Raw genomic sequence first — 121,896 nt, 5'->3', positions numbered from 1 at the left:
TATTTTGTCTAACAACATAAAATAACTGTTTTCCTGAATTTTTTGACCAGTTAAAAGAAAGCAAGTCAAATATACAGTGCAGATATGAAATCTGTTAGCTGGTTTAGTTGTTACCTGGGGTTTTCCCAATATGACATATGTCTGTAATTTGGAGCACCAATCCTTTAAAGCTACATAATTACATTTATATATTAAAAACGTCCCAGGATTGTTTTACCATCAGAGTGGATGTACAGCATATACTAATTTAGCTGTAGTCAAGTCAATGTACAGTCTAATTATTACAGAAAATAGAAAAATCATAAAGTATGATTTGCATATTTAAAAAGGAGATTCATCAAAGTAGAAGGTAGTAGAGCCAGGCACTCGCAGATTAACTGCAAAACATTTATTGACACAACATGTTTCGGTCAAAGCCCTTTTTCAAGTGTTAAAAAGGAGATTCAGTTAATCTCACTTGATTTGGAAAACATAGAGGTGGGGGCACAAGGCAGCCCTGCCCTACAGGGCTTCTTTGGACACCCCACCAACCCGTGCTCCCTAGCAGTTAGGAGGTGGGTATAGAGAGTGAGGGGGTGGTGCATATGGGCATCTCTGTTTGCCCCTTATGAATAAAGTGTGTAACCTTTGTATTCATGGGTGATATGCAGTGCATTCTGGAGCAAAATTACCTGTGGCCACATGCACTATTGTGTCAAGGGTGAGGTTAGGGGGCACTGTGGAGTCAGAGGTGGGAAGGTGAGTCCTAAAGGCAGGCATTGGCTGTGCACGAGAGGAGCTGAAAGGCAGGACAGGAACAGGGTGAAGAGGGTGATGAGTCTGTTGGAGGACGGGGGACGTAAGGAACACTACTGGACTGGACTGGACAGGACGGTGCAGACGTAGATCAGGACAGAATGGGATGGTGCGGGCTTAGAACAGAACTGGACAGGACAGAACAGGAGACTGGAACAATACAGAGTGGGCAAAGAACAGAATTGGACTAGACAGGACAGAACAGGAGACTGATACAGTACAGAGCAGGCAAAGAACAGAACTGGACTGAACTGGACAGGACAGTGAGGGCATAGAAAAGGACAGGAACAGGACCAGAGCAGGTATGGGAGGGAAAGGAAGAGCAAAATAAGGCAAGGTGCAAGGTACAAGATATAAAGCAGAACAGGACTGGAAGCAGGAACAAGGTCAGACAAGTCAAGGTCAAGGCAAGGAAGACAAGGCAGGGTAAAGGCTAGAGCAGGAACCAAGCTAGGATTGATGCCACAGTGCTTAGAAAGGCCACTGCTCAGGCAAGGAGGGCTGGCCTTATATAGGGCAGGTACAATATAAAAGAGACGCCTTTGGATGCTACAAACAGGGGTGATCCCAAATTTATTCCATGATGCTATCAGAAAATATAACCACAATCAAAGTTTCAGGACCACATGTCCCTTCCTCAGTGATAGTGAGACTACGCTGCTTTGCAACCTTTATAGGGAAAAAACAGCGACACCTACTGGTAGTCAGATAAAATAACCCAATATACTGAAACATAATTATAATCAATTATATATAGTCCAAAGCTGTGTATCAGATAAAATCCAAACATTTCATGTAGGTGTCCATATAAAAAGTCCACAACTGTCTTTTTCTTTTGTGTTAATCCATCCAAAGAAAGTCCATGAGTATTAACAAAAAGAAAAAAACATTTTTTACAGAATACAGAAAAAATTTTGTTCAAAATCTCAAAACCATAGCAGACATAAATATGGAATATATTAATTTATTACTCACTGACTAGGATAAGGAGAAGGACATCTCTATCTCACTTGTATAATATAGAATTTCATCCTTCTCCATAACTGTAAAAATAGGGCAAAGTCAGCCCTGCTTGGCTGACCTCAACCCACTAATCAGGCTGCTGATGAAGAAGGACTGCAAGGGCCAGGTGACAAATAGTGAGCAACCCTGCTTCAACTGGCCCAATGGTTAAGGCATTGCACCAGAAACCTGACGGTCTATGGCTCGAATCCCAGCAGAGCCTGACGCGGTGGTAGACAGGGTGTACTGTGTTCCATTTAATTTAAGGTGTTATTTACTAAAATCTGAATTTTTATCATTATTTTGTTAAAACAATTTTGACCAAACTCCCATCCACAATTTTTACCTTATTTATCAATAAATTAACCTTGAAAAAATCTGATGCAAGAAAAAACTCGATAAAAGAAAAAAATCCAAAACGTGAGATTTTTTTGGGATTTGATGCCTGAAAACCACAAATTATTTGGATTATTGTACAAAACCCAGTGCAGATCATGAAATATTCCAAATGTAAAAGTGACATATGCTATTGACTTCTACATGACCTCTGCAGTTTTGAGATGGAGTATTTTCAAATTTGGACTTTTAGCAGCCTTGGGGTATAATAAATCATGAATAATTTGAGGAGGTTTTTTCCCACAAAAAAATTGTGTTTTCCCCTGAAAATTCCAACCAGAAAAATGTGGGCTTTAGTAAATAACTCCCTAAATGTGCAGCACTTGCAGACTATACCAGGACTATACTGTCCTAATTTTTTACTATGTGAATTACAAATCCACATCAATGCTCTTCAATATTATATAACACTATCTCTAACTTAATACCACCATTGTGGCAGTCATATACTGCATTTAAAAAGGTTGTTTTAATGCTCTTGCATGAAAAACATTATAGGGGTTAACATAATAAAGAACAGCTGGAAGCCTAAAAATGTTTGATGGAAATTTTTTGCTTCCTTTTAAATATACACCCCCATATGTAAATCATACCAACAAATATGATGTTTGCTTTCAGTGTCGGACTGGGATGCCAGGGGCCCACCAGAAAACCTTAGTCTGAGGGCCCACTTTCCAAACTATTACACCTCCTCTCTTCACTCAACCTCTTTACTCTACATACTATACTATATTCTTCCATTATTAAGCCTCTTTGTTCTCATAAAGAAATAGGGAATCACCATGAAATAGGCCAAATGGTTAGAAGTAGTGATGGGCGAATTTGCGCTGTTTCGCTTCACTGAAAAATTTTTGTGGGCGTTTCGCGAATTTATTCGCTGGCGGCTAATCTCGCAAATTCGCTGCAAATTCGTGCCTGGCGAATAAATTCGCCCATCACTAGTTAGAAGCAAGAAGCCCACTGACCCCTGGGCCCACCGGGAGTTTTCCTGGTATCCCGGTGGGCCAGTCCGACACTGTTTGCTTTTAAACAGGTGACTAGTAAATGTTACCACTGGATTAAATAGGTAAATTGACCTTTAGCTTTAGTACATAACCCCTAACAACTTTAAAGGTGTAATAAACAACAGTTTTGTTGTTATACAGTAAGAAATAAACATATAAAGAAAGGAACATACATTTCAGAAATAAGACTATGAAGATTTTCATTCATCCAGGTCATGGTATATCTAGTATAGGTAAATCTAACAACAACTGGACTTGCTGAGTAATCAGTGAAGACGTTTCACTACTCGTCCGAGCAGCTTCTTCAGTTCAACTGACTGGTGTGGGAAGTTCTCGTCATATAAACTCTTCCACTAATCCAATCACAATAGCACATTGTAACTCTTCAAAGAGGTTACATCTGAAGAAATTCACAGAGGTGTAGATTCTGTGTAGTTACTGTGATAGGATTATCCAATGTGTCATACAGGTGTTACTTGTGAGAGTTGCATGAATGGATGTGTGAAGTGTTCTGAAACCGCCAGGGTACAGATGTTAGAACAGCATTGTATGTAGCAGACAGGTGGTGTCGATGTCCCCCGCCTCTGTTCAGGGATGGTTTATCCACCTTGACATGATTTTCTTGTTTGATCATGTTTTTAGATTTTTTAGATTTACCTATACTAGATATTTCAGAAATAAAGCACTCATATTTAATAGATTCTTTATATTCTCGTACTACAGTGTTGCCTTTAGAGATGTTGAAGTGGCCTCTTACATCTAAATATGGAACAACTACAGGCTGATTGAGCTGCCTTGGGATTCTCCATGGACTTGGTGGTTGACGTTCCTTGGTGTAGACTTTGGATATTAGTGGTTTCATCGCCTGGCTCATGGTAGGAAACAATCCAAATTGTGGGTTAGTTCAAAATGAATGACACAAAGAACTATGTAATGTGAGAAAAAGTAGCTTCACAGCATGGTTTATAAAAGGAATGCCAAAAATCTTAGATTGAGACCCTACAGGATCATAGTCTACCATAAAGGTATTAAACCACTCTGTTTTCTTAGACAACAACGTAACTACTAGGTTACCTTAGGATATTTTTTAACTGTCTCCACAACTTTGTCTTAAATACATTTTTAAATCCTAGCTGTATTTATTAATATGTACAGTATTTTCTTCATACAGTTGAAAAAAACAATAATTTACAGTGCTGCAGTTTGAGACAATTTAATTCTAATTATCATGGGGCTTGTTGGTCATCTAGTGCTTTTGTCACTTAATTACTGGAACTATCAATGATTATTAGCATAATTGGTGATGATGTGCAAGGAAAGGGCTATCAGTTGCATAACCAGCTTTTATTTTAAATATGATAAGAAATGATGTTGGAGTGTAAGTGCCGATAATCTTATACAAAGCCAGTGAATATATGATTGTTTTAGGGGCCGATGTGGTAGTATTATTTAAAGTGCAAGTGTCGACGATATTGTACAAAACCGATGTTACTATTACTATATATATATATATATTTTTTTCTCCTTCTGTGATATTATTGTTTTCTTTCACGACAATAGCACGGGTAACTGTCCTTTATAAAAGTGGCACTTGCCTTACAAAAGCACGGACACCTACACTTTATAAATACACTGGTAAAAAAGAAAAAAAAACACAGGTTTTTTTTTACTTTATAAAACACGGGCTTTGGCCCCCTAAGATATCACCAACACCCCTTATTTACTTATTTATTTATTTAGTTATGTGTGTATATATATATATGTATATATATATATGTATATGTATATATATATATATATATATATATATTTTTTTTTTTTTTCTCTTCTCCTCTTTCTTTGTGTTGTTGTGTTTAGTGGAACTTCTTTTGTTTTATTTGTAAGTTGGGAAAAAGAAACAATAATAAAAAAAAATTTTCAAATAAAAAAAAAAAAGAAATGATGTTGGAGGGAGCAAAGGGTGTATTTAATTGAGAGCAAATGGTGGATAGACTAAGGGTAAGGGAGTGATCAGAAGTCTTTTGTCCCAACAATAATTTATCTTTCCAATACAAAGTGAATGGGAATTACGATCTTATATTTAACACTAGGCAAGAGATACATGTCTGTCACATGACAGGGCAAGGTGTGGTTCCTATTCACTTTCTCATTTACCAGTTCAGGTCTTAGCAAAAATTTGCTATAGAACTGTGCCATCAACTCACAGAACTTTGAAATCCATATTAACAAACGACATCATTCTAGCCTAGTACTTTGGATATGGGATCTTCTTCATCCTGTTTTGATATATTAAAATATACTTTCTTGCATATACAAAACATTACAATTTATTGAAATTTTTTTTAAAGAATCTAACTTTGCATGCCTACAACTCTATAGAAACCATAAGAAGCAGTACAAAAACAAAGAAAACAGCAAAGTATCTTTATCCAAGCTCTCTTGGGGTTTCAGCTGAAATAATGGATGGTTTCTGGACGTATTGAAAGGAAATGATGAGTTAGATTAAGTATCCAAATGGAAAGAAGCCAGATATATTATTGTTAGATTTTCAGAAATACATAAAATATTAACTGTGCCTTTCAAATGGGATGTGTATCTATAAAGATTATTTTTTTAACATGGGAAATCCTGACATATTACTGGTGTTAGAAAAAAGCAATTGTTTCATTGTATTTTTTAGGTATTTTGTAGGCTTTTCTCTTCATCTCAATTCAAATCCATGTGGCCAATTGGGACATGGTTAGGGAAGCTATTTCTATGACATTTGACTGACCTTTGACCCTTATGGTAAGGTATATTACAACAAAATACTTAAATATATCTTAAAGGGATACTGTCATGGGAAAACATTTTTTTTCAAAATGAATCAGTTAATAGTGCTGCTCCAGCAGAATTCTGCATTGAAAACCATTTCTCAAAAGAGCAAACAGATTGTTTTATATTCAATTTTGAAATCTGACATAGGGCTAGACATTTTGTCAATTTCCCAGCTGCCCCCAGTCATGTGACTTGTGTTCTGATAAACTTAAATCACTCTTTACTGCTGTACTGCAAGTTAGAGTGATATCACCCCCTCCCTTTCCCCCCCCCCAGCAGCCAAACAAAAGAACAATGGGAAGGTAACCAGATAACAGCTCCCTAACACAAGATAACAGCTGCCTGGTAGATCTAAGAACAGCACTCAATAGTAAAAAAACCCATGTCCCACTGAGACACATTCAGTTACATTGAAAAGGAAAAACAGCAGCCTGTCAGAAACCATTTCTCTTCTAAAGTGCAGGCACAAGTCACATGACCAGGGGCAGCTGGGAAATTGACAAAATGTCTAGCCCCATGTCAGATTTCAAAATTGAATATAAAAAAATCTGTTTGCTCTTTTGAGAAATGGATTTCAATGCAGAATTCTGCTGGAGCAGCGCTATTTACAGATTCATTTTGAAAAAGAAATTTTTCCCCATGACAGTATCCCTTTAAGTATCATTGGCGAGTTTATCCATTTCATTGCAGTAGTTTTATTCTCTTAGATACTACATCAAGATATGGGCCACTTTCTTACATCTCACTTCCAACTCCTTAAAGAAAGCAGCTTTGCAAATGGCCCAGGAAGTTCTCAGTGACCCAGGAAGTTCTAGAAAATGTAGTATACATTGAAGCAAATCTCTGAAAAAGTTATTCACCCTAAATAATAATACATAATAGAATCTAATACATGTACAAATATTCACTAACCTCTTCCATTCTCCATTATATGCTAGAAAGTAATAGTCATCTCTGGTTTGTACCTTTATAAATTAAAGATGTTCTGCTTCCACCACCGAAGGCCTCCTGCCTCTTAATAGAAATCTGGACAAATGATTAACTGAACTTCATACCAACATGGAATTGCATCCTCAGAAGGAACAGTCCTGGTTTAAGGATGAAAAGCGTGGACTTCATTTCTAAGTCCTTAATATTATTGAGCAGCAGCAAATAATTATATGTATGTTTTGGATCATCAGGGCCCTTATTTATAGACAGAGTTACTGTATTATAGTAAAAGGTCACATGCTAGAAAATCAGAATATTATGTAAAAGTCCTGCAACAGGGAGAGAAAAACTAAACAAATTTAAAACTTTAAATTAATAAACAATATAACACCCTGGAAGGGGGGTCAAGTGATATCTCATCTGTTCACAGCTGCTTTTCAAGTAGAACACTTCTGTTACTTTTTCTTAAACCAATCAATTGATGGAGTAAAGAGTATTGCAGCTAAACTATAATAAAATAAATATTGTCATAATTTGATAATATTGGTTTCTATGTATTACTGCACCTGCGTAAACTTAGAGTATTTTATTGCATCTGAGAACTAAAGTATGCTATAACAGGAGTTATATGGCTACTTACTTAAATTCTAATTCATGGGGTTCCTGTCCTTAACTTTTACTAAGGTGTTGACTTACCTTAGCGTTCTAGGCTTCTCTTCCTGTGTGACTGCCTTCAGTTTCCTCAGGGACTCAAGCACATCTACTCCCTTGTCCTACTTTACTACAAGTTAGAAAATGAAACTAAAGGTTTGGTTTAAATGATTTAATCTACAGTCAATCAAAGCCCCATTTAACACAAACTGTGATTGGCTCTAGATTAAAAGAGAACTTCAATGCGTCTGTATAAGTAATGTTCCCTTCATTACATTAAGCCTTTTAAAATCTGTTTCATATTTTATGACTGAATTTAAAAATCTGTAAATGATAAAATCCTGGCTCCCAAAGACAAAGAATTGTAAGGGGAAACTAACCTAACTAAGGTCTGACAGTTTTCGTTCAAAGGTAGGAAAATATCCCAAATATGATATACAGATTCTTTGGAAAATGTGTCACAAGGAGAGGAACGCATAAGGATATAACTTGCACAACAAGGAAGCAAATTTAGGATTCAGGCCCAATTGTGAGACACTTAGGGGCAGATTTATCAAGGGTCGAATTGAAAATTCGAATTTTCAAGTTTTTTTTATAGTGAAAACTGTCAAATTCGACCAGGGAATTGTTAAAATTCAATTTGAGTTTTTTTAAAAAATTCTAATTTTTGAGATTTATCATACATTGGCCTTTAAAAACTCAAATTTGACTATTCACCACCTAAAACTTGCCAAATTGCTGTTTTAGTCAATGGGAGATGTCCTGGGATATGTGTGTGTGTGTGTGTGTGTGTGTCCGCAACTTGACATTTTAAATTAACATAATATTAAAGATAATTAGACTGATCAATAGGAAGATGCTGCCTTGCAGAACTAGGCTACTGCACTCGAGTCCATCCAGGGCACTAGCTATAAGAAATTTGTATCTTCTCCCTGTGCTTGCGTGGGTTTCCTCCCATACTCCAGTATTCCAGGTTCCTCCATACACTGCAAAATAATAGAGACAGATTAAATAGTTTGTTATAAAATTGATTATCGTCTGTGAATGCAACAAGGTTCTTAGATCGCAAGCTCCACTGGACCAACAGCAATTATTTAGAGTCACTGCAAACTGCTGCAGAATTGGCGCTATACTGTATAAATAAAGAATAATAAATAAAGATAATAGTATGGAAATGGAATGGAAAAATTACAAACTTACATAACTTAGGATAAGTACAAATATTTTTTTATGGCCAAACTTTCACTTGGCATTTGTCTCGAGGCACAATCATCTGAAAATATTTGACTCTTCTACTGTTTCAGAAGTGCAATAAAAAACACATTCATTGCAATCTAATAATGTTTTCATGGAAAAAATATATAATAGTTCATCAGGAAAGACTCTCTCATTCTGTGAAACATGAGTAGCCTTTGGATCAAGGAAAACCATTGCCCATTACATGAGACAAGTGGGAAGCTGAACATATGCCATGACTTTTAATAGAATAACTTTTAGTGAAATGCCAAAAATAAGTGTCACGATCAAAGGAGGTAGGAAAGGAGGAACACATATTCCCTATAAAAGCACATATTAATCTACAAAGGTACTATTTAATGTTGGCATTTTTTGTATAGTTGCTCTAGATGTATTTGTTTTAATATTGTAGAAAATCATTTCCTGTTTGACTGCAGGTACAGTCAATTCCTATGGGGGCTATTACAGGATGTTTTCTGTTAACCTCATCTCTTAGTGAAGAAAGAAAAATGTCTTGCCTTTTTAACAGTAGTTTATTTGCTTGCAATTATCTCTAACTGAAAAAACAGTTGTTAGGAAGCCTTTTTCGTTTCTTAACGTTTTAAAAAGAAAACAATCGATACAACTTTATTGCTAGTAGTACAGGAGAAATTCCAGGTGTTTTTCTCTAAACCGACATTTGAGAAAAGGAGGAAAGAAGAAAGAAATATGTCATTATTAGAATTTGTGTAAAATGAAATTATTACAAAAGATGAGACTGATGCAATATAACTAGTCAGGAGATGAGAGGTGTACTTTATTACATTTTGGCAGAGGAAAATGGAAATCCAGAAGGCTGAAAAGAATCTTATTGTATGCTTCCCATTTCCCCCCACTAGACAAATCCCTTTTCCGGAAAAAGGAATTGCTAACAATGTGAAACTGAGTTCATGTCTTGGGGGAAATAGTGGGTGTAAAAAGGAAAATTGGAAATACATTTAAAAGACTTTTTAAACACACACACACACCCACAAACATATATATATAACATGTATATAGGCTGTATATGCACTTTAAAAAAATATAGACGTTTGATTTGTTTCACCAAAACTCCCAGTGTTGCTGGTCTTTGTGAATGCTACACACATGATTTTGCCGTGCACCTGGGTACTCAACAGTTGAAGCGGTGTGCCACCCTACGCATAAATAAATATATATATATATATATATATATATATATATATATATATATATATATATATATTGTGGGGAATAGCTCAAAGCAGCCGGTAGGGCTCAGGTAAAACAGTTCTTACAGAGGAGACAGGAGGCTTGGGTTTGCAACAAAAGTGAAACAGGCTCCTGCCTGGGGTTTTATTGTTCAAACCAGACAACTTAAACAGGCACAATTTCCGTGCTAAACAGTCAAATAATAATGTAAACCTCACCGGTTTGCAGTGTTACAGTCCATAGGAAAGTTCCTTGCGGTGGTAACAAACATTTGCCATCTGGAGTTGCAGTCAAACACACAGTTTGTTCACAAAACACTTCACAGCGTGTGTTCAGAGGTTCTCTCTGACTCCCAGTACAACACACCCCCACTCCCCGCCAGGCTCCCTTAAACAGCCCCACCTGCGGACTAATTGGGCAGCATACTGAACTATCCTTGCTCCAGGGTCCTAACCTGTCTTACCCTGGAGATTTAAAGGAGCCAATACCTCAGGCTGGGTGCTATATACCTCCCATCATATACAGGCAGCCTATTGGGACATAGCTCTTTGTCACATACCTCCCCCCTCTGTTCGAACCCGGGGTTTCGGACACCATTAGCCACCATACAGTGGACCCTTGACAAGGCATCTGCATTACCTTGCAGTTTGCCTGCTCGGTGTTCCACTGTAAAATTGAAATTCTGCAAGGAAAGGAACCAACGTGTGACCCTTGCATTTCTTTCTTTTGCCTGTGACATCCAGGTTAAGGGAGAGTGGTCCGTAATGAGCACAAACTGGCGGCCCAGAAGGTAGTACCGCAAAGCTTCCAGTGCCCATTTAATTGCTAAGCACTCCCGCTCAACAATACTATAATTTTTTTCTGCAGGGGTCAACTTCCTGCTCAAGTAGACCACTGGATGCTCTTCTTCCCCAACTAACTGTGACAATACCGCACCTAATCCAACACCAGAGGCATCAGTTTGCACAACAAATTTCTCTTTGAAGTCTGGTGCGACCAACACTGGATCTTGGCATAAAACCACTTTCAAATCATGGAATGCCTCCTCTGCCTCTGGTCCCCACTTAATCATTGTGGACCCTTTCCCTTTGGTCAGGTCGGTCAAAGGAGCAGCCCTGCTTGCAAAATTTGGAATGAACCTACGATAATAGCCCACCATACCAAGAAAAGTACGAACCTGCTTTTTAGTGAGTGGCTGGGGCCAGTCTTTAATTGCCTCCACCTTGTTCACTTGAGGCTTGATAACACCTCTCCCTATAGTGTACCCCAGATAACGGGCTTCTTCCAAACCTAGGGCACATTTCTTGGGATTTGCCGTCAGGCCTGCTTCTCTAATGGAATTTAGGACGGCCTGTACTCTGGGGAGGTGACTTTGCCAATCCCTGCTAAAAATGACCACGTCATCCAAATAAGCAGAGGCAAAATGTTGATGAGGTCTAAGAATTTGGTCCATCATTCTTTGAAACGTGGCTGGGGCCCCCTGGAGGCCAAATGGCATACGAACATACTGGAAGAGCCCTTGTGGGGTAGAAAAGGCTGTTTTCTCCCTAGCTGTTTCTGACATTGGTACCTGCCAATACCCTCTAGTTAGGTCAAGAGTTGTTATGTACCTAGCAGGACCTAGTCGTTCAATCAACTCGTCAACCCTTGGCATAGGGTAAGCATCAAACTTTGAGACTTCATTTACCTTCCTGAAGTCATTGCAAAATCGTATAGACCCATCTGGTTTAGGAACAAGCACAATGGGACTATTCCACTCACTTACAGACTTCTCAATTACCCCCAAATCCAGCATCCTCTGCACTTCCTCGTCGACTGCCTGTCTACGGGCCTCTGGGATCCGATAGGGCTTAAGGCGGACCCGAACCTGAGGATCAGTAATGACATCATGTTTTATCAAATTTGTACAACCTGGTATGTCAGAAAACACCTCAGTGTTTCTTTGCAGAAACTCCCTGACTTCTTGCTTTTGTGGCTCTGACAAGGTTTCAGCTATTTTCACCTTTTGTATACCGTCCTGGGTAGGAGGAAGGGGTTGAATTATAGCCGTGAGGACTTCTCTGTCCTTCCAGGGTTTTATTAAGTTTACGTGGTAAAGCTGTTCTTTCTTCCTTTTATTTGGTTGGTAAACTTTATAGTTCACCTCACCTATTTTCTCGATTATTTCATACGGGCCCTGCCACTTAGCCAGGAACTTGCTCTCAACTGTTGGGACAAGAACCAATACTCGGTCCCCAGGGTTGAAAGTTCGAACCTTAGCTGAACGGTTGTAAACCCGACTCTGGGCCTTCTGTGCTTGCTGCATGTGTTCCCTGACTATGGGCATGACTGCAGCAATTCTATCCTGCATGAGGGTAACATGTTCCACCACACTCTTATGGGGTGTTACCTCTTGCTCCCAGGTCTCTTTTGCTACATCCAAGAGACCCCTGGGATGACGACCATACAATAACTCAAAGGGCGAAAAACCTGTGGATGACTGGGGCACCTCTCTAATGGCGAACATAAGGTATGGCAGGAGACAGTCCCAATCCCTCCCATCCTTATCTACCACCTTCTTTAACATGTTTTTCAGGGTTTTGTTAAAGCGCTCTACCAACCCATCAGTCTGGGGGTGATAAACAGAAGTTCTTAACTGTTTAATTTTCAAGAGCTTACATAGTTCCTTCATAACCCGAGACATAAAGGGTGTACCCTGGTCTGTGAGGACTTCTTTAGGAATGCCAGTGCGGGTAAACATATAGAACAGCTCTTTAGCAATATTTTTGGAGGCTGTGTTTCTTAAAGGGACTGCCTCAGGATACCGCGTAGCATAATCCATAATTACGAGAATATACTGATGCCCCCGAGCTGACTTAACCAGTGGCCCTACCAAGTCCATTGCAATTCTTTCAAATGGGACCTCAATGATAGGCAATGGCACTAGAGGGCTACGGAAGTGAGGTACCGGGGCAGACAGTTGGCATTCTGGGCAAGAGTCACAATACCCCTTCACCTCCGCAAATATACCGGGCCAATAAAACCTTTGTAAAATTCGCTGTTGGGTTTTCTCCTGACGTAGGTGACCACCCAGGGGGTGAGTGTGGGCCAGGTCCAAGACCATTCGCCTATAGGGCTGGGGCACTAACAACTGCTCTACCACCCCCCCTTGGACTTTGTCAACCCGATACAGTAAATCTTGACTGACAGAAAAATGAGGGAATACACTCTCAGCCCCAGGTTCCTGAGGTTCACCATTAATTACCTTAACATTTTCCCAGGCCCTATTCAGGGTAGGGTCCCTCATTTGGGCTGTTCCAAAGTTAACCCGAGAGACCTCCAAGTCTGGCATATCGGATGCTTCGGAGGGCTCCAAGGGCAACTCTGTTTCACCTGCTAGTACCTCTAGGGGAAAATTATCTGCTTCAAGCATGGTCTCCCCTTCAGTTACTACCTCTGAGTTAGGTTTACAAACCCCTGGTGCATCCTTAGGAATCCCTTTCTCAGACCCCTGTGGAGAACCCTCCTTTCGCCAGAGCTTCCAAAAGAGGGGAAAGTCTCGTCCCAAAATTACACTATGCATCAAAACAGAGGAAACACCCACTTCATGACATGCAGTACCAGTAACAGTTTCAAATGTCACTATAGCAGTGGGATAACTTTTACAGTCTCCATGAATACAGAGCACCCCAAGATTACGTTCATTAACTTGGTCTGGGCTTACCAAACTGGCGTGTACCATTGTGACTAAGCTCCCGGAATCCAACAGAGCTTGAACAGACTTTCCACCCACCTTTACCACCGCCATATGCAAGTCAGGGTCTGCGGTGCACGCAGGGTGAGCAAACAACGACACCTGTTGAGCCGAGTGACAATCCATGGGCTCTGCAGGTAGTGGGCACCTGGCAGCAACATGACCCCACTCATTACATCGCCAGCATTGCACTTGGCCTTGACCCTTGGTTGGAGGGGACAGCTGAGTTTTGTCAGCTCCTTTAGACCATTCTATAGCCTTTTGGTCAGCCCCAGTATCCTGAGGCAACGAATCACTGGCTTTTCCTGGGGACCTTGCAGATGGATGTTTTGTGGCTGGCTTGCGGTGTTGTGGAAACGATCCTAAGTTGTCCTCAGCGGCAATATAACGTTCCACCATTTCCACCAGGTGATCGGCTGTCTGGGGATCTGCATGACTCACCCATCTCCTCAAGGATGGCGGAAGAGCTCTCAGAAAGCGATCCATAGTGACCCTTTCCACGACTTGAGGAGCTGACAGAGATTCTGGCTGCAGCCACTTTTTCACAAGATGAATTAAGTCATACATCTGGGCACGGGGAGACCTCTCTTGCTGGTATGACCACTTGTGCACCCGTTGAGCTCGCACGGCTGAGGTGACACCCAAGCGGTGGAGTATCTCCGTTTTTAACTTGTCATAGTCTTTGGCATCGGCTATGGTCAAATCAAAGTATGCCTTTTGCGAATCCCCAGTCAGAAAAGGCGCTACCAGACCTGCCCACTGGGACTTGGGCCAAGACTCCCTCTCGGCAGTCCTTTCAAAAGTATGCAGATATGCCTCAACATCATCATGTGGCGTCATCTTTTGCAGAAAACGACTGGCCTTAATGGAGCTATCTGTGTTAGGGGCCCCACTCGACACATTGGACCCCAGTGCAATCATCTGCTGTACCACATCCGTCAAGAGTTGTCGATCAGCCTCAACCGCCTTTGCTAATGCTGTCAGTTGAGCTGCAAGCAAACAATTAGTCTCTTGCTGGGTGGCCATACTCTGCCTCTGGATGGTATTGGTCTCTTGCTGGGCAGCATTTGCCTCCTGCTGACTAGCATTGACTTTGGCCAGCTGCAACACAAGTTCCTCCATGTTGTTGAACTACAACTCCCACAGTCTGCAGCAGATAGCACTGCCCTTTTAACAATGGTTGTCCTATTATGCTCACTGTCTCTCTGTTGCCCGCATCCGAAACACCATTTGTGGGGAATAGCTCAAAGCAGCCGGTAGGGCTCAGGTAAAACAGTTCTTACAGAGGAGACAGGAGGCTTGGGTTTGCAACAAAAGTGAAACAGGCTCCTGCCTGGGGTTTTATTGTTCAAACCAGACAACTTAAACAGGCACAATTTCCGTGCTAAACAGTCAAATAATAATGTAAACCTCACCGGTTTGCAGTGTTACAGTCCATAGGAAAGTTCCTTGCGGTGGTAACAAACATTTGCCATCTGGAGTTGCAGTCAAACACACAGTTTGTTCACAAAACACTTCACAGCGTGTGTTCAGAGGTTCTCTCTGACTCCCAGTACAACACACCCCCACTCCCCGCCAGGCTCCCTTAAACAGCCCCACCTGCGGACTAATTGGGCAGCATACTGAACTATCCTTGCTCCAGGGTCCTAACCTGTCTTACCCTGGAGATTTAAAGGAGCCAATACCTCAGGCTGGGTGCTATATACCTCCCATCATATACAGGCAGCCTATTGGGACATAGCTCTTTGTCACAATATATATATATATATATATATATATATATATATATATATATATATATATATATATATATATATATATATATATATATATATATATATATATATATATATATATATAAGCTTTTCCCAGTTTCAAAATGAAATTCACATTCAATTTCCTCCAACAAGAAAATCACTATATAAATTGGATTGTGTATAAATGATTAAAAACACTTAATTGTAGTTTTCTACATAAAACGTGTGTTGCATTGAGCTGTCTCATGAACTTCTTTACATAGAATAACATTCCCTGCAAAATTCATGACAATGATGGGTGAGAACTGAGTACATGCCAGTATAAGTGAGTGATATGAGGCAGCGTTGATTTATCATAGTTTTTACTTTGTGCTTTATTTTTATTTTATACAATATATGGATGTGGCTCTGTGGAGGAGCATATCAAGAATAGGCATCCACGTATAGATATTAAATTTGAGCTTTTGTTTTGCAGCCTACCTTGGCATTAATTTCAAGGGTTGCACCAAATGCAGGATATATTTTGGATTCAGCCTTTCAGCTGGTACTGAATTAATTTCCTTAAACACATGTGACTTGTAACAACACAAACAAATAAATTGTGTACATTTTTACACAATTACATTGCGCTTGCAGTTCCTTGAAACCCTTGTGCATAAGTCGCCAACATTTTTTTGAAAGATTTGTGATTCAGCCACAAACTAATTTCAATTGCAAAAGGTGTGATAATTGCATTAAATAGATTGTTATGGTGGAACACGATGAACTATTTAACACTCATTTTGAAACTGAAACAACCGCTTATCATTTAGACCTTTGAAACCTTTTCTTCTCCTTTGCATGCCCAATAATCGAAAACAATAACAGGAATCTGTGCCCACTATTTCATGTATACTAGGTGCTGCAAAAGTGTCAATAATAATTCCACTTTGGAAAGTTCCTGGGAAAGCAAAGACATATTGGAGTGGTACATTTAGCCAAATTTCAAGATACAACTTGCTTGAATGAATTATAGAAAGACATTGATACTAGTAAATAGTAATTTATCCAAATAAGGGAACAAGGAGTTCTTTATTGTATATAGAGAACTCTTGTCTAGAACACTAGTCAAATCAGTGTAAAACCCATAGGAGCAAGTTCATTAGTCTTCATTAGTCTGAGATGCAGGTTTCCTTTGCTCTGTTCATTCACGTGTCTACTATTTGCAGTATTTGGATCCTCTGTTGTGTTATAGGTTTTTGTCTTTCTTTTCTTTCCATGGACGCAAAAAAAGTTGTACTATAGGATTCTAAATGAATACCAGTTACATTCTTATCATCTTACTCCATATATTTCAAAAGAGATAGCATAAAGTTCTTCCGGATATGGAAGAAGGGGCAGTGTGACCTCTATAGAACTGACAACAATGAAGCATAAACCTTCAGTGACCAATAGGCAAAGTAAACTTAAAAAGGACAGCTAGCTGTCACTCATTTACGCAATACACAAAATTAAAAGGAAAAATATTTTTCAAATACTGTATTGCTTCAAGATGAAGTTGAAGGAGTTTGCTATTACAGTTGGTGGAAATGATTCAACATTACCTCTTGTACAATGGTGTACCAATGTTTTAAAAGACCAGTAGCTGCACGATCACCTATACCCTAGAAATAAATAAAATGGTTTACAATACTACTGTAAACTATATGACAGTTTCAAGTTTTTCTAATCTCACACTTTTCTAATCCTCTAGCTATATGGAAATGGTTACTCTTAGGAAATGACCTTTGGCTCAGTGTTATAATGATGTGACTTTTACAAAATGTTAATGCAGTAGATAAAATAGAAAGCCAGATTTATTATATTTCTACCACTCTGTTTCAGACCTGATTTACCTTCTGTATTGATTGTGTCAGTAACTGTAAAAAAATATTTAGGGCATACAAGATTGTAACATGTAATTATGTGTGAAGTTCCAATCCATTTTCTTTCCCAGCAAATGTTTTATTTTATAAATCTGACGCTTCCTTTGGATCACTGCAATATTAAAGAATTGTTTGCAGCCCAAGGCATGTTACCAAGTTCCTGTCAGTTTGCGGATGTTTGCAATCCCATGACACCCACGAAAAAAGAGTGGGATGGATTACTCTAGAGAGGCACTGGGAAAATACACAGAAGAAGAGTACAGTATATTTTCCTTCCCAGGGTGGGGACAAGCTATTTTGTGAATAAATCAACTGAAAGCATGTTTGTTGACATCAAAATAAACGTTCTTTATACCTGGTAATGTCATTCTAACATTTTCAGAGGTTTTCATCCAAAAACACATTCTGCAAGCGTGGGATGCAATTTTGCATGAATTATAATGTATTAAAATGTATTGTATTAGAATGCTGGCTGTCTTATGGCATGTCATTTTGTTAAATCATTTACTGGAAAAATACTCAATGTAGAGCTTGGTAAGAGTGAGGGTTAACTCACCAAATGTGCTGGGAGTCCAGGTGCTCAAGCCCCAGACCTTCAGCTCGGGGAGGCAGACATTGTGCAAATGTTTGGGATAGGCTGGTACAAACCAGTTTTAATGCAGTTAATAAATTATTTATTAGTAGTGATTGGCTGAATTTATTTGCCAGGCGCGAATTCGCGGCAAATTACCGCAATTCGCTGCAGGCAAATAAATTCGCAAAAATTCGCCAGCAAATTTTTGTGGCGGTTCACAAATTTATTCGCCGGCAGGAAATCGTGGGAATTCATTGCTAATTTGCAGTTTTGCAAATTTTTAGCCGTTTCACGAATTTCTCAAGAAATTCACCAGTGTTTTGAGAAACGCCCCAAATTCGCCCATTACTATTTATTAGACAAAAAACATCCAAAAAAACACCTTACGCGTTTCATGCCTTATAATATAAGACAATATATTAACTGCAATTCAGAAAATGTTGTGTACCTTATTACATGTAAAAAATGCTTCATTGGACAAACCAGTTGTACTCTGAAGGAAAGGATCAGAGAACAAATACGTAATATTAGAGATGTGAACAGTTTTACTACTGTAGCAAAACATTTTTCTGAATGCAATAATAGGTCTCTTAATTATTTTTCTGTAACGGGTATAGAACAAATATCCCTACATATTAGAGGAGGTAACATTCTGGATAACCTTCTCAAACAGGAAGCAAAATGGATTTTCTTTTTGGAAACCAGACAACCATTGGGTCCGTATTCAATCTAATTTGAATTGTACAAATCGAAGTAATAGCGCATTCAATCGAATTCGATTCAAAGTTTTTCCAAAAAAAAAAACTTTGATTTTTCAAATGGGTTCTAGGATGACCACATAGGCTAAAACAGCAATTCGGCAGGTTTTAGATGGCGAATGGTCAAAGTTGAATTTTTAAAGAGACAGTACATTTTGAAATTCAAATTTTCAAATTTTTTTCAAATTCGAATTTGGACTATTCCCTAGTGGAAGTACACAAAAATTAGATCGAAATTTGAATTTTTTAAATTTGAATTTTCACTTCGACCTTTGATTAATCTGCCCCTTAGAGTACAATGTCTCCTGTTTTGTTTAAACTTTATCCAAATACCATCAAGTTCAACCCCTCCAAATGAAAACCCAGCATCCATACACACACCCCTCTCTACTTTTGATTAAATTCTATATACCCATACCTATACTAACTATAGAGCTTAGTATCACAATAGCCTTTGATATTATGTCTGTCCAAAAAATCATCCAAGCCATTCATAAAGGCATTAACAGAATCAGCCATCACAATATCACCTGGCAGTGCATTCCACAACCTCACTGTCCTGACTGTGAAGAACCCCCTACGTTGCTTCAAATGAAAGTTCTTTTCTTCTAGTCTAAAGGGGTGGCTTCTGGTACGGTGATCCACTTTATGGGTAAAAAGGTCCCCTGCTATTTGTCTATAATGTCCTCTAATGTACCTGTAAAGTGTAATCATGTCCCATCGCAAGCGCCTTCTTTCCAGAGAAAACAACCCCAACTTTGACAGACTACCCACATAATTTAAGTCTTTCATTCCTCTAACCAATTTAATTGCACGTCTCTGCACTCTCTCCAGCTCATTTATATCCCTCTTAAGGACTGGAGTCCAAAACTGCACTGCATACTCCAGATGAGGCCTTACCAAGGACGTATAAAGAGGCATAATTATGTTTTCATCCCTTGAGTTAATGCCCTTTTTTATGCAAGACAGAACTTTATTTGCTTTAGTAGCCACAGAATGACACTGCCCAGAATTAGACAACTTGTTATCTACAAAAACCCCTAGATCCTTCTTATTTAAGGAAACTCCCAACACACTGCCATTTAGTGTATAACTTACATTTATATTATTTTTGCCAAAGTGCATAACCTTGCATTTATCAACATTGAACCTCATTTTCCAGTTTGCTGCCCAGTTTTCCAATTTAGACAAATCACTCTGCAAAGTGGCAGCATCCTGCATGGAACCTATAGTTCTGCACAATTTAGTATCATCTGCAAAAATAGAAACAGTACTTTCAATGCCCACCTCCAGGTCATTAATAAACAAGTTGAAAAGCAAGGGACCTAGTATAAAGCCCTGCGGTACTCCACTAACAACACTGGTGCGGAACTTCACTATTAACTTCACTCTTTGATAAATATACCCCTATGTTCCAGGCCAACATTCCTTAATTTAACCAGTAACCTTTAGTGTGGCACTGTATCAAATGCTTTAGCAAAGTAAATCACATCCACTGCCATCCCAGAATCGAGGTCTCTGCTTACCTTCTCATAAAAAGAAATTAAGTTAGTCTGGCAAGATCTATTACGCATAAAACCATGCTGGCACAAACTCATAGTATTCTGATTTGCTATGAAGTCCAGTATCTTATCATTTACTATTAACCCTTCAAAAAGCTTTCCTACCACTGACGTCAGACTAACTGGCCTATAGTTTTGAGGCTGAGAACGGGATCCTTTTTTGAATAGAGGCACCACATTAGCAATTCGCCAGTCTCTCGGCACTATGCCAGATCTCAATGAATCCTGAAAAATTAAGTAAAGAGGTTTGGCAATCACAGAGCTAAGCTCACTAAGTACCCTGGGATGAATACCATCTGGCCTCGGACCTTTGTTAATCTTAACATGTTCTAGTCTCTTTTGAATTTCATCATGTGTGAACCATCCATCATTAGTTGTATTATTAGAATTGGGACTATTAAGAAGGAAACCTTCACTTATTGGTTCCTCATTTGTGTAGACAGATGAAAAATATGAGTTTAGAATCTGCGCTTTTATTTTGTTTTCATCAACCAGCTGACCCCCCTCTTATAGTAAGGGTCCCACCCCTTCCTGCTTCATTTTTTTACTATTAACATATTTAAAAAAAATTTTGGATTTTTTTTTACTGCTTGCTGCAATATCCTTTTCTATATCAATTTTAGCTTGCTTTATAGCTTCTTTGCATGATTTATTGGCCTCCTTGTACCTTATAAATGATTTGGCTGTCCCAGCTAACTTGAAAGCCTTAAAAGCATGTCTTTTCTTACCCACCTAAACACCAACGCTTCTATTGAACCAAAAAGGTTTTGCTTTGCAACGACGTTCCTTGCTTACAAGTGGAATATACTGACAAGTATATTTATTAAGCAGCATTTTAAAGACTTCCCATTTTTGTTCTGTGTTTAACCCTGTGAAACGCATTTCCCACTTAATATGTTGCAGAGATGCCCTTATACTGTCAAAGTATGCACGTCTGAAATTTAGTGTTTTAGTTACTCCCTTATAGAATTGCTTCTGCAACAGAATCTCAAAGGAGACCATGTTATGATCACTATTCCCTAAATGCTCACCCACACAAATGTTAGAGATGAGTTCAGTATTGTTAGTTATTACAAGGTCCAAAAGAGAGTTATTCCTAGTAGGTTCTTGAACGAGCTGGAAAATGTTGCCATTCAGCATATTTACAAACCTACTAGCTTTTTCTGTCTTAGCAACCCCATTACCCCAGGCAATGTCTGGATAATTGAAGTCACCCATAGCAACAACTTGACCCAGCTGTGAAGCCGCTTGTATCTGCAAGAGTAGCTGGGCCTCATACTCGACACTTATAAGAGGTGGTTTATAGCATACACCCATGATAATTCTTTTTGTAACCTTTTGCTCAGTCAAAATCTCTACCCAGAGGGATTCTACATCCTCACCAGTGCCCGCTATGGTTATTTCTTTAGCGCATGGCTTTAATTCAGGAAAAGCGCGTAAGGCCAGGCCCGGACTGGCAATCTGTGGGTTCTGGCAAATGCCAGAGGGGCTGCTGTATGGTTCAATAGAAAGTTACCATATAGTGGGTTGGTAGAGGGATGTTTGGGCTGGTAGAGGGCTGTTTGGGCCTCTGTGTACTTGGAATGGCAGGGCCTATTTTGACTCCCAGTCCAGGCCTGCGTAAGGCCTATGTATTTTCACAGTGCCCAGCAATAAAAAGCCTGTTTTTTATCGGAGTGCCGTTCATCTGTTGGTGTGTACATTTGTGGCAGTGGGGACACTGCGGACTGAGCACCTGACATCACAGGGAAGCAGCTAAGTGGTGGTGAGTTGAAGCGGTCCTAATTGGTGTTGTTTAATTCAGGCTTTACATACAAACACACTCTTCTACCCTTTTTAATCCCTCTGTCTCTCCTAAAAAGGGTGTAACCATTTAAATTCACAATCCAGTCACATGTTTCACCCCACCAGGTCTCAGTGATACCAATTATATCATAATTTTTAGAGCATGCAATTAATTCTAGGTCTCCCATTTTACCTGACAAACTCCTTGCATTTGCCAGCATACAGCGTAGGTTACTACTTTTACTTTTGAAATTTGCATTACTTAGTGGAGAATTATATGTTAAGTTAGTATTATTCTGTTTTCCTTGTAACAGAGGGACCTCCTTAGCTGGTAAACTGTATGCCCCCCCTCACTCCTCCCCTTACTAACCCCACTGCCCACATTAGATAATAGCAATTAAACCTCTCAAAATATTTTTAACCTATATTTGTAACTATGTACAGTATATGTAATATGTAATCTAGGATAGTCTAACCACATTTGTAAAAGTATTTTTGATCCTAAGCATAATTCCAATTGGTCCTTCCTAATTGTCCACTTTTTTTTTTACAAATGTTAAAATGGTTGAAACACTAAGGGGCCCATTTACTAAGGGTCGAAGTGAATTCCGGTACTTCGACCATCGAATAGGCCAAAATTCTATTCGCATTGAAAAAAACTTTGAATATTCGACCATTCGAAAATCGAAGTACTGTCTCTTTAAAAGACTTTGACTTTGACACTTTGCCACTTCGCCACCTTAAACCTGCCGATTTGCTATGTTAGCCTAGAACCTATAGGCAGTATTTGGCTATGTTTTTAGAAGTCAAAGTTTTTTTTTTGAAAATCGTTCGATCGATCAAATCGTTCAAATGGATTGATTTCTACATTCAATGGAACGATTTGAATTTGATCGAAAACGGCTAAATTCACTAAAAAAAAACCTTAAATCTGCCCCTATGGGTTATTTACAACTTCTGAGTGCAGTTGTGGCCACTGTGCCATGCCAGTCTGTTTCAATGAATTATACATTGTGCCTCTATTGTTGTGGGGATCCCTGGAGCTCTTAAAGGTGGCAGTAGCTCAAGGGTTCACACAACGACCTGCATTAATAGGCACAATTAACTTGTATAACATTTAAAAAGTAAAAAATAAATGTTTTATTTTTTTTTTCACCAAAAGTATTTACCATTTCTAAATGGTGAAAACCATTTTAACAAACCTCCTCTCAGGTTCCAAAATGGTTGTGCCAGCATATTTGAAGGTGGAGAAGTGGCTGGGGGCCAATCCTCCTTGTCAGGAAAAATTAAACTTGGGAAGAATACCTTTTTGCTTTCTTAAATACTTCTGGAAGAAGAAAGCCAGATCTGCTGTACTTGATATTCTTATAGTTATGGTTGATATGCTGGATAGAGCAATGTTTTCATATATCTGTAACCAAGTTATGACCTAAGAGGATAATAACCTCAATGGGGGCTTAAAAAGAAAAGTCTATGAACAACAGAGACATAGAGGGTTTAGACTTCCTGTAGTTAACCGTGAGATTACTGTATCTCCAAATAAAATATTAGCTATAACATATAGAAAATATTAAAGCATACAACCATATGACATATATTGCATATATAATTTATATATTGGTGGCAGATCTATAATAAAAAGAAAATATTACCTGTAATAGGACATTATACACATAGCATAGGTGATTAAACAAACCATGTAATTTATTTGTAGTACAATAGATTTATTGCTCATAAGTATAGTGCAACATAAAGCAAGATGACATGTGCACAGTAAAAAACAACATTTTCCAGTTAAGCATATAGCTTAAAATAGAACACCTGCTTTTTAATAGAATGATGACCCTCTGTGCCATCTTGATGATCCCCATGAGCAGTCTGTCATTGAACCCCAGGTTATGGAAAAATGAGTCACTGGAACTAAAATACGTGGAAAAATATTAGAAATGACTAGAATGTGAAAGCATAAAGATGTTTACAATTATGCTATTATGCTTTGCAGTATAGTTACCTATTGTTTTGTGTTATATTTCCTTAAGTGAATAAACTGTGAACTAGGCCCTATTAGCTCACTAACTCAAAGTTATACAAAGTAATATATATTGTTACTGAAGTTTATAATTTTTCAAACAACGATTGAGTGTTGCAGAGCACCAAATGAGTTCTGAAAAAACATTGAATTCAGCCTTTCTACAAGCATTTACCAGCTCAACAGGCAGGTGGCAAAAGAATCAGAGCTACCCCTTATTCATTCATATGGGAATCTTCTGCACTTAAAGGTACATTTGTGGGTCAAGCTCAATAACCCTGGCTAATGAATCATTGGCCCATGTATCATTATCGTTACCTGTCTGTTTTGTGCTGGGTCTGTCTGGCAGATCTAAGTGTGTAACTGATATGTCATTTGTGGTGGCAAGTGTATCTGTAGGTCTAAAGCAATGTGTCTAAGGAAATTCTGGTAGTCCATCTTTAGAGAAAAGTGTCTGATGTGGTATATCATTCATGTTTAAATGTTTCATGGAGCAGTTCTGTTTTACAGGTGTTTCTTCACTACAAAAGAAAGTAAGGGCAAGGGCAACAAAGTACAGGTATGGGTCCTGTTATTCAGAATATTTGGGACCTGGGGTTAATAAACTGGTAGATTTATCAAAGAGTGAAATACCACCTCTCTGCTCTCTCCATTAATTTCTATGGGATTTTTAAAGGCAGATTTATCAAATGGTGAACTTTCACTATCACCTTTTGATAAATACACCATTAAAAATCCCATAGAATGCAGACTGGGGAGATATCTAACTTCACTTTTTGATAAATCTACCCCCAGGTTTCAATTAAGTACAGTTTTATTATTACAGAGAAAAAAGGAAATACTTTTTAAAATGTTTCATTATTTGGATGAAATGGAGTCTACTGGAGATGGCCTTTCCAAAATTCTGAGCTTTCTGGATGACAGGTTTCCAGATGACAGATCATATTCCAGTAGGAACCAATGGAAACAAAATCTAATTTAGTAACCAACTGTCAGTACCTCTCATCCCTACTCTAAGTTTACTGACTTGTAGCACCTATCCTGTTTGCTCATCTCGCCCACATCATTAGAATTTGGTCAAAAATGTACCTTTCAACGCAGGTGTTTTCACCAGTTGGTTAATGTATACACATGGCAAGTAACATGCGGCTTTCCTAGGGATTAGAAATATACCATAACAGTGTCGGACTGGCCCACCGGGATACCAGGGAAACTCCCGGTGGGCCAAGGTGTCAGTGGGCCCTCCTGCTTCTAACCTTTTGGCCTATTTCATGGTCATTCTCTATTTCTTTATGGGAATAAAGAGGCTTAATAATGGAAGAATAGAGTATAGTATGTAGAGAAAAGAGACTAGGATAATAAGGAGGTTGAGTGAGGAGAGGAGGTATAAAAGTTTGTAAAGTGGGCCCTCAACCTAAGGTTTTCTGGTGGGCCAATGGTATTCCAGTCCGACACTGTGCCATAACATCTTTGGTATGAATATAATACCTTTTAATTCTCCCTTTTACAGTTACATGTACTTGCCCTTTAAAGCCATGAGCAGAAGTAGATATTAGTATACCTGTACTGTATTTCTATGCCATCTTACCTTACCCTTCACATAGGTAGAGATTGCTATGATATTTTACTAAACATAATTTATAATGCCCTGCAACAAGATATCACCTCCTGTCTGCAAAGAGCTCTTTTCTAGATTTCTGTGATCTTACATGCCACCCAACAAATCTTAGATACACTTGAAAATCTGTAGGCTCTAATTCTGTACAGCTGTTAAATGACACATATCACATATGGAACAGAAGTCAAAGCTACTGTGTCTCACAAAATTGATGAATGAGCCCAATGGAACCCTGGGCTTTTGTGTGCATTGGTGATTATGACAAATACTAAATATCCAAGCCAAATCTACTACCCTATAGAGCTGTGGATGGATGTTACTATTTTCTGAGAAGAAACTCTCTGGTGATAAAATGTTGTTGACCTTGTTAGTAGGAACATAATAAATCTTTTCTGATGGAACATTTTTGGCAATGCAGGTTGGAGAATGGACAAAAGAATAAAAAAGCAGGATGTGATTTTTTTCCAGTAGTGTACATGTGCGGATTGCCTGGGGGACTCAAGAATAATATAACAATAGCCAGGATTAGAAACTTTGGTTCCCATTCAGCTTTACATTACTTCAAGGCTCAGTTTTTTTTTTAAGCTTCCAAACTTACAACATTAATGCTGAAAAACGTGCTACTTCTTAAAAACACTTTTTGAGCAGCAGTACTTGTATCATATTTTTTATTTTTTGTTATTACGCACCAAGTATTTCCTCTATTACTGTATAGGTAGAATGTTCGGGACTTGGGGTTTTCCAGATAAAGGAAATTTCCGTAATCTGGATCACCATGCCTTAAATCTGCTAAAAATGATTTAAAAATGAAATAAACCCAAATGCACACATTTTATTGCAAATCAAATGTAAATGCATGGAAAATCCACCTGGCGGGATTTTCAGTGTTCAGCATGCTTATTGGCATCTGCACCTAATTCTGTTGCCATAGCTGTGCTGTTACTGAAAATGGGTGTGAATGGAAACCTGGAGCTACTGTACCACCTGGTCAGGAAGTGTTGGTAACTCCAGGGTTCCCCTGTGTCAATAGGTGCAATAGCACTCAATTCGGAATGGAAGGAAGGAAGGACTGAGTGGCACCAAGTACAGCTATATGGAAGTGCAAAGAGCTGATTTTGACCTTTAATAAATAGGGTTTAATGCACAACTCACTGTGGGCAGCTCGACTGCCGTTGTGGTCATAAATTATCCCACCTGTTTTATTATTACAGAGGAAAGGGAAACACTTTTTAAAAACTACCTAGTGATATTACCTGCCCTAGCACTTTTTTAATGCACACTTGAAATGATTTGTTTCCCTTAAAAAACTTGAATAATTGCCACATAGGGCAGGCGGTAAGAACCCCTGCATCTGGCATTGCTCCAAATCTTGCAGGTCTGTATTACGTGCAAGTTACATGCCTCCCACCACTCGCCCCTGTGAATACAAATCTGAGGAAAGAAGTTATGAAATGGTCGCAGGTCTCTGCAATCCAAAATGGTGCACAACAACCTGTAGCAGTTTTTTCCAAAGCAAAAAAGGCAGTGTGCAAACATAGTCAAACAAACAAGTGCAAGTGTTAGCCTACTTGGATTTGCTTAGGATTTTTATATAGGGGCACTTTAAGACAACATAGGCTATTCGGGTCATTTATGCGCAGGAAAACATTGTGCAAAGTGCAAAAAAAGGGCACCATCTGCTGTTGTTTGCATTTTGCAAACTGCCTTCTGAATTTAAAGAATTACTGCAGGTCTCCTGTTATCTGCCAAACCGTCTCTGCTGCTCTACTACTGTAGCATTATTAACAGTGTTGACAATAATCATCAGACTAAGCATGCTTAAAACCTAAGCACGTCTTCACAAATCACTCCACTGATACTTGTAACCTTCTTCCTTCATTTTTTTGGAACTGTGGGTGACTGTGAGATGTATTTCAATATTGACAATGTAAAGTGATCTTGTGTTAGCAAGGTCTGCAGAAACGTCCGTCCAGGAGAAAATGTGCCAGCAATGCTCTATGGAATTATTCTGTGAATAGACGAGAGCTGTATTCCAAAGCATTGCAGGTACTCTTTTAAAACTGCACAACCACTTAAAAGAAAGCAGATACAGTTCAAGGCTATAAAATGGCAATATTAGTTTTACAGATTTGTACATTTAAACTATGCATTATTATAATCAGTTGTTGTTGCTTCCCTGTTTCTCATCTCATTTTAAAAGCATTATTCTAAAACTATCTTAATATAATTCCATTTAGCATGCTAGATTTGCTCATGCTATTGTTCCCCTACCCTTTCCCTTTGTTTGTCATTTGTCATGGGCCTCGCAAGCTGCAATCCCAGTAGTGAATCCTCATACACGCACTCCTCATACTTAGCAGATACTGTACAAGTGGTTGTTAACTTTTTATTTGCTGGAACTGCATGACAGAATCGTATAAACAGCATTTCACCTCCCAGATGTTCCTTTAATATTGTGTATAGTACATGTATAGTACATCCATTTCATAGATCCCCTTATTATATTTACTATCATAATGAAATGGGCACAGGCATTGTATTAGTTACAGCTAGGCAGGGTCAGGCCAAGCCTACCGGCAACCTAGGAGACCTGGCCACCTCACTCCCCCCCCCATACCCGTTTGTCTTCTTGAATGGAATGGCAAAATATCCTGACCTATGGTTGCCTAATGTAGGTTAGTGATGCTGAAAGATACTATGTAGGGTTGGATGTATTGCTTACTGTCTTACAGCTCAGCAAGTAATAGGTGTCATTGCTATTTACAGTAGTAGTGACATTTTGCTTAGCTGAAAATGATCGAAAAAGCAAAAATTTGGCAAAATGCATTAAAGTCTATGGGCGTCAACATTTTTTTTTTTGATGTGCAACAAAAATTTTTTTTGACACAAGTAATTTTTCTCCCATTGGAGTCTACGGGCATGATTTTTTGCCCTTGGCGAAAAAGGTTGTCATTACTATACAGTAGTACAGTAGTAGCAGCACTTTTATCCTCAAAAAGTAAAAAATGGGTCCCATTCCTGGAACATTTTTGTAATTTAAGGTTCATATAATGCACCATTCCAACAACATGACCCTGGAAATTATCTTGAAATCATGGTAGGTTGTGTCCAATAGAATAGAGATTACTTTCAAATTAGATAGAGATAGATGATTGATGATAGATAGATAGATAGATAGATAGATAGATAGATAGATAGATAGAGATTTTAGCCACCATAAATGATTTAAAATTCAATTACTTTTAAAATTGTATTTTTTTAAATTTTCTTAGAGAATAATAAAACAAATCTTTACAGTTATAACAGTTTAATGAGGAAAAAATCTTTTATTATAAAAAATGCCACTGAACACGAATATCTGGAACTTAAATACGGTAGGTTATTATCTTTATGCATATATGAGTAGAGGGTGTTTACTGTATGCTTTTTCTAATAAGGGCTGGAACAACTTGGATGACTTATAGAAAGCACCTCAGACCACAGACAGCTGCTTCATCTTTCCAGGAGCAAAAACTCATAAAATTAAGTTTGCACCCTTATAAAAACACATTTTATGTCTCTCCACCACCTCATTCCAAAGCCTTTAGCTCACTACTTGCTCTAAGCCACCCACATGGTGAAGCAGGCTCCACATTCTACCTTATTAATAACATTTCTAAAATCCAGAAGTCATTTTTTAACTTCATGGCCGGAGAAACTATTAACCAATTCTCTTAAACTTTTGTGACACTTTATAACACATTTATACACAAACATGCATGGATACAGACACCCTGATGAACCCACCATTTCAGTTTAGCTAGCACTACCTTAATAAAATACCTGAGATACAATTGTATACACCACATTCAAGTTTAATTTAAACACAATACTTTAATTCCTAAACCTCCTTTTGTTGTAATTATGCATAAATAAGTCTATTCTTAACTATAAAAAGTACCTACAAGGAACTCAACCTGACTTGAAAAGTTGTTATAACATAAGGTTATTATTCTAACTGCCTTGATGCAGTAGTAGGAAATGAATAGTTCTAGTTCATTAGTTGTGAAGTTAAGGTTCAGTACATTTCACAGCTGAGATCTTTTCCTGCCCTTTCAGTGTAGTGAGGATGAGCATTTGTCTTTGAGTGCAATCAAAAACGTACAGGTTCAAGTAAAGAAGGGCAAAACTGCTCCCTTAAATGTATTTTACTTTCCTGACCATAAATAATTTGGAGAGTTTCAAATAAAAAAATATATATATTAGTTAGCCAATAAAGGTATCACCGTTATACCACTTTTGTTATTTTTTTTATTTCAAAAGGGTTGCCCTGTAACATTTTTACTGGCTAACACTGTGCAGCAACTTTACTGAGAGTTTCAAACAAAGCTAAATTAATAGGAGCAGAAACCTTGAAGGGATCCTGTCATCGGAAAAACATGTTTTTTTCAAAACGCAACAGTTAATAGTGCTACTCCAGCAGAATTCTGCACTGAAATCCATTTCTCAAAAGAGCAAACAGATTTTTTATATTCAATTTTGAAATCTGACATGGGGCTAGACATTTTGTCAATTTCCCAGCTACCCCTGGTCATGTGACTTGTGCCTGCACTTTAGGAGAGAAATGCTTTTTGGCAGGCTGCTGTTTTTCTTTCTCAATGTAACTGAATGTGTCTCAGTGGGACATGGGTTTTTACTATTGAGTGTTGTTCTTAGATCTACCAGGCAGCTGTTATCTTGTGTTAGGGAGCTGTTATCTGGTTACCTTCCCATTGTTCTTTTGTTTGGCTGCTGGGGGGGGGGGAAAGGGAGGGGGTGATATCACTCTAACTTGCAGTACAGCAGTAAAGAGTGATTGAAGTTTATCAAAGCACAAGTCACATGACTGGGGGCAGCTGGGAAATTGACAAAATGTCTAGCCCCATGTCAGATTTCAAAATTAAATATAAAAAAAATCTGTTTGCTCTTTTGAGAAATGGATTTCAGTGCAGAATTCTGCTGGAGCAGCACTATTAACTGATTCATTTTTAAACAATTTTTTTTCCCATGACAGTATCCCTTTAATGAACCAAATTATGTTTCATGAATAATAGATTTACCACTTATGGTGGAATGTAATAAAAGTCAGTAACAGAAAAGATATCCACAATGCGAAAAGTTATTCCTTTATGCAAATAATTTTTCCTTTGCTTAAGATTTAATATAGCTTTTGCAAACCTGGGAAATGTTTAGCGACCTCTTCTGACAGTGGAAGAAGGTTTGCAAATTTTATAGTCTGAGCCAGTGAGCAATGAATGTAATATAAGTTCTTACTGAAAAAGTTATGTTTACTCCAAAAGATTACAACACCTTCAAGCACTTCTTAAAAGTGAAGGAATTAAACAGAATATTACATTGCAAAATGCAATGAAATTTCAATGCAATGAAATTGAAAAAAGGCTATATGGCACAGGATAAATGGGGGATAACATTATGTTCTACAGAGCTTATCTGCTGTGTAACTTGAGCCTTTTCTCCTTTGAATGGCTGCCCCCATGGCTACACAGCAGCTTATTTATATAAACAATAGTAGTGTTTCTGAAGCAAACACAGCAGTTTTAACAGTGCAGGGCAACACTATATCATATTTTTATTACATTAAAACATGTTTTTGATGTTACTGTTCCTTTAAGAGTGTGTCAAACGATTAGCAGGATGGGAGCTTGCTCTTTCTAGAAGCCACAATTTATAAAGGTAAACTATCTTCCTACATAGGACAGGATGCACATCTCATCACTGCAGGCAGAGGATGCAAGTATGGGTGAGTGGCAACAACCTCATGTCCAAGGAAGTTGGAGAGCCGGGAAACACTGAGCAAAATAAATTAGCCACATAAATGTATCCCTATGCAGCTGTGTAAAGTTCACTCACACTATATTCTATAAAAGGAAACAGGGTTAATGCTGGACTGATGAATGCTGGGAATAGCTGAGAAGATACAGTACATTTGGGTGGAAAGGACCCTGAACTAAGATACAACTAGCTGGACATACACAAATAAGAAATTAATGAAAACTTCAGATTTACGTTACAGTATTTTATGTAATGTTCCTTTATTTTGCTGTCCCCTCCAATTTCAAGGCATTGTAGGTAGGGTACATTAACTAGATTTTAAGCCATACATTTTATGCCTTTATACTGTTCCATTTTTTTTTCAAAATGCCTTTATTTCCTGAAAAAAAAAACAATTTTACTTTTTTCCACATTCCATTCTGACTTGTTTTTTTTTTTTACAACGCTTACAGTCAAATTTCAATGTTTCACCCTCCCATGTTATGCTTTCCTGCGTTTCGAGCTTTTTCATTAATTGGCTGATGTGACATTAACATGTATGTGTGTCATTGGTTTGTCTTTAGGAATGATCCCAGGTGACGGGCCTTATTACTTAAAATGGCAATTTTCTAGTTAGGTTTAGCCAATGGCACACACTACTAAAAAGTTATATTTTTATCAAAATTGTTTATTTAAATGAAGCAGGGTTTCACACTGCATATCAGCTGTTTTATGCTTTATTTTTTTACACAGAGGGCTACATCCAAATGTAAAAAGAGTTGGGGAGAAACAAAAGCATGAAAAAAGTTTCTGGGGATGCCAAATAAGGGCTGTGATTGGCCATTTGGTAGCCTCTATGTGGCAGCTACAGGAGGTTCTCTTTGGCAGTACACTTGGTTTTTAAGAAACAGGAACTTGCCTGCAAGCCAGGAATTCAAAAACTAGCACCTGCCTTGAAGCACCTTAGAACAACAAGGGTTTGAGTAACAAGTTGCTCACAAACCAAAGGTTGGGGATCATTGCTGTAGAGTCTCTGTGACACATATGATTGCCTTTGATAATGAGATGACAAAGTGTTGTTTGGTTTACCTTTAAATCATTATTGTGATTATTTTAATATAGCAAAAATATTGGTCCTTTTGAAAAGTTTTCATCAGCTTTCCCGTTCTAGCAAGAAAAATATTGAGGCAGGACTGGAACTAGGGGTAGGCAGAGTAGGCGTCTGCCTAGGGCGCAATCATAGGGGGGGGGGGTTGCACTTTTAGGGGGAAATGTTTTTCTTTTGGTTTATTAAATAAACACTTATTTTATTGTATCTAATTGTATTTAATATACTATCTGGGCGTGGGATCTCTTTACTAATTCTTCAGCGTAGCTGCAAAGTCTGCGATCATCTGACTCCAGCAGTGCTCCAGCCTCCGCCTCCCTCTTATTTTCTGGCATTGGAGTCTCCTGCGTTTGCTTCTTCTAAACTCGCTGGGGCGCATGCGCTTTAGGAGGTGACGCATGCAGACGTCAACGTCACACCACGTTGAGACGGTAGTGGGCAGCAGAGGGAGGCAGCCGCAGAGAGCTGAGCTGGCGCGTCGGTGTGGTGCCTGGCACGCATTGAAGACAGCTGGGCCTCTGGTGACTTGTGCATACTGAAAGTCAGTCCTGGTGACTGCTGCTGGGCTTATTTTCTGCTTCCTGCTGGCAAACACAAGTACAGATCATCAGGAGCAATATTCTTGAGCTGCTGGCTTCTGGCCTAGCACATATTTGGGTGCAATATTTAGCTGGCACAGCTATAGGGCTTTATTAGGCTGCTGGCTGACACAGGCACTATAGATATATGTGGCAATATTTTGGCTGCTGGCTGGCACAGGTAGTAATTTGGAGGTAATATTTTGGCTGTTGGCTGGCACAGGCACAAATATGGGGCAATATTTTGGCTGCTGGGTGGCACAAGTACAGATGTGGGGGGTGATATTTTTGCTGCTGCTGGTACAGATTTCAGGGTAATATTTTGGCTGCTGCTGTTACAGGCACCTATTTGGGGGCAATATTTTGGCTGCTGCGCTGTCACAGGTACAGATTTGGGGGCAACATTTTGGCTGCTCTTGGCACAGATTTGGCTGCTGACTAGCACAGATATAGATTTGGGGGCAATATTTTAACTGCTGCTGGCACAGGTACATATTTGGGGGTGTTGTTTAACAGGATAACATTTCAAAATTATCCTACTGTTTTGGTTTTTATAATATTTTTTAGTTACATTACATATTTATATAAATAACCATAATGATACGGTGGGAAATGGTAATGCAGGACCGGGGGGGGGGGGGCGCCGATTGAAGCAATTGCCTAGGGTGCTAAATTACCTTGGCCTGGCCCTGTATTGAGGATTTGTAACTTCAATATATTTGTGCAAAACAGATCATCTGCTCCAAGGTAGAGGGTGTGTGTGTGAGTGGGAACAGATAACAGTCTCTCTTCTGTAAACAAAGAAAGCAACGGTATGAGAACCGAGAGCACAAGGGCTTTACATACAGAAACACATACACATAGTAAAGTCATATAAATAAAATAGGTCTGCTTAATCTAGGTAGAACTCTGAAATTCCACATTAGCATTTCATATCTTGGAATTTCCTTTCTAGAAATCCTGGGTATGCCCTTGCTTCTGCTCCAGGACTGTCATATTTATATAATATTAATGGATGGAAAAACTATATTGCAGTCTGCCTTTTCCTGCCAGGAATATTACATAGTTAAATGAATTAAAAAATAAAATGAAAAACGGCAGCAGAAGAACCCAGCTGTGCATAAATATTGTTACTTTATAAATGTTATATTGTCTCATGCTGGTTGGCTCAGGTAAAATGTGGTTATATGATATGTAAATATAGAGGGGTTTTGAGAGGTGGCAGTGAAATAGTGTTATGCCACAAAACCAATACTGTTCTACCATATCAAAGACATAGCAAACTGCAGTCAAGGGATTACCTGGTATTTTCCCATTAAGGAAGTGTCATTTATTGGTGTTGGTTGGAATATGATTGAGATACAATTTTCTTTAGAAGGATTATGACAGCACTATGATATTTCTGACACCTTCCAGCTCTGGATGGCACATCTGATAGACTTTAAAGGGTGCAACGGTTTAGTAAACCCTTCTGCAGTATATGAATGCTGAGGCTTAAGAGTGCTAAGGCCTAGCTTAGTTTCACTTACTGTACTGACTGAGAGCAGAAAGCAAGTGGCAAATATCATGTGAAATATATTGATGTACAGTAGTATCCTAAAATGTAAGTAGTACTATTGTAACGTTTTTGGAGCTGTGGGTACCTTAAGACTCTTAAGAATGTTTCCTTTTTCTCCTTCAGAGCTTATATTTAAAATATAAAATCCATATATAGGGCTGATGAAAGCCCTTGAAAAGTGAATTGAACTGATTATATACCAGCAAACATTACTAAATGATGTTTCACTTATTCAAACCAAATACATACAATAGAAGCTGTCTCCTGAGAAACCCTGAGGGTGTAATCCACCATGTTTTTGACATGTCCATGTTTTTTGCTATTCTTAGTTTAGACACCTGCATTAATACAGTGTTAAAACCACCACTGCCTCTACGTATCCACTAACTTGCATGTTATTAAGATGTACATATTATGGAACCCTGTGGGGGAGGGGGACACAGGGATGGTTGGGGTTCCTATGCACCTCATGGCAGTGTGCGCTACACCTAGAGCCACATTTCATGTCTGCCGCTAGGTGCAGATTGTGTCCCCTTAGTGCTTCTGCACTTGGGCCTGGGGTCGAATTAAGTTAACCCTCTTTTCATCACCTTCTCTAGGGTAAAAACAATATTAATAGAATTAATAACAGCACAATAAAGCAACTAGGAAGGGAAGTTTCACCACCGGCAACAAAAAACTTTGGATGTGCGTCAGAAAAGTCACTTGCATCAAAACCGCTGTGTGTCAACATTATTCGGACCCCCATTGAATGTAATGCCAGCGTCAGAAATGACGCTGGCGTCAAAATTCACGTTTCACAAATTTTTTCGTTGTTTCGCAAATTTGACTGGAAATTCACGCATTTTTCGGCAAAGCGAAATGGGACAAATTCACTGTCCCTACTGTCTATTAATGAATTTAGACTTGTAATTTGTTCTGATTACTATAACAAACAAGGGAAAGTTGTGCTCACCACTAGTTTTTAAAAACATTAGGCGGGGGTGCAATGAGGGTGTGACCACAAAATACATATAGACAAATACAAGATTCCTCTGCACTCAACCCATTATCAATATATTTAAGACAGAGACATTTTGTGCATACTGCTACTGAAAAATGCCTTACCCTTTAAACAAAACAGGGATTGTTTGTCCATATATTGCAATATATTTAAGCTGGCCAACTACGTCAAAGTCATCCCATATCTGGCCAGTCCTATGCTCAATTTTCATCTGATTCATTAAGAATTCTATGGTTTAATTATACATTTTATAAAAGGGACGAATACGTTTTACCTGCAACTTACTAGCTGCTTTCAAAGTAAAACTCCCAAACTTGGCTGCCCTTTTATTAGACACCAGTGGGATCACCTGACTATAGTTGGAGGGGGTGGGAGCTACAACATGGAGCTGGTCACTGCTCTTGTAGAACTATAACAAACAAGGGAAAGTTGTGCTCACCACTAGTTTATAAAAACATTAGGCGGGGGTGCAATGAGGGTGTGACCACAAAATACATATAAGACAAATACAAGATTCCTCTGCACTCAACCCATTATCAATATATTTAAGACAGAGACATTTTGTGCATACTGCTACTGAAAAATGCCTTACCCTTTAAACAAAACAGGGATTGTTTGTCCATATATTGCAATATATTTAAGCTGGCCAACTACGTCAAAGTCATCCCATATCTGGCCAGTCCTATGCTCAATTTTCATCTGATTCATTAAGAATTCTATGGTTTAATTATACATTTTATAAAAGGGACGAATACGTTTTACCTGCAACTTACTAGCTGCTTTCAAAGTAAAACTCCCAAACTTGGCTGCCCTTTTATTATTACTTTGAAAGCAGCTAGTAAGTTGCAGGTAAAACGTATTCGTCCCTTTTATAAAATGTATAATTAAACCATAGAATTCTTAATGAATCAGATGAAAATTGAGCATAGGACTGGCCAGATATGGGATGACTTTGACGTAGTTGGCCAGCTTAAATATATTGCAATATATGGACAAACAATCCCTGTTTTGTTTAAAGGGTAAGGCATTTTTCAGTAGCAGTATGCACAAAATGTCTCTGTCTTAAATATATTGATAATGGGTTGAGTGCAGAGGAATCTTGTATTTGTTCTGATTACTAGTGATGGGCGAATTTGGTGTGTTTAGCTTCGCTGAAAAATTTGCCAATTTCCCGGGAAATTTGTGAAACGGCAAAAAAAAATGTAATAACGGCCCCGGCATCTCGTTTTTGACACCGGCGTCTGTTTTTTGGATGCCGGTTTCATGAATTTATTTGCCGGCAGCGATTCGCGGGAATTTGCCGCAAATTTTCGCCTGCCGAATAAATTCACCCATCACTACTGATTACAGATTGTGCACAAAAAAATGACACTTGCTATGGCTATGGCTCACAAACAGACTATTACTGCAAAACAGGGACAAAGGTAGCTGCTGAATTTTTAGTAATCAGTACTACTCTGCACATATAGATAAAAAGAAGCATTTCTGAATAGAATTGCATAATTGGGTTAGTGACAAACCCACATTGTTGTCCGTTTTTCCGAAATCGGCTCTGTGTAAATCAGTTTCCATTCCATTGATAATAAATATCATTCTTTCATCAATACAAATTACAACTGTGTCAAAATAACTAAGTATAAAGAACAAAGAATGCATTATGCCATGTATTTCTGTCTTTCTATTTTTACAAGTGATTTCCTCCTTAATTCCTTTAGGATTACAAAGGGCTCAGATTACGAATGTGGGCACTTCAGTGGCTCTACATTTTTCTGTTATTAAAGGAGAATGATGAGATATTTATGAGCCTGAAAATGCTCACAGCAAAATAAAGCTAGCAAGCAAGCTGGAAAGCAAAGACACAGCATGCTTAATTTGATCTAAGTACCATTTTCCTGTATTGGGGATATTGCTCTTAGCTGCCATCTACAAGAAAATAGATACTATTTCAGTCACAGCTTCCCTGTTTCCTGTCTTGGACAATCACAAGGCTAATAGGGATATTAACAGTGAAAAGTAAAGAATATGATATTTTGTGCAATGGCTAAAAAAGTAGTTAAAGTACAGTACACTGAGTTCATGGTAAGTACACCTGTGCTCACAGTGCCCATAACAGAGGCATTTTTTATACTAAACAAATTTACTATAGCATTGCTTTATGGCAAGGAATGGTAATATGGGATAATATTACTTAATTTGTATAGCCTGCAATCACTCGTCACCAGTACCAGGCTAGGTGAGCAATTCTGCAAGTTTGGATTGTTATATAATTTTGGCATTTCAGAGCTTGCTAATTGCTGCCGAAAAGGATGGTGTTTTTTATTACTCCATATCTGAATGGAAAATAAACTTGCATAATGGAATGAGGTAAAGTACAATAAAACCTCAATTTTACATACTCTGATATTAATTTTACCCTCATTTTACACATTTGGGGGGAGAAGATTCCCACCAATTTATAATGCATAATGCATTTCCCTGTCTTAAAACTTTCTCAGATTTTGCACCATTTTTTGTGACTACCTGAAAAATATAAAATGGGGTTCTACTTGTATAGAGAGAGAGAGAGAGAGAGAGAGAGAGAGAGAGAGAGAGAGAGAGAGAGAGAGAGAGAGAGAGAGAGAGAGAGTGTGTGTGTGTGTGTTTTTCACTTGAGTCTATAGGCAGCATCAGTCCCTAAAGTTGGACCTTGTTTAGCTCTACTTTGAAAGTTTCTATAAACAGGGAGGTCCAAAGACTGCTTGCCTGGAGATAGAAGAAGAGCATCTTTGGAATGAAAAATCTGCATGGCACCTGTATTGAATAGCACTAGCTGGCACAGGGTTGTATGGGCAGCCCTAGTTCCAAGAAGAGGTAGTGTAGGTAGTGACCCCCTAGTTAAGCCATAGTTAGTAAATCAGGCTCATTTTAGTCCTGGGAACCCGAGCAGAGGAAGCTGAGAGGAAACTGTTCTTTTTTGCTCACACAACTGAGTATCAGCCAATCAGGGCTCCTTCTTTTGTCACTGGGTCTGCAAACACTATATCACATACCTCCAACCATTTGAAAAATGGAAAGAGGGACAAAAAGATCTGGCGTGTGTAACCACACCTATTTTATGGCCACAACCCAAATTATCATGTCCATTTTACAAAATGTAGCAGGTTATGAAAGTTTGAACACATTTGTGGGAGTTTAAAGGCATTTACTCTTTGAGTCTCAGTTCTCCCAAGAGACTTGCTTATCTTAAATAGTTACAATTGTATCTTTGTCTATCCTAAATTGTAACAGGTATCTAAGTGCAGGTGTACAGGGTTCTAGGCTCTCTGCCAAAAAGCCTCTTATTAGAAGTTTTAGAACTTTGAATCTTTTTCTGGCGTCAGTGCAGGATACTAAAAATAAATTTAGGACGTTTTGATAAAAATCCACGAATGTGGGCCAAGCTGTCAAAATCAGGATTGTCCCGTAGAAAAGTTGGGACAGTTGGGAGGTATGCAATTACACTCCTGTCCTGAATACCTGATAGCAAAAACTAGGCAAATGGAGTTTAAGGAGGTTCATACTGTTTAAAAAGTGAAAACCATAAGGAAACAAATTATCTGTGTTAGGAGCAAAATAGAGAATGTATTGCTGCCATTCATAGAAAGAACTATTACCCGTACATGTTCATAACAATTTGAGATTACTTGTGGGGAGGGAATATAACCCCTCACTCACATCAAAAATTATTGTGCGTCAAAAAATGTTTGACGCCCATTGACAATTGAGTTAATGACATTTTTATGCAAGACATTACTTTATTTGCTTTAGTAGCCAGAGAAAGCCACTGCCTGAGACAACTTGTTATCTACACACATTTATAGCAAACATAATTTTTAAAGACCAGGCAGGCCTGATGATCACTAATGATTGGCGAATCTGAGAAACGGGACAGTTTCCTTTATCATTAGTGGTCACCAGGCCTGTATTTTACCAGCCTGGACAAAAGTAAGTTGCCAAGGAATGGAAAAAGTCACTGTGAAAAAACAATTTTTGACTTCAATGCATTTTGTGAACTTTTTGGCAAAATGGGAGTGACATGGGGCAGATTTGATGTTCACTAGGGAAGACCATTGTTGTTTGCAAACAATTCTTATTTTTTGATTTTCTTTATACAGGTATGGGATCCATTATCCGGAAACCCGCTATCCAGAAAGCTACAAATTACAGAAAGATCATCTCACATAGACTCCATTATAATCAAATAATCCAGATTTTTCAAATCAATTTCCTTTTTTCGTTGTAATAATAAAACGGTAACTTGTACTTGATTCAAACTAAGATATAATTCATCCTTATTGGAAGCAGAATCAGCCCATTGGGTTTACAGCATTTAGTGTTTACATGATTTTGTAGTAGACTTAAGGTAAGATCCAGAAAAAATCCAGAAAGATCCGTTATCCAGACAACCCCAGGTCTCAAGCATTCTGGATAACAAGGCCCATACCTTTACTAATAAATAAAGAAGGGTGTACTTATATGCATGATTATATTCCATTTCATTCTGTGCAGGAGAACTAGAGACAGTAATGTAAAAAGCTGGAGGACCACAGACTGGGTATCACTGATGTAGGGAAATTGGTATGGGTGCTTTTGTGAGCTTTGAGTGTTGTTAAGTAGCCCCGAAACATGGCATTTAAGTGTCTGATACTCCCTCACAGGCTTGACAATAAAATTACATAAAATCATGTTGATGGTAAAACAACTTGTTGCTTTTTTTATTTTAAAGGGGCAGTATACAGTACCCCCTTTCTTAACATTAGTTCAATGAAGTGGGCTTGTATTGAACCAATTTGCCTGTTGTTTTTATTAGGAAATATGCATGTTTTTGTTATTTTTGCAATTTACAGAAAAAGTAAAGTCATATTTTTATTTCCTGTTCATTCTAACGCAATCTAAACAATTCTCCAGTTCACTTAGAAGCCCCCTGTATGAACAAATCTTCCCTTCCACCTGCTATAGCATGTTCGGCTTTCAGATAAAGAGCAACACATTATACAAATGGCTTGTTAATGAACTGGTGTTTTATACGTCAGGGCATGCTAGGTCTTAGTCATGGAATAGCACTTGAAATAGCAGAGCACTGTCAGGCTTCTTGCATTCAATTAATTTATGAATACACCTGCGGTGCTTTCCCTTTCCTTGTGCTGAGCTTGCCAAGGTACGCAATATGTCCTAATTACAGAGTAAAGTTTCCACTTGGCTGGTATTTTATGCTTGATACTTGAAACCTATGTATTTAATAGGGAAGGAAGATAGCACTGATAAAAAGGCCAGTATTTGATTTTTTTTCAAAAGGAGTGACACCTTTGGTACAGGGACAGATAGGTGGCATTAAAGTATTTTGTGTTCTGCAATGCACATTACATGAGACAGAGTATACAATTAACTTTAAAAAATAAAATGCTGATTTATCATATTTACATTACATTACATTATTTACATCTACATTAATATTACACCCTGGTGGGAACTGTAAAGGGAAATGTAGAAATAAAAAATGGATATGAGGATGTTGCTAGCTCTGTTTAACCGCAGTATAGAAAACTCCCACAGAGCAAATGTAACATGAACGAGCAGGGAAGCATAAACAGCTGCACCTGTTACTCAATGAAGTTGGTTATACAGAGACAAAGGTTATAGAGGCAGATTTATCAAGGGTTGAATTGAGATAACTGGCAAATTTGACTAGAGAGTTATCCAAATTTGATTTGAGTTTTTAAAAAATTTCGAAATTCGAATAAAATAAGACCAATCGAAATGTATTAAAAATCTACGTTTTAACTCTTCTATTGCCCTATGCATAATGCCATAACGGGTACAGTGTTGAAACTGCAATGCTTTACCCTACCTTATTTTGCTTACCAGCCCATGACCCCAATGCTTTCCCCAATAAAGAATCCAAGAAACTTTTGTTAGAAGGCCACAGTTATGTATTATCTCTTATTGTCTATGCATAACATCAGTTAAAATGCATCACATTAAACACTTTAACAAACCCTTTGTATAACAAACTTTTTTACTCACCTACAATGCTTGGATCCTGCCTCATTTCTCTCAGTCTTAAACCAAGACTGCCTATTTACCATCAGGACCCCAGGTCTACTGTGCTACTCATGCTCCATGTCAAATACCCCATTTTAATACCCCCTAGAGGTCTGAACATAGGTACCCTCCACTAACTGTCACTACAACACAACCTTTAGCTCATAGGGATTGAAGCACATTGAAAATTGTTGCTCCTCCTCCTGCGCTACAAAACCAACTGGCATGGTAGGGTTGCACCTCTCTGAAAACACTCACTTTCCTTCCACCTTGTCCCTTGAACCAGCCAATTACCTTCAACCTATAAAATCAGCAAAATGGGGAGGGGTTTTAAACTGCCCTCCAAACTCCTATCATTCCCTGCTTCTCTACATTTTGCCATGGGTCATTGGTTTCCCATATAGCACTTGCCCTGCTACAGTTTTTTGTGTGTATGGCCATCAGGCAAACACAGTACTGTGGGAAGAGATGGGACAAACAGACATATAATATATAAACAAGGGAAGTTCATTTAAATAAACATTGCATTATAAATATAAATAAACAGGGTGACAGTTATAAATAAAGTAAGGCTCTGTGTAACTCAGTATAGGATGTCCAGGCTGAATAGATCTTATAACTAACTCTTTAGCAGAGTGTCTGTATGTAATAGTTTCTTTAAATCCCATTTGTAGTACAAGAAGATGTCAGTGTTTAACAAGCCATTAGGAAAAGCATCCTTGCCCCCTGAATATAACATGATAAGCCTCAAACGCTGTATCAGTGCTGTACATCACAAAATCGATGGAGCTGAATTTGGCAAAACCATAGATTCTAAGTGCAGGTCCTTAGTTACCCTATGGGAAGAGAATGTTTCCCAAGTGAATGTTTTGCCTTTCAGTAATTTAACAAAAGACCATGGCCCCAATAAAAATTAACAAGAACTTATTAAACAATGATTGTTCAGTTCTTCATGGAGTTGGCTTGTCCAGTCATTCAATCATTCTAATTTAAGCCCATTAGCAGCTGTGCTTCGTATCGACTACAATTAATCACAGCTTTCGGTTTGTCTTCACTTTTACCTAACATCAAGGTCTACTCCAACAAGTTCAGCTTGATATGTCTTTGCATTATCCAGCCAAATATTTGATCTTTAGCTATTAATCCTTCCAGTAAGCAGTCTAGATTTATTTTATCAGCTACTGATTGATGTGTTCATCCTGTAGTTAAAGGGACTCTCATCAGCACAGCAATTGAAACTGTTCTGTTGGATGATCATATCAATCTCAAATCATAGGAATGTGTTTAATAAGTTCTTGTTCACTACTATTCATCCCGATGCATTTGGCACAAGAAACAAGTGGCCATTGGCCCCAACGCATTTGGTGCAAGGAAAAACACTAAAATAAAACAATTCACTTCATTGAATTTGGTGAAATTAAAATGTCATAATGTCATAAATTTGTCCAGGGTTTTGCTCATCATTGGTGCATAACAGCCTGATTATCCAGTACAGGTCAGAAGAAGGGGTTTATCATCTGCACAATGTAGCTGCTCAATGTATGCCAAGCTTTTGTTTAAGCAGCTGAATTTGTGGCTCTGCATAAATCAAAAACAGTTGCCATTTTAAGGCAAATGTTTTTTTTTTTTGCCTTCCTCTGGATCAACTAACAGACAGGTTAAAATAGAGTTAAACTTGAATTTGATGGACGTGCGTCTTTTTTCAACCTAACTAACTTACTAATTTAGGGCTCTTACTGACGAGCAGTTGAAGCTGCGCTCCCCTGCGTTCCGTTTTTCTGCGTTCAGCTGCAGGGGAGTGCAGGAATAGATGCATTAAGTTCTTTTCAATGGGGCTGTACTCACACAGGCGCGTGTAGGCGCCGAACGCAGGTTGAGACGCAACATGCTGCATTTTTCCTACGTTCGGCGCCTACACGCGCCTGTGTGAGTACAGCCCCATTGAAAAGAACTTAATGCATCTATTCCTGCACTCCCCTGGAGCTGAACGCAGAAAAACGGAGCGCAGCTTCAACCGCTTGTCAGTAAAAGCCCTTACTAACTTAATTACTTACTATCTCACCTGTCTTAAATATGGTTATTAGTATTCATTGCTCATTAGTGATGTGCTGGTTGACAAAAAGTCGACCCACACCTGATTTGTCTTGTAATAAGTGGCTTTGATTATGCAGTTCGCTTCAGTGTTATTTCTAGCGACTTGCAAATTTTTTGGCACTAATTTAGGTTAACTGCATAATCTGATTTAAATCTTTTGTGTTGGCCCCTATAACAGTTTTATGGTGGGTCTGTGGATTCATTATATTTTAGCTTGGATCAAGTACAAGATCCTGTTTTATTATTACAGAGAAAAAGAAAAATCATTTTTGGATTTATTTGATTATAATGGAGTGTATGGAAGATGGCCTTTCTGATATTTTTGAGCCTTTTGGATAATGGGTTTCTGAATAATGGATCCCATACCTGTATATATGAATGAATTTATATAAAATTGCATGTATTACCAGTTTATACTGTATTTGTAAATATACTTATGCCCAAATAGGTACTATCAGGAAAAAATATTTTTTCTACAGTCACAAAAAATACATTTATAAATATCATTCTTCCCTAGTGAAATCACTAATTTTAGCTGCTTATATTTTAAAAAAACAGACTATATTGCTCTTTAACTACGGTATACAGTTTCTGTCGTTCTTTCACATATCGCCACTCTCTGGGTGGCGCTAAAAAATAGTAACAATTTTGTCTATATAGGTATGGGATCCGTTATCTGAAAACCCGTTATCCAGAAAGCTCTGAATTATTGTCTTCCATAGACTCAATTTTATCCAAATAATCCACATTTTTAAAAATGATTTCCTTTTTCTCAGTAATAATAAAACAGTACTTTGTACTTGATCCAAACTAAGATATAATTAATCCTTATTGGAAGCAAAAGCAGCCTATTGGGTTTATTTAATGTTTATATGATTTTCTAGTAGACTTAAGGTATGAAGATCCAAATTATGGAAAGATCCATTATTCAGAATGCCCCAGGTCCAGAACATTCTGGATAACAGGTCCCATTTGGCAATTCTGGTGATAATCTTTAGTAAACAAGACATGCAAGACAACTTACATAGCATGGATGTTATAATAGGCTATAATATATATGTTTGCCAGTATATTCCCAATGATAGAGCTGCTCACACTTGAGCAAACCTGCTCTTGTGGATTTTCTGCCATTTTTTCTGGTGCAGGCTATTATCGCTGCTACAGTAACACACTTTATAATCCTGATGCGTTCTAGTGTTTTTGAGATTGTTTTTGCATTTGAATATAACATTTGTTGTTTTTGAAGGATACTCACTTGTGTCAAGGCTTCCTGCTTCAGACAATGACGACTCCAAAGCTCTGGAAAGGTTTTGTGTTACAGTTATATATATATTACTTCACTTTAGATATATATTTCTAACTAGCTAATGAAGACAAATAGGTTATACAGGTATGGAACCTGTTTTCCAGATAAGGGATAAGGAATATTTCTGTAATTTGGATCACCATACCTTAAGTATATTAATAAATCATGTACGCATTAAATAAACCTATTAGAATTGTTTTGCCTCCAGTAAGGATTAAGTTAGGATTCTTAGTTAGAGTCAAGTACAAGGTACTGTTTTATTATTACAGAGAAAAGGGAAATATTTTTAAAATTTTCAATTATTTGATTAAAATGGTGTCTATGGGAGATGGTCATACTATTATTTTTGGATTTGAAGCTGATCCTATACTTGTATGAGGTAATTCTCATATTTAGGTGCGTTTGGTGAGTTGGGCACTTATTCAGTTTGGTATACCATGTGATAATTTAATAAAATTAATGTGTGTAATTATTTGTAAAAATATTTAACAAAACATATGTTTACTGTAGAAACATTTTGTAACAAACACATAGGGGCAGATTCACTAAGGGTCGAATTTCGAAGTTAAAAATACTTCGAAATTCGACCCTCGAATTGAAATCCTTCGACTTCGAATATCGAAGTCGAAGGATTTAGCGCTAATCCTTCGTTCGATCGATCGAAGGATTTTTCGTTCGATCGAACGATTAAATCCTTCGAATCGAACGATTCAAAGGATTTTAATCCAACGATCGAAGAAAAATCCTTCGATCAAAAAAAGGTTAGCAAACCTATGGGGACTACTACCTGCCGAAGTAGGGGGTCGAAGTTTTTTTTAAAGGGCAAGTACTTCGACTATCGAATGGTCGAATAGTCGAACGATTTTTCGTTCGATTCGTTCGATTTCGTTCGAATTCGAACGAATTTAACCAATTCGATGGTCGAAGTACCAAAAAAATACTTCGAAATTCGAAGTATTTTTCATTCGAATCCTTCACTCGAGCTTAGTGAATCTGCCCCATATACTCAGACACACAAGCACACACACACTGCAGAAGAGAGTACAGTCAAACAAGCCAGTGTCTCAAGTCAAGGGTAGTGATGGGCGAATTTGGGGCGTTTCGCTTTGCCAAAAAATGTGCGAAATTCGGAAACAGCAAAAAATTTGCGAAATGGTGCCGATGTCTAGTTTTTGACACCAGCATCCAATTTTTTTTACACCGGCGAATTTTTGCATCGGTTTCATGAATTTATTCGCCATCGGCTAATCGAGGGAATTCACGCCTTTCAAATAAATTCGCCCATCACTAGTCAAGTGGGCAAATTCACTAAGCGCCGCACTTCTCCACACTTCACCAGGCATATTTTCACAGGGCTGCCTCTAATTCACTAAAATCCGAAGTTGCGCCCAGGGAGGCGAAAGGTAGCGAAGTTGCGCTAGTGTTAATTTGTCAAGCAAAGCGAAGTTACGCTAACTATGCCTGATTTGCATACGGCGCCAAGTTAAAGTAAAGTGGACGTATATGCAGCATAAACTACATTACACTACACAAGCCTGTGAATCATTCATTAAATAAAATAGAGGTCTTATATTGCCCTACACATGTGCCCACTGTATAGTTTAGGTGCCTATCACCCTGAAAAATGTAAAATACGCCAGCGTTTTTTGGGACTTAGAAAAAATTTCAACTTTATTTGAAGATCCTCCTATCTACTCTATTTTGCTATACTTTGCCTGGTCTGAGTTGGCGAAATCAAGTCTGGCGCAAGAGGTAACGTTCAGTAAAATCCGCAAGTTAGTAAACATCTCTTCAACAGAGTGCAATTTCACCTGGCGTTAGGGTGTGAAGTAGCTCTAGAGTATGTCTACTTCGCTAGCGAATTTACGCCAGCATCCATTAGTAAATCGGTGCCAAAATGACGTCACACTGGTGAATTTTCTCTAGCGTTAGCCACTTTGTCCTTTAGTAAATTTCCCCCAAGGAGTGATTTCAGGTACTTTGGCACTCAACATTTTGTAATTCAGAGGGACAATACAAAATGAAAGATCATGAATAGTGATGGGTGATTAAATTCGGCAGACACAAATTTGCAGCGAATTTCCGTGTTTCGCCGCAAGCAAATTAATTTGGGAAACTGCAGTGACAATTTGCCAGAGGAAAATCCACCACTTCAAAATAAAAAATTTGACATGCGTCAAAATTGTTGCGCGCATAAAAATTGTTGTGTGGCAAAATTATTCAGACGCCAATTGATTTTAATGCATTTGGACCACAATCATGAATGTAAATCAATCAGCCGAATGCTAAAACCTGGCCACAATAGCAATTCCTTAGACAAGTATAGTATCTAATATTCCGAATGCTCGGGACCTGGGGTTTGGATCACTGTCATTTCGATTAAGTATACCTTAAGTCTGCTAAAAGTAATTTAAAATGAAATAAACCCAATAGGATTGTTTGCCGCCAAAATGGATTAAGGCAGCTTAGTGGGTTTGGGTTTGGTTAATGGGTTTATGGATAATGGATCTTATGTCTTATGTCTCTGCAAAGAACTGAACAGAAAAAACTGTATAGTATAAAAAAGGACAAGGCATATAGCAGTGAAAAAATCAAACCTCAGTTCATTTGTAAAGTTTTAGTAGTCAACAGAGTAATATTTGTAGCATCTGGATTTGTTTTCTTTCCCTGAATGCTTTCCAAAGCCACTGCTTCCAGCCCTAAGGAAAGTGGTAACTGCAGAGCACATACCATGGGATTATACTTGCTCGCCAAAAAATAAAAGGACACTGATTTAATGTTTCATCAGTAGCAAAGACCTCTTGGACGCCACTGGATACCTGTATAATTTTCCAGTTCACATTTCTTGTTACACATTTGCAAACAGAATACTCTCCAGCTTGTGCTCATAGAAGTTTCCATATCTGCAGTACAGGAGCAATTGCTTATCCAGGGTTTTCCGGATAATGGATCTTTCCGTAATTTCCGTAATTTGGATCTGCATACCTTAAATCTATCAGAAAATCATATAAACATTAAATAAACCCAATAGGATGGTTTTGCCTCCAATAAGGATTAATTATATCTTAGTTTGGATCAAGTACAAGCTACTGTTTTATTATTAAAGAGAAAAAGAAAATAATCTTTAAAAATTTGGACTATTTGGATAAAATGGAGTCTATGGGAAATGGGCTTTTGGTAACTCTGAGCTTTCTAGATAGTGGGTTACCAGATAACAGATCCCATACCTGTATTGGAAAAAAGTTTTACTCAGTGGGTGATTTGCTTTAGCTGCTGCCTTGATCATTTAATTAAACACCATCCATGAGTATCAGGCATGTTGATGTCCAACCTAGTCAGGTGAACATTTGAGAACATCGCTGGGTCACAAATGAAATTGTTGCTGCCCTCATGGACTGAAACGTTGTTAGGATGAAAACATTTGCAGAAATAAATTGTTTGGTTCCTCTGCACAGATGTCTGTGAAAACCACATATTGTTATCCTCTGAGCTAAAGTGACATATTGTATTGATCATATACTGTATAAACCCTATACAAATGCTTATAAGTCTGTATACCAACCTTTTTTACCTGGGAGCAACATTCAGATGTAAAATGAGTTGGGGAGCAACGCAAGCATAAAACATGTTCCTGGGGTGCCAAGTAAGTGCTGTGATTGGCTATTTGGTTGCCCCTATGTGGACTGTCAACCTACAGGAAGCTCATTTTGGTAGTACTTCTGTTTTTATGCAACCAAAACTTGCCTACAAGTCAGTAATTCAAAAATAAGCACCTGCATTGAGGCCTTGGGGAGGAACATCCAAGGGGTCAGAGAGCAACATTTTGCTCTTGAGCCACTTATTGGGAACCACTGCTGTATACAGTGGCTTTATTTTACCTTTACAGAAGGAAGAAATGACAGACATGCAGATAAATAAAGATGACTGTAGGAGCAATTATTCCATTTGCTATGCTTGTGCTCATTTATATTCTCCAAACATTTTACATCTGTTCCTTTAAATTATAAAACACAAATTTGTGTATGGGATCTATTATCTGGAAACTCATCATGCAAACTCTGGATGCAAGTGCTTTTTGAATGAGCTCTATCAGTGCCAGAACTAGAGGTAGGCAGAAGAGACACGTGCTTAGGGCACAGTGGTGACAGGCACATACCTCTTCTGCCGCCTACCACTGTTCCGAGCCCTCGTTCCCTCAGCACTTTTTTTCTTTTCTCTGTGCCTCTGGGTTGTGAACGAGTATGCTCATTTAAGCGCAGCGGGCAGGTTAGCAGCGTATGTGCACAAGATGGGGTAAAGAGCTGCCCGGCCAGGTTGCCTAGGACACCCAGCCCAGCTTGGCTTATTTCTGATCAATATGAGGAATGCTTCTGCAGTGCTTAGTGCATAGTGCTATAAATTGATCGTGGGTCATAGTAAATGACTGCTCATGACTTCTGTGAATTCTTTACCCATGTAATTAATTTCATCATCTAATTCATTTCAATCCCTTTCCCACCGTTCGGCAGACATTATCGCTAATTGCAAATGAGAATGGCTAGTGGATAATTTGCTTGTTTTGGCTTTAATCCCTTACAGAAAGTGGTTTTGTATCCACACTTTGTGCAAACCTTTGATTTTATACTTCTCAAGGTTTGGTTTATACTTTAAATTCTCTACGACACCTAGCACTCATATCCTGTTTGTTTCCAAGTCAAACTTACACTTGGATAATACTTGGGATATGTTATTGCAGCACATTTTATTTTAAGCTTCACTGGAAACTCAGCTGGTCTCCAGAGCTAGTTCTGGATATCGTGGACAGACTACTAATGAGGTTTCGCTTGTATCATTCCACAGCACTATTTGCTGATAGATGGCTAACAGCGGCCCTTTTGAAAGTGTTCAGTATATGTTCATCCATGCTTTTAAAAAAAACATATTGCAGCTAGACCTCTATCTAATTTGTTTATCCTTATATTGGCCTTAGGCAATATTAATGTCTGGTATTGAATAGTCATGTGCTTCCAATCTTCCAATTATAGGCCAGATTCAATTCAGTGAGAAAAAGGTTTATCACGTGAAAACTCATGGTCGAGGTTCAATTTGAGATGCAATTTAATTTAAAAAAAAATGTTTGTCATGATTTATTATGTGTAAACTCTATTGAAGCCTATGGGAAAAATTGATAACTGAATTGGAAAAAAAAAGTTTTTTTTCCTCAAATTAAATCTTGTTCATTAGTTTTCACATGAAAAAAACATAATATAACTTTTTGTTACTGAATTGAATCTGGTCCTGTGTCGTATTGGCAGGGACAATGGTTCCCTTAGTGGCCAATGGCACTGTAGCATGTGCACAGACAGTTTTCTTACCCAACACAAGCAGACAGCTTCTCTATTTCTCTTATTATTTTTAACAGATTTATCCATTGTCCAATGTCGGAAAACAATCTTATTGGTTTCTGTTTTTGCATTGTTTCACAAAACTTGGCTCTTTATATTACATTTGTTTTGTTTGCATATTATTTGAGGTTAGTCTGTGTACAAGCTCAAGAGTAAGAAATGGGTATAAAAAGTCTAATAAGCATATTTAGCTAATAAAACATTGAATAATTTGAAATTGTATTTAAACAAAAATGCTCTAGTTACAACATTTTATAATATCATTTAAATAATATGATGTAACTTACTGTACATTAGTTGCATTATTTTACTAATACTTCGGGGCAGATTTACTAAGCTCGAGTGAATAATTCGAATGGAAAAAAATTCGAATTTCGAAGTATTTTTTGGGTACTTCGATCATCGGATTGGTCAAATTCGATCGAATTCGATCGAATGATTCGAAGTAAGAATCGTTCGACTATTCGACCATTCGATAATGGAAGTACTGTCAAATACTTCGACTTCATACTTCGCCACTTTAAACCTACCTATGGGGACCTTCCCCAGCACTTTTCTAAGTTTTTTTGATCAAATAAAAATCCTTCGATCGATCGATTAAAATTGTTCCAATCGTTCAATTTGAACGATTTTATCTTTCGATCGAACGATTCGAATTCGAAGGATTTTACTTCGAGAGTCCAATTCGAGGGTTTTTTAACCCTCGAAATTAGACCCTTGATAAATCTGCCCCTTCATGTCCTATAAAGGCTTTATGGCAAAATATCTCACAAATCATTACTTTACTGAATATAAAATCTCATAATAAAGGCCTTTGTGACTCTAACCAGTTAGCCCCACACCCTTCCCCCAGACACATGAAGCCACTGACTTGTATCTAATATCCAATAAGAAATGCAACTTTATCTGCAACCTGATCTGTTACCAGCTGACCATCACAAAACTGGACGTGACTGGAAGTGTTTCCATTAAAGACCAATGGGAGAATATAATAAAAGTCGGTAACAGAAAAAATATTAGCAATGTCAAAAGTTATGTTATAGTTTGCATCAGAGCACAATGAATGCAATAGTCTTTTACTAAATAAGTTATGTTTGCTCCATACATTACGACACCTACAAGCACTTCTTAAAAGTGCTCAATGCACAATGAAAATTCGTAATGCATAATTAAAATTCCCAAATAGGAGGACAATAAACTTATATTGGTATGTGACCTCTTGCAGATCTCCACCTCATGATAACATATCATGTGGTGCAGCATTAATAAGTGAGAGATTAGATATTATCTCACATTTTAGGTGATACACCATGGGGGCACATTTACTTAGCTCGAGTGAAGGAATAGAAGAAAAAATACTTTGAATTTCGAAAGTTTTTTTGGCTACTTCGACCATCGAATTAGTTACTTCGACCTTCAAATCAAACGATTCAAACTAAAAATCGTTTGACTATTCGACAATTCGATAATCGAAGTACTGTCTCTTTAAAAAAAACTTCGACCCCCTACTTCGCCAAGTAAAACCTACCGAACATCAATGTTAGCCTATGGGGAAGGTCCCCATTGGCTTTCTAACAAATTTCTGGTCGAAGGAAAATCGTTCGATCGATGGATTAAAATCCTTCGAATTGTTCGATTCGAAGGAATTAATCGTTCGATCGAACGAATTGCGGTAAATCCTTCGACTTCGGTATTCGAAGTCAAATGATTTAACTTCGACAGTCGAATATCAAGGGGTTAATTAACCCTCGATATTCGACCCTAAGTAAATGTGCCCCCATGTGTTATTTCATGTCAATTACTGTTTTGGAGATGCCACTGCCTGAAATTCCTTCATCCACCTTTTGGAAAAGGCATTGGCTATATATTTTTTATTAAATAAATAATCACATAAGGAGATTCAATATTATATAGCCCAGATTCAAGTCAATTTTTCCAAGTGGGCATCTATTCTAATTATATGCTAAGCATAGAAGCTAGAAGCATAAGCATTCTATTTAAAGGTCACCCATGGGAATAGCTTGACCACCATATGCACATGTGCAAGATATTGTAGAAATGTTTTCCCAATGGCATTGTCCTAAGGAATAACAGCAAGTTGCCTCAAAGATTTTATATCACCTTAGCGCTTGAATACTTTTTAGTTGTCTCTGCATTTAAGTATATGATGTTTTTTTTTTATGTAATCTGAGAATCTAAATTAAATCTTAACTGACTGTGTGCAAAAAAGTGTATTATGTATGCAACTTAAGAAAAATTTGTTTATGGAGGTACTATGCTTTATATAGACCCTTCTGTGAAAACCTCAGATCCGCTCAGTTGTATGATTTTTGTAAGCAATAAGAATGGGCTCTTATGTAATTTACAATTCTTCATGTATTTACTGTTTTCTTTTCGCAGAGGTTAACATCATCTGGTCCGGGCATCAAACCCATCACAGCTCAAAGGATTATAATTTAACCACAGCTTTAAGGCAATCTTTTATTCAAAAATATTTCTCTTGGGTAAGTAATAGATTTGCTCATTTTGACAAGCTTTGATATAGATATAGTGCAATGATTGCATTTTATTAGAGCATTATGGGGATAAGAATATTTAATAGTATTACAGTGATATAATCAAATATAGAATACAGGTAACTCACAAACATGAACAATAATGGAATCTGCTAAGGCCTTTTTTATTTTGTTGAAACTGAGGATAGCCACATTTTGGAAGTTATATATTAATGTTGATACATAAATTGCTCACTATCTCCTGGCTTCAAAAGAAATACAATCCATAAAAATGCCTACCCCCCCGTCCCATTTCATAGGGATTAATTTATACCTATGGTTCTGAAATTTAATTCTTCAAACCAGAGATGGTTTTAATCATTGTTTGGTGTGCATTGACATGTCATTTACCGGAGTCAAGTCTAGAAATGAATAAAAATCTATACAGGTATGGGACCTATTATCCAGAATTCTCGGAACCTGGGGTTTTCTGAATAACAGATCTTTCCATAATTTGGATCTTCATATGTTCAGTCTACTAGAAATCATATAAAAACGAAATAAACCTATTAGGTTTGTTTTGCTTCCAATAAGGATTAATTAAATCTTAGTTTGTACCAAGTACCAGGTACAGTTTTATTATTACAGAGGAAAAGGAAATCATTTTTAAAAATTTGGGTTATATGGAAGATTTCCATAATTTGGTGCTTTCTGGATAATGGGTTTCTGGATAACATATCCAATACGTGTACTAGCATAATCATGCCTATTTATTTCTAACTGATATAGGTGTTTTTCAGTGGGGCTCATGTATCAACACTGGGCACATTTGCACAGTAACGTAACTAGAGGGGGGAGGGCCCTGGTGCGTGACGCGCAGCCAGGCCCCCCGCCCCCTTCCTATGCAATTTTCGGACTGCATTTTAGTGGCGCGAGGGCTGCCTGGGGGCCCTGAGAGGGTGCGGGCCCTGGCCCATTCGTACCCCCTGCTCCCCCGGTAGTACCACCACTCCATTTGCATCTGGGCAGTAATCCATAGCAACCAATTATTCCTTAGCATATTGTAACAATATGCAATAATAAATGATAATAAACATGTGATGTTTTGCCATGGGTTACTGCTGAAAAGCATTTTTGCCCAAGTTAATAAATGAGGCCCTATTTGTTCCTTAACGTTAGACTCGCAAAAAGTGTATGTTCTTCTGAAGCGAGACCATTTAAGGCTAATGCCACATTTTTTGGTGTATATCTGCCAGCAATAACGGATGATATACTGCCTTGTACTTCCTGTCTTTAAGCTCAGTCATTGGTGTCAATGAAGCCCAGGGATGGTATTGGGTGTTTCCCACATGTCAGTAATACATTGGCACAAAACGCAATGTGTGACATTAGCCTTAGACTTAAATGTGGCTGTTAATAATAATTGTTTTATTGGCATCTCTCCTTACATCAATTTAAAATACATGTACTGATTTTCAAAGTACAGAAATATATTGCTATCAACAGAGGTTAAATAATATTTTAGCTCTAAGCGTACAGTTTAACTCATAGAATGTTAAAAATATATGGGTTTTTATACAATACAAACATAGACACAGGAATTACCTTAATTTGCATCAAAAGTAGAAGGGCTTAATGAATTACTAGTCCATGCAGTATCACCTTATTCGACTTCAAGATAAAATTCTATTTTTAAAAGTAATATCTCCGGGTTAGCTTACCACAGCATATATCTTTAAGCAAAGCATAAACAAGCTGAGCTGTACTTAATTACACCTGTTCAAGCTCGTGTGCCAAGGAAAAAAATCTGAACCGCATAGAAAAGGAAGATTGGATTCATCGGCATCTCTTATGGCCTGTAACAGTTTGTGTTGCAGCAGGTGTCTTGGAATCCTATAAGGTTATCAGTGCGAGTATTTAAAACAGGAAAAGTCTGCTTACAGACCGTCTCTACTATGAGTGGCTTCCAGTGTTTCTATGAAATCATAGAGCATAAAATATACTTTCCTCTAGGAACTACCCAGCACTTATTTGATTTTTTTTTCTGGGTAAATCTATAGTCTATGTGTGTATTCCATTTCTCAGTACTGCACAGTTTCTATCAAGAAAAGATTCCAAAGATAAAATATATAAGAGATCTCACATTTATACTGAAATAGTTCACAATATACATTGTAGATTTTGCATTAAAAAATAAATAGCTAAAATATTCATATAATATAGTATTCAGGGTTTAGGTCTTTTTATATTTAGGTTTTAATTTACTCAATTAAAAAATGATTAAAAAATGAGGGTCCAGTGCACCAAGGGGGTTATTTATGTGTTTGGACTTTTAAAGGGGAAAAACTTTTTTAGTAGAAAAAAACACACATTTTTCGAGATTTATTAACCCCAATGCTGATAAAAGTCCATATACAAAAAAAATACTCTACCTCGCACCTGCTGATTTCATGTAGCAGTCAATGGCAGATGTCCCATTGACATTTTGAAGATATCCTGATCTGCACTGGGTTTCGTTTAATAATCCGAAGAGTTTGTGGTTTGGGGGCGTCAAATCCCCCCCAAAAAATTGCAGGTTTCGGGCATCAAATCTGAAAAAAGTCATTGTTTCTGTAAAAATCTTACAATTCGGATTTCTTCACAATTTTATCAAGTCTCTTCCAGCAAAAGAAGTTTTTGTGTAAGGGGCCAATTCACTAAATTCGAGTGAAGGATTCGAAGTAAAAAAACTTCGAATTTCGAAGTATTTTTTGGGCTACTTCGACCATCGAATGGGCTACTTCGACCTTCGACTACGACTTTGAATCGAAGGATTCGAAGTAAAAATCGTTCGACCATTCGATAGTCAAAGTACTGTCTCTTTAAAAAAAACTTCGACCCCCTAGTTCGCCATCTAAAAGCTACCAAAGTCAATGTTAGCCTATGGGGAAGGTCCCCATAGGCTTGCCCAACTTTTTTTGATCGAAGGATATTCCTTCGATCGTTGGATTTAAATCCTTCGATCGTACGATCACAGTATTTGCGCTAAATCCTTCGACTTCGATATTCAAAGTCGAAGGATTTCAATTCCTAGTCGAATATCGAGGGTTAATTAACCCTCGATATTCGACCCTTAGTGAATCAGCTCTTAAATGTATTGATAAATAGGGGTGGGAAGTTTGTGCGGATTTATTCGGAGTGGTTTTCAGAAAATAGTGAGAAAATGTTGGATTTTGAAAAATAACCCCCCAAGTGTTGAATGAGATTAGTCACGCTATTTTATTCCATATACTTACATCTATATTCAATCTATCTTTGTAAAATTGTGCCTATGTTTAATAAGGTTCATTAATTAAATGCAGGGTAGAGTAAAGTTTAAAAAATGAGAGTGCACTGCACTTTGTTGAATGACTACAGGTGCCTTCGACAGTTCACATACAGTAGGTATCCTGCTCTCATGCCCAACCTGTCCCATAACTTACAAGTCATTCAAAAGTGCAAGTTGTGGAGCCCTGTCCTTATTGTCTGCCCTATGAAAGGCAGTAAATAAGGTGTTGTGTTGAAGAAGTGCCACTGCCACATGTGCTTAAGTGCTTTTGGAATGAGTACTAATGAGCAATCTTGTACTTATGGCAAGAGTATAAATAAATGACTGATAGGGGCAGATTTATCAAGGGTCCAATTTCGAAGTGCTAACACTTCAAAATTCTTCCATCGAATTGAAAAAAAATTGAAAAGTTTTCTTTTGTTTAAATTTAGCTGTTTGCAAAATAATTATAATCGTTTGATCGATCGTAGAAATTCTAAAAACGTAGCCAAATGTTGGCTATAGCTTCTAGGAGGTCCCCATAGGCTAACATAGCAATTCAGCAGGTTTAAGGTGGCGAAGTGTCGAAGTCGAAGTTTTTTAAAGAGACAGTACATAGATTTTCGAATGGTTGAATATTCAAAGTATTTTCAATTCGAATCAAAGTCAAAGTCGTATTTGGCCTATTCGATGGTCGAAGTACCCAAAAGTTACTTCGAAATACGTTTTTTAATTCGAAAATTCACTTCGAACCTTTGATAAATCTGCCCCAAATTGTATTTTGTGAAATGAAATCTCTATTTATTTTTTTAAGTGCTAACCACTGGGAGAATAAAAAAAAAACATTTCATATTTAAAAATCTTTTATGTAGAAAATGTTTTACCAAGCCCTGTTCTCCATAGACTTAAAAATGTGTTAAATTAAAGCAATGCTTGTTCTTTTATTTTTGCAACTTCATGAATCACTTCTCTTCTATAATTCTTCACAGCCTTGAAGGAGATAAAATTTGAAGTGGTAAATGGCAGGAAACATTCAGGAATCCCCAATTTGACCTTTGATAAATCAATGACAACCCTGCTGAAAGGGGAATGTCTGCTTCCAAACACTGCTTCCTGATCTTACAACATACAAAGTTGTGTGTTTCAACACACACATTAAAACAGCTTGAGATAAATTCTTTCCTTTTCTTAACATCCTTGCTTGTGCCTATACTTCAACGTCCAACAATATTTCAAAAGCTTTGTGACTGCTCTGACAATGAATGAACAAAATATATTCAACTCATAAACAACCCTTGCAAAGTCATCGCTTGTAGACAGAATATTTGTAAAAACGTCACTGCTTGCTTTGCATTTTTCAGACAAAAAAGAATGAATGTAGTTAAAACCAAGTTTCCCAATGAAGCACTGGGAGCATTTTAGGTTTTGTGGAGATATTAATCATAAAGTATACATTGCATTTTCACAGAGCATTTTCAGATAGCTAGAAACCCATAGCTGAAACATGACAGGAACAGCTGTTGCCAAGTCATTTTTCTTTGAATTCTTAGCTAAAACAACTCTTCTTTCAAGGCAAGAATGTCTCACCAGATTATCTTTAGTTATTACATAGCTATTTAGATTGAAAATATTTGTCCAGAAATGTCAGCGCTTCAGAGCACTGCTTGACATTGTTGAGAGGAATGGGAAAATAAATAAATTTAGTATAATGATATGTAATGAGTTGTGACATTTGCTTGAATTGCCTACTTCATATCTTGGCATCTCTGCCTTGCAGATATTGCATCCCAGGATTGCTAAAAAGCTATACAAATGAAATAAATATCCTTGTTTTGAAATATATATTATATGACATGTCTACATCCAACATGGCTTCCTTTTGATGTGCCCTAAATTCTACCAAGAAGACCCTTTAAGGAAGGAGGTTGTTAAAATGAAAGACAATAGTTAAATGGTTTAGCACCTATATGACTTGGCAGGAAGAAAGTGTTTGGAGTTAATTCAGGGATACATTTTACATAAATAGGGCACCCTTGTGTGAATAAGACATAAATACCCCCATATGTAATATAAGGCACTAAGTTTGTCCAGGAGCAGTAACCCATGACAGCCAATAAGATTCTTGCATTTAAACAGGTGACTAGTAAATGCTACCTGCTGATTGGTTGTTACGGGTTACTGCCTTTTATTACATAACCCCAATACTGTATGAAGATGTTGACCAGTCTACCAGAAGTTTTAATATTGAATTTGTCTATGGAAACGTGTAATTTTGATCTAAATGTTGCCCGCTTTTGATTTGGCAGCAGAAGTGTGATCGGCAAGTAAGCTGGAACCAGTTGTAAGGCTAAAATAAAAATATGCGGTGTAAAACTCAAAATGCTCCAAGTGAACAGACAGCCGTGAAGCAGGTTATTTTCACATATGGGCAAAGGTGTAAGGGAAAGCATGAGCACATCGTGAAAATGCAGTACTACAACTGGGAAAGTCTGTGCATCAGTTGGAAGGGAATGGAAAATTAATAAAGCTTCTGGAATGAAAAACATTTTCACGTTTTATAATAGTTCAGACTGTTGAAAGTGATACATGCTATAACCATCTGTGTGTCCCAAAAAGTCAGTATTGTATTTGCAGAAAATTGACTTTTTCCCTCTATATCTTTAACTTTGTACAGGTGGCAAAGTTAAAAATGGAAACAAACAAACAAAAGGCAAATCAGATCATCACATTGACTCCTTGCACTGTATTTATTGCTCAAGATGTTCAAAAAAATGCACATTATATAGCTTAGTTACAAAAGGGGGCAAAAGTACCATGCGTTTTCCCCCACAATGCAACATGCTCCCCTATATTTGCACCCATCACTAAGGGGCAGATTTACACAGGGTCGAATATCGAGGGTTAATTAACCCTCGATATTCGACTGCCGAATGTAAATCCTGCGACTTCGAATATCGAAGTTGAAAGATTTAGCGCTATTCCTACGATGGAACGATCGAAGGAACAATCGAACGATTAGATCCTTCGAATCAAATGATTCTAAGGATTTTAATCCATCGATCAAAGGATATTCCTTCGATCAGAAAATTGTTAGGAAGCCTATGGGGATCTTCGGCCTCGGTAGGTTTTAGGTGGCGAACTAGGGGTCAAAGTATTTTTTAAAGAGACAGTACTTCGACTATCGAATGGTCGAATAGTCGAACGATTTTTAGTTCGAATCGCTCGATTCAAAGTCGTAGTCGAAGGTCGAAGTAGCCTATTCGATGGTCGAAGTAGCCATATTCGACCATTCGAAATTCGAAGTATTTTTTCTTCTCTTCCTTCACTTGAGCTAAGTATATGGGCCCCTAAATCTTGCTTCTTCAGAAAAAGACAAAGAAAGAAAAGGACACATAATATTTTATGTTTACCACAGTAATAGGTAAGTAGAAGAAAGGGGACTTGAATTAAACAAATTGCTGAAAAGGTAAAGGTTATTAAGGGGCGGATATATCAAAGGTCGAGGTGAATTTTCGAATGAAAATTTCAAGCTATTTTTTGTGTACTTCGACTAGAGAATAGTCCAAATTCAATTTGAATTTGAAAAAAATTTAAAAATTTGAATATCGAAATTTATCATGTACTGTCTCTTTAAAAATTCGACTTCCACCATTAGCCATCTAAAACCTGCAGAATTGCTGTTTTAGCCTATGGGGGACCTCCTAGAGCCTATTTGGAGTAAATTGGTGGACTATGAAAAATCAACGTTTTTTTGGGGAAAAACTTTGAATCAAATGCGCTATTTCTTCATTTCGAATGATTCACATTCAACCGATTACGGACCTATTCGATTGAAAACTGACCTATTTGACCCAAAAAAACTTCGACTTAATTTCGGTTGGTCTTTTTGAATTCGAATTTCGATGTTTTTTTCAATTCAAAATTCGACCCTTAATAAATATGCCCCTAAAAGTCCAGAGTATATCTTTGGCTATATGTTACATAAGTGATGTGACACAATAATTTCACTTGCTGTTTTTATGAATATATTACAGGTTATTAGTGAAGCTTTTATATTATAGGCTCATTTTATTTCTAGTAATAAACTAATCTCATTTACAATATTGGTGGTGCATAACCATGATATTCTGACAGAACACACCAAAGTACAGTTCAAATAGGCACATAAATGCCTATGCCCCCTTATGTAAAAAAAGCACTAAGTTTGACCAGGAGCAGTAACCCATTGCAACCAATAAGATGTTTGCTTTTAAGCAGCTGACCAGTAAATGCTACCTTCTGATTGGTTGCTATGGTTTACTGTTCCTGGGCAAACGTAGTGCCTATTATTACATAACCCCCTATATGTATTAATTATTACAGGGCTGTAAGGCTCACAGGTTGGGCTTTATCCTGAGTTTTGTTTTCCCACATCAAGAGACTGTGAGTATGAGGGCACTGTGTGCACATAAATATACTTTTCTGCATATTTAGTCCTGTTTATGGCACTGAACTAGCTCATTGTTGTTTTGGTAAACAACAAATCACGTTGCACTTACCAGATCAGAGGTATTTGTATGAAGCCTACTATCCAGACCTTTGGTTGTCTGCTAACAAATCATTTAAACATGCAGGGGGTTGTATTTTAGGGTAATGTGAATTTTTTTTAAACTCTAATAAATTCCATTTTATTCACAATTTGAATGGTATTTTATTTATGAAAAAGTGTGAATGTCTAAAATTCGATAGTCCTGACTCGAAAACTCGAATCAAATTCGAATTGAATTAGAAATGAATTAGAATCCAGTTTTTTTCAGAAAAAAAACTTGTCTCTTGCGCTTCAATTGCGCTTCAATTTTTTTTTTCGACGCACAACATTCTTTTTCTCCCATTGCAGTTTATATGGGCGTTATTTTCTAAGTGAAACTTAGCAAAGATTTGGCTCATCACTATTAACATCTTCAAATAGTTCAAGGGACCTCTGCCATTGACTTCTACATGAACTTGGCAGGTTTACAGTGGAGAATAGTCGAATTAGGACTGTTTCCAGGGTCATGGTGTGATAAATCTCACATTCAAATTCAAATTTGAGTTTGAATACCATTCAAACCTTTATAAATCTTTCCCACAATTAACTCAAATCTGGTTTTGCCTCCAATACGGATTCATTATATTTTAATACAAGGAACTGTTTTATTATTACAGAGAAACGAGTAGATTTTAAAATGTTGAATTGTTTGATTAAAACAGAGTGTATGGGAGATGATTTTCCATAATTCAGAGCTTTCTGGATAACCAGTTTTTGGATTACAGATCCTATACCTGTACCAGCAAACAGTTTCAAAGGATTTGTTTCTCTTCCCATCCTACTGGCATAATGGAACAGTCACTTCTCCTATGTATCCTGATGTACAGCATATGTTTACTCCTAACAAGAGTAAATGAGTGTTTTAGGATCCCATTTTGTTACTATAACCAAAAACAAATGTACTTTATATCCTCATTTCCTGTTTTAAAAGCACCATAACAAACGGGCTACAGAAGATAAATCTTTAAGCTGCAGAACTGATCATTTCTAAGTCACTGTCTTCCCAAAGTTTGTAATGCTTTGTTCCTAGTTGCCCCAGTTTTTTTACCATCATTAGTGATGGATGAATTTGCGTTTCGTGAAAAATTCCAGCGAAATTCGCTAAACGGCGAAAAATTCATGAAACGGCGCCGGCGTCTCGTTTTTGATGCTGGCATCCGTTTTTGAGGCTGGCGTCGTTTTTTTTTTTTTAAAAAAAAATTTACGCCATCGAACTACCGCCTGGCGAATAAATTTGCCTGTCACTAAACATCATAAACATATATATTATTTTATAATTATTTTGATTAGATTCAAATATTAGCCTCAGTTCAGTTGTTCTCGACAGCATCTTTAGAAAAGTCTCAACTAATATATACTATATAGCCAAAAGAATCAGTCAGTATTCCAACTCCACATACTTTGTGGCAATTCGAATTATCTGTATCATTGGTTATATCTGACTGCTGAGCCCATGGGGTTGATTTGTGAGCCACTTCCGTAACCATAAATCAAACAATGCCAAATATAAAAGAAAATATATGACTGATAAAACACAAGCAGATTTCAACTGTGGGAGCCAATATAATTAGCTAATCGAGGAATTTGAAAATGAAATCTTAATGCATTTTGATTTGTAGCCGTTCTCCTGCGGTGGCACATTGTATTGAATTTCAATCGTTTTATAAAAACACCTGAAACCAGTAATAGATCCCTCGCAAACCACGTAAATTGGATGCAGAGGTAGCAAAGCATAAAGTCGTTTTAAAGTGGCCAAATGTTACCAATGATCGCAGGTTACGTTGCACCTGTAGACCATTAGTAGCATTTTAGCTCCATGTAAAATATTACACAAGCAATTTGTTTTCCCCAGAGGATTCATGTATCTTGACCCAGAGTGTGCATAATGGATCTGAAACCTCACTATGGGTTCATCTGCACATACCCAAATCTATATATAAAATATTTATTTCATCTTAGGTTAAAAAGTAAACAGGGAAACCGTGCCTATAGTTTATGGTAATATCTGTTTTGACACTTTACACCTGGAAACACTTTAACCTTGGTTAAAACCCTCTGCTCTACAGGCACCTCCATACAAAATGTCTTAACAATACTGTTTTACACCATATATTCTTAAACCTGCAGAACAAGAATTTTCTACAAGGAGATCTCAGTGAATATGTATAATGATGAGAAAGGATATTCCCAGACACACTTTGATTTGCAAGACAAAGGAAATCTTTTGAAATATAACTTCCTTTGCTGGTGTAAGTACCTTTCCTATTGAGGTTTGATGGTGTGCAGCAACCATTATCCTGGAGGCACCTGGCATTCTGTATTACAGAAGTACAGACATATGTGAACCATATACAGTATATATTCAAAGTCACAACTCTCTCCAGTTCCTATGATACCAAAAGGCCGGTGACATAAAATATTCCACATACATTTGTATTCATATTGTACATACTTTAAAGAGAGTGTTTACTTTCACTATACAGGCATGCTCTGGACGTGGGGTTTCGGAATAAGGGATTTTTCTGTAATTTGGACCTTTGTCCCTTAGGTCTACTAAAAAAACTATTTAAACGTGAATTATAGGGGTGGTTCACCTTGAAATGACGTTTTAGTATGTTATAGAATGGCAACTTTTCAATTGTTAGTCATTATTTATTTTTTTTATAGTTTTTTTAGTTATTTTCTTTCTTCTTTGGATTCTTCTGACTGACCCCATCTAAAACCAAATGCTCTGTAAAACGATACATTTATTGTTATTGCTACTTTTTATTACTCATCGTTCTATTCAAGTCCTCCCCTATCTTTATCCCAGTCTCTTATTCAAATCAGTGCATGGTTGCTAAGCTCATTTGGACCCTAGCAACCAAATTGCTAAAATTGCAAACTGGAGAGCTGCTGAATAAAAAGCTAAATAACTCAGAAACTACAAATAATAAAAAACGGAAAAAAAAATTCAGATTGTCTCAGAATATCACTCACTACATCATACTAAGGGGCAGATTTATCAAGGGTCGAATTGAAAATTCAAATTTTAAAATTTGAATTTTGAGTTTATTTTAGCGTAATTCGACTAGGGAATAGTCCAAGTTTGATTCAATTTAAAAAAAAAATTGAAATTCGAATTTTGAAATTTATCATGTACTGTCCCTTTAAGAATTCAAATTTGATTATTCGCCATCTAAAACCTGCCAATTTGGTTTTTTAGCCTATGGGGACCCCCTACAATCAATGTGGAGTAGTTAGGTGGACTTTTGACAATTGAAAATCCAATTGGAGTTTGCAGGTCGATCCTATTCACCCAAACTAAAAAAAAAATAGATTTTTAAAATACATTTTTAATAAATGTTTAATACATTTTGGTTGTTTTTTTTTTTCATATTGAGTTTATGGGAATTTTTATAAACTCCCATAAACTCTAAATTCGACCCTTGATAAATATGCCCCTAAAAGTTAACTTGAAGGTGAACAACCCCTTTAAACCCAACAAGTTGGTTTTGCTTCCAATAAGGATCATGTATAGTTTAGTTTGGATCAAGTACAAGGCATTGTTTTAATATTGCAGACAAAAAGGAATTCAGTTTTAAAAATCTGAATTATTTGCATAAAATGGAGTCTATGGGAGATGGCTTTCTTGTAATTCGGATCTTTCTAGATAACAGGTTTCCGGATAACAGATCCCATACCTGTATTACAGTATCCTTGAACAGCTAAGATATAATTGATCCTTATTGGAAACAGAACCAGCCTATTGGATTTATTTAGGGGCCGATTCACTAACTTCGAGTGAAGAATTCGAAGGTAAAATACTTCGAACTAAAAATCGTTTGACTATTCGACCATTCGATAGTCGAAGTACTGTCTCTTTAAAAAAAACTTCGACCCCCTAGTTCGCCTTCTAAAAGCTACCGAAGTCAATGTTAGCCTATGGGGAAAATCCCCATAGGCTTGGCTAACTTTTTTTGATTGAAGGATATTCCTTCAATCGTTGGATTAAAATCCTTCGAATCGTTCGATTCAAAGGATTTTATCGTTCGATTCAAAGGATTTTATCGTTCGATCGAAGGAATTATCCTTCGATCGTTCGATTGAACTATCTGCGCTAAATCCTTCGACTTCGATATTCGAAGTCGAAGCATTTTAATTCCAAGTCGAATATCGAGGGTTAATTAACCCTCGATATTCAACCCTTAGTGAATCGGCCCCTAAATGTTAATAATGTTCTAGTAGACGTAAGGTATGAAGATCCAAATTACAGAAAGATTTGTTATCCGGAAAGCCCCAGGTTCTGGGTTGGTCATTAATAGGCAACCTTTGGCACCCCATCATTTGCTGAGCTACAGGTCCCAGCATCCCCTGTAGAGAGAAAAAAAAATTATATTTATTTAAATACTGTATATATTTCCCACAAATTCCCACGATTCGCGAAACTGCAGCGAAAATTCGCTGGTGTCAAAAAAACGGACACTGGCGTCAAAAACGGATGCCGGAGTCAAAAATGCAAATTTTTCGCAGTTTCGCAAATTTCACAGGAAATTCGCTAATTTTTTGGCAAAGCGAAACGCCCCAAATTCACCCATCACTACAGACAGACTGAAGAACTGATTAGTGACCTGACATATTTAAAGGGTAGTGCCCAAAACACATGGTTACTGTGTGCAACTATAGATCTGTAGTTACTAGAGATTGATTCCAGATGTGTCTGTTTTTGTGCATGTTTCCAATGGGCAGAGATAACATGTTTAGATCACTACTGTTCTTTGTAATGAGGACTTAATACAAGAGATTTTGTTTCAAGCGTTCCTGTCACCTTTGGATTATAAAGGAGATTTACAGTTACAATATTTAGCAAAATTAATTTTTTTTTTACATTTTTGCTGAATAAACTTGAAAATGTGCTAAACTTGAATAATGTGTACTTATTTATGGAAAAACTTGATGAATAAAAACCATAAATGCAATGAATTCATATTCTACTCAACTAAACAAAAAAATGAAGCGTGAAAAGCTTGAAAAATTGCTTACATTTTGCCTAGGAGTTTTTTTCACTTAATTCTCTAAAAAGTGGAATTTTGAAAACTCTAATTTGAATTTGGGATAGTGATGAGTGAATATGTCCTGTTTTTGCTTTGCCTAAAAATTTGCGAACCTGTGCCAAAAATTAGCAAAAAGCCTTGAAGTCAACGGGTGTTTTTCTCTTGGCGATATTTTTGTTGTTGTTGTCTATGGGACTTTTTGTCTCGGTGACTTTTTTGTGCAAATGCATTAAAGTCCATTTTTTCTTATGGTGACTTTTTTGTCTCACTGACAATCTTTTCTTGGGTACTTTTTTGACGCAGTTTCGCCAAAAAAGTTCACAGATGGCAAAATTCACAGCGAACCCATGCGTGGCAAAAAATTTGCTCATCACTATTTGTGAGTTTTAGCTCAAAAACCCCCCAGAGAGACTAAAATATTGCTCTGTTACATTACTGAAACCCACAATGAAATTGCTTATTTAACACCTTTTGCTGTGAATACTAACTTTTATTTTTCATTTAGTTTTGAACACCTTTATGGATATTACATTGTAAAATTATTTTCTTTTTGGATGTTCTACTGGCCAATGGCATTTTGTATCCCCCCTTCAGTGTTTGCTGTCCACATTCAATTCACCCTCCTTTACCAATTTTTGATCCACACTGAGGTAAGCAATGCTTAAAAATCATACCTTAAGTCTTTGCCTCGGGCACTGTCTTGGAAATCCGCTAGGAACTGATTTATTGTGTATGAAAAATCTTTGTCTGACTTCTTTAAAGAGAACCATCTGTTCATTTTTAGTTCTTTTACTGAATATATTGCTAAGTTTATAAGAAACAATGAGACCAGTTGGTCTCAATTAGATAACATTCTTTTGTTAAATCTGTATAGTATCAAACCCCTTTTCTATTTCATGTAACATATGTCTGTATCTTGTAACTCTGTATACATTGATAGTAGAATATGTTTAATTTATTTATAAAAAAAAATGATTATACTGCATTATGATTATACGTTTTTCCAATATAATATTTCAAGATAATTCAATTATTTTTAATAAATATTGTGTTCAAATTCTTATCAGATAATATTTTATTATGAATTTGCATTTATATAATGATTACATTGAGGGGTCTATTTATCATACTGTGTAAAAAGAGTTGAAGCCTAATTGTTAAATGGTTGGTATGGGCAACATCACCAATAATGTTTTACTTCACATTTTATGATAAATAGGCCCCTATTTGTAAAATACTAATTATTCATACCACTTTAATTTCTACTCTTATCTGACATTTTACAAATGCAGTAAATATCATGATATTCCTTAAAGTATCCAATACATCAGTGCTACAGTTTTGTAACATCTAATGTTATGGCAAATGAGAAAGCAAAACAAAATGTAAAATCTCCTGTATGAAGGGGATGTTGCTTCTATGTCATGTTTTTTCTTCAACATTTGTTAAGATTGGCTTATCATGTTTGGAATAAACAAACGAAACAACAAAGAAAAAAAAAACACATATTAGTGCACATTAATTTGTCACCATATGGACCAGGTTGTTGTAGGTAGAACTTGTATTGGTGATGGGCGAACTTATTCGCCAGGCTAGAATTTGCGTGATTCGCTGTCGGCGAATACATTTGCAGTCAGTGCATTTTCGCCAAAAACGGACACCAAAATAGATGCCGGCGTCAATATATCAATATTGTGACTTTCATTTGTTTCCATGGTCCTGCAGCAGACACTATACAGCCAGTGGGTGTAGGGGGATACCCCAACAGCTATCACTCCTTTACTTTAGTGTGACTCTAGTGCAAATCCGAAGCCTCCCAACTATTCATAAATTCTAACTCTCAAGCGCCCTGGGAAGTGATATGAAAATATTTATAGTACAGGTATGGGACCTGTTATCCAGAATGCTTGGGACCTGGGGTTTTCTGGATAATGGATCTTTCTGTAATTTGAATCTTTGTACCTCAAGTCTACAAGAAAATCATGTCAACATTAAATATACTCAATATGCTGGGTTTGCTTCCAATAAGGATTAATTATATCTTAGTTTGGATCAAGTACAAGCTACTGTTGTATTATTATTATAGAAAAAAAAAATCCAAAAATGCAAAATTTGGATTATTTGGTTAAAATGGAGTCTATGGGAGATGGCCATTCCATAATTTGGAGCTTTCTGGATAACTTCCAGATAATAGATCCCATACCTGTGGGACTCACACAGCAGAGCTGGCAGGGGGTATTAATAGAGAAAGCACTATGTCAGAAATCTTTTGGGAGATATCACTATGTCAGAAATACTTGAAAAATACTGACATGACTATAAGACAACCACATTTAATGTATGCCATTAAAAACATTGGTTTAACCTGTATTTACTTATCAACTATTTATCAACGACTTATCTGGCTGGTATGTAGGTAAGTACTATGGCAGGGTACTTTTTTGAATGTGGGATGCCTATATATTTTCTTTACCTGTATAAATCTGTTTCCTACTCCCTATTGGTTGAACTGGAAGGGAGATCATCAGAGTTGAACGATGTCAGTAATAGCGTCTAAAATCCCTCAACTCTAAAAACCTCTAATCCCTTGCATGGTACAGTACACTAGCCATCCAATCTCATTTTAGTCTATATAATACTCTACCCTGGTAGAGTTGTTGGCATTAGCATTTCAGTGTGTGTGTTGGTGTTGGGTATATATTTTTTTAAAAGAGAAACTGATAAATTGGGTCAGGGATCAGATGCATAGGGAGCTAGGCCTAAAAGTTTCTGTTGCCGTATAGAAGGCATCTGTTAATACAAACATTATTCTAACGTGGGAGCCATTTGATCTATCTGTTCTGATGGAAGAGTATCCGGAAGGAAGGCACCAGGAGAGGCCCCGGAAATCCTTGTACTGTTTTACTATTGATAATATATTGGAAACTATATGCGCTTAGAACGGGAGAAGCTGTACTGACTGTCAATAAAACTGATGCAGAGTTTATCTGCAAGACCCTGTGGACCTCCAGTTTATTCCATTCTGAGTGCTCAACAAATCCTTGTAACGGTGGTGTGTGCTCTAAAGGGTTCATTTGTCCATTGCTACTAAAGGTATTATCACCCGCGCTATACCATGTTACACATATGCTATTCATAAAATAAAAATGTTAAACTGGAGCGTACAATTCACTGATTGCAAGCTGCTTGTAGCTTCCCCCCCTCTGGAGTTAGCTATTATTATAAGATGACTGACTGCTTTAACTTGTTTTATTTCCTATCTTAAAATATTTTCATTTTGGTGTATACTGTAGAAATTTGGCTACCTCTATACTACATGCTTACTGAAGTAGAAAACTGCCTCATCAGATAGAAAAACAGTTGGCATGGTATAAATCAGGATATCCGAAGCATTACAGTGTGTAAAACTGGGGAAATAGCCATTAATCCCACTTGTTCTTCTGCTACCCAGAATCCCTGTAGAGACTTTACATAGAAAATACGACCACAAACGCCATCTGTGTAAATATTTTGACATGGCGTCTTAAATTTAACACAACAGTTCTTGTGTGCAGTGCTGTGCTTTTTATTGCTTAACTAGCTCAATATTTATGTCAGAACAAATAAAAAATACCGGAATCAAAGGTCTATGTGAACATAAAACACTGAAACTAGTTGCAATACAAAATATGATCACATTTGTGTTGTTGCCCCATAAAGCAAAGAAACCATTTGTTCAAACAATGTTATGGCTAAAATCTAATACTGTATAAAATACTGCACTGAACTGGATACGGGGCCCTTTTAATAAACGCTGCACATAATCTTTGAGGGGTGCACCCCATTTTTGCAAAGGGTTTCTAATGCTGTTTGTAGTAGACAGCAGTTAAGGTCCCAGGGTGCCTTCTGTTCCAGAGAAATGAATGGTGCCCTCAGTGTGCTGCAAATAAATGATCCTCATTTTGCTAACTTTGCCACAGAACTGTTAAATAAAAAATAAAAACTCAATTGCACATTATGCAACGTACCATCTGCTTGCACAAACTAAAATATATTGTAAAAGAGCATACTACTGTATGTCATACTGCATGCACTATATCCTACTAACATACTGTATAGTAGGTAAAGACAGATAAATAGATGCAGAAGAATTAAGTTACAATGATACAATGGAAAGTCATTTCCCTGCCTATGGTTGTAAATGCATCAAACAGAAGCCAGAAGTTGGGAGTAAAGATGCTAACTGGATTAAACTCACCAGAGTACATAGGACAAATGCAGCAATGGTTTTAGCAGTTAAATGTTTTTAAAAGAACAAAAGTAGCTTCAAATAGTCTGTTCTGATGCTGTTTCAATAGTTGTAATGCTATAGAATCTATTATCCAGAATTATGGGGCCCTGCGGTTTTCCAAATGAGAGATGTTTCCATTATAAGAATCCCCATGCCTTAAGTCTGCATGATTTAAACATTAAACCAATAGGATTGTTTTTCCACCAATATGGATTCAAGCAGCTTAGTTATAATCAAGACTAAGGTATTGTTTTATTTCCAGATAAGGGATACCATACCTGTAGTAGTGTTGGTAGCTACTAATTGATTTATTCAATAGTGGCTAATGAAAACAGTCCCAAGGGATAGCAAAGAATGGAGGTGGGCTCCAGTGGACTCCTTCATTACACACCCTCTGTGGCCATGGAAAGTTTAGAAGGTGCTCCATTGAATTCTCCATCAATATAATAATATACAATGAAAATGAATACAAAAGGCTACAGATGTTCAATTATGGTTTTTATTTCAGCATCAATGCAACAATACACCCCAGCTAATTCCCCCTATTTAAATTCCCCCTATTTACATCAATCAATATTATTTGTATCACTTAATCATAGAGCCATATTGATATAAACATGTCCAAAAAAGACATACAAATAGTGATGGGCAAATCAATCCCGCTTCGCCAAAAAAATTGCAAAACTCTGGAAAAATTAGCAAAATTGCAAAAAAATTTTTTATACGATCGACTCTTTTGTCCAAATGCGTTAAAGTCAATGGGCATCGAAAGGATTTTGCCGCGCAAAAAATTTTGAATTGAACAACAATTTTGATGGGCGACAAATATTTTTTGTTGCAGCTTATTTTTCCACTGTGAATTTTCGCAGCAGTTTCGCAAAAACATTTGCAGGGTGCAAAGTGCAGAAATTTGCCGCAAATCCATGCCTGTTGAATAAATTAGCCCATTACTACATACAAATACACCAAACGCAGCCAATTTAATGTCATAAAAAGCCATGTAAAAGTATGCAATTATAAAGTTGTGTAATGATTTATAGAGAATATAGAGAATAGATTTATAGATTTTTCTCTAGATTTATAGAGAATAAGTGTGAAATTCTGCATAAAAAGAGGTGATAGCATGAAAAAAGCTCAGTGTAAATTGAATGTCACCACCTTTTACACAGCATTTTAGACTAAATGATATGCCAGAAATTCTTTGCTGCCTGAATTTGTCCCATTGATGGCTTGTGCCAGGTCTATAGGATATTACTTTTGGTTTTAGTCTGGTGTTATTTTATTTATTTATTTTAAATATTTTTTAAATAATTTCTTTTTAATTGTGACATTAATTTATCTACCTGGGAAAACAATAAAACTGTGTAACTTTTATATTACTCAAGGGGGGCATTTAATTTGTGCAGAGCAATGTACTTTTTTTGCATCTTAGCCCTGCACATAGTTAAATTGCTACAGGTTTCTGAACGTATGGTAGAGACCTATGTCCCATCTATGAATACATTCGTGTCTACCTTTGTCAGCACTATCAGGAGACAGGGAGTCATTAGAAGCACAAGTTTAGGAGTGCCGATGGGTGCAGGCTTCAGCCGGCCTTTTACTTACTATTTATGCAGTGTGAGGTGCAGACCAAAGCCATCCACTTAAATAAGTATGAAAGGGAGCACTTCTATGTAAATAACCCCTACTGACTGTTACCCCTACTGACATGTACAAATGCAAGAGCAATGTGCGAAACACAATGCAGTTTTTTCCCTCAAAATTCTGGAATAATAGCCGGTGACCACAAAATAGCAGGTGCCCAACATATGGTTTACCAATGCAGGTATAAATGAGTGAAAAGCAAAGGATGGATTTACTGGGGCTTCTACACATGGGTATTTATTCACACAGGAGCCCATTTTTTTCATGTGTTGTCTGTACCCATGACACCTTGCTGAATCATTAAATGCAGATGAGATCCAACTTGCCTATGTGTAAGGGCCTTAATAAAGTCATCCAATATGCATGGGGTCAATAACAAAATGAGTGTGTCATTTACTATATGCAAGTCAATCAGATTCAGCACACTAAGGCAACACTGCAAGTACCACATCCTTAAAGTAGGTGCTAATACTAGGGCTCCCTTGCATGTGTAGTACCCTCAACTTCACATCTTGCAAGGCACTTCCTACAATTCATCAGAGCAGACAGAACTGGTACAAACGAATTCATTGCAAGGTGTAATGTGTAATTTCTTTGGGAATAGCATTTTAGTGAACAAAGTTTTTTAATTTGGAGTGATCATTCTGCAAAAAACAGAACCACAAATTCAGTGAGAGCTGAGACCTTGAATGAGACATATTATAAGGTCAGCTGCTGCTGACTGAGTTGATCCCAATACCATCTGGCTTACATGCTAATCACCATGACCATTCACTTGCATCCATAACCATAATTAGCATAAATTCCAGCTGACAACCTGCTACTGCTATAATTTACATTTTTAACAAAGTAAACACTATCCTGAATAGGGTTTTTGTACCTATTGACACATTCTGTATGTCTGCTAGCTTTTTCTTTAAGAAAATCTGACAAACATTAGGGCAACTTCATGGATATGCTAAGAGGTGCTTTTTTATTTAAAGGAGAAGAAAAGGTTAAAACTAAGTAAGCTAAGTAATTCATCTATATGAATACACTAGTAAACCCTCAAAGTAATTCTGCTCAGAGTCCTCTGTCAAAAGAAACATCACATTTAATTTCTTCTATTGTGTACACATGGGCTTCTGTATCAGACTTCCTGTTTTCAGCTTAAACATCCAGGGCTTGGGCTTGAGCATGCTCAGTTTGCTCCTGTCCCCCTCCCTCCTCCCATCCCTGCTGTAATCTGAGCTCAGAGCTATGAGCGAGCAGGAGAGACTTAGGCAGGAAGTGATGTCACAGCAAGCTAATATGGCAGCTGCTATCCTAAACAAACAGAGATAGTGTCTGAAGCTGTTTACTCAGGTATGGAAAAGCATTCTAAAGAATAAGAATAGCATTCTAGCTTGCACTGTTGTGCCTAATCTGTTGGCAATAAACTTTCCTTGGTAGCTTTCCTTCTCCTTTAAGGACTACAAGTTTTAAATATCTAGAAGTGTGCCTTTGTCAGTTCTGGCGCAGCAGCAAAGAGGCTAGTGAGAACATTTCAGAAGCAATAATTTGAAAACGAAGACATACAAACTGAGCAGCTGCTAATTCTGATTGCCCAGAAATATAAGGTCTCAGGTATGCCCAGTAATTAAGATGAGACTGTTATGCACCCTACTAACATCCACACTAGTCAAGTCAACACCACCTGTTTCATGTTTTACCCTTGTCTGTGATATTAAAGGCATGTTGACAAAATGAATGTCGCTTTATTTTTTTTTAATTATGTTCAATAGAACGTACTTAGGTAAAAAATAAAATATAAAAAGTATACTGTTTCTACTACAGTTAAACACAATAGCATTGTACAGGTAAGGGATCCCTTATTTGGAAACCCATTTTCCATTTTAAGCAAGTAATTCTAATTTTTAAAAGTGATTTCTTTTTTCTCTGTAATAATAAAACAGCACCTTGTACTTGACCCCAACTATGCCCTATGAAACCATATTGTTGGCAAAACAATCCAATTGGCTTTCTTACATGTTTAAAGTATTTTTAGTAGACAAAAGGCATGGAAATCCAAGTTACATAAAGATTAGTGATGGGTGAATCTGTGCCGTTTTGCTTCGCCAAAAAATTTGCAAATTTACAGCAAAATTCACAAAACGGCAAAAAATAAGTGAAACAAATTGAAATCAACGGGTGTCAAAATAGTTTTGACCCACGACAATTTTTTGCTGCCGGCGAAACGCGGAAATTCGACACAAATTCATGCCTAGCAAACTTATTCACCCATAACTAATAAAGATCCCTTATCAGGAAAACCCCAGGTGCCAAGCACTCTGGATACTAAATACTGAAGCATGACGTGATAGTGATGGTTTGCGGTTCAGTGAAACATTGCCTTAAGCCAATCATCACTATGAATTAATAAAGAGAACAAGAGGGAAAATAATGTGTGCACTCTATACCCTTCAATGTATACCACAGGCGCTTACTATGCACTGACAATGCTAGTCCTGCATTTGAAGGCATACCTTCATACTTCTATATAAGGTCCATCCTACAGCAGAAGTTTGCAGTTTAGATTCCTGTAAATGTAGCAGCAAAAATGACTTTATAGACTAGGCAGCAGTCATACAGCAGATAGTGGAACTTTAGAGAAACCTACAACCTATCATAGACAATAAGCTGACTCTATTTAAGGGGCCCATTTACTTAGCTCGAGTGAATGAATAGAAGAAAAAAAACTTCAAATTTCGATGGTTGGCTACTTCAACCATCGAATTGGCTACTTTGACCTACTGTCTCTTTAAAAAAAAAATCGACCCCCTAGTTCACCACCTAAAACCTACAGAGGTGCCATGTTAGGAAGGTCCCCATAGGCTTTATAACAATTTTTAGGTCGAAGAAAAATCGTTCGATCGATGGATTAAAATCCTTTCGATTCGAAGGATTTTCTATTATTTTCTATTATAGATTTTTCTATTATTTCTATTTCTATTTATTTGCGGTAAATCCTTCGACTTCGATATTCGAAGTTGAAGGATTTACATTCGGCAGTCGAATAGCGAGGGTTAATTAACCCTCGATATTCGACCCTATGTAAATCTGCCCCTAAAAGTCATTAAAACAAAGTCCCCCTAAATGACACTTTGCCATCTGACCTTAGCTATAGATGCATTTGTTTTAAGGATTATTTATTTTAATAACTCTAAAAGGCATTTCTGATATTATATATTTCTATATTATAAACACAGTAAGAATGTATCCCGAACAGAATGAGAACAGTACGTCCCAACCCTAATTGCTAGGGGTATACTGATCCTAAAAGATAATATTTACTAAAACTCACCTATTCCATTTGACATTGATTAATTAGTTCAGTAATTGTAACAATTTTCATTGCATGGTAACTTGCACAAGGCTTCTACGAGAACGCACTTAACATACTTCTCATACTGTCTGCTACTACACTTGCTTGAAAGCCCAGTTAAGTGTTAGATTATATTTCTTAAAGGGCCTCCTGGCTCAACCTTCTCTTAAACTAAAGAGAACTTTAATCCATCTGTAAAAATGTCCCTGTATGCTCTAGGGCACACCATTATTCCTAATGCTCTTTTGTGTTCTATTTGATGCCTGTCTAGAATAAAGACAGACTGTACACCAACAAGGCACATCATTGCCTGCTTTCTACTATAACAGTTAAATAGGTTAAGCATTAACGATGACTTTGACGTAGTTGGCCAGCTTAAATATATTGCAATATATGGACAAACAATCCCTGTGTTTAAAGGGTAAGGCATTTTTTAGTAGCAGTATGCACAAAATGTCTCTGTCTTAAATATATTGATAATGGGTTGAGTGCAGAGGACCTCTTGTAGTTGACTATATGTATTTTGTGGTCACACCCTCATTGCACCCCCGCCTATTGGTTTTAAAAAATAGTGGTGAGCACAACTTTCCCTTGTTTTCTGCATGCATGCTATATTATTATTTTATCAAGTGTCAATGTTAATATTACAGGCAGAAATCCATATTGCATTGATTCCAACTATGGCGGTACTCTTATAATTTGGGACAGGATCTTTGGTAAGTAATATATATATTGTTCATGCAGTAGTACAAGTTACCCCTTGCTCAAATCAAGGGAAGGGTATCTGCAGCCCCCCCCCCCCCCACACACAATTAGGACATCCTCACATCCTTAAATCTTAAATGCAAAAAGACCACTTTGCTTATAATTACTGTTGCTCAAAAGACAAGAATGGGATTATTCTAAATCTGATTATTTCTTCACTATTATTGCGGTCAGACAAAACAAGAAAACCAGATTACCTGAATATAAAGTAACCCCATCATGCTACTCCAACTGAGGCAGTAAGGAGAGGCAAAGAGATAGCAAGATAAAAATCCTGTATGTCACCTTATTTAGCTTGGTCATGGTCATACAGAGCACATGCTGACGGAGTTGGAAATCCCTGTGTACTGTATTTGAGGTGGCTTGCTGCACATTGCCCAAAAGGAGAGAAGCCCCATTCTGCGAGTTGAGCTAGACTATGGGGAAAATTCATGAAATCCCGAATCGGCTAGCGCAAATTCACCAGCGTGATGTCATTTCGGTACTTCACCGATTTACTAACAGGCGCTGGCGTAAATTTGCTAGCAAAGTGGACCTACTCTAGTGCTACGTCGCACCCTTACGCCAGGCGAAGTTGCGCTATGTTGAAGGGACAACATAACTATGCTAATTCACTAACTTGCACATTTTACTGAACATTACCTCTTGCGCCAGACTTGCCTTCGCCACCTCAGACCAGACGAAGTGCAATAGAGTAGATAGGGATTGCCTAAAACAAGTTAAAATTTTTTCTAAGTCCCAAAAAACGCTGGCGCCTTTCCTTATTTAGGGGTGATAGGCAGAAAGAACACATGGCACCTAAAATATACAGTGGGCACATGTATATGGCAAAATATCAACTCTATTTTATTTAATGAAGCTTTCCCAGTCTTGTGTTGTGTAATGTACATACTGCTACATATACGTCCATTGTACTTTAACTTGGCGCCGTATGCAAATTAGGCATTGCTAGCGTAACTTAACTTTGCTTGACGAATTAACGCTAGCACAACTTCGCTACCATTCGCCTCCCTGAGCGCAACTTTGGATTTTAGTGAATTAGCGCCGCCCTGGCAAAGTGCCGCTAAGCCTGCGCTAGCGCAACTCCGCAGGTTAGTGAATTTGCTCCTATAACTCTATAGACCAGGGGTCCCCAACCTTGAGCCACATTCAAATGTAGAAAAAGTTGAGGGGCAACACAAGCATGAAAAAAAAATCCTGGGGTGCCAAATATGGTTTATGATTGGCTATTGGTAGCCCTTACTGAAAGCCTACAAGAGGTTCTCATGTTTTTATGCAACCAAAACTTCCAAGCCAGAAATTCAAAAATAAGCACCTGCTTTGAGGCCACTGGGAGTAACATCCATGGGGTTGGTGAGCAACATGTTGCTCATAAGCCACTGGTTGAGGATAACTGCTAAAGACTATAGCTTTGCAACAATTCCTTATAAGACAAAATAGTTCATGTAGGAGACAGACATGTGCTTATATTATTTAAAGGTATATTCAGGCATTATGATGCCTTCATAGTATGACACATGGTCACTTGACTAGTGCACAATTGGACTATTCTGGCCCACGCAGAATAGCAGGACTTGAAATAGCAAGGCTGGAAAAGGACAATATAAGCAGAACATCATTAAGTGGGTTCTTATTTATTTTACTTAGACTATGTCAAGGCTGGGTCCAATTATATTCTATAATAAATTCACATATTTAGCCAAAGAACAAGTACGGTACTTCTTAACCACCAGAGTTTAATTTTTTATTCCCTAAAATGTAAATATTTAGGATTTAGGACTGCATTTTGTTACAGTATATCAGAGTTTGACTAAAGAACCTTACTTGTTCTGATTAGACAAAGAAATTTCACACAAAGTAGTGATGACTTCAAACCTACAGTCTCACAAACTTTTTACCGTTCAGCTAGAACAAGTTTCTAGAAACTGAAACAGGTCTTATGCAGCTACAGATATAAATAATTTTATGGAATTAAAAATGGGAAAGTGGTTAAGGAGTCCAGTTCCTCAGCCTGTCTTTGGCTAAATGTGTGCATTGATTATGGAATATTATCGCTCCCAGCCTTGACATCTGAGTAAAATAATAAATAAGAACCCTTTTATTTACCCATTTACAAAACCAACCAAAAATGTGTTGAAACTGACCACCTAGTATATGAAATTTATTATACTCCATCTGGAATCCAATTTGCAATTACAGCCAAGGCACACATTGTATTTCAGCTGTAATTGTACAAATAGTGCCAAAATTGCCTCTGCTGTGGATTTTTTGGAAGAGATACATGCTGCTATTAACAGCCATTTGATTAAAAGGTAATAGGCCGTTAAAAGGGGAAAACATATATATTTAAAGGCAAATACTTACAATTAGCTTATATTCTACAATATTTAACTAAATATACATGTTTATGAGTTTATTTTTTATTTATTTGTGTCTACTAAATATGTTTTGCATGTTAGAGGAGAAAGCACACTCGGATTCCCTCTTATTCAATTACTTCTCTCTTGCAGTATAGGCTAAGGGACCGATTCACCAAGGGTCGAGTATCGAGGGTTAAATATCCCTCGATATTCGACTGGGAATTAAAATCTCGAATTAGAATATCGAAGTCGAAGGATTTTACCGCAAATAGTTCGATGGTCGAATAGTCGAACGATTTTTAGTTCGAATCCTTCGATTCGAAGTCGTAGTCGAAGTCAAGGGTCGAAGTAGCCCATTCAATGGTCGAAGTAGCCCAAAAAACACTTTGAAATTCGAAGTTTTTTTACTTCTAATACTTCACTCGAAGTTAGTGAATCGGCCCCTTAATGTTACCCCAGTTATTATTATTTTTTTTTTAAATAATTAATTTTAATTTCACACAATATTACAACCACAGTTTGAACCCTTGTTAAAAAAAAATCTCTTATTTGTATATCTTTAGTTTCAACTCAACCAAGAAATATTATACCATATAAAACAATTTCTAAGTAATCCGTAGTGCATGATGTCTCCTGTTATATAATCCTTTGCTAATTTACTGGACGATAGTTAAACATCTTAAATACCTCTTGAAAGAAATTCAATGCTTAGCAATTTTATAGTATACTGTTAAACTCTCCAGAGCAATAAATTGCCTAGCATAGCAACATTCTTTTGGCAGCTTAATATTTAATAAAAGAATTTTAATTTTGCCCTGTTAAAAGTAGCACATAGGATAATTACGTGCTATTAAGTTGCAATGTAATGCAAGACTTCTGTGCAGTTATATGATTACTCATGCAAGAGCTAATCAATTTACAGAAACACAAACACCAGCCATTTGTGAAGCCTGGGATTCTGATACTTGGCATTACCACGTCTAGAGCTTGAGAATTTCCTTCTGGCTCCTGACTGACTGAGCTGCAATCAGCAAGCTGAAATTATATATACAAGTGATAGATTACTTTATCCTATAAATATATTTGAAAGTGACTATTTATACCTTTTTGTTTATGTAACAACACTCGCACAGGGCAAATAAAAGTTCAGTAAATGAGATCGTACAGTAGGATAAACGACTTTGAGTGGAAAATTAATTACTGAAATTAAGAGTATGCATTCAGGGAGCTTTTGAGCTGTTTTAATTTATGTTTTCATTTTCTCTCTTAAAGGAACTTTTGTACCAGAGAAAGAGAAAGTTTTGTATGGCCCAACACATCCAATAAACACATTTGAACCTTTTCAAGTCCAGGTACAGTAAACAGGGTATTATTAAGTGTGGAGGGGCCCTCTTACTTGAATATATTGATTGAGAGCGAACTTAAAGTGGATTTGTTTAAACATGAACAATGACTCCCACATTGGTATTCACCGATTAAGTGGAGGTAAAATGGTTCATTGTTATCAAAAATAGAGGTTATAAGGGTGCCAAGGTTTACAAATTTGTTTCCACCAATGCTCTGTCCCAGCTTAATGTTAGTTGTTCTGCCACAGAAGGCAACATCATTATACCTATGGGTTTAGCTCTGTGAGGGTCCAATGTTGGGGCAGTGCCAAAGTGCATATACAGTTCTATTGGAATTTATAGTAACATTTTATTTTCCCCATAAAGGGTTTTCCTTGTCCAATTAAAATAAAAATCTATAATAGGGGAGTAGAAATCAGACAACCTTTACAGACTGGTGTACTTTAAGCAACCTGGATAGACATTGCATGAGTTTCTCGTGTTTAGAGCAGTTCTTAAAAGCAGCTAATGGAGAAATAGAGGCATTATTCAGACATACTGTACTTTATTGCTCATATCCCCATAAGTATACAAGAACTTATTATTATGAGGAATGCATTATCTCTTACAAAAAAGCATTAGTATGAAGTGATGATCTACCATGTTAACTATTTTAAACCAAGCAGTGCCAAATAATGTGACAATACCGACCCCTTGCAAATATCACAGAGGATCATAAATCATTGCACAATATTATTCAATTCGATGTGTTGCATACCACAATGCACAATAAGTATTTAATACATATTAATTGCCTTTCCAAAATTCTCATACAAGTTTCTGTACACTTCTCTTATGTCAATTCATCACCCTCCCTGTTGATTTCATCCTAGATTTGGCTGAAATACTAATGCCTTGCCTTGTAAACTGCCTCATTTACTTTGGGGAATTTGATAAATTACATTTCATGCTGGCTTTCTACACATGGTTCCATATGCTTGATGTTTATAAACATTAATAGAGATCTCTTACTAGAGAAAAGACGCAGTGTTTTTATGAGTAGCCGTAAGATGTTACATTGTGTGTCTTTCCATAGATACAGCACTGTGCCCACATTTGGAGCACTTTCTGGGCGACCCCTGGATTCTCCAATAAATTATCTGTTATATTTAAAGGGCCAGGGCGGGGACCCGGTAAACCAAGACTTGGCCTCCCTGAAGAAATTCCAAAGGTACAGTTAACAATTAAAATCTTCATAAGGTCAAATAAAATTGTGTAGGTTATTGGAGCAAAAAAAATTATATACATGACATACCACCAGAAAAGGTCCTGCTTGAGTGTTCAAATGTACAATTGTTAAATTTTCAAATGTTTTTCAGCTGTCACCAATTATCACTGACCATGTATTACTGGAGCCGTAAAGACAGAACGCCACGGGGAAATATTTTTCGCAAATAGTGCTCCTCATGCAGAATCCTGTGCTGAAATACACCAAACTGATTTTATTTAGTTTTATTTTGAATTATCACAGCGGGCAATCCATTTTCTTACATTCCCAAGTGCCCTCAGTCTTGTGACTTGATCCCATCATATCTTTACTGCTGCACTATAAGTTGGAGGAATGTCAGACTTCCCCCTGCTCCCCAGTAGCTGATACAGGTATAGGATCCCTTATCCGGAAACCCGATATCCAGAAAGCTCCGAATTACGGAATGGCTGTCTCCCATAGACTCCATTTTATCCAAATAATCCAAATTTTTAAAAATGATTTCCTTTTTCTCTGTAATAATAAAACAGTAGCTTGTACTTGATCCCAACTAAGATATAATTATTCCTTATTGGAAGCAAAACCAGCCTATTGGGTTTATTTAATGTTTAAATGAATTTCTAGTAGACTTAAGGCATGAAAAGACAGAAAGATCCGTTATCCGGAAAACCCCAGGTCCTGAGCATTCTGGATAACAGGTCCCATACCTGTATCATGCAAATCTAGTCAACCTATTAAATAATGGTCAGGTGACAAAATAACAGCTCTTCCGGACACCATTGAAAAGGATTCAGCTTTCTGAGTTGATTGGAGCTCTATGTTTCTATACTGCTTCCGCTGCCCTGGTTTGGAGTAAGATTGGTAGCACATGTGATTCACTGCCTTCCGGGCTATAAATCATTGAAGTCCTGAGAAGTAGTAGGTATGGCTGTCAATTAGAGAGGTTTAAAATCCTCCACCACTAGTAAAAAAAATCAGGTAAGAAATAGGATAGATCTTTATATTTTCTTGCTGGAGATTGGTACTTATTCCTGGAGATACAGTATTACTACATCTGGCGTAGTTGTGCGAAGTAAAAAAAAATTTAATTTGGACCTATTGCAGGAAAATGGCCTTCCTGCAATTCAGAGCCATTTGAATCATGAATTTCTGGATAACAGATCCTATGCCTGATCTTAGAAAGGTTTAATTAAATATGGCTGATAACACATTAGACATTAGAACATTTATATACAAAAATAAGCTCTGAATTCCATTAATTAGTTCAACTACAAGGCTTCATTATTTTATACAATTGTGTGCACATTATAATGTTTTTATGTTTACCCCTAGACTTAAAGCTGCTCTTTTGGAGACTATAAGATGCTTACTTTTCCTCTTCCTTCAAAAATATAATTTTAGGCCAACAGACATTCCATATTTGGTAATTATGTGTGAGGTAAGAAATGTGAAATTCTCTGCATAAAACACTTTTTTTTATTTTCAGAATTACTATATTGGAACAATGCTAACCATTTTTCTCAAACAGTGATTTTTTTTGTACAAAGGGATGATCACCTTTGGAACTCAGCAGAATGGGCCAACATGTTTGACACATTTGCTGGTTATGTAACCCTAGTTCCAACACAATACCTGCTTTGTTTTCATGCTGCCTGTTATTCAAAGTCATATTTTGCTTTGGTGCCGTGCCTGTGATTTCTTCATTGTTCTTTCTTTTTACTGAGTCAAAATGTTAAAATATTCCCTTAACAACATGCATTAGCTGTGCGTTATTACTGCAGTGTTTGGCTTGATTTGACCCATTTTTATCCCACTATTTATGGCATGTTTATGTTCACTGAGCCTTTGCTTTAGTCTGCACTTGGTTTCCACTGCACAGATCCGCTCCAGATTCTCCTGGCACTTCATAAACTAGTCTAAACTCCATCGTAGCTTTCTTAGGTGTTCTCCTAGTGTTTACCAGGTATAAGGATAGTGGTTTTCAAGATGGAGTTTGGAGAAGTTTATGAAGTGTCATATGAATGCAGAGCAAGCTATAAAGTGGAAACCAATTGTTTTCAGCCTTATGTGGAATAAATTCTGAGTTGTATAGGATGCGTGTGCCTGTTTCAAAGAATTCTTTCCAACAATTTTCCCCCAAACCACAGGATGCTCCTAAAGATTGTATCAAGTAAAATGAAATCAATATTGTGATGCAAATATATGAACAGATTAATGACAATTATGCTACCCTTGCACAGTATATATATATGTATATATATATATATATATATATATATATATATATATATATATATATATATATATATATATATATATATATATATATATATATATCCCAGTGTGCTTTAATCACATGATGCTCTTTTTTAAGTTTGTCTTACACTGTCAGAATAAAATGTATTTATGTAAATATTAATTGATATGATATTGCACAGTGTATTTAGTACAATATTATTGTTACAAAAAAATGTGCAGCTATTCTCTGACATCCTATTGTTTAGCCCCTTTCATTATTATGGCAAAGTCAATAGGACTATTGTATGCACTTCTTGGTTTTTGACTACCAAAGCTTACATTTTTTTTTTTTATAAAATCCAAACTATTTTCCCTCTGAAAATGGATAGCTTTCATATACAGGTATACGATCTGCTATCTTCATACCCAATATCCAGAAAGCTTTGAGTTATATTGTTATTCCCATAGACTCCATTTTATTCAAATCTCCCTTTTCTCTGTAATAATTTAACAGTACCTTGAACTTGATCCTAACTAAGATATAATGAATCCTTATTGGAAGCAAAACCAGTCTATTAGATTTATAAAATGTTTAAATGATTTTCTATTAGATTTAAAGTATGAATATCCAAATGATGGAAAGATCTGTGATCCGTCAAACCTCAGGTCCTGAGAATATGGATTTTTTTTCCAGAATTCCAACTTTGTTGTATTTGCCCAGGGATTTGTTGTATTCTCAAAAATAAACGCAGTTGTGCAGTTTTACAATTTTGCTACAATCTGTTATATAATGGAGTCGGGAAGGAATTTTTTCCCCCTCTGAGGCAAATTGAAGAGGCTTTCAATTTGTTTTGCCTTTCTCTGGATCAACTAGCAGTTAGGCAGTTAGAGTTAAAAGGTTAAACTTGATGGACGTGTCTTTTTTCAACCAAACTTACTATGTTACTATGACATACAATTTTAAATTATATGTAAGTGTTTTTGCTTGCAAGGCCCTGCCTTTTTTACATTAAGCATACTTTTCCATTCCCCAGGCACATTTTCTGCATTTTCTGTCAGAACACCCTTTAATTCTAAATTAACACAACCTGAGTTTTGTTTCTGGAAATATTTGCATTTCAGAGAAAATGGCTAGATGTGGTTAAACCATCATATCTTTGAACATAGGATTATTTGAAGAGTGATTTTAATTAGTTTGTAGACTAAACTGACTGGTACATGTTGCACCTTCAGTCTTATTTCTGAATTTAAAGCAATGGAAACTGGACTATTTTCTCTTGCTAACACCAACTGACAGCAAAGAGAATAAACAGGATAAAATGTCAGGATTGATTTCCTTTTTATGTGAAGGAGAATGAAGCTCTATGCTATAGTACGTTTTAAATTTTTGGATGTTTTTATTACAGTATTTTAGTGAATGAGAAAAGTCAATATATAAAACAGTTTTAAAAGGCACACCGTGATTACCAACAATTTAAAAAGGTATAGGAAATGTATGTAATGTTGAATTCTTTACACTCAGTAAGTATAGGTATGTAAAAGGAAGGCTATAGGGAGTATAGGTATGATGGGTATAACATTAATGATTTGAGTAAATGAATTGTGTCCATAGAATGACCATACTATATAAAATGGCAGATGTCCGTAATAGTATAACAGTGATGTCATCAAAATTGTAGGTGGTGGCAGGAGGGGATTAACGACATCACTGATGGTATCAGCAGTGTTCATCTGAACCAGTAGGAGAAAAGCCATTATAATGGAATTCAATAGCAAGTAAAGGGTCCCATAAACCTATTTTAACTGGTTTTCTCAGCTCTTACAGTTTTGTTAGGAAAAGCCCAAAATACACCTTGACCCAGAACACAGGCCTTTTCACCAATCATTATCTATTCAATAAGTCAGTGATCCACAAGCAGTGGCTTGTGAGCAACATTTTGCTCACCAACTCCTTGGATGTTGCTCACAGTGGCCTAAAAACAGGTGCTTACATGTTATTTCCAGGCTTGGAGACCAAACAGAACTTCCTGTAGGCTGCCAGTCCACATAGGGACTAATGATGGGCGAATTTATTCGCCAGGCACAAATTTGCGGTGAATTTGTACGATTGCACAAATTTTCGCCGGCGTCAAAAGAAATTGTCACCAGTGTAAAAAAACGGTCAAAATAATGGATGCCCGCATCAAAAACGAGACGCCGGCGACGTTTCTCAAATTTTTCACCGCTAATTCTCCCATCACTAATAGGGACTACCAAATAGTCAATTTCAGTCCTTATTTGGTATCTCCAGTAGCTTTTTTCATGCTTGTGTTGCTCCCCAATTCTTTTTACATTTAAATGTGGCTCACAGGTAAAACAGATTGGGGACCACTACAATAAGATATTTAAAATTATGTATTCAAAGCATAGCTTTTTTTTTTGATTACTTTTATTTTGCAGACATTCAATTAACCTTCCTTATGTCTTATTTCATTTTTTCCACTGGGGAAAATTACAGCAATAAATTAGTCTGTTGTACCATTTTCTTTGCTGCAGATGTTTTATTGTAAGCAATGGTAACTCTGAGATAAAGATGGTGCATACGATAAACTTTAGTAATTTTTCTATTAAAACGAGAATGGTGGGAAAGGTACAGTATCAATATAAAATATAAATATAATATAAATAAAATATAATAAAAATAAAATATTAATATAAAATATTAATGCTTTATAATAACTTTAATCAAGAAAACAGTTACATGGTTACGTAGTTAAATCGGGTGAAAAAAGACAAAGTCCATCAAGTTCAACCCCTCCAAATGAAAACCCAGCATCCATACACAAACCCCTCCATACTCTCAGATGAATTATATATACCCATATCTTTACTAACTATAGAATTTAGTATCACAATAGCCTTTGATATTATGTCTGTCCAAGAAATCATCCAAGCTATTCTTAAAGGCATTAACTGAATCAGCCATCACAACATCACCCGGCAGTGCATTCCACAACCTCACTGTCCTGACTGTAAAGAACCCCCTACGTTGCTTCAAATGAATGTTCTTTTCCTTCTAGTATGAAGGGGTGGCCTCTGGTACGGTGATCCTCTTTATGGGTAAAAAGGTCCCCTGCCATTTGTCTATAATGTCCTCTAATGTACCTGTAAAGTGTAATCATGTCCCCTCGCAAGCACATTTTTTCCAGAGGATACAACCCAAACCTTGACAGTCTACCCTCATATTTGAAGTCTTCCATCCCTCTAACCAGTTTAGTTGCACTCTCTCTGCACTCTCTCCAGCTCATTTATATCCTTCTCAAGGACTGGAGTCCAAAACTGCACTGCATACTCCAGATGAGGCCTTACCAGGGACCTATAAAGAGGCATAATGTCAAGTTTACCAGAATAATCCAGTCGTAGAAGGAGCTGGAGCCGTAGATAGTGAACCCACAAGCGCCTCACACAACCACTACCCACCTGGAGTGGAACAGGGAGCAGGGTTGTGGAGAGTAGCCAATGAGACGATAAGCGAAGTACAAGGGATTAGGCAAAGTCGTGGTCAGGAGGTCCGAGGTCAGAAGGCAGGCAGCGAGATTCGTAAACGATGAAACAGGCCGATAAGTCGAGACAGGCAGCAGGAATCGTAGTCCGGGTACAGGCAAGGGTCGATAACAAGAAGTATAGAGACGCTAGGGTTTCAGTTAAACAACCTAATAACCAGGCAATGCATCTCAGTCTGAACCAGGTTTAAATATTGTTAGTTTGGCGCCAAACTGGCGTCTTTCCGCTGGCGTCGCAGTACTGACGCCAGCACGTCCGTCTTAGGCGTTTTCGCCCGCGTCCTTGCGCCAGCGACCGCCGCCGGCGCCTTCGCGCCCGTCGCCGGCGTCCTGCGTCACGCGCCGGCGCGCATTAACGCGCCCGCGCCTGCGCTGAACAGAACGCGGACCCAATTCCTCACACATAATTATGTTTTTATCCCTTGAGTTAATGTCCCTTTTTATGCAAGACAGAACTTTATTTGCTTTAGTGGCCACAGAATGACACTGCCTAGAAAAACCCCAAGATCCTTCTCATCCTTCTCTACAAAAACCCCAAGATCCAACACACTGCCATTTAGTGTATAACTTGCCTTTATATTATTTTTGACAAAGTGCATAACCTTACATTTAGCAACATTGAACCTCATTTTCCAGTTTGCTGCCCAGTTTCCCAATTTAGAAAAATCACAAGTGACTTATACAGTTGTAAAACTACTTGTGTCTGATGTTTCATTTATTTACACATTTCATTTAATTGCCTTTGCAACTGCTTCCTGGTACTGGCTATTGCTATTCAGCTTCCTGTTTCCTACAGTTCCTAAATCTTTTTGTATTTCACCTTTCCTCAAAGGTGCCAAATTACCCCTGTCTGAATGGCATAAGGATCAAAAGTGAGAGATGTTGCCAGCAGGGCAAATTGAAAAGTTTCTGTATTTTTTAAATCTGCATAGATTAGATTTTTCTGTAAATGAACATAATGGACAAGATTTGATTAAATGAGAAAAACATATCTCCTATTTCAGTTCAAGATTTTCCTATAGATTTCAGCAGAGTTTTCACATGATAAACCATTACATTTAAAATTAAATTGCCCAATAAGTTTGAGGCTATCAACCAGATCTTTAATACATCTGTATATGTATTTTAGGAACCCATAGGGTTAAATGGTCCCCATGGCTTCAATTCCTTACCAGTTCCTCACTTACTGGTTGCTGGGTTAAAACCCATGTAACCATTACTACTTATTTTGCATACCCAGTTCATTGGCCCTTAGGTCGATGACCTTTTCTTGCATCGCTGTAACTTTGCAAGGAGAGGTCCTTACTCTTTGGCATCAAGGCTTTGATTCTGACACGAATAGTTTATGTCCATATTCCTGTAGATTCAGGTGTCTGTGTACCACCTTGAAGCATAATAACCACATTTAAAACTAAGTGAATCTAACAGCTCCAGTCAGTATAAATAAATTGCAATGTGTTTTTATTAGCAGTGTAGGCACAGTGCATGTTTCAGGGAGAGCTCTTTATCAAGTGTACAAATTGCAAGGAATTGTGGAATTAAATACCTTCCCCCCCACTAAACCTCTTAAAGTGACAGTGTATACATACAAACACCATTTTCATACATAATGTCCTTTAAGTCCAATGTTTTCCATTAATAAGTCCATCCTGATTCCAAAAGTCCAATACAAGGAGACTGCATCTTTGGCATGTTGATTCACTCAGTTTTGAATGTGGCTACTTCCTCTTTGGCCTGCAGCAGGTGATCTGGGTGGATGTCTATTGAGTCTGGAGTCAACAAGGCCCCAGAATTGTTAGGCCCTAAAGTGACAACCCTTTAGCTAACTTGGGGGACAGGGATCCAGTGAACAAGGTTAGCTAGTGTGCAGGATAGCCACTGTTATAGCACTCACTAGTTGGTATTTGCCTTTTAAGCCAAATTAAGGTTACAAAGCCTTGTTGTGTATCCTTTAGTAGATTGCATATCTAATTTTTGCCTAACCAAATATTGGGCTAGATTCGAACTTCTCTTTTAATTAAATTCCAGATTCCCCAATAGATTTGTAATGAATTTCATGTGATAAACAATTATATAAATTGTTTTAATTGAATTGAATCTGGCACATTATTTATTAATATCTGTAGATTATTAAAAGTGGATCCCTTGGCTCCATCTAACGCTTTCATTGAAGGTAGGCTAGTAACATTTCTACTCTAATATTTCCAGGCCAGATTATATTAAAATGGGGATGTAATTCAATAGATGACATGTCTTGGGCTGTTTATTATAAAAAAAATGCGGTACTATATTCAAATACAGAGTAAAGATCAAATGAGGTCTAGTATTTCAGCTGGATGACTGCTTCAAAAAATGCATGTTTGCAATGTCTTCTAAAAAATGCCTTCAAGTTTACAGAAATTAATTAATTAAATAATGCATCTGATGAGTTCACCCTGTCTGATGGCATGTGCAATGTAAACATGGTGATTTAAGGAAATACTCTTTCCTTTGCAATAAAACACTTTCCCTACTACAATGAGTGCTTTGTATTCTAGATTATGTTTAAAGTCAAAAAAGAGATGAGTGTTCTTTGCCATGGAAAATTTTTCTCTTTAGGGAACAATGAATCTGGTTGGCAATGAAGAACCTAATTTTATGCTTACTTTCATGACTGACATCTAGTGAACTACAGAATATTCAAATTTAGAGTTTTAAGCTCTAATAATTTTTTATTTTGAAATGTTATGTTTTTTTTTAACAGACAGCAAATAACTGTTCTGCATTGTTATTGTGTGCCAGCCATTCTTCTTTTTAACTTACTATCATTCTAAACATTTAGGGGCACGTTTACTATTGGTCGAATATTGAGGGTTATTCGACCCTCGAAGTTAAATCCTTCGACTTCGAATATTGAAGTCAAAGGATTTAGCGAAATTCGTTCGATTGAACAATCGAAGGAAAAATCGTTTGATCGAATGATTAAATCCTTTGAATCGAACAATCGAAGGATTTTAATCCATCGATCAAACTATTTTCCTTTGATCCCAAATTGCCTAGAAAGCCTATGGGGACCTTCCCCATAGGCTAACATTGGTGCTCGGTAGGTTTTAGGTGGCGAAGTAGGTGGTCGAAGTTTTTTTTTAAAGAAACAGTACTTCGACTATCGAATGGGCGAATAATCGAATGATTTTTTGTTCGAATCGAAGTCATAGTCGAATGTCTGAGTAGCCAATTCGATGTTCGAAGTAGCCAAAAAAATACTTTGAAATCCGAAGTATTTTTTATTCTAATCCTTCACTCGAGCTAAGTAAATGTGCCCCTTATTGTTTATCTTGACAGATCATCTTCATATGTGTCTTCACGTTCCATATTTTCATTCATAACTAATGATGAGCAAATTTATTTGCCAGGCATGAATTTTCTGCAAATGTCCTCAATTCCCAACTCGCACATGTTTTCGGGAAACAACGGCAGAAATTTATCATGGAAAATTCACCAAGGAAAAAAAAATTGACGCGCAAATAAAAATTGTTTCACATAAAAAAATTTTGCCGCTCATTCACTTTAGTGCATTTACACAAATGACCCGTTAAATTAAAAAAATTGACACTCATGTCAAAACTGCCACATATATTTATTTGCAATGTTAATATGTATATAAAAAACAATTTAAGAACACACATGTGCAGTATTATTTTCCTATGATTAAGATATTACATATTCATTTTTTCACTTTTTCCTTCCATTACAAAATAGGTGTTAATCAAATTTTTCTTCTTTTACGTGAATCCTTGATCTCACAGTGAAGATGTGTTTTATTTAGAAAATGATCTACAAAGCCAGCACTTAGGGGTTACAAAGTACATCCTCTGATAATGGAGTGTGGAGGTGATCTTATTAAGGAAATGCTACAGCATGGCATTAGTAGTGAACCAGGCAAAATGGACTAACTATTAACAGATGGAAGACACAGTAACATAACACTTTTTATGGGAAGTTCAAAATGAAGTTTAATATAATGCCTATTAAATACTTTATGCATATTTAGAAGCCTCTCAAAAGACACCAGATGTCTTTGTGTGTGTTAAACACCTGACCATCAGAGACATCAGAGTGTCTCAAGTTGTTTCCAGTTGGGGGAAAGAGGTTTGGTAAACAAACTAACCTCTGCAGTTGAGTTTTGTTGAATTTTAAGACTGTATGAGGCTTTTATTGCACTTCTTATCAACAACTTCACCTTATCCTCAATATGTTTTGATATATACTGCATAAATATATAGAACCTATTTTAAATAGAAATTTAAAATTTAAGAATAGAATTAAGCGGCCGATTTACTAACAAATTTCTATTTTTCCATAAATCTTGAAATATTTCTGTTTTTTTCTATATATTTTAAAGAAATTTTAGATTTTTTAAGTCTAAAAACTATGAAAGGTTCTAGTTCTAATACAAGAATTTGGCAAGTAAAAGTTGTTGAAGTCCTTTAGAAGGCAATGGGAGTTGCACTGATGTTATTGGACCATTTTTAATAAATTTAGACTTTTGGAAATTTTTGGTAGTAATTGTCTGAAAAACTCTAATTTTTAATGGTTTTCATATATATATTTTTTTTAATTCAGATTTTGATAAATTTCACTGCATTTGTGGTTTTAGAGAAAGTGATTTTTAGTTGTGGTTTTAAAAACCTCATAAACTACTAAAATGAGAATGTTGATACATAAGCCTCCTTGTTTTTACTAGCAATGAATGGCTCAATTAAAAGCACAGCAATTTCGCAGGAGATTCCCTACACTGCGAAAAATTAGCGAAACGATGCCGGCGTCTCGTTTTTGACGGTGGCGTCCATTTTTGGATGCCGGGGAATTTTCATTGCGGTTCCGCGAATTTATTCGCCAGCAGCAAATTGTGGGAATTCGTCACTAAGTATACTACAGTAGTTAGTGATGCCAATTTTTTTTTATTTTTTTTATTAACTTACGCTTTAATTTTAAACCATCGACTAGAACTGTTTGAATTGAAGTGATCATCCATGTGGATTAAATAAAAATAATAACAAAATGTGGACATAGTTTTTAACTGTCATAATTTTTAAGACCCTCTATCACTAAATAATATGGAATAAGGGGAATATTTGTATATTCTTTTGGAAATTAATTAAAAGATTTAAACATGGTGACATGCTCTTAGAGATCCCATGGGACCAAAAATATAGTGTCACAAAAATGAACTATATATTATGCACAGAACATAAATCTTAATCCATAAAGCAGATGACAGCCAATGAATGTGAACACCATAAATGAAACTATGGAAGAGCAAAAGGATACTCATGTAGCTAAGGGTTGTTAGGCAACATAGGCTTGTGTTTGGAGTGCAATGTTGGGGGCAATATCACTGAGGTGGTGAGTAGGCAAGTGAGTGAGGGAGCTTGTGGGCATGTGTGAGTGGGGGAGATGGCAGTGAGGTATGGGTATACAAGGGGAAGATTGGGGAAAGTAGTGCAGACAAGCCAGTAACACTGAGTCAAGTAGTATTCCATTGTGTGGCCTACCTCTGCAAACCAGTGCATATAGAGTTTACAGTTGTGATAGCCCATAGTCACAGTAAGCTTTATCAGGGTTGACATTAAAGGGATACTGTCATGGGAAAAATTTTTTTTTCCCCAAAATGAATCAGTTAATAGTGCTGCTCCAGCAGAAGCCTGCACTGAAATCCATTTCTCAAAAGAACAATCAGAATTTTTTTAATTCAATTTTGAAATCTGACATGGGGCTAGACATATTGTCAATTTCCCAGCTGCCCATAGTCATGTGACTTGTGCTCTGGTAAACTTCAATCACTCTTTACTGCTGTACTGCAAGTTGGAGTGATATCACCCGCCTCCATTTTCCCCCCAGCAGCCAAACAAAAGAACAATGGGAAGGTAACCAGATAACAGCTCCCTAACACAAGATAACAGCTGCCTGGTAGATCTAAAGCTGGCCATAGATGCAAAGATCCGATCGTACGAATCATCGTATGATCGGACTTTCCCATCTCCTGACCCGCCACTAACCATTCAGATCAAAGTCTTACCAGTCAGATTAGTTAAAGAACAGATCAGCAATGTTCTGCCCCTGACAGCAATCGTACGATATCTATGTCCAACCAAAGCTAGTGACAGTCTCCCACTGAAAATCGTATGATCGGCAATACACGCAGAGACATTATCGGCAGCCGACAGAAATTTTCTAACCTGTCCGATCGACCAAACGACCGATCTCTGCCGGACGAAAAATGTCGGGACTCTCCACACACGGTTCGAAAATCGTACGAATCCTCGATTCGTACGATCAGATCTTTGCGTCTATGGCCAGCTTAAGAACAACACTCAATAGTAAAAACCCATGTCCCACTGAGACACATTCAGTTACATTGAGAAGGAAAAACAGCAGCCTGCCAGAAAGCATTTCACTCCTAAAGTGCAGGCACAAGAACATGACCAGGGGCAGCTGGGAAATTGACAAAATGTCTAGCCCCATGTCAGATTTCAAAATTGAATACAAAAAAAATTGTTTGCTCTTTTGAGAAATGGATTTCAGTAAAGAACTCTGCTGGAGCAGCACTATTAACTGATTAATTTTGAAAAAAAACAGTATCCCTTTAAGGTATAGTAAGGGAATGGGGTGGATTCTTCTGCTTTAATAGAATTGATATACTACAGTCCTTGTATTTCTGATTGATACCATGAACTAAAGCTACATTCATGTTTAATGCTTGTGTTTTAGTTGCACATATTCTGATTCCAAGAGGCACTTTTAAGAATGCAATGAACAGAGTGTACATTGATTGTCTAATCAACATTTTCCATTTTATTTACATTTATTTTACATTCTTCATTTTGTAAAAAAACAACTTCAGAAATAATTAAGTGCCACTATGCAGTTTGGGTTAAATTATGTTTGTTTCCATCTTTCCTCAGGCATGACAGCACAGTCATTCTTTACTAGAGCTTATGTGAATGAGTGAGCTGGCTTCACTCACAGTTAAAGGCAATGATGTATGAGTCCAGATGCTTTAGCCAATTGACTGTAAAATTGCTGTGCATTTCTGGCAAGGCAGCCCACCTAAAGCTTTCATAGTTTCTCAACCTCCTCCCTTACTGCTAGCCTGACACGCCACCTTAGGTAAATCTGCTCATTATCCTCTTCCTGCCTCCTGATTTTAGCTGAAGAGAGAGAAAAACTCTGGAATCTATTAGACATATCTTCCATTGATGTGATTTGCACGTGAATGTGGAAATGTGAGACTTTGGAAAACTCAGCCAGCAGCTGCAGATTCAGGTGGCAAGTTTTTTTGTTCAGCGAAATCGTGAAAAGAAATGTCATATTTAAAATGATTTCTAGCTTTATGTGTTTTTAATAAACAGTGGGTGGGGCAGAAGAATAACGTTCATGGGAGAACAATTTACCAGGGGGAATTCAGATTTCCAAATGATGGAGATTAAATATAGGAAACAGTAATGAATATATAACTAATGCCAATTCTAATTCCAAACACAATGCAGAATTTCAAACTAAGTCAAGGAATTTGCTAAGGCTTAAATGAATTGCTCAGTGTAAAAATACAAACTGAGTAAAAAGATAAGCTGTGCAAAATAAAATACGTTTCTAATATAGTTAGTTAGCCAAAAATGTAATCTATAAAGACTGGAGTGACTGGATGTCTAACAGCAGGGCCGGTCTTAGGCCGATTGGACCTATTGCACCCAATCGGGCCCCGCGCCCATTGGGGCCCCGCACAGCAGCTCAGATAGAGTCCCCGTGTGTGCAGACAGCAGCGTGTGCAGAAATTTTGCAGGGCGCACTAAACTTTTCTACCAGTAGGGGGTGGGCAGCAGAAGTGAGCCGGAAACAGAAGAGCTGAACGGGAAAACATTAGCACTTGTGCAGTGCTTTGAATTTCCCTCCTTATTAGTTCCTGTTGATGAAGGGGAGGGAGAGAATTTTCTGACGCTGTTTTACAATTCCCCCCTCGCCCAGGGCAGGTAAGAACAGCATCTTCACTGATATGGGTGGATCTATTCTTTAGTTTTTCCCTAACTTCTATGCAACTTCAGGCTGATTATCTCTGCATGTGACTTGCTTATATTTTAAATTCTGCAATGTGTGAGTTTGCTGTCTATCAATCATGTTAAAGTTGCCTTATATGTTACAAAAAAGTGTTTTTAGTCTATTTTTGTGAAAGAATTCTTCATTTGTGTCTGTGTAATAGCAAATTACAAGCATTCTTGTGTCCTACAGATGTCTGTTTCAAAGCACTCCCCCACTCTGTGATGCCAGACACAGCTCAGAATGATACATGTCAACACACTGCTCCTATACATCACAGCCTCCATTGCTGTTAAAAGTTTGGAGTTCAATGTTGCAATCTTTTCTAATCTGGCAACATAAATCTCGTTTCTCAGCACAATCCCACATCGAATAGCCCTAGCTCATGCTGCTGTGAATAGTTATAGTTCAGCAGATTAATAATAGTAATATTATTGTGTGTGGTAAATAGACCTTTATGAAAATCCAGTTTGGATACATTTTAATGCAGATTTATTTACCCCCTATGGGACACTTGTCATAACTCTGTTATGTCATGATACTGATACTATCACTGCACAGTTTAATTATTCACAGCAGTCCTGCCGTGCTTTATGGCAGCTGAGATTCTAGCTATCTGTATAACAGAGCATTCTGTCCCAGTAGCTGCACAGATCCTATCTGATCCCCATTGTAAGCAGCAGTCCTGCTTTATGTGCTGTTTTCTATGCAAGCCATGACAGACTTTTTGCACCTGTTCACAGGTTTTATCTAATATTCCTCTGTATAATTGTGTCCAATGAACAGATTAAAAAAACTAATATTCCAGTGGAGTTGCCAGCTATCACCCTCACCCCCAAGCTTCTCCTCACAATTTTAAGTACTTTGTTGTTTTTCCAGCCAAGAAAATAGCGATGCACTAAATTAGGTTAAAAAAATAATTTTATAAAACAAATAGTTTCACAGCAGGAATAGTCTGTACAGAGAGATCCCATAAAACTACGGCAGCATAGGTATTCCATGTACTAAGCATAATTCAGCAGGAACAGCCCCCTAGTCCAAGTCTGTACAGAGAGATTCCATAAATGAATACCAGCATTTTCCTTTACCATAGAGCAGGAAGGTCAGAGAAGTTTATTAAAGAATGCATCATGCATTTATTATAAAAATGTATAGCTTCATGGTAATCCATGGTGCTCTACACACATACCCCAACTGGCTGCAGTCAGGGAAAAGCAGACACTATTTGCCACCCACCCTGGAACCCTATGGCAGTCAGCAAAATTCCATCAAAGGGGCCCCGCCAAAATGGTTCCAATTGGGCCCCGCAGTTGCTAAGACCGGCCCTGTCTAACAGAACATTACTTCCTGCTTTGCAGCTCTCTTGGTTTCCACTGATTGGTTACCAGGCAGTAACCAATTAGAGACTTGAGGGAGGGGGCACATGGGTCATAACTGTTGCTTTTGAATCTGAGCTGAATGCTAAGTATCAATTGCAAACTCACTGAACAGTTTTGTCACATGTGGCCCCCTTAAAGTCAGTGACTAACTCACAGTGAAAGATCTGCAAAGCAGAAGTAATGTTCTGTTTTGTTAGACATCCAGTCACTCCAACCTTTATAGATTACATTTTTGACTAACTATATTTAAAAAAATGTTTATTTTGCACATCCAATCTATTTACCTAGGGGCCCATTTACTTAGTTCGAGTGAAGGAATAGAGAAAAATAGTTTGAATTTCGAATGGTCGAATATGGCTACTTCGACCATCGAATGGGCTACTTCGACCTTTGACTACGACCTTCGAACTTCGAATGGAACGATTCGAACTAGAAATCGTTCGACTATTCGACCATTCGATAGTCGAAGTACTGTCTCTTTAAAAAATTCTTCGACCCCCTAGTTCGCCACCTAATACCTACCGAGGCCAATGTTAGCCTATGGGGAAGGTCCCCATCAGCTTCCTAACAATTTCCTGATCGAAGGAATATCCTTCGATCGATGGATTAAAATCCTTCGAATCGTTCGATCGTAGGAATAGCGCAAAATCCTTCGACTTCGATATTCAAAGTCGAAGGATTTTACTTTGACGGTCGAATATCGAGGGTTAATTAACCCTCGATATTCGAACCTAGGTAAATGTGCCCCCTAGTGTTTATGTTTACACTGAACTGTTCCTTTAAATACAAAAGGCAACATAAATATATATATATCAAACAAACAAAAAGAACTGTAGGTTTGTATGTTACTTAAAGGAGAATTCAAAACTTTTACAAAAAAAACCTATTACCCCCCACCCCACATAGACCCCCCTCCCTCCTCCCCTCAGCCTAACAGCCCCCCACGGGGAAATGCAACATGCTTTATACTTACCCCTTGGCGCAGATTTGGGCACCAGTGTTCCATGCAGCCATCTCCCAGGTCTTCGGCAAGCTGAGTGGGAGATCGGTATGTTGGCGCATGCGCAGCAATTTGCCTGTATCAAACAACTGCGCATGCGCCGAAACTCAAGAAAGTTGCTGAAGCCCGGAAGAAGACACAAAGACCCGTAAGATGGCTACATGAACTCATGCTTGTGCTTACATGCTTCAAGTTCGCAATGCCAGGTACATTTGGCCTTGCAAAACATACACCCATGTGCATTCTAACTACCCACAAGTCAACCATGTACACTTCACTGTATACTAAAAAACTTCAACCTCACATTTCTTTGAAGGACTTTTCAAAATTTAAAGTTACATTTTAAACCATATCCTCTATATCATCTTATAGTGTACATCAGACCAGCTGAAAAGGACTTCGGCAGCCATCCAAACAGATCATCTGTCTTTTATTATTGGCAAGTATTTATTGTCTCTTATGTGTTTTTCAAAATGATGTTTAATGTTTGAGTGCCAAAATAACCCACATCTAACTAATCATATTTGTATCATATTTGTCCATTATCTCCAACAATCCAAATAAATTTATACTTGTTTATTTACAACCATTTTCTAGCCATGTCTCTTTTTTCACTTATTTTCACAATATAATTAGACTTCTTCAGAATTTGCATTCAAAGGGTTAAATCACCGTTTAATGAACAATAAGTAATGATTATTTCAACATATTGTCATGTTTACACAATTGGTGATTGATCCTACCATAAGGGGCACATTAAAGTCAGTGAGTGTTCGAATAATTTTGACATGGAACCATTTTTAAAGTGCGCCAATTATTTTTGTTGTGGCATTCGCGGGGTGGGCGAAATGCGGAAATTCGCTCACAATAGTATTACTAGCTTAGACCATGTAGACCATATTGAGTTGCAAAGAACTGACTGATGGGCAGAGTATGTAAAGTCAGATACTTTACCAAGGTGACTTGGTTTTGTGAGACCTCAATAAGTAAACACAACCCATTAATTGTTTTAACATTATCAGAACTGCTTTAGTTTCCTTTTTTCTATAATGCTAATTCTAAATATCAAATAAATAAACTGAATCATTTTTTATAGTTAATATAACAATATATAATTGCAGTTTTTAAAATGTTGCTCATTTTCAGAAGTTAGCTAGCTAATTCCAATCAGTTTTACTGTTTTAATTTTATTTCAGGTTTTATTCATTTTTTATTCTTTCAATTTGTCTTTTTAATAATTAAAAGCCTTTTTAACCATTACGTTTGATGAACAACTATGAGTAGTTTACGAGTGGAATCTTCTCACCCATTATAAGTTAATGTTTCACTCTATTTATAAACTTTAGTAATTATAATACTGGATTAAATAAATTAGAAAACATGAAAAATCCACACTCTGCTTCAGATTTGCTGGATTTTTTAAGCAGGTACTGTATGAGATTTTTTTTTCTTACAAGATGAGACCTAAATGATGTTTAACTTAACAAATAGCTGAACGTTTTAATTACAGCTAATGAACTTTTAATGTGCACTGCTTGAAAAATAAAACTATCTAGTACATTAAAACAGTGAGGCACTGTTGATTTACAAAAGCTGGCCTATTTCTGAAATGGCTGTCCATTTAGTAACCAGTCTTCAATTAAAAAACATGTTTTGCTTAGTGTGATTATTGATGTACTCATTTACATTAGCCCTTTCTTTATTTATTACGTTTATCAACAAAAAATGTTGTACTTCCTCATAAATATCACTTTTCATAGTCAAAGAAAGTTCAGCTTTTCCAAGTATTTCTCATTATAGCGGCCATTATAGCACTTGGGACATTGTTAGGATTTATAAGCGAAATCCTAATAAAATTGTAAAAAAAACCTGAATGCCATGTATATGAACTGTGACTTACAAAATACTAATGATGCCTAATGCCTCCTCTAAAAGCTATTCAATGTTTTTTAGTAGTAGTGGAGCAATGTTGGTCAACAAATAGAATAAACATTTGTTTGTACAGTGTTATATTAAGTCTAAATTTTCTTGACTTAAATCATTCAGGGAAAGTACAGTATGTCTGTATGAGATTTTCGATCCACATGCAAGTCACAGAATGTTAGAAACACAGGTAAATTAAGTTAATTTAGTTAAACAAATGTGAAAGGTGTAAGCAGTTGGTGTCAAGGAGAACATTACTGATGTTATTTCATACAGCCCAAGTTTCATTGAAAAGAGTGGTAGCTGCAAAACAAAACCTGTACTGATAATCAAGTATATCTTGAATGCTATTATATATGAGAAAAGACAATGCTACAAAATGGCAATCTTATAAAAAAAGAAAACATGGGTGCAGATTCCAAAACTAAATATATTATAACAGGGTCAATTTTTTTACTTTTTAAAAATAAAAAATAAAATATTGACCCCTACTTCTCAGCGTGGGTATCGGCCCTTTTTATATAATGGCATGGTAAATGAGGTAAACCCTTGTCCATTAAGTTCAGCCATATAATGTACCGCCTGACATCAAAGATTATGGGATATTTTTATAAAAAATTTAATGTGATTTTGTCCACAATTCAATTTTTTTTTGCACACAAACTCACACATTCAAGTTATATTTTCAAAAACTTGAATGTCTGTGAGTTAATAAGAAAAAAATTTTTAAATTTGAATGTATGAATTCATTTTTCATCCATCAATTTGGATGGATCGATTTGGGACATAAATTCAACTGTTATTAGGTTTCAACTCGATCATTAGAGTTTTCCCCCAATGTTTTTCATGCAAGTTTTTTACATTTGGATTTTTTATAAACATGCAAACAATTGGAATTCAAGTTTATCCTAGGTAGAAAAACCCACACACAACTCACATTTCTATTCAATTCTTGATAAATTTGCCTCCATGAGAAAGCAAAAGAACAGCCTGTCTTATTGTCTGCTGCCTGAGTGGAAAAAAATATAAACTTACTTAAAGGGGGACTATTCTGAAAATGAAAATGTAATAAGAAACTTCCAAATACAAACAATTAAATATTCTGCATCATTTCTGAAATAATCAAGTTTATCTTCACTATCTCTTTCTCAGCATCTGTTTATCTTCATTCTCTCTTCATGCAGGAGTTGAGTGTCAGATATTCATTGGCAGTTCCAATATATCTTATTGGGGGGGGTGACATTTTCTAACAGATGTGTTAGAGCTCACTCAAATAACTGATTCCAGTAAAAACAAAATGTAGCAAAATAACTGCCTTTTGCACAAATTCTGCATGTAGAGAGACATTATGTCTGGTGATTAGTGATGGCCGAATTTGCGCCGTTTCTTTTCGCGAAAAATTCGCGAATTTCGCAAAACTGCGAAAAATTCGCGAAGCGAGACGCCGGCGCCCGTTTTTGCCGCTGGCGCCCGTTTTTCTGATGCTGACGCCCGTTTTTTACGCCGGCGCACGTTTTTTCTACAGGTGTCTAGCTAGTTTACACTGCAAAAAATTATGTAAAAGTTAAAGCTAATTAGCTTATTTATAAAGGTCTGTGTTTATACCAGATGCTGGAAATAACCATTATTTTACACCATCCTAAACCTGGCTTAACCAGTAAAGTAAAAAGGCAAGTTCCAGTAGCTAAGCATTTCTGTCATAAGTAGTGATGGACAAATCTGATCCAATTTGTTTAGCAAAACATTTGCAAAACGGTGAAATCTCGCCAAATGCATTGAAGTCTTTTTTTTTTCACCCGTTGGCGTCTATGGGCATCTTTTTCACAGTCGAAACCTGGGGACCCTATTTTTCATGTGTTTCTTTTAGTAAGGGATTCCGTCTTCTCTCCATGATTCTCTGCAAAGTAGAGACAGACTATGCACTATTTTTCTATATGCAGGCATAGCTATGATTCTAGACACCTCCAGCGTTAGCAATATCATGCAGTAGATTTCAGCCAAACAGCCACAGCTGTGTACAGAATCTATTCCACAAATGTATTTTTTTTATTTGTACTAAAGTCTCTCTTTATTATGTTAATTAGATAAAAAAATATATCACATTCAGGGTGCAATTTGCATAATGCATTAATGTCATTATTTAAGAACCTTTTTTTTTCTCAGCAAAGTGCAGAAATGTTCAACCAATTTAATGAAGTGTTACATCAACCAAAATGTCATGCAGAATGTTAATAGAACAGTGCTAGAATTACAAAACACCAATAATGAATCTTGCCAAGCATATTAAACTATGTATTCAATAATTCAAAAGGGCAGTTTTGAAATTTACTGCTTTGCTGCTAAATGTATTTTTCCTATGGCAATGTATGTATAACACGCAAGTATTATTCGTGGTGGCCCTTCAGCAATAAAAGACAGAGCATGGGGAGAAAAAAAGGAAGTATAGGAAGATGCTACTAAAATAACTGGTGAAAGAAAGAAAGAAAGAAAGAAAGAAAGAAAGAAAGAAAGAAAGAAAGAAAGAAAGAAAGAAAGAAAGAAAGAAAGAAAAAAAGAAAGAAAGATTTAAACTGAAAATTGAGGAGGAAGGAAATATATTTTCCCATATTCCTGTGACAAGAAGTTTAAAATGTATTAAATGCAGTAAATTTGCTTCCCCATATCATTTGCCATTTCCTAATAACACTTCTGTCTTCTTTAAGGGCACTCAGTGCTGAGATGCTTGAAGTTGAATAATAACGTCTTTATGTCTTTGCAGTATATTTTATCGGAGTGCAATTATTTTCAGTTTAAAACGAGAAGCTCGCCTTTTATAGATGATGGTTTGTTAAACATCGACAGTATTCCACTTTTGAACATTATTGTCTTATATGCAAATCAGCTAAAAAATGGTGAAATGGTGTATCTACAGGAAGAGGTGTGGGTTAGAATGAGGTTAGAAAGCGTTACTGCATTAAATAATTTATAAACAGACATATATTGATTTACTGTATATAGGACATACTATTCCTTAAATGGACCGATATAGTAATTATAGCAAGTACAGGTACAGATTTTTATCCAGAAAGCTCTGAATTATAGGAAGGCCACCTCACATACACTCCATTTTAAAACAAATGTAGTTTGCTTTTCTTGAACTTCAGACTAAACTGCATAAATCCATACTGGAAGCACAACAATCACATTGAGTTTATTATTTAAATGAATCTTTTCAGACTGAAGGCATGGAAGGAGATCCAAATTATAAAAAATTCCCCTAATCCAGAAAAACCACAGGTCCTGAGCATTCTGGATAATAGATTGTGATGGGCGACAAATTTGCCAAATGCATTGAAGTCTATGGGTGACATCTTTTTTTTTGACGCGCAACAATTTTTGTAAGCGTTTAGGGAGAAAGTCTACCAATCGCCTATGGGTGTTAAAAAAAACATACAAAACTATTTTACCTAAACTTCAACTCTTTACATTTTAGCAAAAACAATTACATGCAACAGTGTCCATAAGTTGATTTACCTTTGCTTGACAAATCAGATTCATTTTCCAGTAGCACAATCACTGGTGACACATTCAGGGCTGAATTTCAAATGTATGAGCTTCTAGGCTGGCCTGTGATTTCATTCTAACCCACCCCTTCCCCTGTAGATACACCTGCAATTGTGCAAGAACTGCTAGGGAGCAGTGCCCACTCATTCCTCCACTCAACCTGAGAATCCCTCTAGGATAAACAGGGGCCACGCCGGGGACAGGAATCTTGAATGCAGGTGCAACTTTGTAAAACTTTGTTGCCCTAGGGCCTGGCCTTTATGGCCTTTCCACAATCCAGGCCTGGATACATTTATATATTAATTAATGATTTCTGCCAATAAAAATATTTGAAAATCTTCAATGTAGTCAAAAACTTGTGAGGTTCTCTCCTTCATGTTGTCTTACTTTATTTGAGCAAGTCTAGTACAGGCCACTGAAGTATCTGTGCTACCTTTTTGTAGCTAATCTTGCTTCATTTCTGATAATACATACCTGCATCCAGTGGTGGATTAATGAAATATGAGGCCCCAATGTTATACTTTCCAGAGCTTGCCCTCCCAGCAAGGTGCTATCCTGATCTGGTATAAGTTAAATATAGAGTGGACCAGGAGAACACACACGTGTCATTGGTGAGTGCTGAACCAAAAACACCTTAGAGAGCTCAGGAGTACATGCCATATAGACATGCACAAGCCTGTAAGTTGCTGCCTTGCCTCCTGGCTGCCTTCTCCCAGCAAGCAGGTACCGACTGTGCATGCCAATTGGAACCAAGACCAGCACAGCACAGATAAAAATATATTTTTAAAAGAAAAAAAAAATAATTTCAAAATCTAGATGGGCTCCTGATTCACTGTGTCTGTCCATTTGGGTGCAGTCACAGTAATGGTAAGCATATTAAACAAGATCCAATAGCATACACCTGCACCTAACAATTAGGTCCATTTACTTTGAAATTGTATTCTGCAACTTGGGTGCAATAGTGTTATTAACTTACAAGAAGACTAAATCTGGCACCTTGTTGTGTTTCCCTGGCTTCTTTATTATGTTTAGTCTTGCATCCCTGTATAGATACTATATATATATATATATATATATATATACACTTGGCAGCTAACCGTGTTTATGTTCATGTTTCTCTGGTTTGAGTCTTGCTATGTTTTTCGAGATTTGCCCTTTATCCAGGATTTGTTTTTCTTAGGGGGCTCAAGGAAAGTTTGGGACTTTCCTTCAAAATCCCATTATAGCTGAACATTTCACTTTATTAGAAGGTAGGGTTGCCATCCTGGCCATTATTTGACCAACCTAGCCAGTAAATCAACAGGTAGGATTGGAACCAGTATTACAGATTCCTGGTAAATTTCTAATACCCTATAAATCCCTCCCTCCTTTTCCCTTCTCTACACCATGCATCCATTTTCCACTCTTCTACATGATGTCATCACACCACCTTCCCCATCAAGTGACATCATCAACACACCCAACCCGAAGGCCAATATAATGTGGGACAAAAGTTTGAAACCCTATTTCAGGGGGTCATGGAGACCTACCAAAAGTAGCAGGGGTACCCAATTTTGGTTAAGTTTCCAGTCCCCGAGGCTGATCCTATCTACCTACTGTAAATATCTTACTAGCCCTGCCTATTTTTGGGTATATATTTTAGCTATTCCTAATATTTATCTGATATTGTGCTGATAGCTGAGTACTGGAACACTTCTTATGAAAAGATAGATGCCAGTTGCTGAATAATAAGCTGATGCCAGTGCTGCCCTTGGCTTAAATCTTAGTCCAATAACAGATACCATATATTTGTTCTTATAATATAAATGACACATGCCCATATTCATACTGTACACGCTCATGCCCAAAATCTCAAATAAATCTTTTATGATATATTTTCACTTCTTCCTAGGAAGTAATTTGATAAAAATAAGCATTAAGTTCTCTGGAAAAGATGCAGTCTAGAGCATGTATCCAGAACACATGGTTAGTATGTGTGTGTGTGTGTGTGTGTGTGTGTGTGTGTGTGTGTGTAGCAAGAGAGTAGCATTTATGGGACTTGTTGAAAAACAAAAAATATTTATTAATGTTGTTGAGATAAGAAAAGGTTTTCTTGGCAAAACCCCGAAATGTTGACAGGAGAGCTCTCCCAAACAAGGCATTTATATTATTTTCCTGTCATATAGCACTGAATACTGTGGTTAAAACACTCCAGCTAAGTAGTAAAAAAATATGGCTTAGTTTTCATGAAACTATAATATTTCCGCATCCCACTCCTTCATCATATTTCTGTTTTTCCCAGCTTCTTATTGTCCTTTTGGCTAACAAAAGCATTTTAACTTGTGACCTTCTTGAATGCTCCGCACCCTCTAGACATATTTCTTCCCACCTACCTGATTTGTCAAAGAGCCATTTCTTGAAATAAGTACTTTCCAAAGTTTCACTCTCTGGAGCTTTCTCTTCCTTTCCAAAACACCTACTCCCCATTATCTTACTAGGACTGAATTAACAGTTGCTTTATTGTCTTTTCCTGAACTTTATTAACCTGTTGAAAGCACTTCAGCTACAGTTTGTGCTTACATTTCAATAGTAAAACATATCTTCAAATACATATAAAGCTCCATTATTTATTTAATACTATTTAATGATAAATTAGTTTTTTAGCAAAGCCCTTACCAATTAGCAAATTAAATGTTTCTGTTTCCTGAGATGACTCACAAATTGCAAGATGTGAAACGTTTCGGTAAAGTAAGTCTAGACTAAAATCAAAATGAACATTATACGCACACATGCTTAATTTTACTTTGGCCTACCTACTTTGATTTGTTGGCCTATGATTGTCTTCCTGTTGTGGGAAATTAAAGTAAAGAATGTGCATTCTCAGCTCATAGGAGAATCCCAGAGCATGGAAAGCTCCAGTCTTTTTATAACGTCTAAAAAGAAAAAATATACTTACTAAGCTCCGGGGACCAATGAATTTTCCTTCTTTCATTGGAAACTCATTGAACCAAAGTAACAGAAAGCCAACCAGATGATCGTTTTTAAAAGTGTAGTTTTCGGCAATAGTTTATAAAATCTTAAAAAAATAAAGTTGTTTAGTTTTGCTACGAAGTTTAATTTTAAACAGTTTGTTAAACAATTTCTTATGGAACACACTAATCCTGGCAATAACTCTTTTTGCATAATAAATGAAACAAATGAGTTACAGTACTTAATGAGGTTAGATTTAGAATATTTTAAATTAAAAAAATCAGAAGTCACTTAGTGGCAGATTTATCAAGGGTCGAATTTTCAAATTTGAATTTTGAATTCAAATTTTCAAATTTGAATATGCACAAAACTGTCAAATCTGACTAGGGAATTGTTAAAATTTGATTGCAGTTTTTATTAAAATTCAAATTAGATTTTCCAAATTTAGCATACACTGGCTCTTCAAATTCGTCTATTCGCCACCTTAAACCTGCCGTTTTAGCCTATGGAAGACGTCCTGGAATCAATTTTGGAGTTGTCTGATTTCAAACTTTTTTTCTGAGAATTTGAATCGAACTTGTAGGTCGATCCTATTCACCCAGATTTGAAAAATTAGATTTTTATGTAAATTGCAATTTTGAGTTCAGGGGAGTTTATGGTATTTTAAAATAACTCCCATAAACTTGAAATTCGACCTTGATAAATCTGCCCCATATAGTAGATTTTGTGTCTTTCTAAAAATTCAGTTCTTTTGAATATATACAGTAGATGAGCTTATTATGGCTATGCAGATAATGTGTTTCACTGGATTTGATGTAGAATAACAGGGAGCCATGTGCCAGGTTTATACAGTATGTGCACTACATAAATGTGTAATGCTTTGTTGGAGCTATATCATTCATTGTCAAAGAATACACTGCCTTTGTTCTTACACAGGCCTGGTAAATTACAACTCCCTGTAACTCCCAGAAGAACATGCATTACAAAGGCCTTTCTCTCTCAGATGGGTCCTTGCTGTATGAATGTCACACACATACTTAAACCAGTCTTTGAATAACCTATGTTCCAATGGTGAACTGTTTATTTTCTTGAACTCACAACAGTCTCTCAAATGTTACTTCCACTTCAGAAGTTATTCAGATTTAGTTATTTCCTTTATGGTATTAGGCACAGGCAGGGTATTAGTTACAGCCAGTGGTAGGACTCGCCATCCCTTAGCCTATCTGCTTACGTCCCTATGCTGGTGAGTGACACACAGGGTACTAACCCTTCTGCTCTCCTCTATGGAGCTGCTCTGCTAACTGCTCTCAACATGACTTTCATTCTTAGAATGAGCTATTACTAGCTAGTTGTACCTTTTCTCCTACTGAGACCTCCTTTTTGGCACCATTCAACCCCTCCAGCAATGGGGGTTCGAAATTATAAAAAACTTCATGGTGCCTGCCCTTCTAAACAAAAGGGGAGGCACACCAGACAGCGCTGGTCAAAAAATAACTTCCAGGATATAGGTAAACAACTCTCCTCTTCTAACTTTGAACAGGCCCACCCCAATTCTGGGGACAACTCTTAAGGGGGACAACAAAAGGTGAGCAAAACCTTTTTCTTTCTGTATTAATATATAATGAATATATGCACCATACTCATGCATGTTCGATTATTTTCTCTGTTCGAAGACAATTAGTAGCTCAATGGATCATCAGTATATAAATATATAACCAAGTCAATTTATGCAGTAAATCCATAACATAAATTATGTCTTTTAACTACTGACTACTAGGGCTGTGTTTGGTGAAGGTTTTAGCTATGTACTTTTGAAGCATATATTGAACATTGTTCCAGCTATGCTTTTCTTTTAAGGAACAAGCACAAAGCCCTGTTCAATATTATTTTTATTATCTGCATAACTATTATTATTATTATTATTAACAAGTATTTAAAAAGCTCCATATTCCACAGCACTATACAATAAATTATTGTATACACTGAACACACAGATTACATACAAATACAACCAATAATGATACAAGATGCTACAAGAAGAGGACCTTGTCCATAAGAGCTTGCAATCAATATTTAGCCAGGTGCTATAACAGAACACTATTTCTGAAAACCCCTACACCTACAAGTTAAAAAAAAATGTGTTTTTAAAGGACCATAATTAGAAGTTACTAAAGCAACGATATAAAGGCCCAGTTGGAAAGTAGCATAGCATTGTAACATCTAGACACATGGCTGCATTTTGTTCAGCTGCAGTGGTCAATTTATCACCCTGATCTGCTTTAGACACACCACAGGCCTACAAAGTTTTTAAAAGAGACCTATTATGTGCTGATTGCACGTAAATGTTTTGTTTTACTGGATCTGTGTTTATATCTAGTTAAATGTATTTTAATTAAAATAAATTCTCAGTTTAAGCATCTGTGTGCTAGTTTTTAGCATGTTTATTACAAATGGGTGTCTTTGTGACAGGTATTTTAGAATATTGGCAAGCTTCCTGCACAGGGATGCACAGCTTTGTGTGAGTAATATGTTCCATAGTCTGGCAGACTCTGATGTACAGGCATGGGACCTGTTATCCAGAATGCTTGCGACCTGGTGTTTTCTGGATAACTTACCTATCATTTTGCAAACCTCAAGTCTGCTAGAAAAACATGTAAATATTAATGATGGGTGAATAAATTCGCCAGGCGTGAATTTGCTACGAGTTTTCGCGCTCCAACACGGGCTAATTAATTCATGAAACGACTGCAAAAATTAGCCAGCGTCAAAAAATATTGGATGCCCGTCTTTAAAATTGCTCACGTCAAAACCATTGCGCGTCAACATTATTCGGATGCCCATTGATTTCAACGCAGGCGTCAAAACAGGACAAATTCACCCATCAAATAAACCCAATAAGCTGTTCTGCTTCCAATAAGGATCAATTATATCTTAGTTTGGATCATGTACATGGCACTGTTTTATTATTATAAAGAAAAAGGAAATATTTTTTTAAAATTTTGATTATTTGGATAAAATTTAGGCTTTAGGAGATGGCTTCCCTTAACCCTGATCTTTCTGGGGAATGGGTTTCCAGATAACAGATCCCATAACATTATTATTATTATTATTATTAACAACACCTAATTATAAAGCAACAACATCCTATATAATAAAGTTGAAGTGTCTCTGCGTCCAGTCCCTGTGTCCGTGGGATTGCGCTACTGTGCATGTGCCCCACGGACCGTCTCTGGCGGCCCGTTCTAGCACCCGTTAATTTAACGGGCTTAATGTCTAGTATCTCATAATGTTGTCAACAGAACACACTGCAGTTTAGCAGAACTATTGATAAAAGGACAAGCACTGGAAGGGGGTGCCGATATGTTAGCCACAAACCATTTGTAATTGATTGCTAATTTTTCCCCCCCTCCTTTTAGGAAAAAAGGAAAAAAACATAAGCAGCCCCACAGTGCCATTTTACTGTATACTTTGCCAGATGTCTTGATTTCAGATTTTTTACAGATTGCCCTGCATTATAGCATAAAATCTGTAACTTCTACTTTACTGCACATGCACAAATCATTCTAAAAACAGATGTCTGGAAAAAGGTAAGATGGTGGCACGGTGCTGTGTTGTTTTTTTTCCATGTGTCCATTTATTTGTTGATAGAAGGAGCTCCAGCCCGTGGAAAACTTTAACATATTGGCACACCCCAGTGCATGGGGCTTTCCTTGTCCTTTACCCTTATTAGTGGAAGTATGTCTGAAGGGGAAATAGAAGATTTAGAAGAAGATTACTGAAAGGGTTAAGTCAGTTCCTGCTATTAATAAGAGCTGACTCATGAGCCTGCCTAGGTTTCAGATACTTTAGCTGCCTACAGGCGTTAAGGAAGCAATAGTAAATACATGCTAAGCTAAGACTGATAGTCAAGAAAATAAGTGTAATTATATGTTGTATGTAATTATATACAATAAAATGAAATAGAAATAGATTGAATGTGTAATGAAAATATTGACACAAAATAAACAAATGATAGATCCCCTTTCAATTCAATGGCAGTACAAAATTTAGCATCCACTAAATATTATGTTGGCTGGTAAACCTGGCATCAGTCACGAGTATCTGTGAGATGACAGAAACACATTTCTGAATGCATTTAACTTCAAGAAAAAGCAATTATCACATGATGCCGACAGTAATGCTTTCTAGAGAACCAGCAAAAAAATTCTGAAATGGCCAAATAATTTCTTCTCTCTCTGACATGCTTAACACATCTTCCAAGGCTGCTGTACTTTTTCTGTACACTTTGGGGCCGATTCACTAAGCTCGAGTGAAGGATTCGAATGAAAAAAATTCGAATTTCGAAGTATTTTTTTGGTACTTCGACCATCGAATTGGTTAAATTCGTTCGAATACGAACAAAATCGAACGAATCGAACGAAAAATCGTTCGACTATTCGACCATTCGATAGTCGAAGTACTTTCCCTTTAAAAAAAACTTCGACCCCCTACTTCGGCAGGTAAAACCTACCGAAGTCAATGTTAGCCTATGGGGAAGGTCCCCATAGGTTTGCTAACCTTTTTTTGATCGAAGGATTTTCCTTCGATCGTTGGATTAAAATCCTTTGAATCATTCGATTCGAAGGATTTAATCGTTCGATCGAACGAAAAATCCTTCGATCGATCGAACGAACGTTTAGCGCTAAATCCTTCGACTTCGATATTCGAAGTCGAAGGATTTCAATTCGAGGGTCGAATTTCGAAGTATTTTTTACTTCGAAATTCGACCCTTAGTGAATCTGCCCCTTTGTGTACTTTTTCTGTATTTATCAACTTCATAATTTTATTGGGGTTTTTTGAAACCTCAGCTAAACTCACAAACTCTAAAACCACAAATGACATCCGAATATAAATAGTATGAAAAAAATCTAAAAACTTCTAAAAGTCTGAATTGAACTTGAAATTGGAAAGTGGTCCAATAAGATCAGCACAGCTCCCATTGACTTCTGTAGGACCTCTACAACTTTTACTTGGCAAATTTTTGCATTAGAGATTTTCGTGGTTTGTACACTTAGGGGCAGATTTATCAAGGGTCGAATTTCGAAGTGTAAAATATTTGAAATTCGATCATCGAATTAAAATACTTTGAATTCAAATATCGAAGTCAAAGTATTTTTTACCGAATTTGGCCATCGAACGATCAAAGTAAAATCGTTCGTTCTAACGATTCGAACAATTTTAACGTACGATTGAGCGATTTTACTTCAATGTGTAAAGACTTAGAAAATGGTTGTATAAGACCCTCATTGGCTAACATAGCACATTGGATAAGATCCCCATAGGCTAACATAGCACTTCGGCAGGTTTAATTTGGAGAAGTATTGAAGTCAAAGTTTTTTTAAAGAGACAGTACTTCGGTTATCGAATGAGTGAATATTCAAACAATTTTTACTTCAAATGGAATTTGAATTCGTAGGATCCTATTTGATGGTCGAAGTATCCAAAAAATTACTTTGAATTTTTTTACTTCGAAAATTTCCTCGAATTCATTTCGACCCTTGATAAATCTGCCCCTTAATAAATCTAGAATTTTAAGAGCTTTTAAGAAATATATGCAACCACAATTTTTGAGATTGGTGGAAAAAATTTAAATTTGTTGCAATTGGTTTTGATGTTTCATTATTTGTGGTTTTTGAGTGATTTAGCTTTTTATTCAGCAGCTCTCCAGTTTGCATTTTCAGAAATCTGGTTGTTAGGGCCCAAATTAGCCTAGCAACTATACATTGATATGAATAAGAGACTGGAATACAAACAGGAGGGGCTGAAAAGAAAGATGAGTAATACAGTAAAAAGTAACAATAAGAATAAGGGGGCTATTTATTAAAATTTAAATGTTTCCCAAAATTTTAATAATAAAAATTTGACCAAACTCCCAACCATGACTTGGCTTTATTTACTAACAATTTGGATTGAAAATTATATATTTCGGAAAAGTCTTGACAAAATAGAGCGACAATTCAAATTGCACAACTTTTTAGAATTATCATCCAAAAAACTAAAATTTATTGGATTATTGAACGAAAAACTGGAATTATCCAGATGAAAACCTGCATCAAACAGCCTGAAACTCTTGGCAGTTATTAAAAGGTACATGTCCTCGACAGGTTTTAGATGGAGTATTTTCTGGATTTGTAGTGTAGCCTTACAAAGCTTATGTTTTTAGACGAGGCCGATGACCCCCATTTGAAAGCTGGAAAGAAGCAGAATAATTAAAAAACTATAAAGAAGAAAAAGTGAAGGCCAGTTGAAAAGTGTCTTAGAATTAGCCATTCTTTGATGTATTAAAAGTTAACTAAAAGGCGAATCACCCTTTTAATGTTTACCAATAATGAAGATATATTACCTTTCTTGTTCTCTCTCCAATTAACTTCTTTCCTATAGGTTAATACACAAACACTGACATACAGGGCAGATTTATTTGCATGTATTTTTTTATTGGAGTTTATTTGAAAGTCTCGCAGAACAAAAATTGGGATTGAACACAATAACGTTTTTTTTTTTAACAAGAATCTAGAAGTGTAAAAATCCAGTCGTATTAAGGATTTATGAAAATGTCAGATTAGAGTTCACCACAGAAAAACCCACCCACTTTTTATTCTTTCCTATAGGATTTTAGAAGTGTACAGTATTTATCAAATGGCAGAATTATAGAGGAAATGGTGTGGGGGCCCAGGCCGTAGGGTCTGCTTCCTCTATAGTTTTAAAAATAAACCTCCTCTCTCTGGTCACATAACAAGGTGGCGGAGAGCCAGTGGGTGAGGGTGGGTGTCTAGGAGCGTGAGAAGGTATCAGTTTATTGGGCGCTGGACCCCTACAAAGAATTTTTAGTGAGGAGGCCCGATGAAGTCTAGGTACTTTGCTGTAAATAAAGTTAAAATCACGCAGGGATGAATAGAAAGTGAGTGATTTTTTTTTGTGGTGAGCTCTTATCTCTCATTTTCATAAACTTGTCCCTAAACGTCTGGCAGGCCTATTTACTAAAACTTGACTTTTCTCACTCTTATATAAAAATAGAAATTCAACCAGACTCCCAAAAACAAATTCCCTTAATTTATCAATAATTATTCTTGAAAAAATCAGAGTGAGAAAAGTCGCAACAAAATTGTGGAACAATTTGAATTGTGCAACTTTTTGATGCTGGAATTATGCAGCTTTTTCAAGTTGTCACTGCGACAACTTGAATTTATTGGATTATTGAATACAAAAACAACGCAAAAAACCCAATACCCAATAGGTTTTAGCTGGAGTATTTTTAGATTTTTAGCATTTTAGGAGCATAATAAATCTAAAAAAAATCGAGTTTATTTTTATCTCTAAAAATTCAAGTTTTCCCCTTTAAGAAAGATTTTACGTATAATAAATAGGCACCATAGAGTAAAAATTTATCTCAATGAAATTCAAAAATACACCTCCCACAAAATAAAAAAAAATACCTCCATTGCTATAGAAACTTGCCAGGTTTTAGCTATTGAGTTTTTAATTTGAATCTTTTAAAGATACATTTTTTTTGAATTTTTATATTATATATTTCAATAAATTTGCCCTGCAGTGTCACAGGATCACAGTTTTGCTGGGAAATTCTCTTGGTTTATTCTCTTGCTTATCAGTTTGCCAAAGCAAATGATGGTTTTGCCCAACATTGCAATTGCTTCATTTTACTGTAAAATATATATATAGTAGTCTTTGTTGGTGTAGCTCCTGTCAGAAGGATCTGTTTTCAGTTGACTTTGCAGACATCATTTGCTCAAGTGAGTGACTTATTATGGCAGCTGCCTATAAATAAAAGGTATAATAAATAAATATGCCTATGTGAAAAAAAACAAATGGGATATCGTTATTGCAACAAATAACTGCTGCTGTGCTTGGTCATGGCAGTGAATATCACTGGTCAATAGGTTTGGGTGTAAAAATGGATACACTGCAGGCCCTCAGCATTATCCCATTCATTCTTTGTAACTATTTACTACAGCAGGGTTGTCTGCTCTTAATTTACCAATATATCCGAATGAAAAAAGCATGTGCGAGAAAAAGTTGCAACAAAATCATGCATCAAATCATTGAACTTTTTTTATCTGACACCAGAAAAACGTTAATTTTTTAGGATTATCAAATCAAAACCAGCCAAAACCCTTGAAGATCATGAAGGCATCTTTAGATTGCTAAAGGAACACCTGCCATTGACTTTTACATGATTTTGACAAGTTTAGCTGAAGTCTTTTTGGATTCAAATTTTTAGCAGCTTTGGTGCATTAAAGTCTCGAAAAAATGTAAGTTTTTATTTTCCTCTAAAAATTGTAGTTTTTCCCCTTTAAAAACTCAACCAGAAGAAATTGAGGTTTAATAAATAGTCCCCTTAAGGTATGAAGATCCAAATTATACAAAGATCCTTTATCTGGAAACCCCCAGGTCCTGAGCATTCTGGATAACAGGTCCCATACCTGTATTCAAAACAGAAAGAAACATGGACAGGAAACTAAACAAACAAAGCACCTGAAATTTTGCTAAAATCCACTATGGTGAGTGGACGAGTTAAGGTTGGGTTAGGTGATGATGAGTAACCAACTGGTTTCACCCTTATCAGGGCTCATCAATACAATGGTTTCTACATAAGCAAAGCATGAACTCCAATCACCCTGAAATAAACACTAGTAGGATGAGGATGAGACCTAGAACATTGGTAGTTAACTGAAAAGCATCATGAACTGATAATCATATTTATTAATGTGTCAATATGGAAGTTTGGGTGGCCCATCTGTATGCATAGGGGCCGATTCACTAACTTCGAGTGAAAGATTCGAAGTTAAAAAACTTTGAATTTCAAAGTGTTTTTTGGGCTACTTCGACCATCGAATGGGCTACTTCGACTTCGAAGGATTCGAACTAAAAATCGTTCGACTATTCGACTATTCGATAGTCGAAGTACTGTCTCTTTAAGAAAAAACTTCGACCCCCTAGTTCGCCATCTAAAAGCTACCGAAGTCAATGTTAGCCTATGGGTAAGGTCCCCATAGGCTTTCCTAAGTTTTTTTGGTCGAAGGATAATCCTTCGATCGTTGGATTAAAATCCTTCGAATCGTTCGATTCGAAGGATTTAATCGTTACATCGAAGGATTATTCCTTTGATCGTTCAATCGAACTATTTGCGCTAAAATCCCAGTCGAATATCGAGGGTTAATTAACCCTCGATATTCGACCCTTGGTGAATCGGCCCCATAGTGTTGCTCAAATGATTGAGCAACAGGGCAAACATGTCATGCCTTTGTGAAGTATATATGCAACAGCAGAGATATATATTTTTTTCTAAATATTGCAAATGTGTATGCTGATGTCTAATGTAGAGGTGGAATGTCTGTGCCCAAAGAAGGAGCATGAGAAACTCCAAACTTCATCATCATTTCCTTAGTTTACCATTGGGACTTCCAGCATAATAGAACAACTTTACTCAGTGGTTCAGAAAATGATCTACTCTAAGCTCTGGTGTGGGAATTCAGTGGGATGGAGCCATAGAAAAATGTAAAAGTTTGTAGTTTGATTAAATTTGTATTTCCTTGTGTGCAGAGTATAGTTAAAAAAAAGAAACAAAACAAATAATTTGTGAGCTTGTTCTCTTTCGGCGAGTTTGTGTGATAGACAGAGAGAGATGAATAAACAGAAAAGCAGGAACTGTTTTAAAGACTTGCACTAAGTGATACCTTCAGAAAGATCCAAACAGAACATTTTCCCACCAAAAAACATGACACAGACATCACCCACCACACACTCACCTAACTGATCAACAATTAAAATTGTGTAACAGTATAATAGTTTTACTGATAATCAGTGATGGGCGAATTTATTCACCAGCCGCGAATTTGCAGCGAATTTCCATGTTTTGCAAATAAATTTGCAAAATAGCAGTGAAAATTCAACAGATTTAAAGTTTTTTTGATGCCTGTGACAATTCCGACGCCAGAGACAATTAAATGGATGCCCATTAACTTTAATGTGGGTCGGAATTGTCACTGGCATCAATTTTGACATCCACAAATTCACACCGGCCCATTTTGCAAATTTCTTTGCGAAACGGGACAAATTCGACCATCACTACTGATAATGGCCACAACTTCGTTAGTTACTAACAGTGCAAAATACACCAATAAATATGAATGGAAAAGGATTATTTTACAGTGAGATCTGTAAAGTTGTATAATTATGTCTATAAAATAGCTGCACTTGCAGATACATTAGATTCTTTGGGATTTGATGACTTATTAGAATGTGAAAAAAGACAAGGTTACTGAAATTTACATTGTTGGTATAAAGTTTATAGAGTGACTTGTCTGACTGCTGTTTTGTAGTCAGGAAGGTTTTTTTTCTGGTAAAAATTTTCTTTAGTCACCCATAATCCAGAAATCTTCAAATTACGGGACAGTCATCTCCCATAGGGGGAAATTTACTAAAGGGCAAAGTGACTAACGCTGGGGAAAATTTGCCAGTGTGACGTCATTTTGGTACTTTGCCGATTTACTAACGGTTGCTAGGGAAGGAGATAGACTCTAGTGCTACTTCGCACTCTTATGCCAGGTGAAGTTTCGATCTGGCAAAAGAGCATTACTTTGCAAATCCACTAAGATGAGGATTTTACTGAATGTTACCTCTTGCTCCAGACTTGCCTTCGCCACCTCAGACCAGGCAAAGTGCAATAGAGTAGATAGGACCCAAAAAATGCTGGTGACTTTTCATTTTTCAGGGTGATAGGCTGTAAAAGATCGTAAATTTTTTCTGGGGTACCCCATACATTTCCTAACATATGGAACATAAACTATACAGTGGGCTCATGTGTAGGGCAATATAACAACTTTATTTTCTTTTATTAAGGTTCCCTGGGCTTGTGTAGTGTAATGTATTTGCTGCAACATATACGTCCATTCAACTTTAATTCCCGCCGTATGCAAATTAGCCAACGTTAGCGCAACTTCGCTTTGCTTACCGCAGTAACGCTAGCACAACTTCGCCAGCATTCGGCGCCCTGGACGCAACTTCAGATTTTAGTGAATTACAGTTGTTGCTGATGAAGATATGCCTGGCGAAGTGTTGCGATGTGAGAGAAGCCGTTGCTGGCGAATTTTCGGAGGTTGCCCCATAGACTCCATTTTAATAAAATAATTCAAGCTTTTAAAACACATTAACCATTTTCTCTGCAATAATAAAACAGTACCTTGTACTTGATCCCAACTGAGATATAATGAATCTTTATAGGAGGCAAAACAAGCCTATTGGGTTTATTTAATGTTTCACTTATTTTTAGTAGATCCAAATTAGGGAACGATTCGTTATCTGGAAAACCCCATGTCCCAAGCAATCTGGTTAACACATCTCATTCCTGTACAGGTATAGGATCCATTATCCGGAAACCGTTATCCAGAAAGATCCGACTTACAGAAATCCCATCTCCCATAGATTCCATTTCATGCAAATTATCCACATTTAAAAATGATTTCCTTTTTCTCTATAATAATAGATAATAATAATAATTGATGCTGGCTTACCTAGTAACATAGTAAGTTAGATTAAAAAAGACACACATCTATCAAGTTCAACCTTTTAATTATATATTTATGTATATAACCTGTCCAACTGCTAGTTGATCCAGAGGAAGGCAAAAAAATCCAATTTGAAGTCTCAGAGGGGAAAAAATATTTATATATATATATATATATATATATATATATATATATATATATATATATATATATATATATATATATATTTCCTACATTAGGAAATTAGGGTATTACAGCATTGTAATAGTTATTTTTGACAATTCATGGAACTGCTGAAGGCCATTCTGATTATCTGATATTTTATCGAATTTACAAATCTGCTTAACTCTTGTGACACCATGACATTAGACTTTTGTTTTGTCTGTTCCCAAGTGTCAGCATCCCCCTTAGTCTTCATAAAAAGTTATTTCTGTTTCCACCAAACTTCAATTTTTCCCTTAAACTCCAGAGCTGGTAAGTAAAACGCCTTTCTTGTAAAAAATGTAGATTTTCCAGCTCATTGAGTGGAGACTGTAAGGGAAATGAGCCAACCATGCACATGGCTTCACCTACCAAGGACTGTCTGGAGATATTTGATGGCTTTTGGAAATACATCAACTCAAAGTACCCAGTGTTTTCCTGGCTTCAACTAGATGCTTGAAATGGTCTTTTTAGTTGATAGACAAATCAAACATTTAAAAGATTGTTTCAGGATAGACGATTGTTTCAGGATAAGCTTGTTATAAGCTTACAATAACAAAAATATCTTTAAAACATAATGTATATGGCCACCTTTACAAACAAAAATATGATCTATTATAGTATTCAAGGGTTGTCCAAAGACTTGCAAGTCAAAGTGACAAGTATTCTTCTTTAACTAAACTTTAGATTAACATTAACAAGATTTTAAGTTGGTTGCTGAAACTTTACTAGTTTTTTTGAACATTTTCTTCTTTATTCATTCATAAATTGCACATGTTTTAGCCCTTTATTTTTAATTCTGTGTGCATGATATCTTTTTGGCATTTCTCCTTTTAGTAAATGGTTGAAAATCAGAAAATATAATGTTCAAGATATGAATTTTCATGCTGTGTATGACTAATTTGTTATAGCATTAAAATAGACAGAAATAAGATAATAACAAATGGGAATATACTGTATATTCGATAGGGGATATAGGGGATTTTTTTCAGAAATTGATGATTAGATTCCTCTTTTCTTCTTCCACTTTATCTCCATCATATGAGAATGAAAAATGATTGCAGGAATTAGGTTTGAATTATTTCTATGTTTTCATTATCCAAAATAAGAACATGACCAGGTTATACTGTTGATCCTTACAGCAAATAATTCATTCCTATTTCTATAAAACATATCAGAGATCATTTTTGAATTGGAAAAGAGCACAGATGTTTTTCTCTTTACTAATTTGCATAGAGGAGACTGTGGTAATAATCCAGCTCTCAAGATACCACAATGATGCAAATGCAAGACAATGCCTATTATTTTTTTTACAAAAAATAATTTACTTGCTGATTTGGAGTAAAGACCTACCCTCCTTGCTCTGCCTTATAGGTAAAAGATAAAACATAGGGAGTGTGAGAATATTGTATAGAGTGATATATTTTGTGTTAAGCATTAAAAATACAATTATTTCTTAATTTTCATACACAATGACCAAACATTTACACACAAATTAGATTTTAAGTGATAAGTTATAGAATGTATCCAGAATGCTGAGAATCACATTGCAACATGTACATTCATTATAAATGAAATCTTGAAAAATGAAAAAACAAATCTTGCTTCTACAGTAGTTCACATGAATATCAATTAAATGTTAGCATATCATAAATAAAACCATTATAACTCAATGCCAGATCAACATAATTGGTGCTAATATAATTCTGTAATTGGTTATATGCATAAACACACATATATTATAACACGTTCTTTAGCATTCAGTTATGCTGTTACTGGTGTTTCTAGTCAACATAAATTCTCTTCTTTTTGAACCAGGCATTCTACCCACAGTATTAATGTTAAACAAAGAACAATGTTTGACAGAATTGGCTTATTAGTGGTACAGGTTGGAGAACATGTCAGTAAGGAAAGAATAGTTTGAAAAAACTTTCTTTTCCTAAGATGGCACATGGTAAGACACAAGTACAGTAGGAAGAATGCCATAGCCAACTGGTCTTTGCAACAATATTCCTAACAGGAACCAAATAACATCTTGAAGGGAATTCAGCTCTTTTTCCTTCACCTTTTTTTCCATGGCTAACCCTTTGACCAGTATAAGCCTTGACAGATCACCAAAACCCATCTTACCATTCCGTTTTATGCTTGGAAATAGAAATGCCCACACCATATATAACCATAACCATATAAAAATGTTCAGCATGAGCTAGCATGCATTAGATTTGCAAGGGAAAGGTCAAAGGCAATTTAACCAATCAGTTTGATAAAAGGAAGATAAAATGGTTCATTGTAGAAGTAGAGGACAATTTTCAAGGTTGAACCACCCATTGAAATAAAAGATTAATCATTTGAAACTTTTGGGCTGTAGAGGTAACAGATGAAAATCTATCTCCATATGACTTTTAGACAATTACTGTGCTTTTCTCATATATTCTTTAGTGCGATCTCTGAGGAGAGCAGTCTGCTGCACATAAATCCATATAATCTAGAACAGGGATCACCAACCTTTTGAACCCGTCAGCAACATTGAGAAGTTAAAGGAGTTGGGGAGCAACGCTAGCATGAAAAATATTCCTGGGGTGCCAAATAAGTGCTGTGATTGGACATTTAGTAGCCCCTATGTGGATTGTCAACCTACATTAAGGCTCTCTTTGGCAGTACACCTGGTTTTTATACAACCAACACTTGCTTCCAAGCCTGGAATTCAAAAATTAGCTCCTGCTTTGAGGCCACTGGGAGCAATATCCATGGGGTTGGAGAGCAACATGTTGCATACGAGCTACTGGTTGAGGATCATTGCTCTAGATGGACACCACACCTGGGGGCAAATTTATTAAGGTTTGAATGGTAAATTTGAATTTTTGGTCAAAACTGATAAATTTGAGTTGGGCAAAATCTAAACTCAAACTTGAATTCGAGATTTATCATACCTCGGCCATGGAAGTAACTCAAATTCCCCACCAAAAATCTGGAAGTTCATGTAGAAGTCAATGGCAGAGGTCCAGTGACCAAGTTAATAGCCTTACTGACATGCAAATTTTTTTAAGACAAAAACCTCGAATCGAGTTCCGTCAAATTCAATTTGAATTTGATTAGAGTTTTTGGGTTGGCTATATTTGTTCAAGTTTTAGACGTTCACGTTTTTTCTTAAATAAGATGCCATTCGATTTTTTTTTTGTAACTTATAATTTTTATTGACAAGTTTTGAAAGTTTTACAAAGCTGAAAAGATCAAGATAGACAGCCGTAGCATATGAGTACAGTGTATCATTAAGAAAAACACCGAAGGTGAGGGCCGATATGACCAATCAAACATATCTATCTCAACAAGCAAAACGTCGTTCGCAGGCCCCACAGGGAAGGCGAAACAGTTTTCACAGTAATATCAACAACAGGCAAAAGAAAAAAGGAATCAAGCAGAAAATAAAACATCAAGGGTTCAAATTAGGGCAATACAATGGCACATCAGCTCGTAACAGCGGAGCGGGCATGAAAAGCAACGAAAAGAACCTGTGGGCAAGTACATGAATGGTCTCAAAGGATCTTAGCGGGGCAGGATGGGTGCCATACCACGGAGGTCCCATATGGACCAAATTTTAAGAAAACGATCTGTTGCATTTTGGATGTGGGCTATATTAGCCTCGAATGACCTGTTGCTGTTCACCCTGTTAATTATCTCAGTCATTGTAGGAATCGTCCGGGTTTTCCATTTGGCAGCAATGGCCAGTCGGGTGGCAGTCAATATTTGATTAACTAATGCTTGTCCACTCTTGTGAGTCCGTGGCAGGGGTTTACCCAACAAAAACACTACCGGATCAAGTGGTACTCTACATGAGAGCAGCGAGCAGAGAAGGTCCTGAACTTCCTTCCATAAGGGCTGAATAAGGGGACAGTCCCAAAAAATGTGTAACTGGGAGCCCTGGGCGCCGCAGTTTCTCCAGCAGAGAGGAGAATGGTCAGGGAAAAACCTATGAAGTTTTTCTGGGGTATAGTACCAAAACGTTAGGATCTTGTAAATTTGTTCTTTCTGACGTACACAGGATACCATGTGAGCCGCATTGTCCCATATTCTGGACCAGTCCAAGTCAGTGAGCGGTTGTGGAAGGACTCGGTCCCATTTATCCATATATTTATGGCGAGATGATGTGGAGGCTTGGGGAGTGGTAAGTATCGCATAGATGCTGGAGATGAGACCTTTCTGAGGCAAACCGTTGATAGCCAGTACCTCAAAAGCAGTGGGACGAAGAGCAATAGCAGATGTCGTTAGAGAGTCCACAAAGTGCCGGAGTTGGAGGTACTCAAAGAACCGAAGGCTCACAGAAGGGTTGTTGTCCTGAATAGTCTGCAAAGGAAGCAGCCTGTGGGTGAGTGGATGGAGAACATCCCGTACAGTGAAATAAGGAAACTTCGACCACCGTAGATGAAACGCTGGAGCCATGCCCGGCTGGAAGGCAGGATTCCTCAGAAAAGTGGTTAATAATGACTGTGCAGA

The 121,896-nt window shown here is 37.0% G+C and overlaps 1 pseudogene; it reads left to right on the top strand.

The window, feature by feature from the left end:
* The first annotated feature begins 813 nt into the window (after window positions 1-813).
* Window positions 814-81,150, top strand: LOC121395265 (annotated as a pseudogene).
* The last annotated feature ends 40,746 nt before the right edge of the window (window positions 81,151-121,896 follow it).

This window comes from Xenopus laevis, chromosome 6S (assembly GCF_017654675.1).
Source record: "Xenopus laevis strain J_2021 chromosome 6S, Xenopus_laevis_v10.1, whole genome shotgun sequence".
Lineage (NCBI taxonomy): Eukaryota > Metazoa > Chordata > Amphibia > Anura > Pipidae > Xenopus > Xenopus laevis.
The sequence above is the reverse complement of the archived record's forward strand: the minus strand, read 5'-3'. Positions and strand labels throughout refer to the sequence as shown.